This window comes from Lepisosteus oculatus, chromosome 1 (assembly GCF_040954835.1).
Source record: "Lepisosteus oculatus isolate fLepOcu1 chromosome 1, fLepOcu1.hap2, whole genome shotgun sequence".
NCBI classification, from domain to species: domain Eukaryota; kingdom Metazoa; phylum Chordata; class Actinopteri; order Semionotiformes; family Lepisosteidae; genus Lepisosteus; species Lepisosteus oculatus.
The window spans coordinates 76,770,455-76,914,633 of NC_090696.1; the positions used below are offsets into that span (position 1 = coordinate 76,770,455).

Here is a 144,179-nt window from a genome sequence, read left to right on the forward strand (position 1 = left end):
CGCCGTACAATGGCAGACCCTGCGCTCTGACCCCAAGCTTCTCTCCCTGTCTGTGTGTCTGTGTCTCCTTGGAGAAAAAAAAAGCTGGGGTATGCAAAAAGACGAATTCCTAATGCAAGAAATTGTATAGGGCTAATAAAGAAACATTATTATTATTATAACACATGTGCTTTAGACACAAAGCAGCTTATTGAGTCCCTCTCCTGCTCACTGTAGTGTTGAGTGCTGCACTGACACCTGAAGATGTTGGCACAGTAAAGCATACGATGTGCAAGTGTCAATTTCAGATCTCAGTGTGACTTCTCAGTGCTGTCACCAGCTAGCAGTGTGAGCTTTTGGCATGACAGCTCCCCCGTGTTCTTGCTCAGAGGTCTGGTGTTGCAGCTGAAGAGTACTGAGCATGCGTGGAACACAGTCCTTCTTAACCCCACCCCCTCCAAAATTATAACAAGGGAAATAGCATTGTTGCCTTGCGGCGCCGGGGCCCTGGGTTCAATTCTGGATGAAGGAGAGTACAGCGTATGTTAATGTTTCTGCACGTGTTTTCAAGCCATTATCTTTTTAAAGTACAAATAGACCTGTTTTTAAAAATAAAACATGAATGCAGAACTTTATTTCTCAAGGCATACACATCTTACACTGCCTTCACATTTCATTAAAATAAGCATTTTCCATTTCACCAGCAAATCAAATATAAAAATAGGTCATTTAGACATAATGCATCTATTTTATCAGTGCTAGAAGCATACAGAATTAACCATGGGACTTTTTTCTCAAAAGCTATGATGTAGCACACTGCAACTTGAACACAATACCCTCTACCATCACCATTTTTGTATCGTAAAAGGTTATATCCTACCTCACTGACATACAATCTTTTGGGCGGGGAAAAGGTTAAAATCCCACACTCCGCAGTGCAGTTTTATCTCACTTTTTTTAAAGTGCCAAATGTTTCAAGTGTTTTCATTCCCCACCCCCACACTTCTAGCCCCCTGTCTGATGAAGGGTTTCTAACACTCGGCAATGCACGGAGGAGATGAAGAAATTATAATCCAGCAGGTTCACTGTAGGACCATCGGAAAGGTTACAAACAAGTGGGACCTTTCCAGCCCTCCTGCTTGGGTCCTAGCAGCTGGTCTGATCTTATCCAGCTCCCACAGCTGCTCTGTTCTCGATTCTGCCTGCTGCTCCCCTGGCTTGAGCACAGGTCCTGTTTCCCCCCAGCAACACGGCTTGTTCCTGCTGGGTTAGCGAACGCCGTCCAGCAAAATCTGTTGTCCTCCTGTCGGCTGTGGAAGTGAGCTTGTCAAGCGTGGAGTTCAACCTCCTCTGGCTGCTGTGGGAGTGTGTGGCTGGAGGCAGAACTCGGGTGGCCTTTAGAAGAATACCGGTCTTTAGTTTTGATTTGCCAATCTGGGTCTTAACACCCCAGGCGTAAAATAGGGAGCTTGAGGCATTGATTTTGACACTGTGCAGGATCACTAAATGAGCCCTGGTGACACCGGCATGCACACTTCACAGGAGCAGTATACCCTAGGAAAACTAGAAAGAGCAAACAGCCTTCTGGTTTTAACATTTACTGGACAACAGGAGGTGACAGAAGACACTACTGGAGGAAAACAAGACCATCAAGAGAAATACTGTCATTAGACTCCCAGGTGTTATAACACATGGGGAAAACAGACAGACAGGATGTTCAATGAACAAAGAATACTGCTGTGGAGGCACCACAGTGCTCAGCTTATTGGATAAGACCGTTGAGTACAATTAAGGAACAAATACATTAGATTAAATTAAAAAACTGTAGGCACATAATAGAATGTGTAACTCCATTTTGATCATCAGCATGCAAATTCTGGAGTGCAGAGATATTTGCGTCTTTGGCCTGATAGGCTGGATAGGGCAGACACAAGCCGAGATGCCACCAATCTGTCTCTGATGTGGTGTTTTTATGTTCCGCCCACTTCCTGGTGTTTTATTTTAATATTTTGTTTTCAGTTTTGGAGTTCTGTCTTTCAGCAGGATATGCTCACCCCAAACTTCACATCATCGCGGGCCAAAGACACTACCTGGGCTCTTGGCTTTACCTGCGTGACTCAAACTAAGAAGGATGCAAGAGTCTCCTGGGTTTGCCTCCTCAGCCCCTACCATGTCCTCAGCCTGCGAGATCTTTCTAACCCTGCCTAAAAGTTAAGCACAGTCACACAGAAGAGTGCATACTTTCCTCATACACAGCAGTTCATGCGGTTATATTTCTAATATCTTATGTTAATTTGCATATTTAATATATTTTCAATCATACTCAAAAGTGCCATAAAAAGTGCAATAACCATTAGAGTTATTAGTTATCCATGTCCCATACGAAAAATAAATATATTTTCTATGCACTAATTTAGCATGCATTATAGCTCAGTTTATATACGGTTTTGTTTTTTTGTAAGCTGAATTTCCATTGTTACTGCACATACAAGACTAACACTATATAGACAAAACCAGACAGTACAAATAAAAACACTTGAACACTGTACAGTTTACCCTCCAAACATTATGTATTGTTGATACATTGATCATGTAAATTCATGGAAAAAAGCTTTCAGTAAGTGAGCAGACACTCTGACGTGGGATAGGTGTGTCACGTTACGTGGAAACAAAAATGTCATTTCCTTAACACTTCATGTGAACCAGGCTCTCAGAACCAGATAGGGCAATAACTGTTCATAACGTTTTTTTTACTTCCTTCGCACTTTAATTTGATTGTTGTTTCATTGTGTCACATTTAATTGAAGCACATTGTCATATAAAATTGTAAGCTAAAAGGGGAAAATTTAATATGCCTTTTTTCTGTTAAAATTTATGAAAATATATATTCCAACACATATAAAATCTATAAAAATAAGTGGAACATATATTGATTAAAATATATTTTTTTTCCGTATGGGGTCACTCCATGCTGCAGTTCCAGGTTTCAGTATTGAAATCATCTATGAAGAATTCCTTTGGCAAGAAAATATATGTACCATGGAACGTACACAAAGGCTGCGCATGAATGATGGCAATCAGTTACAACAAGCTTCTTACACATCCATTTGCAAAATGCCGACGATGGTTATATGATTATACAATTTACTGTGCTTTTTTCCACAAAGATTTGTTTTTAAATACTGTAAATAACTGGAATGCTACTTTGTTTCCAGACAACCTTAAATTCCATCATTCTGCTGGGCCGAACACAACTGACTCCTTCTTACCTACAAAAGCCCTGACTCCCGCAGGTTTCTCCTCAACCCAATTCCTCCAGAACCACCCACCCCCGCCCCCAGTATGTTCCTGAAAGTACAGTATGAATGTCGTATTGAGCAGTGACACGAAATCAGCCGAATGAATGCCAGATGTCCACACAGTTACACAGGCACAGGAGGGTCAGTGGGCAGGTAAGCACCTCTCCGGGCCAAGTCAGACTTCCAGCACCGTCTTCAATATCGGCCGGACCTGTTCGACATCAACCAGAGGAGACAACCAAACACAGCTTCAGTGATCGACCTCTCGCTGAGGTGTCTTCTGTCCAGAAGAAAAGCCGTCTAAACAATGTTGCTTGGTCTGGCCACATTGAGCAAAGAAAACATTTCGTGTAGTATCGGAATGGTTTAATTTTTTCCTGATTAAAAAAAAAGATTTGCATATCCGTTTTATGTTTTTAAATTAGTTTGCCTCCAGCTTTATTTATTTAATTTCCATCCTTGGATTTTATTCATTACATTTGAATACTAATATAATCAATAAAAAATAAATTGGTCTGTAAAAAGAGGACATTCTGTAATGATTAATTGTGCTACAACAAACTAGATTCTAATCCTAAATACACTTTGTCATATTTACTCATTTAAAACACACAAAGTGAAAACACATTGTATGTCAAGCAACACCTTTCATACAAATCCTGAACACATGAAAGAACGTTTTCTATGTGGTGCCTGTATTATAGTTGTATTTCACATTTGACTACAGGGTGCTCTATCGGGCATATTTAAAATTTAAATTGATATTCCCAACAAGTGAAAGCGAAATGTATCTCTAACCAATGTTAGACTGGTAAAATCATAGACCCTTTTGTAATACAAAAGTGCCATTCTCGTTCTTCTTTGTTTTGCTTTTTAAATAGGATTGGTATAAGATGGGGGTGGAGCGGTGGCTCTGTGGCTCAGGATCTGCGCCTGTGGCTGGAAGGTTGCCGGTTCAAATCCTGCAGCCGGCAGAGGAATCCTACTCCATTGGGCCCCTGAGCAAGGCCCTTCACCCCAACTGCTCCAGGGGCGCTGTACAATGGCTGACCCTGTGCTCTGACCCCGAGCTTCTCTCCCTGTCTCATGGAGAGCAAGCTGGGGTATGCGAAAAGACAAATTCCTAATTCAAGAAATTGTCTGTGGCTATTAAATGATCTTACCTTATCTTAAGAAGAAAATCTTGCTTTGATATACACAGGAATTGTAATTATTTTAAAATGTATTGTTTAAATTTGTAAAAAGATGAATTATTGAACATAAGTACTATAAATAAAATCTAGTTATATTAGCTATGGCAATATGATTCAGCCGGTTTAATGTTACTTTCACCACCTCTAATCTAGAGTCCAGTCCAGAAAAATACATCAATAAATCGGGACAAGATGATTTAATGTTAGAGCACAGCTCACAGTTTGTCAAGTTTCTTCAGATGCTCTCTTCATTTCAATATTGTTTTATTTCCACCACACAGCCTGTCATTAATTTGTCTTAATTAATTAATGTCAACATTACTTAACATGAATTAGTGTCAGCCAGCTCAGTGTGCTGGGAGCACATGCAGTTAGCCCCATCTCATGCAACCTGTCTTTTTACCAAGCCCTTGCTGGGATTCTGTTCCATGAGGATTGTGTTAGAATATCTCCCAGCTAAGCCAACCCTTGAACGTGATGGTGCCGGATTTGTGTATTACACTCTGATGATTCAGTCTCTAATGGGAGGGTGATAGTGACTACATGACTACTCAAGATGAGGTGGACACCAGATTAGCAAAAGCATCTTGGATTATATCACATTTTAAACAAATCGATATAAAACAGGAACAAAGTATGCACCTACAACAAAGAAGCTATTCGAACCAATTAAAAAAAGAACAAAACTGATAAAGGGTCAACGATTTCATAATAAACAGTGATGCTGCTTACCTTCATTTCCATGTAAATGAAAATTCATCCTAGGTTTCATTTTCTATGGTCATCGCTGGGTTGCTCATGCCTGGATAAGACAAAAAGTAAGACATCTACAGTATGAACCCATAATGGTTTTGGGGAGTGAAGAGACAGCATGCATGGATAGACACAGAGAGAATTTGTTCAGTTTCTACAACCTGCCATGCAGAAACGAGCTGATGTACTGTAACAAATATATATATGATTAAATATTGTAAAAACATCAAATGTTTGCTTTAACTTCTCATGATACTTGAAATAAAAAGGGGAATTATTGATTGTTTTCTTACATGTGGAAAAAGGCAGTCTGATGCTTTCAGAAGATTAAAAAGAATAAACACCTAGAATTTTAGTAGACCTCGACTACGTACTCTCTGGCTATTTTTTCTTTTACGTCAATGTTTAAGCTAAAGTTGAATTTCATATTGCTGAAACTAGAACTGTATCTGTCTTAATAATATAATAAATCAAGTGAGATCTTTTGAAGTGAAGCAGTTTACCTAAGGGAGGAATCTATTAGCCTAATCCCAGTTCTGTTGTTTCTGAATTAGATTGTTTAGGTCCACCATTTATAGTTTCTAAGGCTTTACAATATCCAGCATTTTTTTATTTATGCTCTGGTTGTTAACCACAGCAATACTTCCAGCAGCGGAATAATGAAAAACACAAAAGTAGTTACAGATTTCCACATGTATTTCAAGGAGATTTTAGCTAATACAACTGATAAGCTCTGGCAGCGTTCATGACTCAGCACCTCCTGTCCTACATGGCTATGCACGGTCATATCCCGTCTGGAATACAGGAACAGGTGAAATAGAACTAACAGCTGCATGAACCACTGAAAAATGGGCAAATCCATGAATTATAGATCTTCCTAAAGTACTTGTTGTATGTATTCATGAGCATTTTCAGGAATACTTTTTGGAGGGGAGTGTAATTGCTATTTAGCTGCATCTGCAGAATGCCTTGTCAGCTCTTAAGTGGTGTCCTTCATCATTTTCACCTGACTTCTCTCTACGTGTTGTGCTCAGACTCTTCTAAGAGTTCCTATCTTAGCTTTCTGCTGAAATCGTTATGAACTCCTACAAATAATCTTGTGCCTGTAATGTCGTTTAAGTGGTTGAAAGGGTTGAAGCACATTGCTTTATCACGTCGTGTAGTGTTTATGGAGAACTTATGACAGTACTCTGTGTTACCAGATTTTGGGCTGTTCTACAGTAAGTGCCAAATGATGCATTAAGTTGTGGCTGAACCATCTGTTTTCAGAACTTGTTATTATAACTGTTTACAAAAACCAAAGTTCAGCAAGTTTAGCAATGCTCCCTTACACAAGTGAAAATCTCATTTTAATGCCTCTGTTTCTTGTAACTTTAGAGCACTGTCTGAATAGAACGTGTTATAAAACACAGCATTCTAGAGCCCTGCCAGCTGGGAGAGGCTGGTACTGTGGCACAGTGCAACAGCAGGCCGCTGGACACATGCTGAGACAGTGCTAGCAGGTGACACAATGAGGTCATGTTTCCTTGACTTCAGTCTCGCTGCGATTGAATTCAACTCCCACCACAAAGTAAACTCCTCACCTGCAGTTGCACATCTTGTTTGTTTGCCTTCGGTTAGGTCCTTACCGCCCCTTTAAAGCGTAGTCCCACTACTGTGTGTCTCTTACCAAGTTTGTCCTTGTCATCGCCGCCCTCACTCTCGGTCCAGGACTGGCCAGCGTTGAGCAGGCGGCTCTGGGATTCTCTCAAAGTCTTGGCAGGGAACTGGTGAGTTTCCCCGGCACTGCAAACCACACAGCAACATATACTGTACATATACCTTATACAGCATCCAGCTTTTGTTTCTTAAATTGCATAACTTAGGAGGACAAAAAACTCTCTCAGGAGTCTCTCCTGTAAGATTAATTTTACCTTTGAAAAAAGCTTAATGAAATATTGCACCCCTCAAAAGATAGAATTATAACTGCATAAAAGAAATATACAGTAATAAAGTCTTCACTGACAAACCTACACCAATAAATTAACTCTGAATCACCTCCTAATTATTAATCAAAACTTACCATTTGGCAAAAATAACCACTTCCTAACAGAACCTGTTAACAAACCCCTTTCCTAACTACCTTGTGCCATGAATAATTATTGCAATTTAAACAGTAAATCAGTTTTATGTTTCATCCTTATGATAAATGTCAGTTGTTGATGGCAGTTGCTATGATTAACATTGCACCTTGAACCATGAAGCAGTCAGGGCTCGAACACAAAGACTCACTGCAACTCGCACCACGAGTCAGTCAGGGCTCGAACACAAAGATTCACTGCAACTCTAACCACGAATCAGTCAGGGCTCGAACACAAAGATTCACTGCAACTCTAACCACGAATCAGTCAGGGCTCGAACACAAAGATTCAGTGCAACTCGAACCACGAATCAGTCAGGGCTCGAACACAAAGATTCACTGCAACTCTAACCACGAATCAGTCAGGGCTCGAACACAAAGACTCACTGCAACTCGCACCACGAGTCAGTCAGGGCTCGAACACAAAGATTCACTGCAACTCTAACCACGAATCAGTCAGGGCTCGAACACAAAGATTCAGTGCAACTCGAACCACGAATCAGTCAGGGCTCGAACACAAAGATTCACTGCAACTCTAACCACGAATCAGTCAGGGCTCGAACACAAAACCTAACTGCACCTCGAACCACGAATCAGTCAGGGCTCAAACACAAAGAATCAGTGCAGCTCGAACCACGAATCAGTCAGGGCTCAAACACAAAGAATCAGTGCAGCTCGAACCACGGATCAGTCAGGGCTCAAACAACAAAGACTCACTGCAATTCGAACCACAAATCAGTCAGGGCTCGAACACAAAGACTCACTCGCACTTCTTCACTAAAGGATTGTGTCCGGCGGGTGTTGCTGGCTGCTCTGGATCCTGGTTGACAAGGCAGGTCGGGAAGGAGCAACCATCACCCAGGCTGTGTGCGAATTTACAAAGAGGAAAACTAGAGTCATTCATTCATCCCTCCACTGACGGCGGCTTTGAGGAAAATCCAATTTACTCAACGCTGACGTCAGAGAAGTGACAGTGCTCTCTGACTGACCTGCAATTCTGCCCTAATGCAGATACAATCTGAATACATAATAGGTAAATATACATTGTATATTCATGTATACATGTATGTACATACAGTATCAAAGATCATTTATGAGATCTTTTAATTATTAACAACTTTTAATGTTACATTTTGAATCTAATAGCATAGTTGATAATACTAGTATCATTAGGAATTAATATCACGTGCCTGAGTGTTGCAACAGCCTTATAGATGACATCTGAAATATATTAACATTTTATAGTATCATACTTGTTAACAAAGAGGTAGTGTAACCATGGTGATTTTTTGGTTATCGGTTATTTAATCATTTAACGCATTTCTTAATAGCATATTATTACTTCACTTTTAAGTACAAAGTACACTGAACTTTTAAATCAGTGTTTCCACATCTGAATAGGGAAAACTACCTCCATTATACTTTAGCAAGTGGACCTAATTCTTAATTCATTACATTCACAGCGGCGACCACAATAACCGTGTTACATCAATGCCCTTCTGCTACTGCCCTCCTCCCCTAAATGTGAGGTTGACTTTACGAGCTGGCTGGACTGAAGGCTTTAAAACGAATGCATAAGGAATAACAATACCCAATAAGAAAATGTGCCAAAGAGAAGTTCTGGCTTAACCCTCTTGGCGCTCGGCCAGCCCCCCGGCTGGGACCTCGTGCAGAGGGAGGAGTGAGCCAAGAGTTGGCTGCACAGGGGGAGGGGGGCAGGGGGGAGGAGAGGCGCACTACGGTACTCGCAGGTTCTCCGGAAGTGACACGGAAAATTAAGAGACAGAGGAGAAGAAGGTGATGAAGACCTTGGTTGCCTTCATCCCTCCCAAAATTGTATTAAAAAGTCCATTAATGGTCTGGGTCAATCTGAGCATCACCTCTGTGGTGCAGACCTTCAATTAAGCACAGTTTTCATATTAATTAATCAGGTAATGCCAGAAGCATCTGACGTGCTCAGTAGGAGGAGGTCAATGTGATTGCACAGCAAGATCACAGTGTCCAGACTTAACTTTAAAAAGCCCTCCTTCATGTTCATCATATTCAGCTGTTTCCCAGATCGAGGGGGTCTTTATTATCTACTCTGGCTTGACACGATCCGTGCTGCTTGTAGGAAGCTAGACACAGCCTTCAGTGCTTCCTGAATTGCATGAACTGGAACGTGTTACGTCCTCCACCTTCACCTTTGAGTTTTGTTTGTGAAAACCGAGACACGTGAATTGCAAACCTCGAAAAGACGGGCAGGAACCAGTATTGCTTTTCATCCCCAAACACCTGGCGAAAGTTCTTGCTGAGCCCCAGGCTGAATCCATTCTTGTCAGCCCCATGGCGGAAGGCCGGCGCTCTGAACGCTTCTTCACGTCCCAAAAAACACAGAAAGGAAATGGGTCACAAACATCACAACACGAGGAAAACAAAGCTGATGTCATAGACAGCAGCGCTAAGAAAAAGTGAAAAAACCGAAGGGCCTCCTGACATCTAGTTAAATGCCCATCAACACTGTGACGAGCTTGTGAAACAACATCTCTAAAACGGTTGGTATGTTTTCATTTTCACGGACAACTGAAAAAAATGTAATTGTAAATCACAGTTAATGAGAAACAACAAAAATGAGTGGATTGCTGTTTTTATAACATTATTGGCAACGTTAGAGGACAAAGAAATGCAGTAACATGGCACCATACTGTATATGCAAATGAACAACAGGACAGATGATACTTTGAGAAAACCAACTGATGCCCACTGTTAATGCTGTGTACTAAAGTTTCCCACATGAGTGAATTAGGAGCTAATATTTTTGTAGACCTTTGCGTCTATTTTACAAATGCACACCAGCTGTCTTGTTTCTGTCACACAGAGAACAGACAGGTTTCACAATTATCATTTTGAAAAACCATCTGGTGCAAACAGGCGCCAGGCGAATAACAAGCCTGAATGAATGCAGGCACACTCTGACAGCTTCATTGACAAGTCATTCTGAATAAGTAATCCAAGGATTTAAAAAAACTAGGAGAATATATTTATGTCTATATGGGAATATGCTTATTACATTTCACGAAGAGCTTGTTAATAGAAGTTAAAAAGCAGTACATGTCGTAAGGGTTAGATTGTTTTTTATTTTTTCTACAGATTGTGGGAGCGCTAGAAGAAAGCACTCCTGGTTTTAATTCGTAAAACCGTTTCTCCCAGCTACAGGTGTAGCGCTCCAGACAGATCGCTCCCCAGGGCGACTGAGTTAAGTGGACCCCCCTGGTGGTGAACCACGTATGCCTGAAAAGGGGGAGGAGCTGCCGTGAAAATGGAGATGACATCCCTCCCCAGGTCCAGGTGACCCTGTGGATCGTCAGTGGCAGCACAGCCTGAATGTACCGGTCCACAGCCTGTGGTGAGTGCAAGTCCGGGTCAACGGTGAAAGATATCTGCTTCTGCACTTTCTCTTCACTGGGGTTCCCCATGGCTCTCTCCTGGGTCCCTGCACTGTTCTCTCTCTTCACCTTACTCCCTGGGTCCTCTCTTCTCTTCCCGAAGCTTGTTTAAGCCTTGGCGCTGATGCTGCCCGAATCTTCCTCTCCAAACCCCCTCTTTGATGCCCGTATCCCCTGTCTCTACCAGCAACCTCTGGGTGCACTTTCATCATCGCAAACCCGGCCTCTTGAGCTCTGACCTCCTTAGTTTCGCCACCCTGAAGAAGATTGGTAATACGGTAATGGATGATGGTAAGATTTTACCATCTTTCGGTGAGATCCACACCACTCTTCAAAAGTTCTTATCTCAAAGCACTTTGCAATATATGAAAATCACATCAAAGTCCCTACCATCTTTGATGTAAAGTATGTAAAAACTAAACATTTTCCAATGTGAATATGTTTTGATATTTTAGATTGTTGGCAATCCCACACAGAACAGTGGCTATGAAAAATACCCAGACCTAAAACATGATTTTTCTAGCTTGTTGGACAGATGTGATATAACTGAAAAAGTGTTTTAAAGATTGTTGTGGTTTTGTATCCGTGGCCTGTTTACAGAATGAAACAGAGTACACAAAAACAAAAATTTAAACCACATCATTTCCGCAGCAGGGTACAAATATGTTATTTGTTGCTGTTTAAAACAACTAGGAGAATATATTTATGTCTATATGAGAATATGCTTATTACATTTCACGAAGAGCAGGGTACAAATATGTTATTTGTTGCTGTTTAAATTTGCCCTTGTAATGCTTTTCTTGTGAATTTTTAAAAAATCATTGAAATGGAAAAGTCAAAGGACCACTGTGTTCAGCTAATCAGATCTCTCAGTATAATGGGGCTTACAGTTTTACCAACAACATTCTTAACCCCAAATAACTTACAGCAGAACTGAAGAAGTGACATTTCTGATATGTGTTCTCAGCAACTAGTGTTTCTTTAACTCAAGAGCTGCTTTTTCTCCTGCCTCACACTGTGCAGCTAGGAACCTTTTCATTTTTAAAATTAATTTGTGCCTCTCTTCTTTATTTTTAGATCAAGATAAATCTTTATATTCTTTTGAAGTTCTCTTGAAAATGTTGTAAGGATAGACAGTCTGGGACATCAAAAATCTGTATAAAAAAACATTCCTTCAATTCTTCACTTTAAATATCCCAAAGTCTCTGGCTTGTATTTCTTTACTGGTTCTGAAGAAGTCCACTGGGCTGGTCTTGTTAAGCCTTTGAGAATATAAAACAACTGAATCTGGTTGGCTCATAATCTTGTCTGTTCAAGGAAACATGCTGTCACATTGAACAGTATTTGACTCACTCACATCAAGCATGTGAGAGCAAAGTTACCCTCATTAAGTAAATCTGATTAATCTTTAGTAAACTTTAGACCAGGATGTAAATAATATGAAAGAAAAAATTGAGAGAATACAGAAGTCTGCTCAGTTTTAGGATTATTGTGAATTGCAGGCTTAAACTAATTTCTTCTAAAATCAAGATTCTAAAATCTTGAGAGCACTCAGGATTGAGAAAGACAGGGGAAGAAGATACATAAACAACTAGATACACTTTTCTAAAATGTTCTCGGATTTAATCTTCTTTGCTGTTTCCCCATCTGATATGTTGGGTGGCAGGCAGCATTAGGAGAACAATGTGAACTGCTTAGCTACTAAATCCCTTCAAGTGTGAATGCTCTGAATTCAGTGAAATTGATGCTCACGTCTGTGAAGAAAGGTGTGTAATCTTTGTGAAAAGCTTGCACTTGTCTGCAATGCTGTCTTTAACTGTGGCCCCTGCAGGATTCAAAGCTGTACTTAGCATCCATTGTGCCAAATTCTAACAGAAAAAAATATCAATTGCATGAATATTTTTGAACCGTGGCGAGAGCTTGTTATTTGAGTGTAAAATCCAGCTAATTAAAATATGATTGTACACGCAGACAATCCAAGGAGCTGATAATGGCATTTGTTTAATACATACTGTAGTAAACAGGCCGGAAAGATCACTAGCCCATGTGGAGATTATACTGTACATCCTCTGCTGATGTACGGGGCAATGAACGCCTCTCTTCTAAGCTGCAGCATTCAAATACTCATTAACAAGCCATTTTTAAGCCTGTTTATACCGCTGTGCCCCTTGCTTGACATTCTAACACCCCACCTAGATAATCCGCTCCCTGGAAAACAAGCTAAAGCAAAGCCTGCGTCCTGACGAGTAAGCATGCCCCGATCGAGGGTGCACAGCTGCACACAAGGCAGCGTGCTCCCAGCAACGTGTATGGATAACGGCTACTTCCTGTTCCACACACTCCACCCCCCACACAGGCTGTGCTTTCCAGGCCTGTGCTTTATGTGCAGAGACACAACCATGGTTGCTGTGAAGCCGACACACCCAGTTCTGGGAATCAGAGAGTAAAACTTACGTAAATTAAATACGCAATTTTTTAAATGTCACTTTCACTTACTAGCAGAAAAATAAATCCTGCACATGTTATCTTCAGCAGCTCTTATTGGATAAATATGAATATATACAGTATATATATAAAAAATGGTTGTGATAAATTATGAGATTATGACTATTAAATAGCCCTTTTTGTTTCACAATGCTAGAAATCAGATACCATCTATAATTCTAATTTTGTTTCATGCATCTTGAGAAACTTCAGAGTCAAGCAGAGATCAACAGACAACACGGTACTGAAAATGCCTAATATGACAAAGAAGGATTTGGAGAACAGGAAACCTGAAAGGATAATCATTACTCTCTGGTGAAGTGACATTAATGTTATGGTTCCTGACACTAATGAAATAGGTCAGGACAGCAACAGAGACCCTTTCAGCATTTGTCTTTTCTTTTACAGCAATTAAACCAAGTAAAGACCTTTATTTAAAGGCCAAAGGAAAAGTAATAAATGCTTTTTTAATATTCTGAATATGCAATACCGTGCATCTTCTTGAGTACTGAGGAGGAAACAGCGATTTCCACCTGGTTTGGATTGCACAAAGCCGATGTGATAATGGGTCTATAAAAAGAAATCTGAAGAAACCTCAAGTGATAATTAATAAACGTGATTCACCCAAGGTAACTAAATTTCATAGGAGCAATTTAGAAGATTTCACAATGAAGTACATTTTGATCAATTATTATCATCTCAATGTTCTAAGTAATCACAGAGTCAAAATGAACAGGAGGGTCACCAGATGGGAGCCATTGTTTGCCCCTACCTGGGATTGAACCCAGGACCTTCTGTCAGGAGCCAGACGCCCTTGTCGTCTGAGCTACACGGCTCCATGTTTATTATGAGCATTAGAAAGCCTCCACCATTGTTTTCTGCAATTATTATTATTGTGATTAATAATATCACAGATCAGTTTGAGTGAGAAGCCAGGATTGCCATTCAGAAAACTTAACACACTGATCTGAATTTTCAAAACCCTGATGATAACAACTCAGGATAAATGACACATATACATGATAAAATATATATGACTCAAGAAAAACTGAATATGAGCAGCCAGTATGAATTGCTGTGGCAGCTAATCCACCACATTGACTCATCAAATCTAATGACATTTTGTCAGGTGCTCCTTGTCACTAACATTGTAGCCTTCTGTACGAATTCATGAAGCTGATAGGCTACTTTTTGTACATCAAAAAAACAGATCTCCAGCTTTAATGTGGATAAAACTTATGAAGATCACCTTTTACCCGTTTCCTCTAGAAGAAATAAAAACAGAGAGTAAAAAAAGTAAAACATAATATGAGAACATAACAGCAGTGCTTATATGTAAGTGTGTAACACGATCATGCTTTAATTTAATTGTGATTAATGCACGGCCTGATCCCCACACTCATGCCTAAGACTGAGTTGTTTGGGAGCTCATGGATATGGATATATACGTGTGAACTGTGTTTACTCCCCTTTCAGAATTACTAGGACAGTAGAACCCTACCCCTCACCCTTCCAAATCTGCAATTTCAAAACCTCGTACCTTAACCTCTCAATGTTGTATTAATACATATTAATAAAGATACTCCAACCTAAAAGGACAATGCAGGATGACATGTTACTGCAGAAAACGCCTTACCTAGAGTCGATCTGTTCTTACTGACCAGCCAGCAGTGGTACCCGAACAGCGAGGAGAGGCTTACAGAGAACATGGTAGCAGCGAAGAACAGAAACATGATGTGGAATTTGGCCTGGGTGTCAGGAAGACCATTCTGGGAAGACACATGCAAACAACACGCAGATCAGGAACAGACAGAGATTGCAAGAGTCAAGACAGAGGGGTTATTCATTCTGGCATGATCAATGATCGGCAATGATCAGAAGAATGAGGTAAGAACTAATATTGGATCGTTTTTCTGGATGCTTCATGCATGTGCATGGTATGAATGACCAGTACTTTTAAAAACCATGCTGTATTCTAAGACTACTGTGAATAATCACAGTTTGATTATCTGGAATGTAAACACCAATACAAAGCGATTATAGAGCAGTGAAATATTTGTGTCTATGTTCTAGTTTATCTAAATCTATTTTCTACAGACAGATGCCAGGATATTTAGCAAGCCTAGAAAAGGCAGTGCCAATCAGTGTTCATCAAAAACAATGCCACTGATCTGCTAGGATTCCTACCACATATTGAATAAGATGTTTATGTATGTTACCACCAGCCTTCGCATGTTGAAAAATAAGAGATAAAAAATCATGTTTATAAGATCAGAATTTAAAAAGCCATTCATTTCACAACATTTCATGAAATTAACCATTTCTATACTAGAAAGCACTTTTTCTTTTTAATGTACAGACAAATCTGTTTGTAATGAATCCATGCTGCATACTGTATAAGCTTCCAACCCATTTTAAATTAACTGTCTTAATCAGTATTAACAGACATTAAGCTGTTCACATAACTTGAAATGACAAGAAGACTAAGGCAAACTTACAGTCCAGAATTTGATGAAGTACTGCAAGTCTGTAGCAGCAATGAACACGCAGTACAGAAGAGAGTACGCTAAAAAAAGCATGAAAAACTTGTAGTTGGAGAATCCCACACAATTGTTCACCCTGACAAAACACAGAACGGGATTAGACAAAATGCACTGTGCGGTACGTCTCATGTTTGACAAAGACACAATGACATCGAACTCTGTCCCACAACAGAACACACAATCCCTGCAACTGCGGGTGAAGCACACACACTTGTTTCTAATAACACAGGCTCATGGGAAACACTGACGCACAAGAACATGAAGTGTTTCAGGACATTTATTGAGCATGTGGCTAAACTCCCCCTGGCCAGAGGATGAGGGGCCGGGACCCCCTGCAGAGTGAGGAGTGACCAAGATTGACAGATACTTTATTGATCCCATGAGGGAAATTGCCAAGGAGCCGCTGCAGAAGGGGAAGTGTGTGTCCAGTAAGGAAAAACACATTTTCTTATGCTATACAGTATATAGCTTTCGGGAAATGATGGAAAAGACATATTTTAACACAGCTGGGATGAAAGTGACTTGGTTGTCAAACTTGAGTTAAGTTTTCCTTTAAATGGCTGTTGCTAAGTACAATGCATTACAATGCAGTCCAGTTGATGTCTGCTGAATTCACCTTGTTCTTTTGCCTTATCGGTAACAATTCACTTTAAAATAGATATCTGTACAAATTCCCTCCCCTCTTCTACTGAGCCTGGCTGTGCTAGATGAATTGTGAGATAATACACCATGAGCATGGGGAGTTGCCTTTTGCTTTGTCTCAACACTCTCGAGAATATTCAATAAATTGCCCCAGAGGATGAGAAAAACATCTATCTGAAAGACAATCTATAAAGCATTTATACTCAAAGTCATCAGACGACGGTTTTCTTTAAAAAAAAAACAATATTTACTGCAACAGAAACACCAGTTTGCCAATCTTTCTTTCAGCCCTACTGCCATAAAGAAAAAAAAAACTTATTAAGCTGTACCATAAAGAAAAAAACGTATTGAAAAAAAACTGTATTGAGCATCCCTGGTTGTGTATCCAGGGAGAAAGATACACTGAATTTACTTTTAGCAGACAGTCCCTACGGAGGCAATGGACCTCTGTAGCCAGGGTACTACAGGGGTAGAGTATCTCCAGATTCAGCTCCTTGCAGATGTGTGTATTGACAATGGAGGGGGCACAGCAGTCGAATTAAGACATTGAATGATGCTTTTTATAGCAACAGTGACATGTGTCAGGAGATGAGCTGTGTGAATAAATCAGGTGTGACATATTTCTCTAGGCCAAGAACTTTCTCACACACTTGTTTCTGGTTCCAGATCATGACTGTCTTGTAATTTCACATCATTTTACTACATTATTTTACTGTTTCAGTTACCAGTTCATCAATTCATCAGTTGTCATTACCATAAACCACCACTGATTTTAAACAGACATTAAGAAACTAGACAATTACCGGACATAAGCTTTGATATTGTCAGAAAACTGCACCTGTCGAAGGTAGACAAGGCTTTTAAACTACAGTAATCCCTTGTTACATGAGCTTAATTCTCTCCTTGAAAACTGCTCATAAGGTGAAAACTCATGTAACAGAAACTAAATTCCTATTACTTCCAGAGTTTTAATCTCCAGTTGGTTCCACAACTCAAAAGTTCTCACTCAAACACTTAAACTTTACCTTAATACAGCACAGAACAGTAACTAATATTTCTGTTTAATTATTTGAGTGACATTCTTAAAGTCATTAGCTGATGCATAAATAACAGGTAGGAATACATTCACACTCCTGCTCATTTATAGCACAGTACAGTAGTAACATCACTACAGTCATTAGTAAATGCTTAACCGTTAGGTACTGTCCTGAACTATTTGGATTCAAGCATTGACCAGGTCTATTCTCCCAGAAACAAAATATAACGGAAGACTTAATTTCTTTGTAGCATTTACTGTACATGGAGATCAAAATGATAACATAGAACATACCAGGGGCAATGGTGGTCCATTTTGAGTATACATCTGTAAATGCAAAAGAACAAGTCATTGCTGATGTTATGGTAAAAGTGATGAATCACAGACCAATAATTCCACATTAATTAGGTACTAATGTCAGGAAGTTAAATATCAATCATACTTATCACAGACAGAGCAGTGGTGACATCGATCCGGCTTCACCAGCTGACAACGGTCACAGTATCTGATTGCTGAGGAGAGAGCAGCGAGTTAGAGCTCTTCAGAAACTAGATCACCAATAAGTCATGTGTACTTTTATTTATAAGAGGGAAATACCATATTGATCCAAAGCCTTTCCCTGTTGTAAAACGTCCCTTAAATTATTTTCTCTTAAGATTGTGAAATGGGCAGATCTTCTATGCAGCGTTGTAGATTTCTACAGAAGTGTGCCATGTGGTGTCCGACCACCATGAGCGCTCTCCCCTGTGGACCAGGATAAGCTAGGAGACAACCTAGTGGAAGAGTCACCTAACTGTATAGCATGTGAGCACATACTCCTGAAACATAAACTTTTAGTGGAGCGGTTACTGAGAGCACCCATCATCGTGCATCCTGATCCACAATAATCGGTGAATTACCTTATCACCAGACACTTGTAGCAGACAAAATCTCCAGTTGCAGGTACTGTACCTCCAGACATGGTCCTGGTGTAGATGGGTAAATCCTTTGCTATTCTTCTCAGGATCTCCTGTTGTGCTTCTCCTCGATCTTCTCTCTCCAAGAGCTCTCTGTCAGCGTACGACAGATGAAACTGCAAACGATGAAGAAATTAAGCAATAAAGAGCAATATCCTCTTGCCTCTACATGCAGAGACCCCTGGTGCCTTTTGCTGGGATTTCTAAAAAGAATCACTGGGCTCTTTCAATGTTTGGACGTTCTAAGTGGGGAAATCAGATATTTTGATGATGCAAGTATATTGCAGTAGTCTGTCAGTACCTAAAATATTTTCTAAAATTGTTTTTGCTTGGATTGGGTTCTTAGGATCAGGCCGGCATTTAAACAGAATAACTACAACATATTTTCCCTCAAAACAGCAACCCAATACCTTTATCACACGCACCAGATAACGAGCAGCAAGATGTAGGTCTCACATGCTCTTTAATTTTGTGACAGTTAGTTGTTGTACTGGTATGTCACGTACTGTATAGCTGTTCAGTGAAAAACAGCATGTTTCATCTGTGGGATGTAATGTAACAGAATGTGCTTTCCCTTCCACTCAGCTTTCCACTGAAAATCCCATTCAAATTGCAGCATGTTTCAGCAGCATTTTAAAATGATATTCCTGCTTTCATGTTTACGATCATAACTGCTGCACACGCCTGAGCAGAACACACAGGTCAACTAAAACAGTGTCTGTTATATCATAGGCAAAGTGTTCCCATCATGCTCACTGGGAAGAAAACATGTGAATATACAAAATGTCAGTCCTGTCCTCAGCTACTATTAGAATACACTACTGTTTGTGGTCTTACTGGATTGGAATAGTAGCAAGAAAAAAATGCCACATCTGATGCCATACAATGCAGTACAGCTCTTCAGTTTCTGGAGTGTCAGTGTCTGCTGTTTTCCATGCTGGCTATTAATAACACAAAGCAAGACCAGCACTCACCTCCTTGAGGGGATTCAGAGGCTTTGTGAAGATGGTTTTCCAGTAGGCCCAGGAAAACATGAGGAAGAAGAGGTGGTACGCTACGAGGCAGACAACTGTAAAACAAGACAAAGACGGATGTTACTGTAGAGAATTGTTACTGGAGTTCATTCTAATCAGAGCTCTTGAGGGGAGGTAATAGTAATTGCTATATATATGACAAATAATTTTATGGAGTTTACAAAATCATGAAAGCCTCTCAAGCACCAAACTGCTTTCATTTGAGTACAAAAAATATGATATAAAAATATTTTGAATAGAAACATTATATACAGTATATCACCTTTGCGATGGTCAGACTCAGTGTAAAAATGTAATAAGGCCATAGAAAAGTCTAACTGTCAATTCAATCGTAGTGTTCAGATTTAATGTAGTTAAAAGTATTTTTGAATTAAAAATAATCTACCCATTTTCTATCCAGGGTGCAGTGTTAGAGCACAGTGCTTCAGCTCAACAGAATTTAGCAATGCATTTACTTAATTAATTAATACATCCATCAATTTTCTAATGTTATTTCCAGTACGGGGTCATAGGGGGAGCTGGAGTCTAACTCAGCAAGCAAAGGGTTCGAGTCGGGGTACACACAATTACTTACTCTTTTCTCCAGTATTTTCCATGGACTCTGAAAGAAACGAGAGAAATGCAATTACATTTTCTGTTCTCTTTAACGTGCAAACAGAAGAACAATTCTGATTTCAAGATCAAATAAAAAGACTGATTAATGAAATAAATTGGATGATATGCCTTTTGTTGATACTATTAATATTTTATAATTTCCATATCAATAATTATATGCATATAAATAATTTGCTTTCCAAATTGGCACAAGCAGCAACCCTCTAACTTCTGCTCACCTTGTCTCTTTAGTACTTCCACAGTAAAAACACTAAAAATGCCAACTCACAGCCAATCTACCGTCCCTGAATTTCACAGCGCAAGACAGGTGACATGCAGTCTCACAATGAGCCCATTAATTATCCAAGAGGAGATCGTGTGTCTCAGCCTTTGACTTGATCTCCAGGGGAACAGCTGAAGGACATAGGCCAAGATTTCCCTTTGGATCCAAGAACTAATGCTGAGTTCTCATACAATCATGATGCTAAAAAATTAAAAGCACCTTCTTGTAGAGTACACTTCCTGCTTTCATCGCGATCACTAAATAAAAGCGATTGTACAGACCAGCAAGTGAATGACAGATGTTTTATTTAGCGAGTTGGACTTGACACCCAATGCTCATTCACTGCATCTGGGTTTCCAAATTTACACACCAGATTTCTACACAGCACAGCTTTTCATTATTTTGTATTTTTTGGAGTAAAACTTTAATTTTCAATGCACATGACCTACATATGCATATTAACAAGTAATAGGTTTATTCCATGCTGAAAAGAGAAGAAAGAAAACACAACGTTTCGGGCGTGCTGTCACACCTGAAGAAGGCTCCACGGCCGAAACGCTGTGTTTTCATTCTTCTCTTTTCAGCATGGAATAAACCTATTACTGTACTTGTTCCTTTGCAGCCTACGCATGCTGACACAGCTGCCCACCTGAACTATATATGCATATTAATACTACTTCTTGAGATGCATACAGGATAAGTCTGTGCTGATTTCTGTAAGCACTGCACACGTTTTTGAAATGCCCAACAGCCTTGTACCAGAGTTTAAACCAGCACCCCAACAGGAAACACAGAATTTGAATTTAATTGCACTGTGGAGAAAACTCCATAGGTGAAACAGTGAGTTTTGACTGCTTTATACTTTTCAGCATAGAAATAAGCTTCAAAGGAGCAAGTAAAGGTTTATTCCTGCTGAAAGGAGAAGGAAAGAAACACAGGTGTGACACCTGAAGAAGGCTCCATGGCCGAAACGTTGTGTTTCTTGTCTTCCTTTGCAGCCTATGCCTGCTGGTGCAGCTGCCTACTAGAAATAAGCTTTACTTGTTCCTTTACAGAAAATCTTGATGTGTTAGAATAGGCAATATTTTTCAGGATCTTTTAAAGGATAATTCACCTATGTAGCTTCAGTACATTGATAAATGGCACGATACCAAGATAATTGCATATGAATGCAAGGTCAATTATCCTTTTAGTGCAACGACAGAGTTAATCGTATTGTCTGCCTGGATAACTGTGTATCCTGGAGCAATCTCTGCTTGACCTATTTTTCTGTCCGCTGTTGGAGTCACTTGACACCATGTAAAACAGTAAAATGACAAACAGAAAATGTAGAGCAAACAAGTAAAACATGGTTGCTCTACAGGATGTTTATTATAATCCCCATACTTGTAAACAGAAAATATATCACGATAAACGTTTTAGTGTCTTTCCTGGATTAGAGTCACACTGTAGGACCCCACTGTAATACCAGTACTTATGGACACACTCACTCACAAAATAAAGATGCTTTATCTGTTGCAGTTTATTTGATTTTGTGGAATATCAATACACACTTAAGGTGAGTCTAATAAACCTTTTAAAAATTATTTTGTTCCATTACGTTGTGTCACAAACCAAATTAAAAAACGACTAAGTTGTTTGAGAGCAACCCAGCATCTCTATGTATAATGCTCCACAAAGTTATGATGTACTGAACCTTGAACTTCTAAACTCATTTGTGCGTTCTCACTTAGATGTAAGACTGTGTTGTCAGAATTATATTTTCTAAATATCCTAAGACTATGGAAATAAACCTCAATAGTATTTATTCATCACTGTTAGTACAGCAGGAGGGTATGCAAAGAACCCCTAGTGAGGATGTGCTCACATATCCTTTCTGTCTTATAATACCATTAAAAGGAAGAAAATGGCCATAGTTGATTGCAAAGACCCCGTATTTCAAGTTTTTAAAACTAATCTTTGCAATAATTCTAGTTTCTTTTTATCATTTTAAAAGTCAGTGAAAAAGTCACATAACTGTAGCAATTCCCAGACCCAACACAAGACTAATCCTCTGTCTTTCTCATCCTGGATGTTTAAGAGACAGAAGCGGCTGAGGAAATGGTTGTGATAAGTGGAGTGTTTCATCCTTTGTCTTTTTGAAAACGGTTTCCCAGCACACAGAAGGACAGCGGACTTTCCGAGCCAGCCAAAACAAGCCTTATTGAAGAGATCCCTGTGCTTGGAGACAACATTACTTCTGCTTTAGAGATTGTGCTCCATAACTGTGTTACATCACACATTATCATGAAGATATAATGACCCATGTTCATGAAAACCAATTAAAATAAGTTAAATATAACTTAAAACATGGCTGAGCAAATTATCTTCCTATTGTACAGTTTTCATGCTGTGAGAGCAGTGAGAGCAGGGAGCTGAACTGGTCAAAATGCCACAGTGGTCTCCTATCTCCAGTGGAGATCAGTCTTTCCCAGGACATTAAGGGATTCTCTGGACATTTCAGATCTCAAATAATTTATCTGATAGAACAGTTGTTTAAGAAACAGTCAAGTAAAATCATGGTATCTAGATCTCAGATTCTGTTCTTTACTAAGTTAAAGTTGACTAAATAAGTTAGAATATAAGAAATATATCAATTCCAGGTGCAGGGTGTCAGTAGCTGCAATAGATGATTGTTTGGTAATATACTGTATGTAGATCCAAACAATGCCCTGCTCATCATTGAGCAACCTTTTCACAAGAACCCTGAAAACCATTCAGTTCCTAACCATCACCGAAACAAGCTCCTCTTCCCTGTATTAAACCCCTATCAAAATCTTTTTTTATCTTACAGTTCTCTGTTGTGTTCCTGAGAGTCCAGAATAATAGTGGTTAAAATACTACTGTCTTCCCATCTCCAAAACACGTTTGGCATTTTGCTAACTATAAGATTTTACACTGGTGAAAAGATGATAAGATCACTTTATTGGCCATATACAATTTCTTGCATTAGGAATTCGTTTTTCGCAAACCCCAGTTTGCCCTCCACGAAACAGACACACAGACAGGGAGGGAAGCTGGGGGTCAGAGCGCAGGGCCAGCCATTTATACAGCACCCCTGGAGCAGTTGGGGTGAAGGGCTTTGCTCAGGGGCCCAACGGAGTAGGATTCCTCTGCCGGCCGCGGGATTTGAACCGGCAACCTTCCAGCCACAGTGCCACCGTTCCGCCCAGTAAGTTTTAGAAGAGGTAGCAGCTAGCTATCATGGCATTTAGTAAGAAAATGTATACACAAAAAAACAAGAGGAATGCTGTCAGCTTGTGTTGCGACATCCATTCGATTGCACTGCTGTTTGGAATAACACAGCCATATCGGATCACGTCTTGTGCTCTGGAGACGCTGTCCGCAGGCATGTTCCTCCATTATTCGAGGCAAACCTCAGATCACAGTGCAATCTGGAGCTGTGCATGTTCCAATAAATAACCCGCTGTACTAGTTTGAAACTAGGAGAGCTCAAGGAAGACCATTGTCTGTTCTTCCCTCCAGCGAAATAATTTCAGAGGAAGCCCTTCTCCGTAACGAATGGAAAATGTTTCTAAATCAGACGGGAGATGAAGTGAGCCTTAAAAGACAGAAGTTTTATTATTAAACAGAAAAGACTCAGTTGGAAATTCTTTCCAAAGACACCAGCTCAACAATAACAAAACAAAGGAAACAAAACACTGAAGCATATTAAATGGCAACACATCAAAAATATGAAATGACTTATTTCACTAGCACATCTTCCTTGCTTAAGCAGAAGTACTTCAGTATCCTGCATATCATTCTTCTCTTCAGAAACAGCAAGAGCATGAGTAAGGATTCAAACAAAAGGAGGCCATTCTGTTCATAGCCAAGAGCTCCGTTTGCACTGACACATTAATGCTGTAACATCAATCTGAAATCAGCCCTGAACAGCAGTGATAAAATAACATTGTAATGAATTATTACTAGAGACAAGTCATTCCTGTTCTTTACAATCCACTCAGAAAGCACCGGTCAGCATTATTCTGCCACAAAGTGACCACAGGAGGCTGACTATGATATTCCACCTAGAGCCACGCCCTGGCACAATCCCCGTGGGCATTTAAATTGAGCCTTGACCCCTCTGGAAACACCGTGACCACTAGACCGCCTGCAGACATCTAAACAAACTTCAAAACAAGTATTGGGCAGAACACGTACTGCAGTCCCTGCATCTTCGTTCCGCATTTCCGGCGGAGGAACGATGGCTCAGGGGGTGGGAGTCGGGGGGGTATCTGAGCCGTGCACCCGTGACACAGGTGGTGCCCCTCGGGTGTAAGCCCCAGGGTGTACAGGTGACGCTTCTGGCAGTCACTTGTGTGAGACAGTCTGCCACATGACTGCCCTCCCAGGTACCCTGCAAGCACTTTCCACCTCACGTCCTCCGGCTGGCACCACACTATGATGCAATACGGCGCCAATCTCACCCTCGGCGGCCGCCTGTTCCCTCCAGGGCCATCCCTGTGTGCGACGGCGAAGCCCCGCCTGAAATCAGATATCTCCTGCTCCGTGTGAGGGGTGCACACGCCTGTGAATGTGATGTAGTTTTCAAGAGTCCCTGGGGAAGAAGCAGCCTGAAAGACTCCCCTGATTACACAGATTCTGCTGTCTCGTGGAAATAAAACTGCATATCTGCCAATACTCTTGCCAGTCCTAAGAGACGGGGTATTTTTAGTTCACTCTGCTCTCAATAACAAACAGCAAAACGGGCGTGAGGATGTATTTGCCTCTCAGTCTTCGGAAAACAAATTAATTAGAACAGGAAACAGAACAGGACTGAACTGAATGTACAGCAGCAAACATTTCTTGCTGTAGATACCCACTGAATACAGAGCTCCATGTCTACAAACCTGTGGTACCATATAGATTGCAGTTTTATTCGATTTTTTTGCTACTTTATTTATTTTGCATATATAGTTTCTGAAATTTCTCATTAGGAAAAAAATACATTAAAAACACTTTCTGCGATCTTAATGCAAAACAGCGATGCCACCTCTGCTCCTGACAGGGGATTCTGGAAAACCTTTTGTCTTTCACTATACTTTTAACTGAATCTGTGATAACGTCTGGTCACTAGGAACTACTACACCTGCTTTTCTGTCATCACTTTCATCCCTTTCTGAAAATGTCCGATTCGGCACAGGAACATCCAACAATGCCATAAACTACAGCTAGATATCCTGAGGCCTGTCTGAACTACCAGCCTGACTGTCTCCCACCACTCTCCTTCTGCTTGTGCACAGGTACACTCACACTGCACCTATATACAGCACAGCATACTGGTGATAGTATAGAGGATGTCAACACTAATGTCTGCAAAGGCTTGCATGTAACTATCAGAGCTGTAATTCTTGTGCATTAAAAGTCATATCAATTCTTGTTTTTTTTTTGCATTTCGAGATTGGATTGAAGATTTAGAAGGCGAAAAACAAAAATGAAATGCACATTGATCTGCTTGATAACAACCTGCATCCCAACATTTCCATGCTCATTTTCACATTTTGCTGGCCAGTCATATTTTTCCCAGCATTGCTACTGGGAATTTCCTCCTCATCGTCGTCTGACTGTGCAGACGTCAGTTTAATTACGTCAGGGCTAGTACTGCAACCCCACACTCACCTGGTCCATTTTCATCTCCACATTCTGAACAAGAGACGAAACGAGCAGATGAAAGGGCATCAAGCAGCCGCAAGCTGACAAACAGACTGTAAAAACACTCCTTTTCACTTTCTGAACTGGACAGCATGATGGGCAGCCATTTGATTGAGAAGGATAAAGGCAGCAGATTCAGAATCTGGGAACAACGAGCACAGCATGTTCCTTTGTGATCCCACAAGAACTCTCAGTGCATTGCTGGATAAAGTATCACCACCTGCAAGGCCTCCGAGCCTACAGCAACAGACTAAACAATTATTATATGTTGCTTAGAATAAAAAAAAAAAGAGTCTAAATCACTCTGACACTCCCCAGAGACTCCCTGGAGACTCCTTGAATAATGCAAATCTAATATTTTATAAAAAGCACTGAGGAGAATAGGCTATTTACTGTGATTTCTGCAGAAGGCAGGGTTATGCTTGGTCATCTGCTAAAAGAATAGTTCTCTTGTTTCAGGCAGTGCTCAAGGATTTAACTAGATCAGAGCTTTTTACAGCCAAACCGGTCCCTGAGCGCAACCTTGTGTATTCTCATTGTGCAAAGAATATTTAATTTATGTAGGTCAATTTGTGTAATGACTTGAAGATTTGATATTTTAAAAATTAAAGTAGATATGTTGTGTGAAGAGTGGCCTCCATACCACTTTATCCTCTTAAGAAAAGATGTACGTGTAAAAAGCACAGAATGAAGAATTACATTTAACCGTGTAAACTGCAGTGGATCACGTTGTGTTTTTGATTCCGAGATCTCTTAGTCATTAAGCATAACTCCTCCTGCACACAATAGCTTACAGTTCTGTAGCTGAGATGGGAGATAATGGCCACTGGACAACAACAGCCCAGTCACTTAAAGAGTGGAATTGTATGGAACTGACAAAAAAAAACATTCACTTCCCACACAGGGTTTGCAACAAAGCACCTAAATGATACTGCCAACATGTAGGAAAAAGGTTTTTTTCTCAGACAAGGTCAAGTTTGAACATTTTGGCATAAATGCAAAGAGTTACATCTGACACGGACCCATCATAGTGCATCAGGCAGTCACCACCAGCCCTGATGTCAGGTGTGCTGGTGGCAGCGCTGTGATATACGGCTGTTCTGCTCCTCATCAGCAGGGGCAGGGAGGCCTGTCAAGGCTGAGGGGAACATGCTGCAGATAGAACACGGTACTGGGAAATCCTAGAGGAGAACCTGCTTCTGACCTACACCTGGGACACAATTTCACTTTTCATGGGCACAGTGAGCCAAATCAGAGGGCCAGAGCTACACTGCAATGTGCAAATGTCATTGAGTGGGCCAAGTCAAAGTCCTGATTCTATTGAGAATCTGTGGAAAGACCTGAAAACAACTGTCCTTAAGCAGTCCCCAAACACTATGAGAGGGCCTGAGCAAATCTGACAAGAAGAATGGACAAACATTGCATAAAGCAGATGTGCAAAGTTGGTAGAGACTCGAAAAGGCCTGGAGATGAACTTGCAGCCAAACTGAACTCAACTGAAAAATCAGTTCATGGGTCTGAATATCGATGCAATCGGTATACTTAAACTTTATCTTACTTATTTTTTGCTGACTTTTACTGTAACTAATCTAACCCTTTTTTAATATTAAAAAAATAAGAATATTTACTATATAATATTAAAAAGTAGTTTTTAATGATGTATCAAGTTTAACAAATGGTTATACATCATTTTGTAATTCCACATAATGAGACACCATAGGAAGTCGCTGAATAATTTTGTTAGGCAACTACAACTACATCTTCAACTCCAGCTTCTTCAAGTTCAACTCTAATTACAACTACAACTTTTGCTTTTTGTAGAACAAGCAGCACTACATCCCCCAAGCAGCCTTGCATAAACTTGTCTCAATATTTGCTGGTTTATATTCCAACTGGACTAATTGCTTGATTGAAACCTTAATTAAACTAAACATTTGACTAATCAAATATTTTAGTTGTGTGCCTGTGCTGTAATGTTGCAGTATTCACATTGTTTATAAAAATTGCAAAGCACATTTAAAATATTTTACAGTTGCGGTACAGAAAGCTTTTTTAAGTCTCAACACAAAGGATATATGAGAGGATTTGAGAAGCCCTGAAGTAGGTTTCTGTCATTATAAAACATACACTACACACTAAGATGTTAATGAAGTCGATGATAACCATTACCTGTAATAAATGTCAGATTTTGGTCATACTGATGCACTGAATACTCTACATTTCAGGGTGTGCTTGAAAGCAAAAATTCAAAGCTCCTTAGAATTTTTCCAACATTGTGATAATACCACTTTGATCACCTTGAAACATCTAGACAGTCAACTGAAAAATGTGATATTTAAACTGATCCAATTAACATCTAGGAATATATGAAAATTGTGACAGCGTCTACACTATCCCATTGCCGAACTGGCTAAAGGAAAGCTACTGTAGGTGTCTGGAACATTAGTCTTAGTCTTAGAACATTAAAAATGAAGCTATGCTTCTATACATGAATGAGCGATCTGGCAATAATTTCACAATACATACAACAGAGACTGAACTGCACATCACAATCTGCGAAACTTCCTAATTGGATGGGGTTCAGTGATCAATTATTCTTGTATTATGTTCACTAACCTTTTAACTTTGATGAAAAAAAGGAAATGAACCACCTTTTCTCACATCGGTCATCGCAACATTTAAGTCATTTGCCTGTTCCACATAGCAATTATAAAGCTCATTTCAAGACTCAGAAACAGAACTTTATCACAACAGATAAACTCTTCTGAATGGTGACATGACAAACGGAAGTACAAGTCGAAATTAAAATGCATTGCTGTTGAGCACCAAACGTGTTCTGCATACTCTAAATTCAAGCTCGTTACTTTAAATATAATAACACTCAAAACCTGAGTAAACCTGTTTTAGGTAGTAACATCTGTAACGAATAACAAAATATTTTAAAGACAAAGAAAGCTGGCGAAATCAACATTGGCTTCAGCTCATTTATTGACGTACTCGTCCAAAAAACAGCTGTTTTATAACATTTGTAAACCAGAATACAAATGTCGCTAATATGGCGAATAACTTGGACACATTCATTGTCCCCTGTTCGATCGCTTCGATATACAAAACAAACTGGATTTTTCATCGCAGAATACTACAGGCCTGATGTAAAGATAATTACAAGATATAACATCGTTTTGATTCGTCTTGGTCTTTTGCTACATTGGCAGAATTCTCGTTAATTTCATAGCAAAACAAACGAGAACGGCACCTCGAGGAAAATCAATAACAAAGCACTACCCATCAGTGGGGCATTCAGAAACCGACAGGGAGACTTCACCGGCTGCTCCATTACTACTAGTCATCCCCGCCAGCACGTTAATGAAGTCCTTACGAAACTAAATATTGGGTCGTATCCGACTTGGAGCGTTCTCTTATTGCAAACCCCTGCGGCTCCAGTTGTACAATCTGTCTACAGAGTGTAACATTGCTGGGGCTGCGTGTTTCTGTTTTTTTTTGTTAATCCATCCTCGCAACACTTTTTTTCCCCCTTTTCCTCAAGTTTATTCCCTGTTATGCTTCTGTAACTAAAAACAAAAAAAAAGCCATTCAGTCCAACATTACTGCGCACTAAACATTCAATCCACCCCACGGTGTTTTTCGTTAACAGCTATAGCCTCGCACGCTGTTCAGCTGAGTCAATTCCCAAATTCGTCAATGTGTAACATCTGTGTGACACCGTGCGCATCTGACATTGCTAACTGCGCGCATATTCAGGGCTGACAGCGAGACTGAAGCGCACTCGGGCAGCTTCAGGACCTGCGGTCCCACAACGTGACTTGCTTGTCTGAGCCTTACCTATGCAGAGCTGGACAACATAGGCGTAGTAGGACCAAGCCACTATGATGGTGATAAAGAGGACCGGGATCCAATACAAAACTCTCTGACATCTCCGCTTTATACCGCCCGAGCCCGACGGCGCCATCTTCAATTTGGACACCATGAAACTAAGCTAAGTCAACAGCTTCTCCTCACTGCATTGGTGCTGGGAGACAGCGTCCAGCCAGCAGAAAAATGTGGTCGGGTTTTCCCTCCCCCCTTTCCGCTGTTCCAGATCCGGCGCTGCAGCTCGGCGCCCGGCTCCGGTGCTCGCAGTGTTAAGTGGGCAGAACCGCCCCTTCTCGGTTTGTTGCCATGACGTCCCTCGGATGCTGCCCCCCGCATCTGCCGGACAACAGCCACCTCCCTTGCTGCCCGCATCCTCTAGCTGCGACCAAAACTCTTTGCGGGGGGGATAGAGGAATAAAAGAAGGGGGAGTTTTTAAAATAAAAGCGTATGTGAAGATGCCGTGGTTTCTCCGAAATGTCTCAAGGCTGTCGTTTCACTATCAAGGATCCGGGGGAGCGTACAGATAGCAGTACAGTACTAATATTTCTTCACCTCGCCAAGAGTACGTTATTTTTACCGATGATCGCTCCTGTGGGACCAGCTCCGTTGCCTGAAAGTCGTCTGAAATGCACAAAACGGAGTGAGTGGCAGCGTTTCGTGCCCGGAACTGGACGATCAAGACGGCACGTTTTCTGCCTTCTTTTGGCCTGAGCGAAAAATGCACACAAAAAAAAAAATCAAAAGTGCATTTTGATTGACCTTGCTATGTACTCTCATTGCACTCCAAGTACAAAGTTAAAATGCGCTCAAGACTAATCTACAGAATCTGAATGCACATGATGCACTTACACTGTGCCCCAGCCTGAGCCACCATGATTAAACTTTTTCTAAACTATACATGACATGTATATGACATGACATGGGCCCAGGGGCTGGGAATTGTGCTTTGTACGGCAGAGTACCACCTCTGTCTCGGACAGGCCTGATACTCGACAGGGCCAAGCTAGAGACACTCAACTATCAGGGCAGTCACTGTAATACAGCTGTGCCAGAAGTCCTGGGTTGTGAAGGAGCTGTTACAGCTGTGTGAGCTATGGAACAAAACCTGAAAGTAAACATGAATACATGTATGAAATAACAGTTCAGTTCTCTTTGTGGACAAGTGGGCATATGAGTCATGTCCTCATATCCTAATATCCTACCAAACCATTAAAGAACTCCCAGGCAGGCTGTGTTTCAGAGGTGATTACAGAGGTGAGGTGTAACATCAGTCTGATCAGATAGTCCTAGATGACTGTGAAGATATGGGAAGTCTCAGCCCGCAGAATATGGTGTAGCTCTGGTGTGTGATAGTGATTCAGTGACTTTCTGTGGCCAGGCTTGGTTTATCTTTGTCCTCGAACCTCTCCCCGGGAATTCTTCAGGCGGTCCAAACTGGCAGACATTAGCCAGGTCTGCTGTTGCCTTCAGCGGTGTACCGAGAAGCAGGCGCTCCAGGCAATTCCATCTCCTGCGAGGCCCTTCACAACAGCACGCCGAGGGCCTTAAAGTCTTTAAAGCCCCCAGGAATGGAATCTCTTTAGTCTTGAACAGGGCAGACTGCGAGGAGACCTGCTTACAAGGGTTTTAAAATCCTCAAGGGCCCTGATGCTGTCAACCCAGTGGATTTATACAGAACGAACAAGAACCAGGGAAAGCACAACAGGCACTTGTTTACCCAGAGGAGTGTGAAGGTCTGGAGCAATCTGCCCAAGAACGTTGTTGAAGCCGATAACCCAGACTCTTTCAAGACATGGCTGGATGAGATCGAATGACTACTGAGTACCAAATGAGTACAAGGTAGTTTGGGCACACGGCATGCTCTTATGTAAGCTTTCCTAGGTCATATTCCCATAAAACATGGGACGCTCCTTAGACGTGGTAGAAACCTGAAATTAATTAAATTGTTCACTTTCTTCACACTGAGAGAGCACAAACCCTGCCCCTCTGTACTGCTTTAAAACTCAGGACACCCCCCCAGTAAAACATCAGGTCTGGTAGGTAACAGGTAACAGCAGTTATTGCTTATGGGTTGTCCAGCCACTTTGTTGGAGTACCCTTTGACCCCTGTAGGTAGCATATCTGACTCTCTATGTCTCTGTCACAGAGGCGCGATCACAGTTCCGCAGCCTGCAGCTGGCCAGCTCCATGCTTGCGTCCGAGGGACAGTGGGACCCACTGACCAGTTTGTTTATGGTCCAGTACCTGGTTTGGTTCAGCAGATGCTGCTTTAGGAGAGACAGCACATGAGGATGAGCCAGTCAGTCCCCAGCAGAAAGAGTTGTGAGGGTTTTGTAAAAATTGGTCTAGGAAGTGGGGAGCAGACAACAGTGAAGGTGTACGTGTTGTGTGTGAGTTTGAGTCTGGGGAACCCCTGGCCTTCTCGTCATAGTCCTTACAAGACACAGCAGCAATCTGCAGGATGCCGTGACATCCTAACAATAAACTATTACCCCACCACCTGTTTACATCTGGCGTATTGGATGTGTTCCTGAAAAAGAAAACACAGAGCTTTGTATTTCAGTTCATCTTCATCAAAATAACAACACCCAACGTGAACATGAATATCCTGTCCAATACTGCCGGAGATCATCTCCCAACTGTGCTCATGGAAAAGAAAAAACATGGAAATGGAATAAGTGAACCACATGACAGCAGATAAATACAGTTCTGCAGGGCTGTAATTCAGCTTCACTCGAGCAGAAAGACGAACGGGGTCCAATCTTTCCCGCATTCCTCATTCCGAATGTATGAAGACCATAAATCTGAAAATGTGGAAACAAAGTTTTGGGTTTTTTTTTAGTTTTACAGGCCTTGAGCCTTGTTAGACAGAAGTATCCCCTTAATAACAAAGACTCTTTTAACGGACTTTCAAAATAATTTATTCATGCAGAGAGTGCAACACACTTTGGGAGTAACATTCCTTTTTATGTAAAAGTGACAGTTTTATGGTAAAAGAAATGTTTAAAATGTTTAGCTGTCATGTTTTGCAGCATTCAAAGCATACAATTCACACTGCTTTGAAGGTGGCTACATGCGTGAGACACAGACCTCAACAAATATAAATGGTGAATATGAGAAATTAAGAGAGAAAGTATCAATAAACACTAATACTTAAAGAAGCACTTAAATCTATTTATATTTCCCCATTATTTGTCCAATTCTGTGTGTACAACCATGTGTATCCAACCCCAATATAAAATGTAATTTTGTCATGTGTACTTTTACCTGATAAATGTTTGTGCAAGAAAACTTTCTAATAGGTTTTTTAAGGCTGATGTTAAGAAAACATACAGCAGATATATAGCAGAAAAAGTATAGTAGCAGAGCAATATACTTCTGTGCCAATGAGCAAACCTCTGCACTCTTATACAAACTTATAAGCACTGAGGACTCTATTTTAAAACTAGAGGCAGAAACAATGCCTTAAAATATGTAGAACACAAATACTACAGCAGAATTGTAAGAATAAAATAAAAGCACATACAGTATACTAAAGTATAACTGCAACAATGCAAAAACAGTAGACAAATGCTAAAACACACTTTTAGTGTTTAAATGATAAAATCTCTATCAATCTGTAGATATTAGAAAATATGGTTATGTTCTTTAAATTGCATGTGCTCTTATACATGCATGCAAAACAATTTCAACAATATTTTAAGACTTGAGAGGAAATAAATATTGCATTGTAATAAGTGAACGTGCCGAGCCTCTAAAGCTGATCTTTAAGTGGTGATCTTTAAGCTCTCTGTGTGTGAGGAATGTGTGTGTCCTATAGACAGACTATCTGGATTTATGCTGGCTAAGCTTTGTAACTAATGACAACTGCCCTTGTTATATTGCATCAGAGCAGCAACAAGGCACATAGAAAAACTCATTCTTGTGTGGTTGTTTTATGTAAAAAAAAAGACTTAAGAAGTTTAATAAATCACTTAAACTGTAGCATAATTAAAATAAATATAATAACCACCGCGCCGGTGTTCAACATTCAGCACATTCGGGCGGGTCCTGAGCTTAACGTTGCTGCTGTAACTTTCTCTAAACTGACAGGGCTAGCCGGTACACGGAAAAAACAGCAGGCAAAAGGGTGCCCCGTTTCGAGACCCCCCAGCGGATGAGTTCAGGGGGATACCGCAACGAGCACATTTTCAGAAACGCTACAAAATTCATCAGAGGAGCTTCAAGTCCTCAGTTAGCTTTCTGTCTTGCCTGAATTTTAGATGCCAAAAGTGAGAATACGAATTTCGAGCTTGGACGTGTCGATTCTTACCATACCTTCAAATTAAAATCACGCTGCGATAAAGCACTATCTCTAAATGCTCCAAACGGATGTCACAATATTCTGGGCACATTTTCTGCTGGTAGTTCTCTTTACAAACGCCCTCTGCGGAGACCAACCCATCATCATCATTTGCAATCATGTAACTTGAGTAGAAAAGACAACTGCTGAAATCAAGCTTTGTGGGGGGAACGTCAAAATAATGTTCTCGCTTAACCGTAATTTAAGGTGTAGATATTTTTGAAGAAGATAGTTTGTGAACTCCCAGCGTAGCAGAATTGCACAGCTTCGCGCTTGAAGCCCAGGCGAGAGACTGAGTCGCGAAGCCCCGGGGTTTCGGCCGTCAAGCGGCTGCGCCTCCCGGGAGATCACAGTGCAAAGGCAACGCGCCCGTCAGTTCGTCTTGGGAAAAACCCGTCACACTTTCTTCTGAAACCTCCTCCACAGCTCTCCCACCTGTCTCCGGACTTGGACCCGCACACACGCGGCGAAGGCAGACGGTGTGCCCGACGGCTTCGCCTGGCGGAGAGGAATTTCACAGGGGGGGAAAAACATCATTATTACGAACCGAATGGAAGCAGTTTCGTTCCTACTATACCCCGTGACGGTCCCCTTCTGACAATCTGGCAAATTTGAAAATGCACATTTCTGGGGGGAGGGTCCTTTTAAACCCATGCTCTGGGCTCTACCTGCAAAGCGTTCGGCGGCATCAGGACGGGCAGTGGGTTATCTAGGGAGCGCTTGTCCGGACACAGACGAGAAACGCAGTGTCAGCATGACCGTCCCCACTGGTTTCTAAGTGCCCTGTGAGAACAGCACTCGCTGTTTGGGTACTAACGTTCCCGTCTGAAACGCTGGGATCATAAATACCGTTGTGCTGCCCACACGTAGTTGTAAATACTGCCTGGCTACGAGGGTGTAGAGTATATTAAGGCAGTAACCACATGTAATGCTGTAATATGGGAGTCTGTACTATGAGAAATAAGGTAGAGCAACCCGATTCGATTAATATAAGTGGTGAGAGATAGTAAGGTGAAATCTATAGGTAAATCAGAACGTCTTTTGGATTCTTATAAATGAATAAAAGTATGCACAGAGAAATTTGAAAACTATCCCAACGCTCTAAAAATGGAGCACAATTCTGACTTCAACATAAAGAACTTCTGTTTTCTAAACAATCAAACTTGAGGAACCAAACACGACCTGCGACAGAGTTCATGCCTTATTTATACCGGCTCTGGGAGTGATTTATTACTGAGAGCAGGAGGCACCTCTTTACCCAAAGGGTTGTGGGTGGGTGGAACAAGGCTCCTACCCAGCCCAGCTATTGAAACCGATATCCTGGTTTCTTTCATGGGATCAGTAAGCGACTGACTGTGAAACGGGCCAGACGGTTCGAAAAGGCTCCTCTCGTTGGTAACTGGTATGTGATGAAGCAACTAATGCATTTTTTTTTAAAACTTTCTGGTTCCTCCACTGCAGCAGAAGAGCCCTGATGTGCAACAGTGGTCACTGCACCCCCAGAACTGAGCTGACTCGGGCCTGGAGAGGAACACGGCGTTCAGGAACGAACTGAAAGCATGTTAAACAGCGGGAGGCCTCCTGTGATTTAACATGGGTGCAGAGAGCAGAATCGCTCACAAAGAGTACTTACTTATCTGCTGAGCAGCTCCTTTTTCATACAGGATTTGAAGGTAGTGTACCGCTCTACAGTTTTGTACCCCTGCACGGCAGAAGCATGGAAGAGCAGGACAGAGGCCAGTGATGCAGAGTGAAGCCGTGGTGGCACCGGAGACAGGCAGGGAAAGAGGAAAAGACAGGATCTCTTTCATTAACTGTGAAGCTGGCGAAGCACAGTGTTCATGTTCGCATTTCTATTGCATTCAAGGGTTAGATTTGGAGCACTCTCCTGCCATAGCACCGGCGGAGGCCCTTAATTAAGATGATGCAGACACCCAGCAGCACAAACGCAGGGCAGGAAGACCAGAGCGCACAGGAAAAGGTAACTGTCAGTGGGGCTCTTTAAGATTTCAAAGAACAGCTGTTGCCTGCATCCAGGTGTGATTCAAGAGGTGCAAAGACTATGCAGGCTCATTGCTCAAAGAGTCATGTAGCAAACTGCATCTCTCCAGAAATGAAAACCTGTCTGACTTACTATTGTCCTACTTCCCACCTCGCAACCCCTGTTCATCTGGTCTGCTGTCTGTCCCCCAAGGCCTTCTACTCCCTAGGGGTGACAGGGCCTTCTCCTGCTGCACCCCAAAGCTCTGGAGTCCTATCCTCAAGGATATCGGAGAGTCACCTGCCCCGAGCTCGTTCAAATCTAGACTTAAATCTATCTTCTTTAGAAGGGCTTTTATTTAAGTGGCTCTGAGCCTGCCTCTTTGCTTTCTTTCTCTCTTCCAAACTCTCCCTGTAACTCATCAGAATCTCTTTTGGATTCTTATAAATGAATAAAGCATGTATTGTATTCCAGTGTATTCCAAACCCTCACTGTAATTCATTAGAATCTCTTTTGGATTCTTATAAATTAATTTTGGATTCTTCTATATGTAACTGGTTAATTCTGCTACCTCTTCCCATTTTCTTCTGTAAGATGATTTGAGAAGCCACTTTTATAAAGAAAACGTTTATAATAATCATGCATTCCGAATCTGCGGTATTAGAAGCAGCCTTTCACTTGCAATAATTATCCCCACCACTAGATGGGAGCACAGCACCTTAAACAGGAACCGAGTGTGCAACATGCACAACTATTCTTCCTCTCAACAACACAACTTAGTCTTTGAGTGCAGAGATACAATTTTCTTAACTTTGGGAAATGCTTAAACTGGGAAGTGCTTAAAACATGATTTGTGGTTCAGTAAACCAGTATTTTTTCTCAGTTTCCTTTTCTGTAATTTTACAAAATAAATTTGCATTTGTCATTTAAAACAGGTAACACAGGTGAATTAAGTAAAAGTAAGATTAAAGGTGAGGTGCTATATGATGTTAAAAAACTGTGAACTCCAGAGATGACATGGTAAATGTGAAAATTATTATAATTTCCTGATTATTTTTTTGGCTAGGAAAACAAATCAGGTAACCCTGGCTTTGCAATTTAAAAACAAATAGAAATTGTGATCTGAATTACTATAAATTACTGCTGGTTCACTGTGCATTAACACCACGATTGTTTTCACAAGGAAGACCAAAGGAGAGGCTGGAGTAGCCTTGAGAGTTTGAACATCACAGTGTATCGAGGTTTAAGATGAGTGCCGGGTCAGAGAAGTGGCGCTACTGTTCACACCTTGAATGCATTCTGTGGATTATGGTTTTCCCCAAAACCCACTACAGACGTTCTCAAGCTGTTTACAAGATCATTACCCATCTCTCACCCATAACACTGTAAAATCAAGGTAAAACAAATGTACACAACACTGCACCACACATGGTCCATCCCTACCCGAGAACCGCGGTACAGTCTGTCCTTCATGATGCCAATGAACTCCTTGTAGCTCAGCTGGTCGTCACGGTCAACATCGAAGATCTTGAACACTGTGTTCACCAAGTGGTGCGTGAGTTTCAGTCCTGTGGCCACATAAACTGCACGCTTGAACTCATCTGTACAGATCACATTTAGAAAAAATTACGCAGTTTCATTTTGTTTTCCTGGTCCCAGAAGAAATTCAAAAACTGGAAAGCAGACAAACAACAAATTGCATGTTGTCCATCTGAGAAAGTACTCAGGACAGCTGCTTCACCAATTTATAGTAAAAAAGAACACATTACAGATTATGAAACACATAACTGTAAGAGCAACAGATTCGAACAAAAGCAAAATACGTGCAATAGCCATAACAAATCTGACAGTGAAAGACTGAAAGAGAAAATTAAAATCAAACCTTGACCGATTGACCGGTTTGCAAAGTTGTACATTTGCATCGCAATTGCAAAATCTTCCAAGTTGTTCAGGAACTGGAAAAATGATCTGAACTCATCGAATGTGATCCCCTACAAAGAAAAAGAAATGAAAAGGGAAAATACATCTTTAGATTTCTGCGTTCCATCTCTTACCAATTCAAAGGTTTTAAAATATTCATCACATATAAAAAATACTTTTAAAAGCTTCCAGGTTTTTAAGCCAAACACTTGTTTATACAATGGTATGACTAAACCTCCGCAGGTTAATGCAAGATCTATGCACCACTACAACAAAGAGCAAACAGACACACTTCCTGGCTCAAAGGAAAGCCATACGCTGACAGAATAAAAACTGTCTTGAACTAAGGGGAGTCAAGTATTTAAAATCCTCAAAGGTGCTGACAAAGCCAACAATTAACTTTCATCAGAAACAACAGAGAACCACAAACCAGAGGAAGAAGTGGAAACTATGTGGAAGTGCATTTAAAACTGAGACCAGGAGGCTCTTCTTTACACAGAGGGTAGTGGGAATCTGGAAGGAGCTACACAGCCGAAACCCCGGCTTCTTTCAAGACCTCTCTGGATCCTGGGATCGATTAGCTACTTGTAACCGAACAAGCTCGATGGACTGAAGGGGCCTTCTCTCGTTTGTCCCCCTTCCTATGTTCTTATGCACTTACAGCACGTGAAAATCTAAAGGTCAGAAGTCAGAGATGAATTTAAGGATTTTCTCCTTCACATTATCCCACCTCTCTTTTCTAAAACAAAACAAAAGTGGTCCCAGGTACTTTCTGTTAAAGGGAGAGAAGCAACACTTGTCCCCTACATGACAAGATTAGGGTTGGATTATTATACCCTGCAGCTCCCAGCTGGCAGCCCACTGGAGCTCAGCAGGTGTGAGCCTCCTGGGAAAGCTGAGGCTGCTGGAAGAGGTGTTAGTGGGGGCAGCAGGGGGCGCTCATCCTGCAGTCTATGTGGGTCCTAATGCCCCAGTATAGTGATGGGGAGACTACACTGTAAAAAGGCACCGTCCTTCAGAGGAGACTTAAAACTGAGGTCTGACTCTCAGCAGTCATTAAAAATCCCAGGGTGTTTCTCGAAAAGAGTAGGGGTATTATCCCGGAGTCCAAATATCCCCCAGGTCTTTACCCACCATGGCCCCTTAATAATCCCCCTCTCTGAACTGGCTTCATCACTTGGCTCTCCTCCCCACTGAGAGCTGGTGTGTGGGGAGAGGACTGGCGCACATTAGCTGCTATTGCATCATCTAGGTGGGGCTGCACATTGGTGGCGGTGGAGGGGAGTCCCCATTATCTGTAAAGCGCTTTTAGTGTAAGGAGTTAAGAAATCATTATTAACCATAGGGCTCTACTTTTGAAAGAGAGCTTGGCTTGAATTCTGATAGTAAATTAAGCATTTAATAGTTAAAGCTCAGAAACCTTGGCCCCTGCAATGACATACCAAATACTTCTGTTTTTATTTGTACACTTTTCAAGCAAAAACATAGATAATGATTAGCAGTGCAGTTTCATGGTTAAATATCAGATGAATGTAAATGAACTCAAAACCTGTATGAGTCTGAAATCTGAGCATTATATTATCACAGAGTAAGCAGCTGCTGCTGGCTTACAAAATAACCGATTTATGTCTAAATGGCAATAAAGCATAAAAGTAGAACAAGATAAATACAGGTACACATTTAAATCTATTTTGAAGAGCTGGTGTTACAGTATTTTTGTTTAGCCTAAAACACCTCACGCATGTTAGAATACACAAACAAAACCCGATATAAAACAAATGCAAGATTTCAAAAGAAACAACTAATCACCAAATTTTACAATAGACTTAAATTAAGATAAAGTCTTCTAACAAGACCTGTCCTGAAGGTAATGGCTCTTTTGATACATACTATCTGACACTGACCCCTTCAATATAAGCAAAACCATGCTAGGGTTTCATCTGAATGGGATGGTAACGCGTTAAAAGAAAAAAACCTAACAAATGATCTAAGGGTAGAAGATAACGCAGACTAATAGTTAAGGTACACAGAAGCTTTTTTTTTGTTCTCTACAAGCCAATCCGTCAACACTGCCGAATTGTAGCCATTTAAAAGGGTCAAATGGTTTGCAGTCTTTTCTAAGGCAGACTAACCTGATACTTGCATAAACACAAACACAGGGGATCTATCCAAAACAACCCATGCCTGAGAGATTACATGTAACACCAGCCCTATTGTTTGTCACTCATGCGTTTGTCCACCACTAAATTCTTTTATTGCCGAGACACCCTGCCGACAGGAGACATTCACTGTCCTACAAATGAGCTAAAGAGTTACACACAATGTTTTGCTATGTTTGGTGCTGAACTCTTTAAAAATATCTCTTAACCCAACCATAAGACCCACTTAATTATCAGCAGTTATCTACCAACAACCTGCTCTTCCGTTAGCAAAAGCCAGAAACTTCTTTGCATGAGAGTCAGTGGAAGGGGAAGAAAATAAACGGCACTGTTTTCCAATTGCTCATAGGGGCACTGCAGTATCCTGCCCTACAGAACAATGTCTCCTGTGGAAAACAAGACATTTAACGTTTTTCTTGTAAAAAGACATGATGTAACATTGCATCACGAAGCAGACATTAAATAAAAATACTTCAATTCAGCACCACATGTGATCTAATCCTTGTAACTGGTAGCTCTTGATGAAGATCCCAGACAGAATCTGAGAACAAAACTATATAGAGGTATATAATTAAGGGATTTTATCATAAATCAACAATGCCTTCACACAAGGGAAATAAATATCACAGCTGCAGCGATCATACAATTAAAACCTTTAACACCACTATTTTTATACACTTTCTGCAGTCATTAAGACAGCCAATAAAAAAGTCTCAATAGTGCTCTTAAATAGATAAATCAGAACAAACCTTGACAAAAACAGGCTGCTTTCAGGATGCGAATAATCTCTGCACACTACAGCTCCAGGCAAGAAAGGTGTTTGACAGAATAAGGATGCCTCATCAATGTGAAAAAAGGAAACTGTACCTTTTCATCAGGAATTCTTTGGCGCACGTTGTCCAGATAGCTGCTTGTGTTCTCCACATTTGTGTATCTCAACAGAATACGAGCAAAGTCTTCTTCACTAATGGTTGTCATCCCTTTGGAGTATGTGAGGAACTCTATCTCGAGAACCTCTGTCTGCAGATTGTCCATGAATCTGCAACATTGATGAAAACTCACTATGATCCCAAAGCAACAATACAACTATAATTCTTTTTCAGTCGTAGACAGCATCACTGTGTTCATCACCTCCAAACCTGAATTTACTCTGCCGTAGTTACACATTATAAAAGGAAGTTCCTAACTGAGTTTCGGGAGGGCAACGACAGAAAAGGCCAATTTCACACAGCTGTTCTAAATCACAACTATCACTTATTTTTATTAACAATTCTGTTGCATTAATCGCCCCTCCAGCCCATCCCCACCCTTACCGCTGCCTCTAGGGTCACTCGTCTCCCTCAGTGAGGGTCGGGCCTCCTCAGCCTGTGACCAGTAGGCCTCCCTCACTCACGAGGGTTAAGCCAGAACTTAAAATACTCAAGTACTCAAGTAGAGGAGTACACTGGAATGCTTCTTCACACCAATCTCTCAGGACATACACAGTACATCAGACAACACCGCACAATGTCGACAGCACGTGACAAACATCATAAATAACAACTACCCAAACAATAAATCCATAAATATGTTGTGGAGAACAATATGTAGTAGTGAAAAAATCACATGCAAAAAGTGCAGACGTGCAGAGGTGCCCTGAGTCTGAGGTGCTGTTGAGGATGTGCGCTGCAGTGGGATAGAAGCCGTTCCTGAGTCTAGTGGTCCGTGCTTTAACAGTGCGGTACTGCTTGTCAGATCACTGGGGGGGAGAACAGCTCGTGGGATGGTTGGGATCCTGAATGATGGATTGGGCTTCACTGGCACAGCGCACGGTGTGAATCTCACCGACTGATGGGTCAATCAGATGCTATAATTCTTATTAAACATTCACAAACAGCTGGTTCTTGGAAGTGAAGTTTTGTTTATATCTACAACAAAGTTATTTAGTCTTTCTGGTGCTCATATGGATGAGCGTAAAGAACTCTGACAACTTTAAATGGATAACAATGCGGCTTTTCTATAAAGCCTAACACTTAAAATCTAAATCTAAAAAAAAAAAGATTTTATGTTTTTCTGCACTTGCACTATGGGTATAACTGACATTTGAAACACTGCATTAGCTTTATTTCCTGTTTATCTTAAAAAATAAATCCACTTACAAACTCATATCAACTTTGTTTAAGTTCAACAATGTTGAAAATTGTATACCTGTAAAAATCATCAAAGTTCAGCTCAGCCCTCCCTTTCTTTCCAAAGAAATGCACCAACAGTGTCGTATCTATCATCATGTTCTCTTCGGCACGCTGTAGAAAGAAGAAAACATTTGTTTAAACAAACGCAATGACTGCAAAAAGAAAGGATCAACAAGTCATTGGACTTCCGCATTAAAAGAAGAGATACAGTTACGATCACAAAAGTAACATACAAATGCACTGTGTACTTTTGTTGCAAACATACAAGCACAGACAAAAGACAGGCGAAAAAGAGCAATCCATCAATCACAGGCAAATTAACTTATAAGTAGACTTCATGCACATATGCACAAAACATAAAACACACTATGATAAAAGAATTCACCTTTTTCTAGGTGCAAACTAAATGCTGGTTTGAACAAAATTAAGTCATATTTAAAGACTCAGTTCTGATTGTTTTATGTATTGTGTTTAGACTTCAGGATATGGCTGAAGTGCGACTATCCCAGGAAGAATGTGGCTCATGACCAGCTGGGTATAAATAAAATGCTTGTTATATGCTTTCTGTATGTGTTAAAGTCAGGGTTAAAATTCATTCCAGTTCCATATTGTTTTCAGTTCATTTTTACATATGTGGAACTGGAGTTGGATTAAAGAGGAAAGAACAACTGAAAAACTGAAATTGAAACACAGAAAGAGCATACGTGGATTAGGAGGACTGCGTTGTTTATTTACTAATGGCTTGTGATGCCCACACATAACACAGTCTCAAGCCTTTCAGCCTACAGAAGGGGCCCTGAAAGGCGCTCCCCAGTCTTGCAGGTTAATAAGTCGACAGGAGCTTTAGAAAAAGGCGAGTAACGAGCTGAGACCGCGCGGTCGTGTTCTCCATGCTCACAGCTGCAACAGAGCAACTCATGCCACACTTCTCAGTGCCCAATCACTGCTCTCTCCTAAGTGACCATTGCATTCAAGCATGCTCCTTCTATACCTCTAGTCTAAAGTCCTATTGTGGCAGAGTGTTTAAAATAAAGAAGAGAGACATTGTTGCATTGAGTTCTCAAACAAAAGGTTAAAGTAATGATACAACTTCAGAAATGGAGGCAAATGTGTAACATATAACACAAACTTAAAACACACATACTTTCAATGGGAATAAACTGTAGTAGGAAATCAGGCAAGCACGGCACAAGAACAAATGAGAAATGATTTGAATTAGTTTTTGTACAATTCAAAGCAAATCTTTTAAATTTTTAAAATATATCTGAGCCTCTTTTTCCCCAGAATCCCCTAACAGAGTTCAAATTCTGCTGAGCTGTATGCAGTTACAATAGGGACCTAACGCGATTAGAAAAGGGACACCTTGATCATCTGCAGTCAGCTTCCTTTCACTCACCCACTCATCCTGTATCAGTAAGTGACTTATTCCTAGCGAGGACTGCGGCAAACTGGATCCTATCCCTTTAAGCACAAGGTGTAATACAATAACGCACCCTGGACAGGACACCAGTCCGTCACAGGGCACAGGACAGGACCACACCCCGGACAGGACACCAGTCCGTCACAGGGCACAGGACAGGACCACACCCCGGACAGGACACCAGTCTGTCACAGGGCACAGGACAGGACCACACCCCGGACAGGACACCAGTCCGTCACAGGGCACAGGACAGGACCACACCCCGGACAGGACACCAGTCCGTCACAGGGCACAGGACAGGACCACACCCCGGACAGGACACCAGTCCGTCACAGGGCACAGGACAGGACCACACCCCGGACAGGACACCAGTCCGTCACAGGGCACAGGACAGGACCACACCCTGGACAGGACACCAGGCCAGGGGAAGTTTAGCAAGGCCTAGCCAGCATGTCTTGGGAAGGAAACTAGAGCACCGGGACAAAGCCAGTGTGGGTGGGTATAGAGACAACATGCAAAAGCCGCACAGAACACAACTCACAGCCCACAGTCGAACCCTGGACCCAGGAAACATAATGTTTGCAGTGCTAATCTCCCCACCTTGACACCTTAGCTTCATTTAACTGTATCAGAGAAGATCATCTTTGCGTTGAGGACTAAACTGAGATCCTTCCTTACCGCCTAGATTCTGCTCAATTAAAAATTTTAAATAATTTAAATCTTGTAACAAATATGATTTCTGCATCATGTACTCACAAACAAGTATGCTGTCAGACAATTGCACCAAAATGGCAGCCTTTAAAATTTTTAGCAATTTGTAAAATATTCCTAAAACATGAGCGATGCTTTTCCCCGTTCTCCTCATCGGGGCTCAGAGATGGCTCAAAAAGCAGCAATTACAGCTCAAAATAAACACTGAGAACAGGAAGACGTCTAAACTACTGTTTTCAATACTGTTTAAAAAATTCAATAAGACAACAAATAAAACAGGGTGCATTCAAAACCGTATGGGGAATAGGACGACATTGGGATGAACATAAATGAGGGGATTACATGAAGAGGTGAAAGAAAACACTCCTTTACAAGGATCTGATATTTAAACATGACCAGACCTCTGCAAGGTCTGAAAAGAGGACTTGGCTTGTGCTTCGCCTCAGAATGTCCCAGTAGCTCCTAGGGGCACAATCTTGAGCATCTTTTTTAAGAACCTGCAGAGGTTGTGAAAAGCATAGCAATTAGTAAAAAACATTTTACTGATCCTGTTTGAGGATTAAATAACTAAGGAATTCTAAAACAGAAACCAGTTAACCTGAATCTCACAAGAACCATTTAATCTCAATGCTCAGCAGGTAGGGGCCTTCTTCTTTTTAATCTGGAGGAGGAAATTTAGGCAGCAAGGAAGATGTTTTTCAAAAGAAACAGAAGGAACTGCATTGTTGCGCCTGAATTTCATCAGAACAACAAAGCAGAAGAGTGAGAGTGGCACTACTTTCAACTGTGCTAGCGACAATTTGTTATGCAAAATTAGTCCCTAGTTTGTTTTGAGTGAAGAGGTGACTCTAGGGACATAATACAGAAAACCTTCCTTATTTTAACATTTCTCCTAACTTATGTATCTATTGGATTTTTTCATGGCCACCACAGGCTACAATTCACAAATTCAGGAAATTTCCTGAGTGAGCCATCTTTTCCAAACTTTAGTTGGGACATCCCAGTTTTAGGTAGGAAATCGTGCATTAACTGTATCTCTTAACAACTGATCCGAGTCTATATCCAAGGAAAACCACTGCAACAAACTCTTAGCTACCCATGAAACCCAGAGGACGTCAAATTTTAACTGTGATTGTTAAGTATTTCAATTATGGCTCATATGAAACAAGACTCAAGAGTGACAAATACATAAAGTGGTTTTAATTCTATTCTACCCCACCCAGTCTGAATTTCAATAATACCATTTACAAAAGTACACTAGCTAGTACAGCTCATAGACACAGTGGCCTATACAGGCATGTGCTGTTTGTGGGAGGGTATGGCAAAAACCTTTACTGGTTTCTGTTTTCTTATTTGCATGTTTTAAATCCCCATCACTGGTATACTGATGAGATCTGAATAAGGTTTTTTGCTTGGATCTGTAAAATGTCTCTCTCACATTGAATTGCATACTCCTCTTCCTCTGGTTCCAGACAACAAAATAGTGCTATTGAGATCTTACTGTACTACTTGTTCTGAAACCCTGACACCCATCCTAAATGTCAGGAAAGCGCATGTAGGAGACATGTGAGGCTGGAAAATGCAATCTGTAATATCAATTTTCTTGTGACGGCTGAACTTTACATGTAACATAGTGCTGGAAGTTGGGAGGTTTCTGTAATATAGCCATCATTTAGTACGGTGATTTTAGAAGCAGTGCTCTTTCCTTCTTTAAGTGAAGGTAGATTAGAATAAGGGAATCCTTGTGTCATTACAAAACCGAATACTGTGATCTGCATAGTTAAATCCAAACACCTCTGCCATGTTCTGCAGCACCGCTGGATAAAATGGAATCAAAAACACTATTAGTCATGAGGCTCGGGACTGAGTAATCCTGCTTTCTAGATTCGCCATCAATGACTCACTGCATGGCGCAGGGCTCTGTTTCCTCTGAAATCCCCAGCTGTCAGAGAAGGGATCACAGGGCACAATCCCTGGAGCATGGGACAGCCCCTGAAACACTGAACAAATAATAACAGCGAGGGAAGAAACCAAACCAGAAGTGGCCATTCCACTGTGAGTTACTGGTGCTGCCCTGTTTGTGTCGATTCTGCAAAGTGCACGGGTGCTTTCATGTTTAAACAATACACCCCAGAGAGAAAACATCGCTGGCAGCCAAGACGTGAACTGCAGTACAGCAGTCCCCCGTACACATGTTTTTATGTGTGTTCCTTGCTTCGTTTCACAATATTTTTTCTTACTTTTTTATCTTTCATGCCTAAAGGGAAAAATGAAAGCTGACACACCTGATAAAACACTGTTCTTCCTAAGCACTTCATAATTTTCAGAAGAGACAGATTTATGACATGATCCTACAGCTAATTAAGGGAATATCCTTTAATGCGCAGTGATATTCCTATCTAGTATCATAAAAGCTATACATTTCTAATTATAATATATGGGGAAAAGCCCAACCACAATTTTAAAGGGGAACTCTTAACATGTAGGCATGAAAAGATTTTCTTTTTTTCTTCTCTAGTTTTTATGCCTGTTCTCATCTTGGGTTAGTTTCTTTTCTGGGGGGGTAGGGGGTGATAAAAATGAAAACCATTTGAAACAGGGCTTGTGAATCAAAACAGCCTTAGAAAACTCTAAAAGCCCTGACTTCAATATTCCATATCAGTTGTAATAAAGCACGTTCCTAAAGTTTAATGGTATATATGGGTCATGGGTCAAAATATTACAAAAGCCAAAATACCACTCCTGAAGAAAGTGTATAAGTGAAGCATGGGGGCCTGTCCACGTTTCTCTGATTTCACAGAAGAGGGCCTCTCAAGTTTAATTTAGGTAATATGCCTCAACGAACTCCATTTGACAGCAGGCAGGTAACATAAATCAACTGTTTTACAGTGAGAACTGTCCTTTGCAGACAATGCCCTTAAATCTCCAGCTATGTTTGACTGCATCTCCACTGTGTCTGAAGTATTCTTCGTTTTTGGAAATGAAGCGCGCATGAGGGCTTTTGAGTTATTTGAAACCTCGCTTTAACTTAATTTAAACACTGCAGAAGAAGACACGATTACCTCATGTTTGTCAAACAAGCTTCAATGGATGTGTGTTTTATGATTCACCCAAGCCCCGAAACCTCCTCCTTACCAAAGAAAAAAGCAATAATAAGTCCATCTATCTATCCATCTAATGTCCATCCATTATAACTAGGAGTCTATCCTGGAAACACGGGACAAGACAGGACCACACCCTGGACAGGACACCGGTCCATCACAGGACACAGGACAGGACCATACACTGGACAGGACACTGGTCCATCACTGGACACAAGACAGGACACACCCTGGACAGGACACTGGTCCATCACAGGACACAGGACAGGACCACACCCTGGACAGGACACCGGTCCATCACAGGACACAGGACAGGACCACACACTGGACAGGACACCGGTCCATCACTGGACACAAGACAGGACACTCCCTGGACAGGACACTGGTCCATCACAGGACACAGGACAGGACCACACCCTGGACAGGACCACACCCTGGACAGGACACCGGTCCATCACAGGACACAGGACAGGACACACCCTGGACAGGACACCAGTCCATCACAAGGCATAAGACTGGACAGACCCCTAAAAACCAGTCCATCAAGGGACAAATGAAAGGACCGCACCCTGGAGAGGATACCAGTCCATCACAGAGCACAAGGCCCTACACAGGATGCCAGTTCACTTCAGGATCCACATGCACAAAGGCACATCATTTATCAATATAAACCTAACCAGCATGTCCTTCCTTGAGAAGTCTTTGAGAAGTGGAAGGAAACAGAGGCGGCCTGAGAAAACCCACGCAAACAAGGAGAGAAGACAGAAGCTACACAGAAGGCACCCTGGTCTGGACTCAAACTCAGAGCCAAAGAGCTGTGAGGCACCTTGCTGTCTTTGTGCATAAAATGTTTAAAAAATAAGGGTAGAAAAACAATTTATTCTTCAGCTTCCTAGTTAACTATTGCTTTACGTTCTTGGCTTTTAATTAGTTTAATGGAATGTTATCAAGTGGATTTGGATTTCTATCCAGCTGTGGCCTGTGCTACTCAGGTAAGCTGTGAGGCGTGACTACAAATAAATACTTAAGACTTCCACTACTACCTTGTCAAACTCGTTGGGCAATAGCAGATTAAGAAGTTTTGGTTAAATAAGGACTTGGAAGATCTTCTACATTTATAATCCATACAAAATCCAGTTTTGCTCAGGAGAGTCAGCTTTCCAATGGGACTACCTTTCTTAGGGGACCACATCTTACTTCTTCCAGCTGTATACATAAGTACAATATATACACATCTTAAAAGTGCAACAAAACGTTGAACAGAGTAAAAACCATACTCCACAAGCTGTCAGGCATGACACTTTCACTGTATTTTTAAAAAGTATGATAAATTTAAACAGACACGTTGGCCGCACATGGGATAAAGATTTTGCTGGGTTTCATTCATTTTCAATACACAAGGGCGCATTTTTTTCTGCTATGGTTCGAGGCCACCAGTATTTCAGCAATTAAAAATCTGCCTCAACAACCTGATGGAGCACCTTGAGATTAAGTGCTAATTGTGACCATAATAAAAAAACAACAGATAAATAATAAAAAAATAATAAATAAAAACAGATAATAATAAAAATCAGATATACATAGCAGAGCTGTCAAAATTAAAAAATCAACTGTATTCCATTCAAGTTGTGTAACTTCTTTCAAGGGAAACATTTTAAAAGCTTTAATAAGCCTGACAAGTTTCAATTTGTGTCATTCTGGCCCACAAGCTGACATCTAAAAACAAAATCGATAAATCTGGAACTGGGGAGAAAACACCCAAACCCACAAGGTGATTCAAAAGGCACTGGAACAAGTAAGGAGCCGCGAGTAGCAGGGAACCAGAAAAGGCAGGGAAGGGTTTCTCAATACCTTGGGGAAGAGAGCCATCGCAGCAGTGACTGCAGAGCGGCTGCAGCCAGGCCAGAACAGCACCCACTAGTCACAAAGTGGCAGCCAAACCAGAGTCTCCTCAGCTCGCCTGGAGAAGATGCTGGCTTCATTTTCAAAGAGCAGCTTCACTGTCTTTGATGCGCCCTCAGCGACCCTCAACCCTCAGGTGAAGTCACAGTGAGTTTTGAATCACCCTACACATTGCTCGGAAAGAGTCACTTCAACTTTCATGCGAGTTTTGCTTGATACCCCCCGCCCCTCAATTACAGTACAAACAAATTACAGTCCTTCTAAAAATCTGCATTTTAAGAAACAATTGCACTCAGTAATGGAGAAATACCATGCTGGTGGGATACATACGCTGCTGACAGGAGCATACTGATATCCATAAAGTTGCAAATTCTTACACACAGAAAAAGGAGGATGCAGAGTCAGATTTCAGAGAGCAGCATGCGATAAAAGGAAGAAGAACAACAGAACATGTTAGGACACGCAAGGCAGTCGTTAAACAGGCACAGTATTAACACACACTCTTTGCCTTAAGCCTTAAATGCAAACATATTCATTCTCATCATGTTTGAGTTGCTGCAATTTATCAAAGATTCTGATGCGAAAGTTAGCAATTGAGGTGCAGTAAAATAACTGTATCCAAATAAAAAGAGGTCACAATTTCCCTTTGCGAAGTACAGATTGGGGGCTTCTGTCAGTTCATTATCTCTTTCTGGTCTGCTTAGCTGTCTTTGCTTTTATAGTTTTACTCCAGTTCCTGCGTCTTTTCCATCTATAAAAATATGTTTTTAGGAATGTCACTTCCACGGAAACGTGGTGCATTTTAAGCTCATCTGAATCAATCTTAATCATTAATAATAAGTAAACACGGAATACTTCAGTAAGTCATTTGAAAATGATTTATGTTGGGGAAATAAATCCCATACCATCAGTTAAAAAGCAGATGCAGTAATCATTACTGGACTGTGTGAGAGTAAAACAGAAGCTACTCATAACCATAGTTAACCTTGTCATAATCAAGGTCATCTCACTGGAGAAAGATTCGTTTTCAGTGACTTTATATCAATCAGAAAATAAGGAACTGAATACTTTGTTTGAGACTCCAAATAAGTAGCATTCAATACGCTGCATATAACACAGACACAATCCTCTTCACAAGGGAAAGGCAGATCTCCTTTTAACACAGACAAAAGGAAAACATGAACGTTAAGTGCTGTCAGAATTGTAATTGTTTTATTTGTCTTAATGTTGTCTTATAAGTTGAAGACTTGAATTTTATAATATAAAAAAACTTAAGATTAGATTTGGGATATTTAAATATCAAATTTATACTAAATATAAGGTTTTGTTCTCTGTCCACAGCAAAGACACGTTTTCCAGTAGAAAGTGCTGAGATTCACTGGACTCTGAACTCCAAGTTTGGTCACAGGCATGTCTCTACTCAGCAGCTGGTGTTTACACGCACATGGATGTGTATAAACATTTTTTGCTAGTTAAGTACGCAAACCTTACATTTTGGCTTAAGTTGTAGCAGATAAATGCTCCACGAATGTATATATTACACCCATCACAACCCCTGACCTCATAAACATGGAATTTTGTAAGATCTGAGACAGAAATCTTCAGCAACTTCAAATTAAGTCAAATATCCAACTCTATAATATAATTTCCTATGTACTTAATGTCATGAAAAATTAATCATAGCCTGTAATGTGCATTTCTTGATAAATACTTACTTTATTATAACTTTACATTAATTATTCCTTAATATCAGCATATAATTTGTTTGGACTTACCATTGATAAAAAAGTACAAAGAATCACCTATTTGTTACAAGTCAGTGTTTATAAATGTTTGTAAATAGCATATGCTGCTTGAGGTGTGCAGATGCACACACAAATGTTTTTTTTTTATAAATTAAAGTAGACCAGGCTCCTATCATTTTAACATTAAGAACAATATCTAACTTTGTTTCCTAAGTGAAATCCTTCCTTCAATTGAAATAGAATTGATATTTAATCTCAGTTGTGACAAGAATATACTCTGAAATGTTTGGAATGCCAAAGATATATACTGAGGTTGTTTTTCTTTTAAATCTACTGTGACGAATTTCTCCTTCTGAAACTGAAGTCAGGGCGGAGTGGTGGCTCTGTGGCTCAGGATCTGTGTCTGTGGCTGGAAGGTTGCCAGTTCAAATCCTGTGGCCCCCAAAGGAATCCTACTCCAATGGGCCCCTGAGCAAGGCCCTTAACCCCAACTGCTCCAGGGGTACTGTACAATGGGTTTTTTGTCGATTTTCCTCCTGCACTAGACACACTCGCTAGGAGGTGACTGTGAGCGTCCTTACCAGCAGGGCAGATTTCTCAGCATCACCTCTGCGCTCCTTCTTCTCATTTTTCTTGCGAAATATTTCCTGTAGCTGCGTGAGACAGAAGTCGCTCATGAATCACCATTCACGCAAAGTGCTGTAGAACACATCTAAAATCTACCTCAAGATCAAACCCTGCCTGGCGTGCTCTTTCCCGCTTGAACTACAAAGAATTATCCCGAGAGAGCTGTGATGAGGAAAAGGGCTCATCACAAACACAGAGAGAAACAATGAGTCCTGTTGGAGAAATGAGGAACATCAGCACGTTCAAGGCCCCCGAAGTTAGTGATCCTCTGAAACACAGGCTGATGCGCCAGGGAATGTCAAGAGCGATTCCTCTTTCTTGATACGGATATCGACAATTATAAAAGCCAAACTATACAGAAAAAAGTTTTCTGTTCCTGGGTTAATGTACCATCACCAAAAGAAACTTAGAAACACCCATTGAAAATTAATGACAAGCACATTTCTACAAATGAAACTGCACTAGGTGCAATGCTTCCATCAAAATAATTAGTAGAGAACCTAAAGGTTCATTTTTCACTTTACCAATCACTGAATATGATTTTTGTTTTTGATAAAGTAAATATTTGCCCCCTGGTATGTAAAATGTATGTATGGCTGTTTATCGTCCATCTAAAAAACTAAAAGCAATAATGTGAACTTAGCAATCCTGCAGTGACAGCACAATAGTTAACACGTTCATAGCAAGCAGATTCAGGAACAAGAATTAAAAAATTAAAGAAAAAGGGTTTGAGACGTTCTGAGATCTTAGGCTAACACCGAAAGAATGATCTTTCAGCAAATAGGAATGCGAGTGGCGGATGTCAGGGAACAACACAGAGCTGTTCCAAGATGCAGAGTCTCTCTGCTGCCCAGGCACATGGTACGATCAGAACATTAAAACATCAGAAAATAAAAGCCGACCTTTTAAAAAGGTAAAACTGTGTTACTAAACAAAAAAGCCATCTTCCAAGCCTGAAATGGCTGACATATCCAATCAGAAAGGATTTACAATTAAATGTACAATTAAATGAAAGTCAAGGATATCTGAAAGTGTTACACGTTTTTTCACTGGAAAGCTATTGACAATTTTAGATTTCAGTTATCCTTACTAAGATAAGATTGGTGAGAAGCAATTGCAAAGTGCTATACTGACTCACTTACATCTATTTAATCAAAGGTTTGCATAAATTAAGTTTTAAAACGCAATGTTTTTTATGTCAAAACATAAAAAAACAGGTAACACAACAAAGAAAAACGCTGAAACTAGCAAAGTACTTAAAAGACACTTAATTCTTTTCAACAAATGCAAAAAAGAATGAACACATAGTGTGAAAACATCTGTCCATGTCAAATTCACAGAACTGACCTTTATTCAGATGAATATAATTTGTTCCATATACTGACTTATTTTCTTCCTTGACATTCAATCTGAATGAGATAATTTGCCCCAAAATACAAATTCTTATTAGATCCAAACAGTTAACAAGTTTTAGTCCATTTCTAGAATATATTGCATGGCTGGAAGACAATTTTAATCATTTTAATTTGGTTTGCCAGTTATGATTTGGACAAATACTGGTAAGATGTCGGCATTGTTCAAGGACCCCAAACCACATTAATGCAATGGGAAATTCTCAGGTTTATCACACTGTATCATCTCCCATTAGATGAAAGAGGACTAGTTAAAAACAAGTTATCACCAAGTATTACCCTGTATGAATTAAAATTAAAATAGCATACATACCACTAAAAACTCCTTTTTATCCACCATCTGATTCCCATCGGCATCAAACATATTGAAAGCTATTTTAAAACCCGCGTGAGGCTCTAAAAGAGTAAAAAAATGCAAATGAGCAGAATAAATCTGGGCAGAACAGGAGCAAGTTCAGCCAACTGACCTAATAGAATAATCTAGGATTGTATTTTTCCAGGAGCAGGAGAGCAGGCAAATCATCAAATGGTACTTAAAAATATTTTAACTTTAGTTTCACAGCCAGTCTCTTGCACACTTTGACTTTTTACTTTGTACTTTTTAATTTGAGTATTAAAATAATATATTTACATAAATATTTCAGATAAACATTAACACAAGAATCATAGGATCATGGTTTAAACATTTATGAATACAAATAGTTTCTGGTCTTTGAAATAATAGGACTACAGAAGATGAAAAAATATCATCACAATTTCAACAGTTGTTTTTGGAAAAAAAAAGAGAAATAATATAATTGAAATTCTGATCCTGGGACTGTTTTATTAAACTGATTTTCAAACTTAAGACTACAAAGCTGTCAGCATGTTATACATGAAACTTCACAACATTACAAAGCTTTGCAGGTTATATATATGAAACATGAAAATTTGTATAGAAGATTTTACAGATACTCACTTGTCAAGATGCAAAGAAGAAACAGATATTCAGTGTAAGCAATGATACCTAAAACAACAATCAAATGGTTTTCCAATCAGTGCATATTTCTCCATAATATATTTCTCTTTTATTTTACAACAATATGCACACAAAAAAATATAGTGGTGTTTAGATTTAGACTTAAAAGGGAGACACTGAAATGCTTTTATCCAGCAATACTCTGATGCAATGCTTAAAATACTTTTCAAAGCTTTTGATTGACTACTTTCTTCAGATAGATAAAATCCTCTTAATGGTGGTTAGGTGTTCTCTTCACACAAATGGAGGCTTAACATAAGTGACCGTACGCAGACACAAACCCAAACAAAACTGAGCAGCCCTGTGGGTCCTGTGGTACCCCCCCTGTTCCGATAATGAGGTGTAAGACATTCTTTAGCCATCTGTCACCGATTTGGAGTTCATTATTTAGGACCTGGTTTTTCTTTGTTTGATACAACTCCCTTTGTTGCGGGACAAAAGAAAAGGAAGAGCAACTGTCAGAGAACATCCCTGTAGACCCAGGAGATGCTGTACGAGGCAGACCCTCAAAGCATTCTGTCCTCTTGTTTGCAGTGGAAGACAGTGGCCGGGGCAGAGATAGTTCTGGGTGGCTGCTCTGAGTGTTATGGGAGAAAGGTTCTGGAATGGCTATGGCTCCGTAATGAAACAAACAGGAATTGACTGTTCAGTCTCTCCTGGCCACACCAACAGCCAACAGATTGTATTTTTCATCTGTTGTGAGATAACTGGGAACTGTCACTTATTTCTCACTCTTTCCCTGCTGTACGCAAGTATTACCAAACATTACTGTTATTTTATCCCCACATTCCTTTTGATTCAATAATATTGATCCATATCAATATGGTGTTCAGAAGATTTGTCTGAAGAATGGCATACTAGATAGATTCTACCTATCACGGTTGTTTTTTCTTCCATTAGTAAAGAAATTCTCTATGAATCACCTATCTAAAGACGGAAAGCCACTCTCAGTATAACTAAAATTTATTTTTAAGCTTCCATAAAGCCGAATTTATGCTTCCGGACAGCCAAATGTAAAAAATAACGGTTCACGTTTTGTCTGTTGCAAGTTTGTTTTTACCGAGATAAAAAATCTCAACAACAAGGAAAATGTTTCTTTTAGAATTATTTTAGACACGAAAAGGGGGAGTAGAAGAACTCAAAAGGACTTGAAAGATTCCAAGTATTCTTCATAAAAGTCACAAAACTTCATCGTTAAAAGGAAAAAAATAATTTCTGAGCAAAGTCCCCTATAATACCTAAGACTGATACAAACAAGAAATTCCACGGAACGCCTTCTCATAATGTGCCTATGAGTGAAATGTAATTCGAGGCCACTCTTAGGATTCGCACTGACCGCAGTGATCACACATGGGCACAGAAACATGTCCCAACGCTCCAGAGTTCAAACACTCCCCTTCGGTTTCCAAACAGCGGCTTTGTTCACAGATCAATCCCATGCTTTCTGAGGAGCTTCGCTGCTCAGCGCTAGGATTATCAATCCTAATCCCAGGATTGGCACTTAGTTTGAGTCACAGAAAACAAAGGGAAACAGAACCAACCCAAACCCTTGAAGTGTTTAACTTCGGGAATTAACTCCTCACACAGCCAGAGACTTCAGGGTGTTTGAACCTGCACTCGGTAAAGGTACTCCTGTATCAATAAACACTATTTTTAAATCCCAGTGTGTAACACTGCATTAAGATCAATGCTATTCTCATTTACCCGTATAGTGAATATTGGTCTTTTCTATAGGTCTGTGCGCGCATAATGTGGTTTTCTTAAAAACTGCATGTCTGTCCGAATATCACCGGGGGAGCCATGATATAATTTCCAGTGACAAAACATTCTCTGAAAAACAGTACTTAATTAAGTCACCAAATAATTAAAAACAGAATACTTCTGTGCAGAAAAGAAAACTCAAAACAAGTTAAAGGGATGAAGAAGTGAAATAGCACAATGGACAAAGAAAGTTCACATTGCGTCTTCTTTTTGCTTTTTATTTAGGTGTGGATTTCCAAAAATACATGTATTAAAATACTCATTGGTGGGGGAAATGTCCCTATCCCCTAATTGCAGGGTTGTCATCAGGGTTTACTTTAATGTCACCCGTTGTGTGGTATGTGTGTGACAAGCTGCCAGAAATACACAAAACAACAGAACAAGGCACTAGGAAGTGGAACTCGTAGAACTCTGTTTTTAGATTACTCTGGCATTGAGTTCCTGAAAAAGCTGCAGTTACAGTATCACCCCCTAAACCAAGGACTCATCCCCTTGCTGCCCTACTGCCACCCAGCCACACACACGTGACCGAAGCCATGCTTACATACTGTCTACTCTACTGGTAATATTCCAGAGTGAACTTCCTGAAATCAAATTAAGTGGAAAAAACACAGTGCACAGCAAAATAATTATTAACTTCTGTTCTGTGTCTACAATGCGCATGTTAGGTACTTCATTGCTTATCTTAGAAACAAAGTTGCTACTGTACATTTCCGAAAAAGGAAGAGCCGAGATTTTTCTTTGATTTTCCCAGTGACTTCCTGGTAAATCACTGGCGCATTAAATGTGAGGATTTGACATTCCCGACATGCCGTTTTATAAGATGAAGTGAAGGATGAGTACAGGATGAGAGATCCCGATATTGTCAACCTCTCAGGATAAATCCGTCTTACCCTGATCATGCAAGTTCCGGAAAAGTTTTGACGTTCCTTTCCACACAGGAGGAGTTTCCGAGAGGATCTTCTCCAGTTCCTTTGAAAGATAAAGAGACAGAACAGTGCAGACCAGCTGAGGGTGTAAAACATTTTGAATGAGTCAGGTGTTAAAATGGATTCAGTCACACATTGCTGTGCAGTATCTTCATGAAAACAATAACACAAGTTGTCGATTGGATAAAAACTAATCTCAAGATAATAAAAAACAAACCTAAAGTGACAAAAATAACATGAAACAGATTGTTATTAACTGTAATTAAAACCATTTTGCCAAAGAAGTTCAACACTGTGTATTTTTAACAGATTTAAATTTCATAAAGGCCCACAAATCAGTCACAGCTTGACCAGTTACTGTGGTGTAGTAATGCGCCTTTTACTTACCTGTTTAGAGAGTGATTTCCAGTGCCTCTTGCCTACAAAAAGACACACGTTTTAATGCAAAGTAAAGTGATTTTAGCAGTAAAAAATAGCAGCAATTTTGGGCATTTAAATACCATCTTTCACTATATAGCAAACCAATACAATAAATTTGAGAACTGACCCTCTCAGGCATAAGTGGTTACTAAAAACGAGCGGGGGAACATCAGAACCACTGACTTAACTAATGATTCCATCCACACAAAAAGTGCTGAAAAGATTCCAAATCTCTAAAACGAACAGAAGTGTGTTTTCTGCAAAGAATGTGTCAATTTGTAGCAGCAACGTTTTGAACCATTTAATCTAATTTAATTATTAATATGTATTCCAATTAATTGCAAGTCAAACCCATTTTTTATGAAACCATGTGATTGTATTTGCAAAACACTGAATGACATGGAAAACATCACAGCACAGTGCTCAAAGGAGCAAAACGCATTCAAGTGTTACTGGATTTGGATGAAATCCAAACTCGTCTTCCTAGCCAAGCTCGGTCTAAAGCCATCTTCAAACCATATTTAGAAAGGGAGATAACAAAGCTGGAATTATTGTGTGACTGGTGCTCAGTGCATGTTAAAAAAGCATGCCTTAGGATGCTTATTATGGCAGATTGTGCTCTCAGAGAAAAAATGGCAGTAACTAGGAGACAAAGTAGTAACATCTCGTCATGATTTAATCTACCTACTATATTAGGACAGCAGAGAGATAACCAGAGGACTCAAACTAAACCAAAAAAGTGACTGCATCTGTAACATAAACGTGTGCCAATGGCTATAGAAATACTGTATCTAGAAAGATACATGGTACACATATCATTTAGATACATAGTGGATTCAAGCAATCAAGGCCAATCAAGGGAAACTGAAAAAATGCCAAGTCTGGTAAACTGGAGTTTTGTAAGATTCAAGGAAATGGAAACTTCTGCAAGACCAAATAATCACAGAAACCTGAAAGAACTATGGAATTTCTTTGCAAATAAAGTCCTTTCTCTTTATAATGTCATGCGAGACCTTCATACATTCCCCCTCACAAGCACAGGAGGATTCGAAATCAGACAAAACTGAAATGAAAAAGTGAAAATGTCCGACTGAAAACACTTAGATCTTCATTGAAACCAAATGCCACAATGAAATACACCCATCTAATCTCCTGTTGAGCATTCCAATATTCAATAAAAACCTTACCTCAAGAGATAAGATACAGCAATCATAAAACACGCTCAAGTGCTTGTTGGTTAATTAAACTCTTTGGCCTATCGCAACTGTCTGAAGATAACAGTGACAATGACCCTACTCTTGACACACTAGGAAGGCAGTTGTGGATTATCTCACTGATGGTGTATTACACTGCAACGTGCCTTGTCTGAGTTTATGCGGGTTTATGTGGTTGTTTTTTCAATCAGTGAAGTCAAAAGTCCTGAAACATATAACTTCTAAAGCCATTAAACACAATGCCTGACAGAATTTGTGTAACAAAAGTAAGCACCACGTAGACAATGACCAAAAAATATGTCATGGCTTGCCAAAACTTAACTTTCAAGTTTATATTACATTATTAATTACTTTTTAAAATCTAATATTTTGATAAAAATGTTTATTTTCTTGATGATAATCCCTTGATTTGTACCATCAATACCATTTATACCATTGAAGTACCAGCAGCCCCACCTGGGAGACGCACAGCGGCCATTCTGCACCAGTAACCCCACCTGGAAGACAGCAGTGTTTGAGCCATCTGGCTTACAGCACTGGGAGGTCTCTGGTGGCAAAAAGTGGAACCGAACCGGCACTCTCTAGCTTTTACAGTTCACTTACAACTCAAGATCCAGCTCTGTATGTTTTAATATTAAAACACTATTTTTTTAAAAGAAAAGGTTTCACAGGACAACCGTCATTTAACATCCCTCCAGATCCCCAAAATTAGATGCCCCAAAACCAAGCATTTCAAGTAGAAAAATTGTTCTTATCTAAATAAAAGGCATTCATTTGTGTAGTACTTTGAAAAGGGATGGTTTCAAGGTTTGAAGTCAGAACACATTTACCAATTTAAGCTTTTTTCTAAAGAAAGAAATGTTTACAAAGGTCTTCAACATTCCTTACTAAAAACTTTACTAAGCAACACTAAGAAAGCCCCTGACATCACAAGTTTGTAATGGACTCCAGGAGAAAAAGCAGGATATATTTAATCCTTGACAGGAAAACTGATACATTTCCAAGCAATGAACTAAAAAACATTACTTTTCTAGGTCATTTATCTATCTTAAACAATGGTCTAGAAGTGTTCTGGTGACTTTCCCAAAGAGGAGAACCATTTACTCGCAGTCCCAAACATCTTAAGATTATTCCTTATTTACTGTGGCTGCTCTACAGAGAGACTTTAAAAAGAAGACAGTTTACACTGGCAAAGTTTAAAACCTACACCATCTGAAGCAAACAGACAAGTCCTGCACAATCCCTCCAGGATGCACTTTTCATCATAGCAACCAGCTTGAAGGAACGTCAGAAACACCAACTTCAAATAGTCAGCAAGCATTTGAGACTAAAACTGCCTGCACAAATGACAGTGAACTTCAAATCTCGAAATGATCTCGATGTAACGTGACTTGAAAATGTTCAGTCAGTGTGATTAGGATGAGATCTGCATAGATGTTTTAGTACTAGAGAGGATAGCACTACATCAGAATGGCTATTCAGCCACAGTAGGTAGAGATTCCTATTACAAAGAATGGTATTTAAAATTTCACAGTGATTTATGATGTTGGTATGAAAAGCAATAAATAAAAATGCATAAAAAGTTATTTCTTCCACTGTTGCTCTTAAACAGTATGTACAGTCACATTGCACGTGCTCTTTTTAATTCTTTCATTTACTTGAAAAAACCATGGCTGCATCATCAAAGACCATTTCCCATTTAGAAATGCAATTTCCTCTACCCATTATAAAAGTTATTGTTATATGAGAAGCACTTCCTAATACATTTAGCAGGAGATCCAGCACAGTTCCTCTAACTTTTAACACCGATGGCACTGTGCTTCTACTCTTCATATATTAAAAAAAATTACATGAAGACCTGTTCTGGTGAACTTAATGTTTTGTGCACATGATGGTTTAAATTAGTTGGGTCTTTTTACTGCATTCACCCAACAGGTTGGTGCTTTCCTATTAGTTATCTTCGATGGTGTATTTTACTGGCATGGTGCTGTTCCACAAAGACCTGACAAAAATCATAGTAAACGTTACAATTAAGTAAAAAATAAACACTGGTGCACAATAAAACTTAGGCAATGAAGTTTCTAAGTGCTCTGGAAAAGGTACATTACCAAATATGAAAGGCCTATAAGCTTCTTGTTTCAGGTCAGCACATAAGATCCACCCCCACATTTAGAAAAGGTGTAAAAGATGCAGTAAATCCTCGATATATGGCACATATACCAAGCACATTCGTACAGAATTGCTAAATATTGACTTTGAGAAGAAAGGAAATAAAAATACCCTTTGATAAAATATTTTACTTGACACGTCCTTCGAGTTATTTACTGAAGAAAAAGGCCCAAAATATGAAGACTTAAGAAATAAGGATACTTTCAGCCTTAAAGAAATGCATATTCTACACCAATGTTTTATAAGTTTACCAAGGTATAAAACTGGATTTGCAAGAGGATTTATGTTAATACTTTAACCAAATTATTGGTTTTTATCTGTTTAGATCATAAAGCTTCACCATGTGTCCTTTGAAAATAAAGGTCTTGTAGAGACTGCTTGTAACTACCTCTCTGAGCACACACAGTTCAAGCTTTACAGCCACAATATAAAACCATAAACTTCATTAAGACATTTCGCCACACATACTTGCCAAAAAAAACCTTTAAGTGAATGCTCACTGCACAAAGGATACTCCTGGATTTAGTGAAGACTGAGCATTTGTTTTAACTCCAGAGAAAATAATGTTAAAGTCACCAACCCAAATAATTAAAATATAGCATCAACCTGTAGCCAGTCAGTACTCCTTTGCAATCCTTCAGTGATGTAAAATCCCCGATTTCTGTCAGTAATAAATTGTGAATTTAGGGATCCAGGTGAATCTTAAATGATATGTTTCTTAGATCCAATCATTTGATCTCCAAATGTATGGCTGCCTTTTCTCAATCGTTTCAATTCTGATTTGTTAGTCAAAATCACTTCAGCCCTGATTCCACCTTGGGAACAACACCTCTAAGCAGCAGTATTCTACTAAAAGCACAGGAACTGGAATTCTGGTAGCTTTGCAATTTAATCAAAGCAGTGTGGCAGGGTAGGATTTATCTGACCATGGCATTGTTCCAGTATGTACTGACTTACATTTACATCAGCTCCACAATCAATCTATGGAAAATGTATAACTTTGCTGGAAAATACTTTCAAGTGTTAAAATGAAAACTTAAAAACTTGAATTCTGATTTCCGACAAGGCAAAAAATGTGTTGCACTAGTCCATAAAAAAGGCACAGTAAAAACTGTGCTGGACAAACAAAAAAACAGAAATAGAATGAAGTCTCTTTGATCCCAAGTGCACAACGAGAAAGTCTTTGTAACTATTTCAGAAACAAGTGGTAAATGTGACACTGGACGAGATTGTATCTCAATGCAGGTGTTATGTCTGGGTTAGCTTTTTTCAGTCAAGCCTATTTTGCAACTACTCACACAGTTCACCACATGTAAGATTTTAAAAAATGTTTTCATGCTACAATAAAAGCATCCACAAGCAGCTATGAATGTACCAGGGCACACTCAGAAAGGACTTGATAGCTTGTCTGTACCACCAGGATTAACGAGATTTCCTCTGTAAGGGGTATGAAAGCTGTCTGACTCAACAATAACTACAGACACTAAAATCAATGCAGGCATAAAATTGCAAATGAACGTATTTAATCGGGAGAAAGTTGGTCAATGAATATATCAACACGCATACATCTCTTACAACAAACACCTCCATGCTTATTGCGTTTTTGTGAGCATGTAATTGCAATGAAATACGGGGAATTGATAATAAGATATATAGATGAGACTTTATTGACCCCGAAGGGAAATTGATGGGTAATTAATAATTACGCTCCTACAGGTTTTCAATGCTGAGAGGAGTGGAACCACCAAGGAGACTTACTGACCAGACAGTACAGCCACCATTCCCTTAAAAAGGTAGACTTCGCGTTAATGGGTGAAAGCAACGCAGGTACTCACTCTTGGGCTCGCTCATCGTGACCGACTCGATGAAATTCTGCGGAGTCATGTACAGCTGGCCTTCGTACTCCACAGAGCAAAACGTGCGGAACCTGAACTCGTGAGAGGACATGTGCACGTCTCCGTCCTCAAAGTCGAAAGCAACGGGCTAAAACGAAAGACAGCAGGCAGAGAATTCAGTCTGAGTTCCACCTGGTAACCACACGCTCGCTTTAACAGGCCCAGTTGAGTCATTTGTTCTGTAGGATTCAGTTCATTCCTTCAGGTGTTAAAGACAGACCGTCCTGCAGTGTCATCCACAGTGTCCAGGCACATATCCTGTTGAACAGAATGGAGATTTCATGGTGCGCAACGATCGTGCGCATATGGTTAAAATCATTATTTTATTAAAAAAATCATCTTTGACTCTGGAGGCACTACTTCTCCCAATCTTAGGATCTAGGTAAGACTCAATTACTGCTAATTAGTAGAAATAAAGGGAAAAGGGAATAAAGTCTAAAGGGATATAAAACACAAAAAAGGGAAAACGAAGTGTAAAGGGAAGCAGGGGAAGTGATAGTTCAACACCAAAAAAGGAGATCACACAGCCGGACTGTCCATGTCTCCAATCGGGTCTGTGAAACTTCACCTCTTAATATGGACGAAAGTAATTAAACACCTTAGGTTGGTGTCGAAGATAATTCTGTTATAAGCAGTTTAATAGTAAATCATAATTTTTTTTTTCCCATTTAGACCATCACATTGGCAGACAAAAATAATCTGATTTGAAATCATATAAACCCCACAGTCCAATGACAATTAGAGATCATTCTTCAACAAGAAAACCACAAGACACCACAAAGTCTCGCGATTTCTCTGTACGGGCAGCACGTTATTACAAAATCACACTTGAAGCTTGTTGATACCCCTACAAATATTTGCTCATGTGATACCTCCTCCTGCTTTTGTGAAGCTTTCATCGGAAATTTCAGACTGTCACGGAGACTCTTCGGCTGCAGAAAACACATGACGAGATGTATTAACGCTCATTTTTTTTCCCAGCTTTTGATGCTTTTAGGTGCAAAAGCGACTTAACGATTCATCAACCCCAAACGCTCCTCGAACACAACCAGTCGGCTGAACTCGCTCTTCTGGCCGACCCCTGTGCACAGCTCTGTTCTGGAGAAGCCAGGCACGAGCCGAGCCAGGAGACACCGGCTTCACAAGCCGGAGCTGACGGGCCGAGGTGTATCGTGTCAGCCACAGCGCTCTCGCAAGACAGGAGCGCGGGCCTTTCTACAGCTGGCAGCGGGAGATCAGGACCGTCTGCAAGAAGGCATTTATTTTTACAAAGACAGGGGGTTTGCAGAAACAGGACGCAGGAACGTAGAAAATGATGTCTAACAATTTTATCTGCGTCACAATTCACGGTGACAAAGCTATTTTATTTAGAAACCTGAAGATCACAGCGTATTGGACCAGAATAATAGCTAGATTCAATTTCCTACAGAGGACATCCTGAAGTGGCCCGCTGATCTGTATCACCCATGCACCACTGGCATTAAAAACTAAACAGGACAACATTACAAGTTAAATTTCGCTAGCTCTATAAGAAGAGATTCAGTATTTTCCCTTTTCCCATTTTTTTTTAGTTTGTCTTTTGAATTTGGGCCCAAGGAAGAATCGCAACAGTGATTAGAATGTGACTTCAGTTTTATGACTGTGTAAGAAGTCACAGGCACTTGCTGTCCGTTGGTGCTAATGGGTATTGCTGTCAAACAGTATTTTTGAAGTGCAAGAATGAGACCACGAAACAAAGTAAATACCAGTGTGCCACAATCAAAGCCTTTGTTGTTCACTTTTAGAAAAAAAAACTATTGCAAAAACAGAAGGGAAACTGAAAATTATGGCAGCTTAGCTTTTGATCTGATATTTCTCATGGATGTCCATATCAGCCAGATTAGGACATCCTCAAATGCTTCACATGGCTTCAAGTGCTACAAAAATGGTAAAATGCAAAGTGATTACCAGGACAACTTTATTAATGCCTAGAATAATACCTTTCACAAATTAAACGGGGATTTTAGGAATTATGTTTATTTGAAACATCGCATTAGGGCAGGTTGTGGTGCGGAGGACCTATGCATATGAACATGCTGTGACACGCTCTCTGCACTCCCTGCACTCTGTCTGCACTCTGTCTCTCTCGGAACTGTTCTTGTCTTTTATTACCTTGAGTCTCATCGAGCACATTTAGAAAAACCATGAAATTAAGCTGTATGGCTGAATCGCCAATTAACACGGATGAGCGTTAGCCTGGGTATCTGTGTAGGAATGCAAGTGACTGCTTGATATCTGCTGCACTCCGCACAGGCCACACTGTGGCATCTTTTCATACTCATTGCGCCTTGAGGGCTCATTGGCAACCAGCACTGAGTGGAGACAGAAAGCAGGGCCCTCTACGTCTCCGACAACACCATCTCACCCTCTGCCCGTCTGCAGGCCCGGCAAGGTCTCGGCTCAGCTGGGTTCGGGCCGGGTCAGCCCAGCGTGAAGTGAGGCCCGTGAGGGACTACGCAGAGGCAGCACAGATTGTGTCCGTCTCCTTGTCACCCAGCTCGAATGAGCCACCCACTGCCAGCGCGGCATCTTGAGTTTCGTCAGCTCAGTTTCAAGCCACCAGTCGAGGTCAGGTTACCCAAAGAGACCAGACAGACTGACCGGCGCAGCATCGCCACTCTTAAAATGGTCTGAATAACTGCAAGAAGATTTAAGGTTGGCATTGTTTTTAAACAAATCTGAAATCGCCAGTTAATTTGGCTTTTTAGACTCTCCCAGCGGGATCAGCAGCTCTTCCTTCCCTGGGAGCAGGGACAGGAATCACCATCCGCTGGCCAGGACACGGCACAGAACCCAGTGGGAAAGTTACAAGAACAACCAGCGAGTTCAAAATGTCTTCATAAGAGCAGAAAGAGAAAACAAAAGGACTGAAAAAACAGGAGACAGGCCCCGTTTCAGACGGGCCAGCACAACGCACAGCCCAGTTTCTCTTTCAGCCCATTTCCAAACATCACCTCCTGCCAGGAGTCACAGAGCTGAAAGTCAAACTGAACAGAATACGTTCTGAATAAAATATTGAACTTTCGTATGAAACTGGAACTTCTTAAATGGAAAAGAAAAAAACTTTCTTCTTTGATTTTTATGACTTCTCAGTGAATGGATGGAAATAAATACTGCTCTATCCTTAGTTTCACCCTTCTAAGTAATATTTTAGCTGCTAGTCTATTTTTATCTCTCTAAAAATAGCTTTACCCAGGAATCATATGTCACGTAGACAGCTCACTAATAAGAAAGAAGCAACCACAGAGCTGCACACACTTCCCTGTAGGCTAAGGACATAATTAATAAGATCATTAATCACTGATACTTCAGCAAACTGTTACTCCCCAATGTGAAAGATGTTGCTAGAACACAAGTGAGCCAAATGAAGAGATCCAACAAATGCCCACTTTCCTTACCCACTAAGGTTTTCAGCTAAGGATAAGAGCTGGCGTCCCGTCTGACACTTTCCGTGAAAAGATTAGCAAACCGACGCCAGACTATATTTCTATGCACAGAAAGTACTCGCAGTGCATAATGTCGGAGAACACAAAGTCGGACGCTGGCAAGAATATGTTCAAAGAACAGGTTTCTCCCAGTATCGGCACCTCCCTGCTCTGCCGCCAGAGCATCGTGGATCTTGACGCTATATCGCTGCTGACCCCCACTGAACAGTGCCCCCTGACTCCGCTGACACCTGCGGCCTGCGTGCCCTCTGCTCCTGCGATCGGTGCTGGTTCCCTGCGCTACGTTTCTGCAGGAGGCCGGAGAAGTCGAGGGGCATGCACACAACCGCACACTTCAAATCAATCAGTACAAAAAAGAAATCAGCCCTGATCCTAAAATCATTCGAAAGAATTCTGCCCCCTGAAAGGCTCATGGCTCATGAACCTCCCTCTTTCAAGTGCACCAGTAAGGAAACTCTCACTGTAGCACGGGTTCAAGAAAGAGGCCTTCAAATCAAGCGCTCGAGGAAGATAAGGTAGGAAGCAGCACTCCACTCAATTACTGGGTTTCATGGGCAAAAATGGTTAATTAACATTTATAAATATGGTGCACTTCTCACCGCTGGTTAAATAATATCTAAACTATTAATCAGTTCACAATATGGAAATTCTCAGGAACGTTTATATTTATTTGTGACTAAAACACTGCTTAAACAGAACTGTTTAAGCACTTCTAAGAAAAGTCCATAGAAGCTAAATTGGCTTCTAACAGAAAAAAAATGTCAACTCACACATACCAGAGAAAACTGAATTCTAAGGCTCAAACACCACTTTTTTTCTTTTAGGTTTTTCCTGACATTTAACTTTCTTTCACCAACAAAGATGTTCAGATTGAGCACTCAAGCTCTGATCAAAAGACCTTCAGATTGTAAAAAAACAAATGTGCATACATAATGTGTGAGTTGAGTTGGGTCAATGAAATGGGAGCATGATCACAAAAGGGGTGAATACTCAATCAAGACACAATACACAAGCCCTTGATCACTCGTGAGATGGGAGTGCTCAGTGTGAGCCCAGCCAATTCGCCACAGTTTAACACAACAATGTGCGGGCTGTGTAAACCAAGGAATGTATGAGGTTGTGAATTAGGGACAACACAACTCATCATGGCTCCGTCGTGTCAGCACAACAGGTGACTCCGATGTGCGCGCAGGGCAATGCGACGACTGACGTGTAACACGACTGAAAAGCCAGCCTTGAGAATGAAAGGCAAAAACAAACCGTAAAAGTACATTTCCACGCAGGGCACATTTTTTTTTATTAAAAGACTATAAACGGCAAATCAGTTCAACTAAAACCGCCCTGGCTCACAGTTTCAACCTGCTATTTTTTCCCGAGCGCGAAGTGAGCTTTTCTTTCAGCACCGCCCCGCCGCGGATAGCGCTCTCCCGGGTGAGAGAGGGTGGCGGCTGGCTGGAAAATACATTCAGGAAGGGAAAACAACACAGCGAGGTCTCTATTTCTCCTCGGCGTTTCACATCTTCAGCTGCCCCCATACGGCAGGGAAAAACAAGCGTGCATTCCCCTTTCTTAGCGCCCGCTAAAATGAAATATTCTTCCCACTCCCCAGCGGGTCAAAATCCCAACCAGCCCGGCGCTCGCCGAGCACCAGAGACCCGAGAGCGGAGGCGCTGGACACCGGGTCCTGGACACCTGGGAAAGGTGGTAAATCCCATTCGCATCGGGACAGGGCCGGCGAGCAGACTGGGCAGCCAGCCCGGGGTGATGCGCCCGGTTCGGAAACGTGCCGCGGGGAGCTATGGCGAGAAAAGCGAGCTCGGCCCCGTGTCTCCAAAAAAATAACACTCGGAGGAGGGCAAAAACGTATTTCTGAATTTCTGACAGTGACGGTCCTTCTCGGTGCCCCTCCACAATTCCTCATACCCCCCCCCCCCTCCCTCGCTGTCAGCTGAGACGACGATGAGAGGCGCAGTGCTTTGCCTCTCCAGTCCAGCCCCAGACCGTACCTTCTCTTTCGCAGCGACGGCGGGCAGCGAGGGGCGCAGCTGCCGGCTCCCGAGGTGGCGCCGCCGCCCTCCCGTCCCCCGCCTGCCGTTTCCCTCGCCGTCGTCGTGCACCGCACGGTAACACAGATAAGCGGCCCCCGCGGCCACGCACACCCCGGCGGCGAGGGGCTTCAGCGGCCCCGCCTGCTTCCCCCGGGCCGCCGCCGGCGAGCGGTGCTGCAGGGACCGGCCGGCCAGCAGCTGCAGCAGCAGCCTGCGTGTAGCGGCCATCGCTGCGTCACTGCGGGGGCTGCCCGGGCTCGGAGAGGCGACGCGCGGCGGAGTCTCATTCCTCGCGAGACGCGGAAGGGGGAGACTCCAACCAGCCCTGCACCCGAAACTCGTCCCTGCAAAAAAAAAACAAAAACAAAACACCCTTCCCCGCCGGCAGCAGCCGAGTCCGCATGAAACGTCAGATCGAGGGTCGCGAAATTATATTCAGCTTTCTCTATCGCCTCCCCCAATACTCCGCCAACTTGATTTGTGCTGGGAAGAAAAATGAAAAAAAAAACCTGCTGTGTTCCGCGAATTGAGCATGCATACCGCTTCTCGTCGCACTTAGCATAAAGTTCATTATGATCACAACCTTACCGCCGTGTGAACAATGCCTGCCAGTTAGCAGACTTTCAGGGGGCCCGCGGGCTTTGCTGTAGATCTCAATAAAGACATATTTTAGGTGATTAGCTTTTCACCAGTCCCTATTGTACCTGGCTAGATTTGCATTTCTATTTAGTACCATGATCATTAGAAACAGAGGAACACATTTTTTTATTGTGGAGCTGAAAGGCCGGAGAATTGACCAGTTATTGCACTTGACTGTGCTTTTGTCTGTGAATGAGCTGAGGCATGTAAGACATCCAATGAGGATGCGCATCCAAAGCCGTTAAGCAGTGAAGTGGCACGACCGTTCACTCTGTCTGCCAGCTTGTGAGGGGTCCTGGAGGTCCAATCCACATCTGCACTTCTCACCTGGGCCAGATCCATTTCTTTCATCCTGCAGCATTGAGAGTTTCATCGCTTCTAGCTTCAGTTGTCTGTTGGGATCTGGGTTTGAAGAGCGCTCGTGTGAACAATATCATTAATGCAGGCCGCGGCTTTAATAAGTTTCCTGCGCGAGACTTCAGTCTAACATGGCTGCTAGCACAGTGCTGGGCTGGGCCACAGAGCCACCTAGGAGCTGGCTCGGAGAGAACTACAGCTCTCTGGAGCTGAGGACGAGGTCTTGAGCACACACTCATGACATTGACTGAGGTCCAAAGGGGACATTAAACATTCTACTGAATCGCTAAATATGGATTTTATTACATGCAACCAAGCTGCTTTCTGGACATTAACGAGCCAGTACAAAAGCAAACCATTTCACTCCTTGTCACAAGTAAAGGTTTATTCCACGTTGAAAAGAGAAGAAAAGAAACACAACGTTTCAGCCTTTTCTTTTTTTTCTATTCGTGTTTCCTTTCTTCTCTTTTCGGCGGGAATAAACCTTTACCTGTTCCTCTGCAGCCTTCGCCTGCTGACGCAGCTGCCTGCCTGAACCATCTCACTCCTTGGTTCCTGTGCATGTGACTTTGCCATGAACAGCATTGCTTTCTTGGAACAGTTGCAGATAAGGTCGAGGTAACTCTTCTGCATTCATCGAGACATCCTAAACACCAAAGAGCAACAGTACCTCAAGCAAACTGGAGGTTTGAATTTCTGGTCTTGTCCAGACGGCTCACAGCACTGCACCCTCGTCTGCTCCCTAGAGCACTCTTACTCCTGGGAAGACAGGGTCTAGATTCCCCTGCAGCTTGTCTAGGAGCCCCAGGGTGAAACTGTGCATGCTACTTTGGGGCATCTCACTGATGTGTATTTTTGTTAAAGATTTTTTTACCCCACTTCTTTGCCTTTTCTAAAATAATGTTCTTTTCCATGAATCACAGACAAAAAGTTTTCTTGTGAAGAATTTGACACCTCATGCAGTCTTCATTAGTGTCACTCAGCATCATAGGGTTTGACTGATTTTGCCATAGAATTAGATTGTAAAGAAAATGAGTAGGAAGCATAGCTTTTTCTAAAACGTCGTAATAATGCGATCTTACCATAGAAGATGCTTTCTTGCATCTTCTTGCATGTTACAGCTCCCCTCTAAATTACAGCAATCAATATAGTTCCTTGTGTCAAGCTTTGCACACTGTATCAAACCCAGAGATTTACTGTCCTTCACAGGAGCATGCGTTTTCCGTTTTCACTTGCGTTGCAATAATTTTTAAAAAATCAAAGTAGTTCACAATTTATTAACAAGCTTTTTAACCAATACCCCGCGCTGCACTCAAATCCTCTTCAAATCAAATTTTGCTCCTCGAATAATCCCCTTTAAGTACTTTTATGTTAATACATTCGCAGGGCTTCAAGAAAGAATTTCTCTGTCTTTTCAAATTTAAACATGTATTTAATACTGGTATTTGCAAATATCGATTTACATTTAAATTGATCTTTTTCTTCAGCGATAAAATTGATTTGGGTTGGTGAGGTCTTATTTATCACTCATGAATACTAACGAGCTTGGGGAATGACGGACAGATCTGTAGAGATTTCTTTCTGATGAATCACCTTTTTGCCGGGATGAGCAGGCGATTCCCAAACAGCCCTTCGGTGCTTCTGCCGTCCCCGTCTGTGTTGTATAGTCTATCACATTCAGAAGAAAAATAAACCGAACTTTGTTTTTGTCCTGACAAAAAAACCCTCTTTCTGAGCAATAAAAATATAGCTGATTAAGGAAAAGATTAGTCCTGTGTTTGTAAATATCACGTTTTTGTTTTGATTTCCCGGGCGCTGTGGTAGTTCGAGTGAAGAAGAAGAAACACTTGATACGGGTTTCAAACACGTTTAATGCCTTTGTGTAGAAAGCTCTGTGAAGCTAATCGAGCAATGCGAGTCCCGGCCGAGTTTCTCAACTTTGATCGCTCGTTCTTTGATTTTCTTTTTACACCACAATTAAGAAGATTTTGTTCAAAGAAGAGACAGATCGGTTGATGTGTGACACCGAAGTGATAGCATTTACACAGATGTGTTTTGAAATCCTTATTATGGTTGCCCATGAGCTCACCACAAAACAGCTCTTCGACATCCAAAGGTAAAATAAAGTAACATCTGCCTGTGAAGCAAAGGTGAAACAGAGAACAGCAGGCCGGTTCCTCAGTGAATCACCCGCAGTTCGAGAGAACCCTCTCCACAATCCATCATTTCTTTTAAGATTATCAAAGTCTATTTGTTTTCGGTTAAACTTTATGGCAATATTTAGATTCTTTGCCATTGCACCAGTGACAGTAGAAAGAGCTAATATACAGCTTAAGGTCCAGTCTTTGGTAAAATAAAGTGAACGCTATACCCTTGTGTCATGGGAAAACGTTACCAAGCTATGAATAACATTGGCAGAAAATATGGGGGGAACAAACATCGGTTACATCGAATAATAGACGTGTCCTTTACATGGAGGATTTTAGCACATAAGGTTAATCAATTGGTAAACCACTAAGTTTCATTCCTTTCACACTTTCGATGGTAAAACATAACTTCCCTAAATGTATTCTTGGAACTCACAGATATTCCACAGACATTCCAGACAGACAAAATAATTCTAAGCCCAACAGTTCTAATAAAAAATGTACAGGAGATTACAAAAAAGCTACGAAAGATCCATGGGTAACTCGCACCCTGAGCCTGTAACACCATGGAGAACAGTGAAACTCATATATTGAGAACAATGGACTAGATAGATAGATAATACTTTATTAATCCCGTAGGGAAATTGATGACTAATGTAGATTGTTGTCTTGTACGGTGCACACGCAAGCCATACAGTAAATCTAGCATATATGTCAACTATTTTATACACCGGCTCAAATTTGGGGTGCGCCCAAGGTTCAGTCTTCTTCAGGCGTGAGTGTAGAATTAACCTTTGTTTGTTCCTATTTTATATTTGCAGAGCAGAATGAATTCCCAGAAGCTGCGATATATCAGGAGTACCTGAATATAGGAATCGTGATAAAAATTATTCAGTAGCAAAACCGCACATCGCGTTGTGAAATTGGAGGACCCGACCCTTAGATACTGTAAACGCTGTTATAATATTGTAATATTGCAAATACATAGTATATTACAAAGCTGTGACAGGAACTTGCGAAGTCTAAACAAACAAAAAAAAAACAGTACACCATGTTTGAGAAGTTTATGTGACGTTTTCCGAATCTGATAATTTATTTTAAGCAGTCACAGACTTTTTTATATTAGAAAGGCTATGTTTAAAAGACATTTCACGTAATCTTGAAAAGCGGAGGCTTGTTTAACTTCAGCCTAGGCAAAGGATGAAAAGTACTCTTTAAAGATCACCCAGGCACCGCCCCCTAATTCACTGCCACTTTGCACCTGCCGGCTGCGATTCTCCCATCACTCTGAGATAAGCCGTCTCCTGGCGAATCTGCAAAGAACCATCGCATACCTGAGGGGATTATCAATGCGTCTTGTATATTTTATGTATGTGCCGTTTACATGATCTGCTTTTTAACTGTTGCAAATGTCTTTGCTGTAGCGCAGCTTTGAACGACTTTGAGCAAACAGGTTGGTTTTTACACCTGAAGTGCGGACAATAAGGAGTAATATTTCACAAAACGTTGCCTTCAGAGCGTCATTAGCATGTCAGGGAGCATTTACATACGGTAGGCATTTAAATAGGAGCCTGATCTGATCCAACACAGTAGCACGAACCAGAGCCTTTCAGAAGTGCAGGAGAAGAGCAGTAGAGGAAACTTCCAGCCAAACTTAACCCGAGGGAAGAAGTCTTCAAGTCTGAAGGATCAAGTCTGCTTTGGCCGTTTGTGCCGAATAGCGGGCTCGGATGTAAACGTGTTGCAAACGGCGATCTGTTGTGTTTGCAAAGGTGCTTTTTCTTTTCCACGCTTCCCGGCTCCTCGGAACTGCGAAGCAAGCGGCTGTCTGATGGCTCCTGTAGGCGAAGTGGGGACCCTTTTCCAAGGGTTGGATAGTTTCGGGCACGTCGGATCTCATTTTCTCCTGCCTCCTGCGGTGGAGAGCCCAGGGCCACTGGCTGATCACCTGGTTCAGGCTGAGCGACTCTCCCGGAGCACCTCCGCGGACCTGACGCACTTACAGGGCATTCTTCGGAGGCGACAGCTTTACTGTAGGACTGGCTTTCACCTAGAAATACACCCGGATGGCACAGTGCAAGGCACCAGAAAAGACCACAGTCGATTCGGTAAGACCTCGCTTATTAATGTTGCTATTATTTACATCGGTAGTCACAGTTACTGTAGTAGTGCTGTCTCAGATGACACGATTAACTTTGAAAGATATCAAAATGCCAAATGACGACCCATCTACTTCGACGTTTACTCAACGATTCAGTTATTTCTCTAGATTTTGAAAACGGACCACGCTGTTAAAACTTTAAGTATCAGATGACTGGAGAGGCGTTTGCTTTAACCCTTTTCTATTTCACTCTGCCTCTACCCTGCTTGTGGTGGGCGCTGAATCACCTCTGTGTGCAAGCACAGACTACATCTTAGCATCATTGGTATCAGTTTGGGGTCGCTAAAGACCCAACATTTCGTACATGTTCCCCCAATCTTAATTGAAAGGTAACGATAGGATGCGATACACGAGACGAAAAGACGAAACACTTTCCATTTATTGAAGGATTTCACGGTTGTCGATAGTAAACGTTTTATTATTCCCTCGTAAAAAGGCTTTACGGATAAGCGTTGACACGGCACGATTCTGTTTCAGGTATTTTGGAGTTCATCAGCGTTGCAGTTGGACTGGTGAGCATCCGAGGAGTAGACAGCGGACTATACCTGGCCATGAACGAAAAGGGGGGACTGTATGGCTCTGTAAGTATTCACCTACTTGCAAACCCCTTAACCGATCAGATTCACTTGGCAGGGTCCAGTGTTTCACGTTCTTCAAATTCCCGTCCCTGTACAGCCCTGGATTTCGAGAGAACTGGGTTTTTTTTTTGCATTGAATGCAAGCCCCAGCAGGCGGCGCAAGCGGCGTGATTCCCCATCGTGGGTCATTCAGAAAAAAAGTTTTGCCTGGAACGTGTTTCAAATGGGAATACATTCAGGCAACCCAACAGCGATCTTCTGAATGTATGACATTTGAACGCCCAGGAATGGATGAGGGTATAACATATGAAATCATAACATCATGACAAACATTTACACGAGAAATATACCCACAATTGCCCAGTCATAATATAAGATATACACTGTTTTTTGTTCTATATTCGTGCCATACATATTCTACAGATTCCCGAGATTTCCCATTAACACTCTTTTTAAATTATTTGTGCAGTAAAATATACTTTAAGGGTCAAATAATACACCTGAACATTTCTCTCCTAAATCGTCAACGTGAAATGTTAACCCTTTGTGCAGCTCGCAGTCGTGACCCCGTGTGACGAGCCTCCTTTCTTTCCCTCAGGAGAAACTCACAGCAGACTGCGTCTTCAGGGAGCAGTTTGAGGAGAACTGGTACAACACTTACTCCTCCAACCTGTACAAGGGGGGGCGCTACTTCGTGGCCCTAAACAAGGACGGGACCGCGAGAGACGGGACACGGTCCAGGAGGCACCAGAAGTTCACCCATTTCCTGCCGCGGCCGGTCGACCCGGAGAAAGTGCCGGAGCTGTACCGAGATGTGATGGGATACAGCTGAGGCGCAGCGACGCCTGCTTTCAGGGAGGATACGTCCTTGGCGCCAGGTTACCATGGGAACGAGGATGCGGGCCTGTCGGCCTGGCGGTGCAGCAAGGGCACCCGAAGACTAGCAGGGGTGACCCGCATCACATGTGCAGGAGCGTAGGGTCCGGGATCCAGCCGGACAGTTTGGTGACACTGACGGGAACAGGCTTGAAACCTGGTGGTCCTGCACCGAGCTGTCGGATGAGCGGCGTGACGTGGGCACGCTGAGGGCTGTGGAATAGCACTTTGCCGAAAGCCCCCGCTGGCCCTCCATGGGATTGTACCGCTTCCGAGACGGGATGGGAGAGAATCTGTGGGATTTACCCCGGGCTACCGCGGTGATTTGTCTCTGTTCAAGAGGAACTGTGAAGGATTTACACTGCTGGGACTTCAAAACCAGTGACAGCATTAGAAAGGGAAAAAAAAAGACTCACACATGTATTGTTTCGAATGGTGTTATTTATGCAATTCCCGGATATATATTTATTTTATATATTTATTTATTGGAGAGTTTATTTTTTACTGAAAACCGGAATTTACATGAATTCATAAGAAATATAGCATGGCGTCAATATTTTCATTGATGCTCTATCAAGACAAAGGCAGCAGTATTTAATTTTTAATCCATTTGAAAATATTTTCCTACTTTCTAGCCGAATACTAATTTAGAATATACTTACTGTAGTTATCAGAAGGTTTCTGCTAAGGCCTATCAGTGATAATAGTCTTCCCTCTTTCTTCTTCAAGAAAGCCTTCGACATGCTGTTCTCTCTGCAGTACAAACTCACTTGGGAATTAAATGTTTGAAATTCAGTTTGGTGTGTTTTCTTTGTTCACTTACAACTTACAACTGTTATAAATATAGTGTGTAATGTAGTTTTTTAATATCAGCTTTCTTCCTTATGATGTAGCCCGAAACAGTAAATGCACTCTTTTGTATATATTGCACGCTAGCTGCTTACTTAAGGAAAAGAAATCTTCTTTAGGAATCCTCAGGAGACTTGAATCATTCTGGCACAGCAAAACTGTCATCACAGAAGCTCATTGGCAGAAATGTTCTCAAATGTTTCTAGTTGAGATTATGAGTTTCCAAATACGTCCAAAACATTCAGTGAACTCAGAGATATCAGTCCGGGTTAAAAATAATAGAGTTCGTGTGCTAAGACATTTTGCAACATTTACAGTGGATATAAAAAGTCTACACACCCGTATTGAAATTGCAATTTTTGTGATGTAAAGCCAGAAATCAAGATAAATCATGTCAGACATTTTTCCCATCTTTAATGTGACCTTGCAACCAACAAAATTCAAGAGAAAAATAGATAAGTATTAGGAAAAATAATTGAAATGAAAAAACCTACAACACCCTGGTTGCATAACATCCTGGTTGCAAAATGTAGACATTTTATCCACTGTAGTGTGTGAAATTATCCTCCCTTTTGGATTTTTAAATACATAAATGGGATGCTATGGCCCTTTGAGGAAATTTTATCTGTGTTACCGCTGTGATAAAAACAGCATAGTGTTAATAGCAACAAAATAACCAATGAACAGCTCCAAAGTCACTCCAGGAAATCTGTTCATGTACTGTCTTTCAATTGACAAGATCCCAAGTGAAGTAAAATGACCTTTAGTTTAGGAGTACTGGATAGCCTAGTAAAAAGTGAGGTCAAAGCGATAAGGATTAAGTAATCTCTGTTGACAGTTTCAGACTCGTGTCTTGATAAATAATACCTTTAAACACAGACCAGCACCAAATGGCCAGTGCTCTTTTATTGGCAACAAACTTTACGACCCATCCTTTTATGACACTTCAGGAGCCCTGTCTGTAGTTTGTACATTACATCCCACTTTAAGGGAAATATACAATGTTGATACATTTAAGCTGTCAAGAAGATCATTTGACATTAACCAGGCATTACTGAAATATAACATACCGGGGCCTGATTTGGAAGAATGCGATGTGGTTTCAGAACTCCTGTATAGGAAAGAAAAAATATGGATTCAAGTTACAATGACAATAACCGATAGAATTGTGTAGAGCAACCATAATAATGACTAGTCATTTACAGTAGAAATATCCCTGAAAACAAAGGAGTACAATGACAAAATTAGCATTTTTTGATCTCTACTCATGTTGTTATGAAGGGCTTTCAAAATGCTTGGAAGGATCTGTGTGTCAAAGCATGAAAGCTATGCTCTGTGATCTCCGCGCCTCTGTGATTTGAAGCCAAGGTACTGTCTTGACAGAGCCAGTTCCAAACTAAGTCCATAGTATTTATGACAGCAGTGGGGCTTTCCCATCATCGAAACATACACCATCAAAACGTACTGCAGGTAGAAAGAAAAGGTAAGAGCTTACAGGAATATGAAAGGATTCGTCACAGTCGTGCTCACAACATAGCTAAACTATACTTTCTCCAAACATTTAATTACACATAAGTCATAGAGTGAAATAGTTGGTATAGAAAAAAGCTGGGAATGTCTGAGATGTTACCTACTGGATTTTAACTTGTGTGTACAGATTGTACATTGGTTTTCCATAACACCTCTCTGGGAAATTATTAATAGTTTCCTTAATAATAGGCATGTGATGTAAGAGAAAGGGACTTAAATGGCAATAAGAAGCAGGTATAGGAATAGTGAACCAAACAGGGAACCGAAAGAAGAAAACTGAATAAACACAAATTGAAGTAGTGAAAATCATTCACATGTTTTGACAATTTACACCTTTAAAGTGTGATAAAGTAGATTTCAGAGCTCATCGTACTTTCTTCTATGGGTTTTCTAATTCTCTCACTTCACAATAGCTATACTGTATATGTTTTCTCAATCTTTACCGCCTCTTGGGGAGAAATCTTCCTTTAGCACTCCCATGGGGTCTCTGAATAGTTTTACAATCAGATAGCTCTGCAAATACGAAGATGTCAGCCTGTTCCAGTAAACCCACGATGGCTCCAATCATCCTGGTTTTCATCTGATGTTATTTGAAGGAGTCCTGTAATCAGTCCTGACATAAAAATATCAAAATGTCCAAAATGTTTGTTTTTCAGTTCCCACAAAACAGTAACATGTGTTTTTCCCCCACACATTTAACGGTTAACTGTCTTCAGAATACCATTAGATTCACAGAATGTCATACATAAATACACACAAAGATAAAATAAAATTCTCAACTAAAATAAAAGAAACTGACTGCAGAAAGTCTTTTTTCACCCTCAGCTAAACTGTGCCCAGTGTTTAAGTGTCTTTTAAACCATTTTTTAAAATCTTCCTTCAATGTGGCTCCTGGAGTTTGCTCTGGTCTCCCAGCTTCTTTGGTTTTTCGCCCTGAAAGCAGTCTGGGGCAAAGTGAGCACTTCACACTGGTGACCGTGCCCTGTGTTCTGCATGAGAAAGCTGAATACACCGACTGCATCACACTTGAAATGGAGCTTTTAGCTCCAGTCTTTTTTAGTTGCTATAAGTGCCTCCTTGACATTTTGGAGGTCACGTTTACAACATGCTGGAAAATCAGCATCTAAGCACGGCTGTGTTACCTGATGCCCAACCCCTCTTCTGGCAGTGGCTGAGCTGCTGTTTGGCAGCCTTCTTTACGTCTTGCCTAGCCCGAAACAGATGCCTTTGCCCCTCCCACTAGCAGGTGGTCTGTGGCGCTTTACAGTAAACACTTAAATCCTTCATCCGTGCCCCAAAGTGTGTGCCGTTCCTCGCACTTAATGGATGCACCCTTATTTTCATCACCTCCGCAGAAGCAGCCTTAAATGGCTCTCACAGAAACCCAAGCAGATGAAGGTGTGTGAGGGAGTCCACTGGGAGACAGGTGTGGATGTCACTGATCTGCCTGGGCTCTCTTTGTGGTCCACTCAGGCAGTACAGGTGTTCCAGGTTCCTCTTGTCAGCATTTCCTTGCTCTCTGATCTTCAGGGCTTTTGTGTTTGTCAGCCGGGGAAGAGGAGGGGGGGGAGCTTGTGATGAATCTCAGAAGGAAATATACTGACGGAGCTTTGTTGTTGGCCTCAATTATCGTAAAGCATAATTTATATCTTACTCACGAGTCGCAACACTGCTGAGGGAAGCGGTAAAGACTCACCTGTTGTTTAAAGTTAAGACCGCTTCTAAGAGCAGGTTCCTGTTTGCTCAGAGATCGTGCTTTGTAATACAATCAGCAACTATTTATTTAAAACTCTTTGTTATTCTTTAATTTCAAAATAAATTACAATGCTCACCAATAGGTAATGTCAGATAATAGTTCTGCATGGCTGTTTATATGGATTAATTCTTGGGATGGCACTGGTCTTGAAAAACTAATTACAGTAGCAGCGTTACAATTAGAATTGAATTTAATGGATCTCATCCTGTGCTCAAACCGTGTTACTGTACTGTACTGCCAAGACAAGAGACGGCAGGGTTAGCCGAGAGTATCTGCTGTGTTATTTTAACGCTACCAGGTATTAATGATTACCTTTTGTTAGGCTTTAACAACAGCTGCTAAAAAGGACTTCCTTTCAGACACCAGCTGTTTACTGATTACATAATTAGAAGTCTTATTTTTAGGTTAATGGTAGGTCCCAAGCAATAAGAATTATAAGTTACCACCTAACTGTCTAGGACCGAAAACCGAAATGAATTAAACACTCACTTTATGTATGACATACATGACATGCTTTATGCAGTACTTTTCTTGGCTCCGTCAATCTTTCTTAATTATAAACATGCATTTCTGACACTTTTTGAATTTATCGGAGAACGTATGTGTCTTCTGTACAAATACACACACAAAAAGCTGGAGGTGTTTTTTCCCTTTGTTTTCCATAATACTGTGACACTCACGATTTCCAGTCTCCCCTCTTTTGATATTTAGGGTTCCAGCGCAAATAGTAACAGTTACTGATCTTAAGAGCCTGTTAGAATAAAACTTTGTACAGATGGAAGTGCAGCAAAGTATAAAATAACAAACATAAACCAATTCAATTCAATGTAAAATAAACCAATTCAAATGTGACTCTGTCATCTGGCACCACCAACTGGAGAAAGTGGGTAGCAAGAAATATGCACTAAATCACAAACGGATTTTTCTTAGTTCTGGGTTTAAAAAATGAAACAGTGTTCAGCCCTACATGCGTAATTCCAGAATCTGCTTATGAATAACAGAGATGCTCTTTTGGCAAAATAGCAGGTGTGTTGAGACGGTGGTGTCCACTCTTGGAGGCTGGTGTGCCTGTAGGATTTCAATTGATCTTGGGCTCCTACATCTAAATTCCAATTAGTGTGTTAATGGGTCAGGTTTCACACCTTCTTCCAGTTGAGGTGTTGGCGATACAGAGAGACCAACAAAACCCACTGGACAATAGCTCCTTGGGACTAGAAATGGACACCTGTGGATTAAGCTAACCTTTCTGTGGAGCTAAGGTGTGGCATGCTCTATAATTGGAATCTCCAGCTCTGCGTCTTTTGTTTCCTTTGACGTTTTAACAGCTGGAGACGTGAGAAAAGATTCTTGAGTCTCTAACATTCATGCTTGATATACTTTGCAGAGAATTAAAGGTCATTTACTGTGTTCACAGGACGATTAGTTAGACACATCATGACCAGCTCCAGATCTCAAGGTTTATTTCATCAATTGACTTTAAAAGTAGATGAGGAAACACACAGGTCTACTCAGATAATGCTGGTTTTCATGCACAAAATAATATGGACTTGTGCACTGTTGTTTTATTTTAATGTCATAATCCTGTCTCAAGACAGCAGAGGAGATTTAAAATGTAAATGCAGCACAAAACTCATTGAAATTTAAATAGATACACTTTGACCAGTTTTACCAATGTTTTTATCTCATGTGCTTACTGTAAACCCACAATTGTAATGCTATTTGAAACACACTGTGGTCTAAAGCTGGACTTTTTTCACATCTGCTAACCAAACTTGGCTGTGTTTCCCTAAGGAAACCACAAGTGGCCTCTTCTCAGGCCCATGTGTCCACATTACAAAACCACAAATTAGGTCTTGACATTTTGGTGCGATAATTGCCCCTGAAAAGCATGAGGCATCAATTACCCTCTCACCAATATGACAGCTTATCCCTACAGGACATTGTAGCGCCACTTGAGTCATATTTTTTAGTCCAATTCAAGCTGGAACTGCATACTAATAATGTTTCTTTTTACTCAAGAAGTATTACTTACGTGCACATCCAAAGGGTGATTTAAAAAGTTAAACGGGTGATTGTGTTTTTATTCCGGAGCGTGGACAACAAGAATGTATTTTTGGACCTATCGTTTTTGTTGTTTGCAAAAGTAAAATGAAATCAGAGATCCTGCCAAAACAAATCATTTTCACTGAATTAAACCAGGCGAACCCTGTCATCTTACTGTACCAAGTATATCTAAGATTCTCATCAGTTTCTGTACACAGCTTATTATACAAAACACACCTCGTCCTCGTTTAAAGTTTATTAAATATGTTCACAATCAGATTTGAATGATTCGGTTTTTAAACAGCTCGTATTTGTTAAGGATAGGTAAATGGAAGCCGTAAAAGGGGCAATGCGAAATGTAATCATTTATCACCAGTTTGAATATTCAATTCCTTTTTGCTGATACAATTGCTTTTGTGATGTTGTTAAAATAATTTGGAACATTACCGGAAATTAAGCCTGATCATAAAACCTTGTTTGAGTACCTTAATACCAAACTCGGCAAGAAAAAAAGGTGGAAATCGCACTTCTTTTTATTCCAGATTTCGGATTATACAAGATAATCAAAATATAATACTACAGTGACTAATATGTATTCTAGAAACATTTGGTAAAATATGAGTATGAGATTCATAAAAAAGTCTTTTTTTCAATGGTGGGATTATCTATGGTTCTTGGTAAACCTCGCAGGATGCCCATGCTTGGGTGGAAATGATCCAATAGATCTCCCATTGACTGCAGGTCATGAGGAGGTCCTGACAGCTGATTTTCCCAGTAGGCCTGTCTATCCTTGGGGCAAGAAAGGAGAAGGTCAATTGGTTAATTTTCTCAGTATCCACCTTAAACATTCTTCAGGCACTTGGGAGTGATTTAATCAGTAGTGAAAACATTGACTTACTGCCCCGAATTAGAGAATTCAGAGTTGTGTTCGGAGCACCAGGCGCTAGAGTCTCACGCAGTGGGCAGGACAGGGGACCACAGGACGGGTCACTCGCCGCCTGCACTGAGGCAAGAGCCAGCTATTTTAAATATCGCCCACGCTGTGGGCCGGACAGTCCGCGACTCCTATTTGGACTGAGCGGCTATTTAACACGGACGGGATGGATTGTTTTTATCTTCACTTAGCCCAGATATAAATACTAAAACAAAACAAACCCCCCCCAAAAAAAAGATAAGGAATGTAACCTGGTATGTCTGAAAACGTCAAATTGTGACAGGTGTGTAAAACAAAAACGCTGCTAGTATTTAAAAAATCCTTAACAACCACTCGTGTGTTCTTTGTTTTGTTTTGTGTTTTTTTAAATAAATGTGCGTCAGTAAAATACCGGCACCAATACGAAGGAACTCTGTGTAACCTTATCTTTCGCCTTAAAGCCACACTTTTTCAGTGCCCTTGGACGGACTACTCTAAAGCTAAGAAAAATATTTGCAATCTGCTTTTAAGTATACTAAAACAACGAAATGATGTTTGTTGTTAGAACTGATTTCGGTTCTTTACATAAATTACATTTTTAGCTGTTGTGCAAACGATTTCCACCCCTCTCTTATAAGGCGATGTCTTAGGGCAAAACAGGCAAAAAAAAAGTTTAAAAAACAAAGATGGGCTTGCTCAGGATCCACTCACTCTGATGACACTGCTACACGCTTCATGCTGTGCCAGAGTCTGACCCAGCAGTCAATGAGCATAAAGCAGGATACACCCTGGACAGGATGCTTGTGCAACACAGGGCACACACCCACATGGGGAACATCTGAGAAGTAAATTAACCTAGACAGCATGGTCTTGGCCTGGGAAGACATCAGAACACCTGGAGAGGAGACACAAGGCCAACGACAAAGACATGTAAACTCCACACAGAAGGATCATCTGACCAGAATTGAACCCAGGACCCAAGAGGCAGAAGGCAGCTATCTGCCATGACGTACCTCCCTGCATACCAGGAGTGGTTTGAGTTTGCGAAATTGATTCCTTATCTCCCATCATGCTTTCCTGACCATCTGTAGCCTCGATGGATAACATTTTCTGTGAATGCAAAGGAACAAGTAATAGGTGTATTCCATGCTGAAAAAAAGAAGAAAGAAAACACAAAGTTTCGGGCGTGGAGCCTTCTTCAGGTGTTCACACCTGAAGAAGTGTGAATTTCTGAAGAAGGTCACCTGAAGAAGGCTCCACGGCCGAAACGTGTTTTCTTTCTTCTTTTTTTCAGCAGGAATACACCTATTACTTGTTCCTTTGCAGCCTACGCATGCTGACGCAGCTACCCACCATTTTCTGTAAATGCCTGTTTGAAATTTTATTTTGCTCATATTATTATTCCTCAATGAGTTGTTTATGTTTTGCAGTGCTTCACTGGGAATACAAGTGTCTAGTACAGAAATAAAAAAATAACACCTAAACAAAATAAGAAGGTGTGTTGCAAAACATGAAAGAGTGGTTACCAATGAATTCTTTTACCAATTAGCTCTTTAATTATACGCACAACCTGTGGTTGCATACTTAGTTCAAAGACAGTGTAAAAGAAAATTGAGCAGATATGATTCAACACAATAAATGACAGTGCATATTTTATCTGGGAAGGGTAGTCATATTTTGTGATATATGGGACCTACATATAACCTAGGAAACATTTAAATATATATTCTGCTGACATAAAAAAGTACTTTATCCTGAACTGGGTGCTGCTTCATAGTTTGTAGACAGAATGTGATGTCAAGTTCAGTGGAATAAGGAGACGGCTATTTCCTGTAAGTGAAAGTGGAGGGGTACTGTGTTGCTTCACAAGTGAGGCAGAAAATTGCTACCCTGTTTGTCATTGTATACCAGGACAGGGCGAGCGATCACAGAATTCCTTAATGACATGCTTGTCGAATTGCATGTTTTTCCAACGCCTCACCCTTTACACCTGGGCTGTCAAGGAAAAAAAAGGTAAAATAGACAGAGAAAGAGAAAGAGACTTTGCGTGTGAGAAGAATTTGCTGTGAAAACAAGGAAATCGTTCCAAAACGAAAGCCTTTTGATTGAAATTAATTTACATTTTACACACAGTGATGGATAACATTGTTCCTGGCTCTCTTCCAAGCCTATAGAACTTTGTATAATAAGCGCTTGTCAGTAAAACTACAACATGTTCATGTATGCTTCCAGGAGGACTTTGTGTGTGTTATGTTCTTGAAAATAGCAATTATTTTTTTTCTTTCGAAGTAAAAATGTAGATATTTCACACCCAAACAACAAATTTGGTTCTTAAAATATCTTTCGTGTGTCTAAGTGCTAGGATTATCCAGTTTAGGGAGTTAGGGGGGAACTGACTCGTTATTTCCTTGGGGAAGGTTTTTCGATTCATGACTAATTTACAGGGCTTGCTCTGTACAGGGCAAGTCAAAAGTTTAGACTCAGCTCAGTAATTGCTTCTACATTGTTAACAGGAAGAAAGGTTCGCCTTAGACATTTGTCAAGGTAAGAAAAAACAAATAGCTGTACCTACTGACCGACAATTGTCGCAAATTCTGTGGGAGAAACACTTCTCACTGATTAGTGGCAAAGTAAACCAATCAGCAGTGTGCTGTGAGAAATGTGAACAGAAATTAGCACATGCATTAAAATCAAATCCAGATGCAAGCATTGAAAATATGTTCAGTGAAGAAGCTATAAAAATAAGACATACCTAGAGCAGTGACGAATAAGGAAAAGAAGACGAATCATGTGTCATAATACCGTAACTGCAAGGTTATGAGCAAAGTAGTAACTACACAAAATGAATTTAAATGGAAGCGCATTGAATAGTTGTCTGACACCTCATTTCTGTAAATTGATTATTTGTACTCTCATATTGACAAACGTGAAGAATTCCCTTTTGTGAAAATCTGTGTGATTAAAAAGGAAACAGTGAGGGTACTAGGTATTCCTGCTGCAATAAGTCGAAGACTCAAGACCCATTGCTCATTCTAATAATGCAAATCCTTGCAGCTCAGTGGGAGAACGACTGGCCCAGAAACAATCCATCTTTGTAGCTGGGTAGGGTTGGAGAAGGCACATGGAAGCTTTTCAATGCCTTTACATGCTTATCCAGGCTATCTAACTCAAAATAAAGGCTGGAGATTAGAACCTAGGTAAACTGCCACCGTACAGAATTTAATTAAGCTAAATTATGGAGATACCCCTGTGTATTTGCAGAATCAATGTAGAGATTTCCTCAGTGCTCGGAAAGGCGTTCATGAATTTGGCCAAAGGCTCGATATCCATCTCTTGAACTGATATCCACTGCCTCACTACTGTGCGAGACTTGGTTGCTTGTGCATTATGCTTGTGCAGGTACCAGTGGGGGAAAGAGGCATGAGGCCAGCTTGGATCCTCAGGTACTGTAGGTGCAGTCGATGCACATCGTCAATGGCAAGGGCTGCTCTGGGAGGCACTTGGGGCCACTGGGGTGCGCTGGGTTGCGCTGGGCTGCACTGAGCTGAGCTGGGGGGCACTGGGCTGCACTGGGGGACAAAGCTGTCTTGGGGTGCACTGGGCTGTGCTGGGGGGCATGGCTGCTCTGGGGGACACTGGGCTGTGCTGGGGGGCATGGCTGTGCTGGGGGACACTGGGCTGCTCTGGGGGACACTGGGCTGTGCTGAGGGGCACTGTGGCATTGTACTGGATGACTGGGAAGCAGTGCCTTAAGCGGGCCCGCAGAGTGAATTCCCAGCCCTGGCTCACAGGTAGGAGGGAATAAAGACGATCAGCTAGTTGTGCTCGGGAGCAGTACTGGGAAGGCTGGTGGAGGACAAGCTTCGTGCTAGATCAGCACGCCACGAGAGCGGCCCGAGATTTTGTGTGTGGCTTAATCTCGTGTGCATCTCAGTCTAGAACGTAGCCCAGTCCTGCATTTTCATTGCAAGGATTTATATCATCCCATGTGCTGTGGCATTAACCCTCCTCCTTGAGAGCATGGGTTTCTAATCAGGCTGGAGCAGCTGATCAACGCGCGTTGCTCAGGACTGTCTCAGTGTCTTCTCCTCTGGGCTATGGTGGTGTTGATATGAGGTTTTATAAATGATACCATTCTGCCATAGGACTGATCAAGGGCACCCCTGTCACACCATTGCTTTAGTTTCTTTTCCCTCAGAACACCCCACAGTGTGTGTTTACCCCACAGTGAACCAAACGGTCCAGACCTGAATCCGAAATAAAATGAGCTATGCTGCAAACACAGGTTTCTGAGTTAAACCCTCAGTTGAGCATGATGAGATCTTAGTCCAGCCTTCATTTTTCGTCCATGAAAAGTCCCTGTGCACACACAGGATGCTCCAGTTAATGTCAGAAAACAATTCAGACTAACTTTGCAACACAAACGTGTGCTATCTTTGTATTGTCAGTAATGTCATAATGCAAGTTTAAAAATAAATTGATACAGTCCTTACCTGAACAGATTTTATTTGCACAGTGACGATAAGCACTCGCATACCACAGTATCCAGGCCTGCACACACTTGTGTAATAAATGTGCTCCGTCTGTGTCCGCTCTGTCCAAAATTCCTGTGGGGATGAGCAGGAATGACTGGGCAGCCTGTCACCAGATCTGTCTGCTGTGGAGTGTAGGCCAGACTAACACAGTAGTGCAAGAGATTACACACCATATCTCTTTTTAAGATTCTTGTAAGGGTCGCTCTTCGATTATCTTCATATGTTGATGTATTTCACAGACCGTAGCAGATATTCAAGGCGGAAACAAATGACTGATAGATATTTAAAAAAGAAACAATGCTGTGTATCACTGATAGTTAAAGAAAGGTGAAAAAAAATCCTTCGGTTTTTTTAAATGAAAGCTCTTATTTCATTAACAAAATGTCTGACACATTTGTTTGGCGTATTAGATTCATCAGTGTGACATTCATTATGAGTTTTGCAGTTAAAGACTCTGAAGAGTAAGAGTTCCTGGTAAGAGTGAAGGACTGATAGATGGACAGACTTGGGGATCTGCTCCCAGACTTTTTGAGGGGGCTCATAGAGTCTCCGATTGTTTGACTCACAGGCGTGATGCAGTAAGTGACACTGCTGACTCTAGCCAAATTGGTAGAAAATATTGATATAAAACAAAGGGGAAATAACAGCATGTGGGACAATATTTTACTCAACCTTGTTTACATGTACATTAAATTAACCTACGTTGCTGTGCAGCAGAAATGATGTGAAACACGGCATTGCTTTGCAACATCTATGGCTCCAAAGGGATCCGTAATCCAAGCTCTTTCTTCTATGATGTAAAACCCCTAATGCTGTACACCTATCACTTTCTAACAGCCTGCAGTAATCTTCTTTATAAGATCACAGCACAGATATCAAACAGAAGGTCAAAGAGTAAATCAGCAATTAAGACTCTCACATCAAGATGTCACATAAAAAACAAAGTAAAATGAAACAAGTTACAGCAAGTCAAAAGAGGGAGCGAAGTGTACAGAAGCAGAGTATAAATCTGTGAACTCTTTGAGTAATGTAGGCAGCAGCAGGAGAGCTGATAATGGCATCTGGAAACTAAAATAGTGATTTGACAATACACATGAAGAGTGTGGACTCATGTCACTCTGGTAAAACAGTGCTGGCATTTTGTTTTGTTTTCGACTCGTAGATTTGTAATGGTGAGCATTCTGTTACAACACTGTCACGTGTCCCCACTATAAAATTATGAAAAGATTTTAAAAAACAACAGAGTAATGCAATCAGTTATGAAAGTGCTGAATGACATATCAAAAAAATACACTGGTATGTATGCAGGGTGACAAGATACTTTGGGAGGCTCATGTGTATAATTGTGTGTCCAGTCTGTACTTTACTTAGAACACTATTATACAAAAGCAGCCTTTTCTTAGTTGAATTCACTTTTTACGTCCAACTGCGTTGCCGAATTTTAAACAGTTTTTAAAATATTTTATATTCTGTTTTACTGTGCTATTTTGTACTATTTGGTAGATAGCATATGAACCTTTCCTTTTAAATTTTAACTGATTATAGTGTCCGAAGGACTTTGAAGAGATCCAGCATGAAAGATGCTATATAGAAATAAAGACTGGGGGCAGTAATCATAGTAGTAGCACCTGTAGTAGTAGCAGCAGTTGTATCGCCAGTAGCAGAATAAGAGTGTTAGAAGTGACAGACATCCTAGCAGTACAGTAGTTGTAGCAGTAGGAGTGCTATATTAAGACAATAACCCAGGGTATCTGGATTTATCTGGGATGAAGCATGCCATTTCTCACTCCTTGATGTTCCCTGTGGTTTGTACCTGAGCTCTTAGATACCCTCATGCTTTATGTGAATGAGCACCTTATTAGTGTTGAAACTGTTACTCTTCTTAAAGCCCTTTATTAGCCAGGTGTTCAAAAAGGTATGAAAATCTTTAACACTGCACAGCTGAGGGAATTTTCCCTGCAGAAGTAATGCATGACAGATGCCCTGATAGGTTTACAGGTGAGTGGGAACGGTGGAGAGCAACTTAAAAACACAATCACCTAGACTCACCTAGAGATTTATTGCTAAACAATTACTCACAGACTTACCGAATGAGAAACAGGAGCATAGAGGACATATAGCACATTCAATGTTCTTTTTACACTCACAAAAGATCATTAAGCTGGTAATTATGTTGTTTCGGCATTGAAAACTCTTAACTCTTAACACAACACACAAAATAAAAAATGTATGTTAAATGAACTGTCAAAAATTAGTACAATTAACTAATTGTATAATGGTAATCTGCCTGCACTAACATGACATGGTCAAAACCTCACTATACTGTATTTCATCATGAGTACACTCACAACCTCACTCTCACCTGTGCTGTCCCAAGGGTGGAGTCTCTTTCTGGCAGGTTAGTGAACTCATGCAGTAAAGGAACATATCCAATGATGGATCAATTAACAACGAAGGAAAACTAGAATGATCAGATTAAAGACCTGAATGGCCACTTCAGCAAAAACAAAATGTTTTTTTTTAAAAAGGGACATTATTTGGTTGGGAAAATATAGCTATGTATATATTTATTTTAAAGACAATGCAAAGTGATTCAGACCATTGCATTCCAGGAAATCTATAGCCAGAAGGACACTCTTGTCATGCAATGTCTTGCTAAAGAAGCGTTATATATTCAACAAAAAATCAGCTAAAACACAAATCATTTTGCACATGAAGACGTGGTATCCAAAAAGGTGTCACATCAAGGAAGCGGGTACTTTAAGATAAAACAAGATGTGGAGATTACAGATGACAAGAAGAAAAAAAAAATAGCAATGACATAACCTGGATATAAATCTGAACCGTGAACTCCACCTCACATATTTTTTTAAAGAGCTAACCATAACAACAGGAGAAGTGCGGCACGGAATTACCTAATTACTGTATCTTTAGGAGCGGACAAAAGACTTAACTTTAAACCCGTTAAATGCAGTCAATTACGGTGAAATTCGCCTGGAGTTTTAAAAAATAGAGAGCCGTGCTAATCACGGCACAATCAGGAAAGGAAGGAAAGTGGCCTTTTCTTATTGTAACAACTGAGATGTTGCCGTAAATCAGCTCTGCGGAAGAAATCTTTCAAAAGTTTGCTTTGCGAGACATTGGCCAGTGCGCGCTGGTTACTGCTGCCGTGACCTGCAGGAGTGTAAGCGATATCTTATGTACTCGGGAACTTCAAACACTCACGGTAACACCGCAGAACATTAACATCACAGTGACTTGAAGTGTTGTTAAAAAATTGGAAATCCCCTGGCTGCAAACACCGGGATCAGTGAAGTCTCGATCGGTTAAAAACATCCAGCCACTCGCTGAACCAACGCCTGTTTTATTTCGACGTTTTGGTGAATCGCATTCGCTAGCTTGCGCTCCCCCCCATCCACGTCGCAGTTTACGTGCTAGACGTCCTGCAAAACAAGGGGAAACTGAAGGAGTTTATTAAAGCTGCAGATGACCAATGTGATACAGCAGCTAACTTATCAAAAAAGAAAGCAGGCCATGTCACCACGAGCCCTTCTGCGCTACAACTAGAAAGTGGATCGATGGGTTCAGAAAAGCGTGGAGCCACACGCTCCCATTTCATAAAAAAAGCTGCAACCCTTTATAACAGAAAGCACATCATTTGGATTTTTTTCTTCTTCCTCAAATTGGCCCCGTGGCTCTTTCCTGAAGAGTCCGGCTTTGGGAACAGGGAAGGTTTCTTGGCAGAAATAGATGCTGTCAGGTTAGTAAGACGAGTTTTCACGAGGGAGCAAAATGCATTATCTAATAGTCATGACATGAGAACATTTGTGTCTTGCAGTTGAAATGACAAAAGGAGATTTGCTAGATAACTAGAAGGCACACATATAGTGAGATTTACATTATTTGTGTTGACAGGCACAAGTCCCTTTAAACAAACATAACAAGATCAAAGTCTGTCCCAGGTAAGAGAAAAATAGTACAAAATATGTTTTGTTTATTGCCTAACAAATCAAATCCAAAGCTAAGAACATCGCCTCAAGCGTTTCTGTGTCTTTGAAACTCCTATGCTGTCATGCGAAAATGGCAAGAGATCAAATGCAGACCAGGAGCTTATCAAAGATGAGTTCTCTTTTCATACTGAGAAGATGTATCGGCATTACTTCCTTGTTTTGTTTTTGAAGAAACGACCTCCTGAAGAATCTTGCTCTTCCATCTTCCGAAGTGCATTTTGTTATGACAAGAAAGCTTCGGCCTTAGCAGATAGTAGTTTTATATTCAAATGACATGGCAAAACCCTCCCATCCATTATCAGAAAGTCACTTCTCCGGGTGCTTATCCCTGAAGGACAGAGTGCAAGGACGGGGAGAAAGCACACAGATGCTACATGCTGAAATTTTGAAATGTATTTGCTGTTTGTTCTCAGTAGTGTCTGAGGGTTTATCAGCATCCTTTCTCCACTGTCCCTTAGGAGTCGGGCCCAGGGAGAAAGCAAATGAGTAAAACATTTGGAATTCCAGACAGGTTTCTGTCGTTCATTCCTCTGTGTGTCCGCAGCACTGAGCTGGAGCTGGGAAGAATTACTCCAATGTTTAGATGTTTAGAAAACAGGTAAATAGCGTGATAAAGCAAGCAGTACAGTAAGTGTGGACAAGACTCCTTGAGGAGAGCTTGTAAGAGCTCTGAAGAGCGCTTCACCTTATGGAACGAGCACAGGTATGGAAACTAATCCGGGGAACACAAAGGCACCTTTATTTTGTGGAAGCCTCCATGGTCTCCGATATCAAAGGCTGCAGGAGTTTCCACAACAAGACGCTACAGAAGGTGATAAGATACACGCCAGCTGACAGCAGAAATAATTTGTTGGGGAAAAAAAATGAAATTGAATTAATTTTTAGCTATGTAGGACTTCAATGTATTGATCATATCAAAGCACACTGACTATCCTCCTTCCTTATTTTAGCTCCATGCATCACAAAGGTATTCATTATGCAAAATTCCAGTTCCTGACTTTGGAATTCTAATCCCGAACGGTTCCAGGAAGCCTGTTTGAGTGATAGGAGAGCTACTTTCACAAGGGAACATGAATGGATATCTCTCCTGTAAACTCATTAGAGAAAGTGTCAATATTGAAACCATTCTTTAGTAACAAACCATTGCCTCTGAAACCACCATACTTATCCTGTCTAACTCTAAACTGAGGCCCCGTAGACATCCTTATGAAATGACAAAGAGATCAACAAGTAAACATGAGCTTTGTCTTTTCTGCATTCACATCCTGTGTGCTAGCTTTAACTCTTCAGTGTCATTGTATAACTGCTGCTCTGTATAAATTGCACTGGCACACTAAAATGAAATTTAGACTGGAATAGAAGGTTCCTGCTTATGGTACTGAATGGCTTCGCCTCAGGCTATCGTAAAGGTGCATTGCGTGATTGCAGCCCAGCTCTGCGGACACAGACGGGGCCCCACACAGCAAACGAAAGAGCCCCATGTGTGCAGCACCACACGTGTGGCACTCAGATCCACAAGAGGCTCTGCCAACATGGATATCTTTAAAATTCACTTTAAGACCCGTCCTTTCACTAAACATTTTTAATATTGAATTTAGATTTCAGTTTTTTTACATGTACTATATATTTCTTTTTGTACAGCTCTCTTAGCTTCTTGAAACTGAAATTCATGGGCAGTTACAGTATGTCCATCCATCTCCTAACTGCTTTATGCATCACAGTGATACAATTATATTATTAATGTTTGTCATTTCATGGTACTTTTGGTTCTTCTTCTCAATGGGGGCTTATAGTACTGTATGAAACTAGAGCAAGCTCAGGCAGCAGTGCAGGCTACCTGATGGCCCTGCTCCACACAGTATGTCCACAGTGGACAACAGGCAAAGCACACTGCCAGCTTGGGAGTCAAGGACACCCTGAAGACTGCAGCTGAGAGACCACAGGCGAGTCTTGCGCAGGTGCTGAAAGGTGGTCCCCGCCTGAGCAGATCTGATTCCTGTACGTGGTGCGTCCCACCGCCGAGCTGTGAGGGTCGAAAGCAAATGAGCAGATGACAAACGCGTCTGTCTCGGCTGCTTTACTGCTGAGGTGCACCACAGCTCTACCTGGGTAGGCTGGAGTGGGGTGTCAGTTTCAGAGTGTCAGTTTCCAGGGGTCAAGTAGAGGTTAATTGTGTACTGAAAAGCAGAAGGAAAGAAGACAGAAAGCAACACTTAGGCTGTGGAGCCTCCTTTAGGTGTGTATGAGAATGAGTGGAGGTGTGAGGCCGAAGGACCTGTTTATCATACATTGCTGTAGCCTCAAGCCAACTTCACACTTCTGCACAACCTTCTCTTCCAGAGAATCCCGTACTGACTGCCAACAGGAAATCATGGCGGACACCTTCCTTCTCATCAGCAATGAAGAATCGCCTCCTACGGCTCACGCTCCTATTATTGGACTGCCACAGACACCTCAATTCTGTGTGCTTCCCAGGATCCACAGAGCTAACACTTCAGGACCCACTTGTGCTGGTTTGCAAATACCCAGCTAGTCTCACCTCAGCTTTGCTCCTTCCCCTCCTGCGCCAGCCCAGTCCTTGGATTCTACCAGCACTGCTTTAAAAACCGAGCTGATGCCTCCGTCTTCTCTAGCAATCAACTACCGACGTTTCCACATTTCGGCAATCAAATCCGACTTTGCCAACTTCCACCCATCTGTCTGATTCACTCTTCATGTTCCCCCCACCCCTCTTCCTTTTCCGTTTGTAAGTTACCCTGTTAACTTCCCGAGTCTCAAAGCTTTCTATTAAAATACTGCTGATTTGCAAACAAGAGGCTCCAGGTCCAGAACGTTGTTTTCTCATTTTTGTCTGCTTCTCACTGTGGAATGAATCTCTGATTTTCCAGTTGTTTGTTACAGAGTCTGATCTCGACTGCTAATTCACAGGTAGTTTATATTTTTGATAGAAAAGCCCTTTCTTTTCCTTAAAACAAGACAGTAATTCATGAAGAACTGTAGTGTAGATGTTCAATCTAATTAATACATTTATATATTTTTTGCATCGTATGTTTAACATGGAAATGTCTTTACTGAATGCAGTACTTGCTGAGACAATATGTGTTCCAAAGGTGACCATACTGTAAGTACTTTAATGTTGCTAGTATACAGAATAAAAAAATAAAAATAAAATATAACTATTGAGCATGAGACCAGTTGCAAAAAGCAGATATTTTACACTGATAAAACACACTTACATTTGAAAAACATGTCCTATATTTTTACAGTCTTAGAACCTACTCTACATGCAGTAGGTGTTGGACCAGAAGGGTCTGTCCCTCAGGGCAAAAAGCTTCCAGTCTCTGATGTTTCTTAATTTCTGGGAATGACCTGCTAGATGCAGAAACATTTCAGGTGATTCGTGTTTGTTAAAAATAGCTCCTTTTCTCCAGGTGCTCCAGTTTCCTCCCGTAGTCCAAAGGTATTCTGGTAGGTAAATTGGCTTCTGGGAAAATAGGAAAATAGGTGTGAGTGTGTGTATCTGTGTATGCCCTGCGATGGACTGATGTCCCATCTAAGGGTGTTCCCTGCCTTGCGCCTGTTACTTGCAGAGATGGGCTCTGGGTCCCCAAAACTGTGAACTGGACAAAGAGCTCAGAAAATGGCACCACGGGAAAAAAAACTGCTTCGAAAACTGGGAACGGTCAGCTAGCCTTTTCTTTTTAGTTCTTTTTAGTTTCACTGTTTAAGATGAGCTGTATTGAACGATCACCTTTCCTCATTCTGTGAGTATTGTCTGACACAGATAGAGTATTTTGCAGTTTTATTTGAAGAAAGGCTAAAGCTGGATGACACAGAGAAGAACAAGCATGCAGCGGTACAGAGAAATAAAGGAAGAAAGTCGGCAGAGCTTGTGAGGGAAATTCCACCGGCCCCGGAGCTTTTCAATAAAAAGCACGAAAATTCAGCAAGCTGTAAATTAACATACCTCGGAGGCAATTTGGTAAGCTTATTGTGCAAAGTCCAGAAATGAAACTGTATTAAACTGAAACAACTAGAGCCTTCATGGTCATGATACTTTTCTAAGGCTTTTTCAAGAGAAAATTGCAAGAATGTTTTGCATACACACAAACCCACACAAACAGCTTCACAGAAAATATTTCCTTTCTTATCATTTTTTTATTTTCTTGTTTTTTTTTTTTCAATCCAAGCCCAAAACAGAACTATAATATTTCCTCTAAGGGGGGGATCTGTCTATACAGACTTATGATCACACCTAAATAATCAGCCACAGAGAGCGGCCATGCTCACGAGAGATCATCAGTATGGCATAGCTCGTCTCTAACCAGTGAAGTGGATGTCTACAGTACATATATTTTACAAGGAACAACTTTTGGGTTTTTAAGTGTGTTATAAGAACATGGAGCTGCTATGAATTATGGGAATGAATTAATTTATTCCCATAATTCCTATGTGCACATCTTCCTATATACATATGTGAGCATGTAAAATTCAATAAACATATGTAAAGAATTTAAGCAATATACTCAGTTAAATATTTAGAAATCCTGTGCTACAGAGTCTTTTAAACACTCTAGAATTGTAATCTGATTCACCTGATAAAGAATATCACATTATATTTTTCTGAAGCCTTATTTGCTTTTGAATAGCTCCTTCGGGATCCAGAGAAGGACCCAGTGTTATTGCAGGTAATTATTCCCTGCTGATAGGAGAAAAATGTGCTTCCCACAGACATCCTGCCTGGGAATCAGAAGTAATAGATGACCATTGTAACAAAGGACTTTGTATTTCATTTTCTGAACAGAGAGATCACACTTCAAAGGTCATTATGTCTAAGATGCAGTTAATCTTTTAATACACTTCCCGCATAGATTCATCAGAGTTCAAGCGATTGATCAAAGGGAAGGCGAAAGTGAAATATGCACTTACCATCATCCAGCATTTCTTCCTGGATGACAATGCTCAAACTGAGCAGCGCAGGATGGATATGCATGTCAGCCGCCTGGCTGCGAACGTTTCCAGAGGCCTCGTGTGTAACTCCGCTCAGTTAATGAGGAGAGCCTTTCGAACAACTTCTTGGCCTTTTCAGAGCGCAGGATTTCTCAGAGATGCTGTCACAACACCGAAAGCCCTTAAAACGATAAAATGAGGTTACTTGGAACCCATTCTCTCCCTTTCTGCTCCTCTCTCTTTCTTTTATATAGAATGGATGCTGCACATTGGTGGTGGTGGAGGGGAGTCCCCATTACCTGTAAAGCGCTTTGAGTGGAGTGTCCAGAAAAGCGCTATATAAGTGTAAGCAATTATTAATTATTATTATTATATAAAAATAGAGAACAGAAAACATAACCCCCAGCACATTGCCGTTCCACCAGGGGGCACTATTGCACCCACTGGCCTGGATTTAGTATAGTAGTCTTCTTCTTCTTCTTCGCATTTTCCCACTTATGGTGGGTCTGCTTGTTTGCACCGATTTTTCCACGTTGTACGGTGGTGCGATGTCACACATTGGCTTGGTACTGGACCGCTGGACTGGGTTCAGTGTTCTTGCAGGAAACTGGTGTCGCACCATGCGTGTGACATGTCCTGTGCCCACTCTGTGGGGCTGGGGCCTTGTTCGGGGACTGTCCCTGTGAGGTTTGGTGTTACCCAGAGGGGACGACCCCCTGTCGCGCTGCAGTGCCAGCTCTCTGTTGCTGCTGGAGGCTGCCTACTAAGGGGAGAAGCTCATTGCACTGGATGCTGTTCTGAATCCTCAGGGGGTCCGCCTGCCACACCTATAACGCAGTGTAAGAACATTTAAAATGTGACAAGCGAGAGGAGGCCTTGTGGGAGTGATTGCTAATCGCTGACAGTTGGGGAGGATTGAGCGTGGTTGTTGTCATCCCTCCCGAACTTTAGTTAAATAAACTCCATTAATAATGTGAACAATTATGGGGAAAAGCATACAATAGAGAAAATACTGATCCCAATGAGTGACATTTGAGCGAATGCAGAATATTCAGATTCCAGAAAATGATGGGGTGCTGCACTGCAAGTCCTTTCTGAAAAGGTCCCCCTTACTGTTGAGATCAGAGAGAATCTCAGCATCCGTTTGGAAAGCACACAAGCTTATCTCAAGGTCTCTAGGAACTGTGGTGATGCTTAGCTACAAATTCCCCTGTCAGAGTGAGACAAAGGCATAGTTCTGAAGGACGCTTGTCCTGTGGGATAAAAAGACAATCCTGTGCCTACAGCCACACAGTTTACTTAAACTTGACTCAAACTTGTAATTAGGTTCTGATATAAACTTACTCCAGTCAACAATAAGTATGATGCGCACAATTATGTACATTTTTGTGAAAAGTCAAATTGGTTTCTTTTAATAATTTTAATCAAATTATTAGAATATAACCGTTGACTTCTATTTTAAACTTAATTTGTCAATTGTATTGTTAATGTTTATTCTGCTGTACTGCTCTCTACACATCGACAGATTAGGGTGGGGAACTGGTTCGGTGTGTGAGCAGAGAATGAAATAAATGAGGAGACTACACAGCTAAAACGTGTTATTTCTAGGTTGTGTTAGGTCTAATTTGAGGTGAATATGAAAGCTGCATAAGAAGCTATATCACCTTCTGCACAGGGTGGCATGATGGTGAAACTGCTCTGCAGGTTATTATCAACAAGTTAGTTAATGAAGAAACGATTTTATGGCGATCTTCTGGATTGGATAAAACAGTTAGGAAATGCAACAAGAACAGCAATATAAATCAAGACACATGGCCGTCATGTCTGGCGAAGTGAGATCTCATTATTGTTTTATTCTGTATCATTTCTACTAGCAGCTGAGAGTTAATAAAGAGTTAAGAAGAGATACGGATCCCCGCTTTTCTGCTTTTGTCATTCAGGTCTGAAAAGAACGGCTGCCGGTGCAACTGACAATTTCAGGTTGCCAAAGGAATTTCACTGATGAAGCCTTCTCATCTCAAGCCATGCCTAAAACGAGAAAACTGCTCAAAGAGTTGTCAAACCTCAGTCTTCTGTCACAGCAGGATTACATCCAATAATACCGTTGCCTTTGTCCTGTTGACTTCACTTCAACAGGAATGTAGAGTTCCAGATGTACTCTGCATGCTTGGTGGGCCTTTGTCATCCTGACACAAGTGCCTGCTTGCACTGAAGTTTGAACTGTTTTTATGTAACGTGCACAATTATATTGTCTTAGAGGTCGCCAATCATTTAGTTCAGTACAGAAATGCAAGCTTTCTCCTTAATACCGTTCATATCAGTTACTATCAAGTGACATAATCTGTTTTGCAGTATGCGGTGCACAATGAAAGATATTCGACTAAACAAAGTTCTCAAAGGTTTTGCCGAATGTGGGGTAAACAAACTTTTTTATTTTTCTTTAAAAATACAGAATAATTTGTTGTGATATCTTCTGCTTGTTCTCTTGTTATTGTTCTGTCTTGTTATTGATTGGTTTTATTCTGACCTTGATGACAGACAGACTTCCAAATCGTGGCACAAGGATCTTATTAGATAGGACCACTACAGTGTACAAACTATGACTTCTGGAGCAGACACAATCAGAAGTTAATAGGCTGTATTTGACGAGCATGGTCAATTTACTCAAAGCCTCTAGTTGTGTCTTGTACTGTTGTCCCCTTCAAGGACCACAGTTGACCACTCCTGACTTAATTGGACCAATTAATGCTCTACAGGGATCAAACTCACATGTGTTCCAAGTCTTTACAAACTGGTGCTTTCAGGAGGACCTGGAAGAGCTGCTGGATGTTGGCTCTCCAGGGCCAGTGTTAGCCACCATTGGAATAAAACAAAATCGCTACAATTTCAGCCATAAATCACCATTAAGAAAAGAAAGTGTTTCTTCAAAAAGAAGCAGAAAAAAGGGAACAGAGCACTGCAAACTGCCCAGGATTTGTGCGTAGCACTGTGTATGATTCTTTGCAAAAACAACAGTGGTTTAAGCCGGTCAATGCCATGACTGATGAATTGGCTATTCTACAGTAATACGCTGTCCAGAAAGAAAATATGGATCTCAGGTAACTTTAGAAGCAAACGTGAGAACCATCAGAGACAGAAAAGGTTTCAAACATTTAGAAGCTGGTCCCACCCCCAGCATAAACACATAGCACATAGAACAGGGATGTCAAGGACCAGTTCTGCCTTAAGCATGTGTTTCTTTGCCACTGCTCAAGAAATCCTTGTCTTCTGGACTGAATCGAATGGCTTTTCTTCCTTCTTCTATTGGAAACACAATTACTAAGCACAGTGCATATACTGTACGTAACTATGGAAATGTTGTAACACCCCATCATAGCCATACAGTCATTGATACAGTGCTTTTAGGGAAAGCCTGGTTTCTAACAGATATTCTCGAAATTCTCATTAAACATTACATTTCAGCCAGGGGACAAATTAGAATTGCTTTTACACAGTTTTCACCTGATGTCTTAGAAAAGCAAACAGCAGTGTTAAGAAACTGAACAATGTCTTTCTTTGATTCTTGTTGGGTTCTGCTTAGCACATTAATAGTTGCTTTTCAAGGAAAATATGCGCTCGGGGATTTTGAAGTTGAGCGAGGAACAGTTTCAATGAATGAGAAAACTTGTATCTAGCTTCTAGGAAAGCAAGTTGTCTTGTGCTGAAGAGAAGCATATTGTGTTGCATTACGCATCATGTACTGGGCACCAGAGAAAGGAACAATGTCTTGCTTATCAGTGGAACAAAAGATTCGTTCTTTGGCTGGCTGCTGGGAAAGATGACAGCTGTGGGATTGGGCTTCACAAACAGACAGGTCACATGCTAGACTGCTAACAGGAAATAACCTTTTCAGCCCGACTTTAATGTCTGCTGCTATTTAGTCTAGATAAAGTGAGATTAGCCTACCTATAAAAGGTAACTTTAGAAGGCATTAATACTAAAGTCCCTAGTTCAGACCGAACAGGAGATAAATCGAACAGCATGTGTCGGCGTATAGTTGCCTGCTGGCTTTCTTTTTCTCTTTTTTTATTTTCTAATTTTGTTGTAATTTTGTCATTAAATTACAGGTCACCTTTGATTCAGTCTTTTTCGCTATCTCTGTGTCTATCACGGTGTCTGTGGTTCAGGTGCATTCAACCCTCCAGTCTCGCCAAGAGAAAGTACTTTTCTCCATTTCTGAGAGCTAAAGGAAGCATCACTGGGGTCTAAAATATACCTTCCAACTACATTCTTTTATATTTCCATACTATAATATTATCTATTGCATTCTGCTATTCTCAGTAAATAATTCTGAAGATGCTATTTTAACTATATGACTACAGTCTTTTGCTGAATTTTTCACTGACATCTGTTCTCCTGCTGGTGGTTAAGGAGTTTATTCTGCTGCTTCCCTTTGGTCTCCCACTTTATGTATGTGGTCCAGTTACATTTACACTCCACTGCAAAACCCTCAGGCAATTTTAATCTCTTTTCACCCAGTTTGTTCTTCTTTACCATAAACACAGTTCTGTGGTGATCTACTGAACTTTTAGACATTTTGGGCTGAGGTAGCAATTAATCCTGATACACATGCATTTCATAATACAAAAGTAGCCTTTTAACTTCACATTATGCAGTAGCTTTATTGTAGCTACAACACTGCACTTTGGCTGTTCCTGTATAGTTTATGTTGAGTTGCTGTGATCCAGTTTTTGAATATTTTAAATTAAATATGCTTTGGAAACAAATGTACAAAGCCATGAAATCTCATAAGACCCTCTTTTGGAAACAAAAACAGAAGCAGAGAACTTTCTGCTTTGCGCTGGGAGAGGATATAGCTAAACAGGAATCACAGCACCAAGCTATTTTATAGTGCTTTCAGAAAAACAGCAGCAACCAAGGTTTAAAAAGTGTCTTGGTTTTGTTTTGGGGAATAGGAGAAGTATTTTCAGAGTTGTGTTATCCACTCCAGTAGAATGCAGGCATGCGCTTATCAATCACAGGTTAAACTGTACCCACTCAGAACAATACAAAAATGTTTTTTTTGTGCTTTTGGTGGCAGATTGTGAAATATTTCACAGCCTTTTACTTTACATCTGTCTTCTTGTCTTACTTGCTGTTTTGTGAACTGAGCAAGTCATGCCAGGTGGCACCAGTGGTGTTGACATTTTCCCAAAACAGTGCCAGATTTTTTTATACTGCAGTCACTCTTTTTTCTCCCTAAATTGCTTTGATGTTCTTTACATAACTCTTACATCCCATCTCCAAAGATGTATACGGCTGTGAATCTGTTCATAGTGGTTTACTACTCAAATATATCTATCTATATATTCTATCTAAATATATTAGAGTCCCATGCAACAGAAACTGAGGTCTAACTAGAGAAAATACAAAAACAAAGCCAACGACAAGGATCTCTCATGACACTTATCATCACGTATTATCAAGCAAATCTGTACTACCTGGATAACGCACCACCAGGGCCCCATCTCACAAAGGCTTCATGTATTCCAGCCAGAGACGTTGTACCCGCATCACTGTGTTTTTATTCTCCGCCTGGTGGTCTTGTCAAGGCTGAAATGAAATGAGAGAAGATGAGAAAGAGTGACGGCTCTTGCTTTTATGGAAATGCTCGTGTTATACTTTCTGACTCCTGGCAAAACCGCGTTGTGTAGAAAGCTGTTTGGTCATCCCGTCTCGGGTCGATAGGTCATACGGCAGATTCACATTGCGCAAAACACAAAGTTGTATTTTTATTTTTAAAGAAGCAGTAAACATAGGCTGCTGTGAAAAAGGGTTCGACATTGTGCATTGTTCCGCTCTTTTCTCTCAATGTTTTTCTTGCTGAGCTGGTCCGGTGATTAATTGTCATCAAGTTAATTAATGAAGAAAACGTCTGTGGTGATCTTCTTTTGAAATATTAGTCATTTTGTTGTAATTAATTCCTGTTAGATCTTTATTTTGCATTACAGGACATGGGGTGCTCTCTGCATGGAGTTTGCGTGTGCTCCCTGTGATCAGCTGGGCTTCATCAATGTGCCCCAGTTTCCTCCCACAGTTCAAAGACATACTGTTAGGTTACATGGGTTATGGGAAGAACGATTTATCATAAAATGATTTACTTTCCATATGGGATTATAAAACGCCTGAGACTTGTGCTGGGCAGGGTTTAACAGAGCGACATGGTTTTTCAAATGCCAAGTAAAATGCAGGACGCAACTCTTTTCCATGAGGTAACTCAAAGTTCTTCATAGCTGTGCACTGCTTCACACTGTGATCAAGTTTGTTCAAGAGAAAAAAAAAATCAGTTTGTTACTCCTGGACTGAAGATTACAAGATTTAAATGATGAACCAGCATAGACGCTGATGTCTGGTAGATTCTCATCTTCCCATTTTGCCCACACCATAGTTTTAGCTGCTTGCAGGTGATAATCTGTACTTCCGTTCATGAAATATTGTCTGCCAGGTGTTGAGTTTTATTCAGTCTTGACTTTGGTCTAGGTGTTTTTTCATTTCCTATCCTTTGCATTTCCTTTCCTATCAAAGTTTGCTAATCCTTCTATTTTGGCAACATCTGTGAGCCTGACTGGTTTACTAACGACACCAGAATCTTGATCCTTGATTACTGGTAGAAATTCTGAAGAGCACCGGTCATAATATAGATCCCAGTGGGACCCCACTTATGACCTCAGCTGGAGCACTCAGCCCAGTTCTTCCGAGCACCAGATGCCTTGTGAATGTTAACAGAGTATTTACAGTAAGTATATTGAGTTTTGGTTTCTTTTCTGTGCTTGGTTTAGGGTGGCCTCTTGGCCACAGGGTGAGGAGGGTAAACCTCCTTCCAGGGAGAGGAGTGAACCAAGGCACAGCTGCAAAGGTGGAGATGGGGTGGAGGAGAGATGCTTGCAACAAAATGCGAGAAGAGGTGTTTAACAGAGATATATAATGACAGTCGATAATAATTGGAGTTTAAAACAGTTGGGTGGGACTGGCTTTGTCTGTCGCTGTCCAGTCCCGAACTGCTGTCACGAACTTTAAATAGAGAAAATCATTCAGATTTTGCATATCATGCAAGCGTTTGCCTGTTTTGTGTGCAGCCCCTTTAGGTTCAGTCTCTTTTCCGGCTTACAAAGGGGAGGTATGGTGCTGCTATTAGCAGTGTCCTTTCACAAGGAGCTCAGTAAGGAATGCCTCATTCCTAAGTAAACAATGCGAAGAGATAAAAGATGACAAACTGGATACATTCATTTCCTCCATAGTTTGCAGCGGAATCAAATCTCTTCCCATTACAAAATAAGAGGGGTTAATTTTTAAATAGACCTATAATACCTGTGAGAGAGCATTATGTTCTTTGTATATGCACTTCAGAGAACAAGAGAGCATTGTAATAACATGTTTTTTAAAGGAAGATCTGGTTTTCAAAGTTATATTGTTCTTGCTTTAAATTAGTTAATAAAACCAATAGGATTACTCAAGCCATGCATCATGGGAAATGATCAGAAATTTGTATTGCAGAAAATGTTTCAATGCAGCATAAAACAGGGTTTGTTCAGTGTGTGAAATCCTTTCAAATGGGTGAACTGGGAGAACGTGGGTTGTTGTTGAAGAAAAGTGATAATAATTTATAATTGTTTGCCTGCTGCAGTACAAAATTTAATTTTTTCGCTGCCATTTAATTCACTCGTACGGAACTGTATCGATACAAACCCGTTTTGACAAAATGGGATTGTAGAAATGGAGTATCGTTTATTTTAGGGTGTTACGTGAGACTGGACAAAAATATTCTTTTATTCACATAACAGTTAAATAGGGAACCAAATTTAGTTGGCCGGCTGGAGAGGCTGAGACCATCTTTTTCTGAGTATTATGCGATTCGTTATTATTAAATGCCCCGCACCGTACTAAATACAGAGAGCCCCTCCAGAGGGTCTCGGCATGAAGACGGACTGAAAATGTTGTGTTGCCTTCTTAAACACATGCACTTCAGCACCTGCCTTTAACACATTGGGGAGGAGGAGATATGAGTCCAGAAATTAAGAAAGATAGATAGATACTTTATTGATCCCGTGAGGGAAATTGCAGTGCAACAGCAGCTTAACACACACAACACAGCCACAGTGTAACGAATTATATACTAATAGTACAATACATACAATACAATACAAGAGTTACTCACAGTCCGGACACACAAGAGGAAACTAGAACAGAACAGTACACAGAAAATCGTATCACACGTATGAATATAAATATAGATGTAACCATAGATATAAATATAAATATAAATGTATTGCACAGGTCCCTGGCATATATTGCACAAAAGTGGTCGTCAACGGGAAAAAGAAAAAGAAAGAGAACAGATGTAGCAGTAGATGTGTATATGCGTTTAGTCCAGAAACAGGTCACTGTCGCTGTTGCCTCTGCCAAGACGCAAGGTGGATGCGTTGTACAGTCTTATGGCAGACGGCAAGAATGACCTCCTGTAGCGCTCCCTGTCGCACCGTGGATGAATCAGTCTATTGCTGAACGTGCTCTTCATTCCTGCAAGCCTGTCATAGAGGGGATGGGAGAAGTTGTCCATGATGGCCTCTAGTTTGGACATCATTCTCCTCTCAGCCACTACCTCCAAGGGGTCCAGGTCAGACCCAATGACAGAGCTCGCTCTCCTGATGAGCTTGTTCAGCCTTTTGGAATCTACTGCTCTAATCCCAGAGCCCAAGCACACCACTGCGTAGAAAATGGCACTCGCTACCACCGACTGATAAAACATGTGCAGCATCTTACTACACACATTGAAGGACCTGAGCCTCCTCAAGAAGTTAAGTCGGCTCGGTCCGTTCTTATAGATGGCCTCGATGTTCTTAGACCATTCCAGTCTATCGTCGATAAAAGATGAAAGCTTTATTAAACGTACGCACCCCGCCCTTCGGCTTTAACAACAAAACTACCACAAAACAGACAAACGCAGATTTTTCAAAGATAGCAATTTTGAGCTGATACTCCGGGACTGTCCCATAGCGAGGAGCATCCTGCGCGCCCGTTTCACAGGTCAACCCGGCGGGTAGGTATCTGTAGGTATCTGTCTGTATCTTCTACAGTCGACAGAGCTGAAGAATCGAACTGAAACCGGCCAGCAGAAACTGTGCAATTATTTCGAAGACCCCCTGGCTCTGAGGCTGGTGAGGAAAAAAAAAAAGAAACAAAACAAAATATTATTTGTCGTTCCAAGCTATTTTCTCTAAATGCAAAGAGCTTCAAATTAAAAGTACAGAGGAGTCGAGCTGTCTTTGTTTGCCTAACCAAGAGTAAAACAAATGATTGAATTGCTGCGTGGAAACCCACATTAAAAACAACAGTGGCAGAAACTGATATGCTTAGTGTGCAGATGTGTGCCAAAAGTTAAAAAGTCACTTCAGCCGCAGTCTCTACTTGTGAACATTTCCTGAATCTAAATCATCAGGTCTCTTTGCAGGTCGTTTGCAATTTGTTCCGTACACGAGGTTGACACGTGAAGTGTTTAGAAGGGTGAAGTGCCTCGGTGGTTTTAATGACCATTCATATTGTGATTCTTTTTGTAGTATATTTAAAACGCTATTTTGGTCCCATGGGGTTCCCGTAGTCAGTGGACGATTGTCCCTGAAAATACGGTGTGTATGCAACCTTAATCTAAACTGTTTAAACTGTAAACCCATCTCTGTTTGTATCAGTATCTAATACTTTTTTTAAAGTAATTTTCAGTAACCCATAAAGGGCTAGTGTGTTGTTTTTTGTGATTTCTTTTGTAAATAGAAGTATTTTTCATGAAGTAACTGGGCCTGCAGTGCCTTTTAGACCCACATTAGCTAAGTTCTTTCACAGAAATATCTATAGAGAAATCCAGAACTACAGAGGAACTGTAGATCAATACACGTGATAAACGTTGAATGGAGAAGGCCTAGAGCATGCTGAGCTTTATCTTTCTATTGTATCGTGAATAATGGGAAGATTAAAGTCTTACCGAGTTTTTTCAGATGCTATATCCATTGTTGCCTACATCATAATAAAAACATAGATTGAAAATGTCAAAACAACGATTATTTCTTTGACAAATGCCCAGAAACTTCTGTGAAAGTTTTTTTTTTTTCTGGAAACTCAACGCAACATCATGACATCAAAGACAGACGCCACATAAACAGCTGGCTTGCATGATTTCAAAGGAGGCTCTTGACTTGGAGTTCACACCCAGCTGGCTGGAACGCGACTGCACCGGACGCAGCTTCTGACACAGAGATGCCCCCTTAGTTATCGACACAAAATGTTTCTCCAGGTGAGTTTTCCGAACGACGTCCCGTGCAGAGGCGCCATTAGCATTGATAACAGTGCTGTTAGACGTCAGTAGAGTATACATTTGCTTTAAGGCTGAACTGAAAGGCTACACAGTCTTATGTAAGTGAAAGAAAAATGTTTTTTGATATATATTACCTTAATGAGGTAAATCTTCACTTACCAAGTCACAGAATATCATATCTGGAATGCAAATGATATTCCTGTATGTCTGACCCCTTAAACGTGCCTTTATTTTCAAATAAAATGTCCTTTGCAATAATGCGCTATTTGTTGTTGATGTCAGTCTGTCTTTCTTCGTAGAGCCAGTCAGAACTGAGAGTGTCAGTATTCCTATCGAGTCAGAAACACTGCACCTTCCAGGACCTTGAGTCACAAGCTGATAACTGAACCACATGAGAGCAAATTTCTTTAAATGTTGACCACACATGGGAGCAAGAGGAGCTTATATTTTTTCAAAAAAAGAACCTATATCAACAAATGGGACAAATGTTTTGTCAGAGTATGCTGACTTCCTGACATCGGTATTTACAGTATCTGTGAGACCAGTGCGTCTGCCATTTTTAAAATCACTGTTGACCATCTTTGGTCCACCAAATTATGCCAATAAAACCCAGTAGGCCTCTTAAATTGGAATGGTAATCTCTGATTAAAACAGATGATGGAAGTCGTAGGAGCCTGGCTCTCTGCCAGGCAGCAATTTCCTCTTTTACACTTCGACACCAATCAGGTAATTATCTCTCCTTCTTCTGGCTCATTAGGGACTGCGGGTTTGGAGCCGGAGAAAACTTTTTTTTTCACAGAAACACAGTTATCATTACAAGTCATTACAGAGGCACAATTTATTCTGCTTTAAAAAACGAAAATAAGTAACTTTGTATAAGAGACTATCATGAAAAACACACCCTCCATCTTGTGTGAATGCAGTGAGCACACGAGAAGATTAAAGCAAAGAGATGAAAATCTGCAGCTCTTGTCTTGGAAGGTATATGACTAAGTTGACTAATGTCCTGGTGTTGTGAAACATACTGTATACGATATGAACAATTCACCTCAGTTCCCTCACAGTAAGAAGCTCAAATCAATACTCACAGACATGAAATTATTTGATCAAAGAGTTCAGCTCAAAATAAAAAAAATCTATCAGTTCAATTCCTTACTTGTGACTACACTAGGCAATATTCTTTGGATATTTTTTCCATATTTTTACCATAGAGTTCCTCAGGCAAGTCACACTTTAAAGACTGCAGCTACTGATCTGTAGAAAGTAAGTCAGGGGTCTCCAGTCCTCGTCCTGCTGCCATGGGGTGTTCGGTGAGCTAATTCAAACGCCCATGTGTAATCCAGAGCAGTACCTTGTCATGTGGTCCATTCAACCCGCCTGAAAATCAGCAGAAAACAAGGCCTGGAACACAGAGCGAAAGGAGAGGAGGAATGGAAAAATGTGGATGCTAGTATCATTAAATCTATAGGCTGCATCCTGATGAGTATGGTTTAGTACTGTTTACCTGAAAATTGTTTAATAGTATCGCTTTCTATAAATACAACGCCTTATAAAGCTGACAGTTTCTTTAACCTTTCTTGCAAGGGGTTGCATGTACATTTTTGTGGGTATTAACAAGATGTGTCTTGAACGCGTGTCATTCGTTTAAGGTTTTCCAAAATGGGCCTGCAAAAGTCCTGATGCCCTTTCATCCTTCGACCCGATCAGTTCTCCCTGATTCAGAAGGACTAGAGCACGACTGCTTCAAGTGTGCTAAAGCACATGCCTGGGATTGCAGCAATTCCAGCAATTCCAGCACTTGAACCGTGGCTTGCAGGCTCTTCAGGTTACTGCGGCCAAGGGCCACACACCATGTGAGGTGTGTCACCATGACAGCAGGGATGTTGGACTGGGCACCACGCGGGGGTCAGCCTCTGACAGGGACTAATGAGCGGGACCAGTGGCCAGAAACGGGGGGTTAACTCTCAGGCACACTCAGCAAGGGGTAAGGGAGAAAAATATTAAGAAGTCAGAAGGAATACAAGTAAACACGTAAATGCAGATTTTGCAGAAGAGGAAAAAAGGTAAAATTAAAGTTCCTTCCGTTACGAAAAGTCACGAATGAATAGTTCAGGCAGGGGGCTCATTCTGGCCCATTGAATATTAATAAAAATTTTAAAATTTCAATGATGGGGTGTATGACCCTGGTACTGCAGAGTCCTGATCCAGCAGGTAATGTGTTAATTAATTGCTTACACATGTTCCTTATCCTTGAAATAGGTAGTTTAGGTTGACGTATACTGTAGGCCTCAATCGACCGGGCCTTTCACTGTCTAATCCATATGAGGCACACTAGCACAGCTTGCTACAGAGACTGCAGTGCCAGTAGCCCAAACATCGATCATTTTAACATCATCCAATGAACAGAAGGAGAGCAAATGTTTAAATTCTCACAAACCATCATGTTTCCACCTGCTGTACTGCTGAGGATTAGCTGTGGAAGGACTTGGGAAGATGCGCAAGTCAAGGTCTATAAGCCGGTTGGCAGAGAAAACTAAGAGAGCTGTAAGTTGTTTGCACCCTTGCATGAGCAAAGAGTGGACTTGCTGTGTGTTAATCACATCTGTGGGGTTACCTCAGCTGTGCCGTGGCCCTGCCCTCTGAGACCCCTGAACTTTCCTGTCACGTCACAAACTTGTTGGTAAATTCTGAAATTATCTAAAAGACCAATCTTGTCCACTAAACCTATTTTAACTCTGCAGTCTCTACGATTGTTAATTATTCATACTGTATAGTAGAGTGTACACTAATGCACTTCCGAAGTGCTTTAGTGTACACTCTACTATACAGGATGAATAATTAACAATATTCACAATACAACTTTGATACCACCGACTTTGTGTAGCAAATGTAATTTGGAATAAAAAGGACAGGATTGACATTTTTTTTACTTATAGCGAATACAAATCAAGATATTCCCAGACTGACTGTCCATTAGAAATCTCCAGGAAACTAAGAAAACTCAGGTCGAATCAGCAATTGAAATAAGTACTTAAAATGAAAGATGCATTCATGTTATTCTACTTCCTCTGTTGCAGTCAGATCCTTTTGCAATAATTTGAATAGCAATAAAACAACACTGACGATGACTCTTCCAGAGATAAATCTACTACACAAGCTCACTGTTTTCTTAATATATATATATATTACAATATTAAACTGTTCTGTGACCTGCATTGCCTGAAACAATAATGTACAGCACTAACTACATGCTGATGCTAGTATTGCATTAATTGAATATGGGCTCGAAGAGACCCGAAACAATCTTGTGAGTTATCGCTGATCGACGCTGCAGATCATGCTGGGAGGAGGGGTTAACTCCAAGTCTAATAGGGGAAGCAGCTATGAGCTGCTTTATGATCTTTCTAAAGTGTGCAATTGTTCAATTTGTTCTCTTCACTGCAAAGCACCCAGGGAAAGGAGCATGTCTGTGTCGTGGTGCTCTAGGAAGGCCTAGTTAAGCAGAGCGCTGACATCTAGTGAGGCGCTGTCCTCCTCTTTTTCCACATATCTGTTTTTACCTGAAGACTAAAAGTGTCAAGTCTGATGTTGTAAGAGTACAGCTGCAGCTGTTCCACTCCTGCCTCTGAGATGTTGCCGTGACGATGGACTGTCACGGAGGTCCGAGCCAGGCTGTGATCCTCCGAATGTCTGATTCCTGGATGATGTGTTATTTTCCTTTCATACATACTGGTACATTTACCAGTCGTGAAAGCAGGGTGATGGCACGACGGAAATACACTCGCTAAGTGGTCACTTTGATTTGGTGTATCGTTACCTGCGCTGTGTATTTTGGATAACGTACAGAAAACACTATGCACCTGGTTGACATTAAATTCGCAACAAGCCTTTTCAAAGCATTTTGCAACATCAAACAGTTACGTGTTATGCCTTTGGATAATGAGAAAGATGTGGGAAAGGATGTTAAAATGCTTATCTCTTCTGTGCCCCCCTTTCTTAAGCCAAATTGCTGTAAGGTGTACTGTTTAAAATATGTTAAGCAGTTTTTACACTGCCCTTTATTTTTTAAAGTATTTTATATGAATAGAGTTATTTTTTACCAATAAAAATATCGGGAAGTTCGAAAATTTTGACATTCTGCATTATAAAAGGTGTTTTCGATAAAGGTATTTTGGTATTTTTAACCAATTTACATAACTGTCAAACAAGTACTAGTTTTAGGCAATTGTGTTTGTAATATGTCTTGTGTGAATGCTATTTTGATGGTTATGTACTGGTAAAATTAACAACTGGGCCAAAAAGAAGCTTACTGTAATTGTTGTTGGATATCAGGGGATACATTACCAGCACACAACAAAACACATACAGTACTTATAACCACATCACTTTTTTCTCATTCTCTGTTAAGGTTGTGAGAGGATGGTAAGTTCAGACAAGATGGTGGGTCCTGTGAGATCTATATTTCCCTGAAAGCAGTGCAGAATAACCCTCACCTGTAGGGTCACCTGACTTATTGTAGGAAGATGATTGGTCAAGTGATGATTCGAGATTTTTGGTGAATAATTTAACAGTTTATCATAATCTATGTTGGAGTTAACTGTAAGCAGGACAATGCAGAATCAGTGTCACGTTCCTGTAACAATGCAACTTGTGTCCTGCCATCAAGAAAGTTTGATTTTTTTCTTAATAAATTACGTTTCTTCAATTGTGGAAGTCCACTCACTGTTGAAACTAATTTAAATGAACTGTACTGGACATGTTATGATTAAATGATTAGTTAATGATTCGTAAAAGCTCTATGAGATGGCGACAACTCCAGCTAAACCATTTTATGATGCACTAAAAGAAAAACACCTTCACATTAAACAACACAGCTCCTTTACTTGCAGCTTAATGCAATTCTGCTGCTGTGTGCTCAGGTGCAATCCTTCTTCAAGGGTTAGTAGTAGAGAAAGCAAGTGTTTTCCGAGGTGTAGTGCTGCAGGATGGCGGTTGCAACAGGGGAACACGAATTTTAAAGATACACCTCAGTGTCATTGGAAAACTATTTAAAATAGTAAAAACAAAAAGTTCAACTATATTGCGAAGACCTACCTACGAGTCAATCGAATCAAGTCCGAAAGCATATTTTTGTCCGTTTCCTTTTTTATGCATGTCGTGACTGGGATTTCTCTGGCTGTTCGCGTCATCTGCCGGGGCCCCGGGGCATGAATCCCCCGGGAGGGGAGACCGGCCGGGGCAGCTCCGTCCAGCTGCCCCTCACTCTGTCATCGCGGCAGATTAAACAAACCCGGGGAAGCCGCGAGGAGCAAGGGCTTGCTCTGCGCCCAGGACTTATGTCAAAAATGCTTCAGTCTTCAGGTAATTTGCTACATTCGGGGTCCTTTCGTTCTTCACTTCAAAGCCCTAGGCCGGGCGGGAGAGGGGGGGAACGGTATTTAGGTTTAGGCAGAGCCTGACAGATCTGCATTCTTGTGAACTGATGTGTCCCTGCTGATGGGTGTCTTCCCCTCTCTGCCAGGAACGTTTCATCTTCACAGTCTATCTTAAGAAGATCTGTCCGGTCAATTGGCCAGACACAAGGCTTAATCAAATAAAGTATCGTTCCTGCTCCTCCAAGCGTTAGCCCCAGCAATGTGCTGTTAAAACAGGTCTTATTTTACTCCATGTGTAAGATCGGGAACATTCCACCTCAAATAATTTCATTGCAGTTATAAAGAACTCCAGTTACAAACAAACCCTTTAAGTAGATTTATAGAAGTTAGTATATTAAGCACATGTGAGTTAAAATACTTTTGCCAGAAATGGCACAGAGAGGGGACTGATGTTACAGATACCAGTGGTAAACCATTTGCTCAGAATACTTCATGTGCGGAACAAGTAATAGGTTTATTCCATGCTGAAAAAAAGAAGAAAAAGAACACAACGTTTCGGCCGTGGAGCCTTCTTCAGGTGTGACACCAGTAATAGTATGGAATAAACCTATTACTTGTTCCTTTGCAGCCTACGCATGCTGACGCAGCTGCCCACCTATACTTCTTGTGTGATCAACAGGGTTGACAGTATTGGCAGTTATGATTCAGTTTGCAAATTCTAACCTTGGTTATTACAAAAGCTACAATTATGAAATATTCATGACACAGTTCATTTCAATTTGAAAACCTCATTCATAAAACCAGGAAATTTTTTAAGTGTCTCCGTTTCATTCAGAATTTGTATTTCTGGGGTCGGGTGATCAGTTAAAGTCATCAGTTCAATAAAACATCAACTTAATGACCTCAATACCGAACAGGAATAAAAAACGAGAAACCTATGGTTAATTTCTAATCATGTTTTTATTCTGGGCACACATGTAATAAAGTAAATTATTTTCTACAGCTTGAATTTGACCAACTTTATTATTTCTCTGTGGCCCATAAAGAGAAATTACTTTTTACTCACTGGTGTAGTCATTTCATTTTTTTTGTGGTATTTCAGAATAGTTTACCTTATAGATGTGTTCTTCTAACAAGCTTAAAATCCCATTCTGCAGTTATTGTGGCATAATAACTATCAATTTAATATTAAATCTCCCTGTTGGCTATCAAAAATAACAGAAAAATAATATATGCCTATTAAGCTTTATTTTATTATTTGTTAAGGTGCTTTAAAAACATTATGTTTTTATAACTTATATTTTCCCCCTCGAGGGTTGAGGGCAAGAAAAGTGCACGTTCATCTGTGAAGGCCATGCCGTCAGAACCAAAGAAATAATTTAATTCCGTTCTTTATCCTTTGCATTTGAAAGGAGAGTAGTTTTACAAGATGTGTGCGTGGCTCTCTGAGTGTGTGTGTGTGTGAAGCATTTGAAACCGGTTGAACAATTTGCTGCAAAAATGAGCCAAAAGAGATGTATTTACTCCGGCACTCAACAAACCGTGACAAAACACTGTAGTCTCGTATTGGATTCAGGGGAATGTTTTCTTTGGTTTCTCTTTGTTGGACGAATTAGGAATGTAGCTGGCTATTCAATGGTAACAAAACAATGATTATAGTGGGTAACAGGATCAGCGCATTAGCCTGTGTGCTTGAAGAAAATACTCTGGTCTTTAACCACTGTCAGGCGTTTTTTTTCCAGTGACGTGAATTTGCAGCATTCCTCTTCTAGCGCTGAACGTCCTCTTGAAAAACTTTCTCTTTTCTTTGAGATGGTCCTTTACAGTGATCAAAACCTGTGGAAAGACACTGTGGAAATTTGAACTCGTAATGATGTGCCTTTTTATTTTTGTACAATGAACAATGGCCGCCTCATAAGTAATGGCATTAGTACAGAGAAAGCCTCTTCAATTCAAAGAGGAGGCGGGGGTGGTGGGGGATAACCATTATCCAAAGACATGCTCTGTCATGTCAGAAATTCTGTTTTCTCAAGCCAAATCCTGTGCAAGCGCTGTACTGAAAATATTCAAACCTTGCTCTACCGAGATATGGAGAGAAGATAAAGGGATAGATGGGCAGTTGTCTGGGGCTGAGAAAAGACAATGCTGAGGGTTTAAAGGCAAGTCATGCTGTCAAGCTACGAATGAAAAAGATGGAATTGTTCTCCACACCTTCTCTCTGATGGCAGTAAAATGAGCACGTTACCCACGAAATATATGCGTTTCCCTATGCGAACGTTGCCCCCTGCTGGCGACCATCTGCCACAGCTAGCATGCATTTGTACTGGGAGGTTTGTGACACAGAGACATTGAACCTTTCACTCCAGCTAGCAGCTCAGCCCGCAGTTTGAAGTAAATATAAATACAGAAGCAAGTGACCACTTTGAGAATGACACCAAACCCGTTAACCCATATCTGTTATACTCTGATGTTTTGAGTCTGCCCTCGAATACTTCTTATTCACACTCTCCAGGGTAAAAAAAATGAAGTAAAAAATGAAAAAGAAATAGATGTACTGATACAAAGCCATATCTGTTATACTCTGATGTTTTGAGTCTGCCCTCGAATACTTCTTATTCACACTCTCCAGGGTAAAAAAAATGAAGTAAAAAATGAAAAAGAAATAGATGTACTGATACAAAGTATCAAGAACTTTGATATGACACTACATCAGCCAATTGCACTACCGCCATCAGTGATGCTGAACCATCTCAGCAGCAGGTAGCAAGCAAGGTATGGTGTGAATAGAGAATGCAATCACAAAATATTGAGGGTTATGTTATTAAGGCCTGGGTAAGACCTTTTCAGCTTTGATAAGAGAGAATCCAAAAAGTTAAGGCTGGAGGTACTTCATGAACCTTGGCAGGTAATGTCAGACAAGAAAGGAAAGCTCCAGAAAGCTGGAAGCAAACCTATAGCGATTGCAGCCGAGGCGGAAGTGCAGGGACAGATCTTAGTGGGAGAATTCGGGAGAACACTAGCTGATGAAAATGTGTGGAATTGCAAAGTCCTGGCTGTGCTTCAGAACCTGTTCCATAACACCAGGACAATGGTCACTGCATTGCCCAAAACATCATTTTTGCTTTACATCTTTTTTACCCAAATACGAATGTACAAGACACTAGATGTTGGGCTATTTTGGGACTTATTTTGGAGTTGTTATTTTTTTCCAACTGATGTAGTTCATTTTATTTCTTTGCTATTACCTTATCAGTTTCTGCCCTTTTCCTGCTTGCTCCGACATAGGTCTGCTGTCCAAAACCTAATGACAAAGTAATTCTTAAGAGATTGGTTCTTTTGTTGAAGGATGTCCTAGTTCCAGTGCTCATATAAAAATTAAAAGGAATCATAAAAAATGTAATTGCAATTAATAGACTGAGGCTGTTGAAGCTCAGCTCTCCTCCAGACAGACACATCATTTTGAAATCAAGCACTTCAAAGGCTCAGCAGACACAGAAAATCTGGTGGTTTAAAGAAGACTGTGCAGAAGCTTTACTGCAGCAAAACCCACAAGACTTTGAAATCTAGAATACAATAATCGAATCTACGGCAGACACAGTCATGTACTAATGAACATGATCTGTTTTGTGTCATTTCAGTTTCTATTTTTGAATGAGATGTTGAAGATACTAATGTGCTCATCCAGGCTTGTGATTCGATATCTAAACCACCTGTGTATCAGACATACTACAGCACACCTCTATGCAGGAGAACTCTCCCTGTTAGCAGATCGTTCCACACAGAGGTTTTACTGGGTTTCTGGCCAGCAGGAGTCTCATTATAATCACACCCATGCAGAGAGAGCTCAGGCCCACTCTGTGCAGCTCAGCATGCTGGACTGCCCATCATAAGGAGAAGCCACTGTGTGGTGGAATCATGCAGTGGCTTATCGCAAAAAGTAATCATTTTCATCATGGTTTATCTTTATCATTCTCTTGATCTTCACTTAAGTGCTGGAAGAAGTCCTCCCACCTGTTCTTCTGTGAAATTTCTGATGTTCTAATCCACCACCACCATTTTGTTTTGGCAGTGTTTGTTTTGCTGTGTGTTTGGTCCTTGCCTGGTTTTGCTCGTGCAAATGTGATTTGCTCTTTGGGTGTGTGAGTGTGGGGGGAATGTCACATTCCTTCCTGTTTCTTTTTGTTTTTTCTGATGCTTTCCAGATTTGTTTGTGCTGTCTGCAGGTTTTGCATCAATGTGTTAACACAAGCAGCACACACTGGTTGAAAACTATTCCAACAGAACATCTCCTTTACTTGTTTCATGCACAAATGATTTGTCCTTTCTTAAAAAAATTTCTGTTTCTAAAAATGTTTTCTTTGTAGTCTGTTTATGAATACTTTGACAAAGAGTCAGAAAGCTTGCCTCTACTTCACAGTTCATGTCCAGAAGCTGTTTTCTTTTGCCTTATTTATTAGTGAGCGCTCGTGCCAGTTTGTACCCATCTCTTTACCCCTTCCTCTCATTCTTTCCCTGCACTGGTGTGTGCAGTTCGAATGCCAAGAGTTTTGCAAGCGTACGCCCACCAGAGAGCTCGAATTTCATCACATCTCCGGCTCAGGTCACACGACCGGTCCTGTCTGGCACTGACAGGCACTGGCATCTCAGGTAATCCGACGCTGAGAAATAATCATGTCTTTTAAAACTGCCTTACAGACCCTTGTTAGTAATTAAAAATGTCTTCATCGGGGAAAGTCTTTAATTTATTCTTGGAGCTGTGCTCCTGGGAGTAGCTTGAGGTATAGGTAATGCAATATTATAAAAAAAAGTTAAACATTAAAAAGCAGCACGGGGACCGCTTTCAATAAGAAGCTTAATTTATGACCAAATAGGCATGAGATCACCTTTTCATGTGGTCTGAATAACAAGCACACACGTAAGGGCACTGTCGACCTGAGCCCACGGGCGTTCTGGCGTTAGAGAAGATGCCTCCCCACGTCAGGACACTCCCATCAGCCACAGCTCTCGCTGTCTCAGCGTGAGGTCTCCACATGACCCCTGTTGGCTCGCTTTTGAGGACGGACGTCTCCTCTGGGATCCGTCTCTCGCAGACGGGGCCACCTGCGGTCATGCTGGTAGCAGCCAGGGGAGTGGCCTTTAGCTTTCAATGTTTTCCAGTCCAGCAGGAGTCAAATGGTTTCCAAATGTTTTAAGCCACAATCTACAGTAGAACTTCCAAGAGTGCTCGGAAGCTCGGATAATGGCAGGTGCCCTGCACACATTCATTTCCTTAATGAAGACTGACTGTAGTATACAAGCCAACAAGGAAAACCAGTACTGCCCATAAGTTAGTTTTGGGTTCTGAAAGACCTGAAATTGACCTGATGTGAAAATATGCCTTCAAGAAGCTGCTGAGAAAGCTGTCTCCTGATGCATCGTCCTTATGTGCGCTTTCATTTAGCTGAAGTCTGCTTCCCAGTGCTGCCCGTCAGCCCGCAACTGGACAGCCTCACCCTTATTACTGTACTGCAGTTACAGGTTCTCTTCTCTCAGCTGTCAAAACACTGCAGTGAGATAAACTCCAGCTGTCGTGACAACATCACCGTGTATAATATCCAGTGTGTCTCTCCCGGCCTGTGGCTGTTGTCACCACAATTGCAGACAAGTCCTTATCCCTAGACCAGTGACAACTTCCTGTCACAGTCTTATTGCCATGTCCAGAGAGGTTCGACAGCTGACGGGGTGTGAGGAACGAGTCATTTTAGCTTTTGTGACATCCCATTACACACTTCTGTCAGGAGATTTTCTGGCAGTGTGCTTATCTGGCACAGTAAAATATTCTTACGTCCCAATTTGACAGCTGGAAAGTCATCCTTGGCTCAGTTTCTTGTTTTACCACAGAGTGGTGGTCATTCCATTAGCTTTTAGATAATAAAACGTTGCATGGATAAAGATGGATGCAACACCTGTTCAAATGTTTTTTTTTTTATTTGGTTAATGATTTGAGATTATAATAAAGTTACAATTAGAGCTGCATTCTCATCTTGGTGCTGCTGTTTAATGTAGTTTGACAACTTAATAGCTTGGCTCAGCTGACAAACTGGACATAGCAACAATTTTTACCTTATACCTTCAGCTTAGAGTTTGCAGGTTTTACTTCAAAAGAAGAGATTGAACGTCCTAGCAATGATCAGCTTTAAATAATTCTTCCTAAGCACATCTTTCTTGTCCTCAGAAGCTATTAAGGACAGATTAAAGCAGAATCTTAGCAGTAACCACACACTTCAGAGTAGAATTAGGGATATTTTAATTAAGAAAGATATTATTTCAGAAAGAGCAGAGAAGACATTTGCACATTTATTGAAATGGTAGAAATCTCCAAAAAAGAACCTTGTGACCATTAAAAACATGTAAAGTAATGAGGCCAACATTTGCAGTGTACATCAAACTATTAAATACAAGAATGTTCTCATTTTTAATGCATTACATCTAGTAGATTAAGAATGAGTCTTACTGCAGAGACTACATGTGTGTGGTATGACAGTAGGCTACTTAAATTCTGCTTTGTACTTGCATAGTCTTTCATCACGCTTCGATTTTAAAATATGTTACAAGCTCTTATTTTCGTCAGATGCGTCTGTACATACACGTACACACGTATTTCTACAGCTGAGCCTTTTACCCCGTTAAAGTAAAGCAGAACACACGTTAATATTAAAAACATTCTGTATGACATCTGAACATCGTCCCAGTGAGAGCCGCTGTGCCCGTGCTGTTCAAGTGTGGTTATCCTAGTAGCCTGACACCGTGAACGCTGGCTTTCAAATGCGTCTGAAGGCTAAATGAGTGCGAAAGGTAGAGGGAAGTCTATAAGTGCACATTTCCAGGCACTTCCCTGGCGATTGGCCGTCGGACGTCCTTTCCGAGGGTATTACTGCTGCTTCGCTCCTCTGGTTGCCCCAGGCCCGACGCCGCTCAGCTCCATCTGCCCCTCTGCCTGCCCGCCACCTCCAAGGACGCGAGAAAGACGATGGGAAGGGAGAGCCAGGCTCCTTCAGGGGGTCCGCACCTCTCGGCGCGATGTGAGCTCTACCACGTCACACGCCTTACAGAGGTTTAGGTCCTCCTTGAGACGGGCTCTTCGATACCAGATCTGTCTGACACAGGTGGAGCGAGCAGTCACATCAGAGCAGCATATTGCCCAGCATTGCCTGGAAACAGTATGACACCCGAGACGGGATGAAGGACCAATGTCTCACTAAGAAATGAGCTTATTACATTTTAAAGGGCACGCTCAAGATGGGTAATAAAAACAGTCTACAGTTCTAGTTTAGACTGTTACTTCATAAAAGTGTCTCGCCTACGTGCTGCTGAATTCTTACGTCTGACTGCAATCAAAATCAAGCACCAACACAATCACAACCTCTGTTGAATAAAACCGAATGCTGAATGAGACACAGTCACCCAAAAACAGGTGTGGGTGAAGAGAAACAGTCTTAATTGTCACTGACTACGGTGACAATAAATTCCAGGTGGAGCTGCATTTAAACTCACATGAGTCCTGGTAGAGCAATGAGCTCCTTTGTTGTCCAAATAACAACTTTCACTAAACATCAGCCTCTTCAGTATCTCTGTCCAGTACTTCCCATATACAGTACATGCATTAGACTGACGTTTCTACCTTCCCATCTTGCTTGGGAAGAATGAAAAAAGATGCAGGCGCCCCAGCCGATCATTCCCAGTCATTTAAAGAAGGAGGAACCTACTAAAGAAATCAATGAAATATGACTCAGATTAGTCAATCCATGTATCTTAAACCATTTAAACAAAGTGACAAAAAACGTGAATTCATAGGATAGCGGTCTCCTCTCCTCACTCCTTTGATCAATCAATCAAATTGATCTTTTTCCTATGCAACACCAGCACTAGTGCCTTTCAATACAGAGCATTCCCAAGACAAAGATTTACAGAGTCAGAGAAAGAACGATTAGAAATACGTAGGTGATGGACTGGCATCTCATCCAGGGTGAGTCCCATGTTGTGCCAGTTTAGGTTGGGTCCCCACTCTGTGAGCCTATATTGGATGAAGTGTTTAGATAATGCATGGATGGGTTATATTAGGTATTGAAGGCCATCGAGAACATATGTCCTGAGGCGAGAGCATCAGCAGGGGGTGCATTCCCAAGACACGGGCTACCTCTGAAAAGGCGTGTTCCCCCCAGAGTGTGAATGTGCTCCTTAAGGATCACGGGGCACCTCCTCTCCTTACTTCCATTCTCCTTGAGCTGTCCCTGAAGCTTCGTCTGTCCTTCTGGGCTTTCTGCTACCTTCATGCTGGAGAGACTGGCTCCTTCTCTCCTTGTCCTCCTTCGCTTACATTCTCAGCCTCTAAAAAGGTGATGGGATTTTCTTCCTGCACCAAATCGGATCTCCTCTCATTTCAAGAAGCTTCCTCCCATGTCATCTGATGTCCAGTGTCTTTCTGTTTCCATTTCTCTTAACCCAGTCACTTTTTTTTGTTTTTTCATTAAGACAGGGTCTCAGGTGTCCCCTTTCCTGCTGCCTCTTCTTTGTTCCACATCTCTTCCTCTCAACTCACTGTCTTTTTCTACAGTATCTGCCCTTATTTCCACTCTTTTCTTCTTCAGTTTCTGGCCCTGGAAAAACAAAAAAATATAAATTCTATAAATTGAAATAAGAAATCAAAGCTCTTTCCTGTCTAAATTACATCCTGGGCTTGACATAACAAGTATCTATTGTTCACACGCTCCTTTTTCACTTAGAGAAAAAGGACTGAGCACCAGAATAATGGTCATCAGGAAAGAAAACAATGAGCTGAATCAGTCTACTGTATATTGCTATGATTTGTTTTTATCATCACAGAGGAGCAGGAATTCATACGACTAAATTCCAGAAATTCCTCTTTAATCTGTGCATGGTAGACCAGCCCAGCTATGGATGAGAAACAAAGGATTCCAATGAGCAGCTATTTCAAAAGCACACTATTCTAACCAAATTGGTAACGAGCTGAGTGATCTCTAATTCAAATTAATTCACCAGCACAACATGACATGGAAACAGAATGGTTGTTCCACCTTTGGGAATCTGTTCTTTCTTAGGAAGATTGAAATATGAGTTTTTTTATCCTACCTCTACTCCACAGGTATTGATTATTTTATATTAAAGAGGTTTCAACCAAAATATCTGGAGGATTTATTTCATTTCTCATTTCCAATCCAAATGCACAAAAGCAGGTTTTAAGCACAAGAGAGCAGTTGCTGCCAGAAAGCCTTTGTCTCCATCACAAGAATCACATTGATCCTAAAACCTCATCAAACCATCTCTTAAAATGTCCTGCTGTATCTGTCTTGACAGAGGGTGTTGGTAATTTGTTCCACACAAGCATGGATGAGGAAAACCTTTCATCCTGGAACTGTTTACAGCTAAAGAGAAGATTAACGACTCCCTTTACCTCATAAAAATCATTGCTTTAAAAAAATAGGGAGTATACATAAGCTTTAATGCTTAAATATTTCTCCACAATAATTTTCTTACAGTCTGCAAAATCTGTTCCCACTTCTGAATCTTCCTTTGATGTCACCAGGCAATGAAGACACACCGAAATGTACTTTTCAGACAAGTGGAGATTCAAAGAAAAAGGTGTCCACGTGCAAAAGGCCTGTCTTTGTATAGATCCTAAAACCTGATAAAGCTCACCATTGCACCAGTGTTTCAGCTAACCTGCTTTAATGGTTTTTAAATCAGTTGTTTATTTTACCTTACAATGCATCTTAAGCATGTACTGTACTAGATGAAAATAATTTCTGGAACATTTTTAAATAAAATTGGACTTCAGTCTTAATGATTGCATAGTAAATGTGTTTGAATTTAGGTAAACAGAGAAAAAGTTTCCAATAGCAGAGCTTTGCTAAAATTCTAGGCTAAAATTCTTAACCTTGACTTAATTTTTTGGTTTTACCTCAGGGGCTTGTAGAAATTTGCAGATAATTTTGAGCTTTAACCTTCACAACAATCATTGAAATTCAGAAGCCATTTTTAAAACATCTAGTAGAATTCTCAATTGAAAAAAAATATGGTTGAACCTGTCCTTAAACAGAATACATTCTTAGTCATGGCACAATAACAATGCTGTCTGCAATTTATTAATTTTTCCCTTCAGTTAATCTAATCTTTGATGTGCAAAGAAAATACAAATATTTTGTTGTATAAAAATACTGAACTGTATACACTTCATTTCATTTCACTTTGGGTGTGGATTTGCTTTTTGTTTTGTACAGTAGGTGCAGTCTCTTTGACTATCTCCCCCCTCTGTACATTTCCTACAAAGAGCCCTTAGATCATGTTTCTGAAACTGTGATCACAGATGTAGACTTTTCAGGACATATAGCAGTGTAAGAATAAACAACAACAGAAAATTATAAGTCAGAACCTGTTCAAAACAAGAAACAACTGAAATCATAGTGAAGCTGCTGTAAGATGTTATGCAAAGCTCAAATTTAAATTCTGAATAAGTTAAGAGAACGGAAATCTTGTATGTAGTGCCCAATGTAAAAATAAGGCATAGCATCTTCAAGTACCTTGGCTTTTATGATCCTTAAATCATATCAAATATTTAAAGAGACATTGAAAAATGCATTCCAGGTAAGACAAGTGCAAAGAGACGAAGAGGTGCTGTACTTTTTTGCAGAATAACTCAGCCAACATAATTACAACTAATTAATATCTATGGTCTTCCTGAATTTAGTGTGCAGTGCGAAACTCCCATAACATGAGCTCAGATGATGCGAGTTGTAAAAATACACCTTTTAAGCACACACTGAAAGTTTGGAGCTACAGAAGTATTGATGCTGATAATAAATCACGGGTTTCAGGGACACCTACAGCACCATGGGGAAAAGTTTTGTGCAGCGCGTTTGTGGCCTGCCCTGCAAGGCGAGCTTTAACCTTCAATCGGTGATGGCGAAAGCTTGAAGACAACTTGCGCGCGGGAAGCAGTGGTGCAGAAACTGCAGGCAGTGGCGAGACACAGATGCTGGGGTAAAAGGGAGCCCTCCAGAAAGGCAGCTGCAGCCTTTAGCTCAGTTGACTAATTATTATTACACACCACACCTGCTCCTTGCCTATCCCAGCATGAGCATCAATCTTCTGGGCCACCACAGAGAAAACCCCTCATTCCCTCTTGAGCTGGAATTCCTTATTTAAAAGCCATCTCCCTGCCACTCCAGTATCACTTCACAAGGTGGTGGGATAGTTCAACTCCGAATGAAGGAAAAAAACCTCGCTCATATCCCAGGATGTACTAGTCTGAGCAAAGTCAATTAATTTTTACGGACTGAGCAAATATTTGGATTTATGAAAGGGGAACCCAATGGGAGCTGTCGATCACAGAGGCTGCTGCCCTGCAAACTGCTTCTGCCCCAGAGAAACACACGCAGCTCATGAAAACATGAAAACACTTCTGTGCAGTGTCAGATAATTTTGATTTGTTTTTAAACAGCTTTTTGGACACAGGCACCATAAATTAGAGCGCTGTATGTTGAGCAGTTATCATAATTTTTTTCAATTTGAATTTCTAACTTGTACAAAAATCTCAAAGTTTCTGATTGACATTACTGGATATTTTAAAATATATTATCAACACATTTTAATACTGACAGGGTAAATTTAACAATGGGTTAAAGTGCATACTGTATATGTACCATTTTAAAAGCTGAACAAATAAACATCAGTATAAAAATATTATTTTTATATATTTTCCACACCTGAAGAAGGCTCCACGGCCGAAACGTTGTGTTCTCTTTCTTCTTTTTTTTCAGCATGGAATAAACCTATTACTTGTTCCTAAAAATATTATTTTCTACATGAGTTAAACAATTTTGAAACATAAATTAAGCTCCTGAACAAATAAAAAATGTACAGAATGCATTTGAATTTGGATGCATTTCCCATGCAAAACTGGAGAGCAGATCATGTTTTGTACCAGTCAGTCCACAAGATGGCTTAAACTGTTTACTCTTCAGACTTCCTCCATCATCAAAATATACGAAATGTGTCCACATTTATTACAATTGCTCAATTAAGTATAATAGGCACCAGTAATGACAAAAAAGTTCTTTCTGGACATGTGGACAAGTTTAAGAGAGAGTTAGAGATTAGAAGCACTGTAATCCATCAAGAAATTAAACTATAGGGACTCACAGACCTCCAACCCCACCTATTACAATCTTTGCAAGTGTAATGGTCTTATCTCATGGAATCTGGTGCCCAGCATGGGCACAGGAAATGGAGCAGCAGCAGGGTGGCAGTCCAGTGCCTGTAGCTCATGAAGGCTACAGCATGAGAAGAAAGCCCACATGGCCCTACTCTCCAATCTCCACACGCTCAGCTCAGCCTGGAATCAGCCCCATTATTCTGCCACACCACCTGCAAAGCCTGAATGTGTGTTTAAATAAATAAAATACATACAAACACATGCGCTGAAAGCTGTTTTCTGGGATGTTATACAAAGTTTAATAATCTGTCAAGTTGACAAAGAGGATAATAATTTCTGTCAAGTTTTTATGTGAGGTTGCACAGTTTACGAAGTATTATGTTTCTGCCCTTGTTTTACAGTTTATTTTGTTTTAGGCTGAGATAACAAAGCACATTTTATCAGCTACTTAAAATAGCAGAAAGAAGAAAGAAACCTTTAAGCTAAACAATCCTGGGGTGTAAATTGCATCTTATATAAATTCGAGATGTGCAATATCTATTACTACCCCCCGAGCAAACCACTAGCACCTGAACTAGTTGAAAAATAAAAGAAGAAATCAACTAAGCTTCAAAGATATACGAAATAATTTTGGCACAAGTGTTATAAAAATGCCACTAGATGGCAGCAACGAGCAATACAACTTTTTCGACGGCTTTCAAGTAGAATAGAATAGACTGCTTCTTTCAAATGCAGTATGGTATGCAAAATGTAGTGCACTCTAGGGATACTGTAAAATAACACTGAAGGAGTCCAAAGGCCAGCTTTCCGTGGAATACATCTACAGCATCCTCTGCCACAGATAACTTGCTAAAACTGCAGCGCCATGAATTATACGTGTACTGTATAAGGTTCAACACTGTTCCATTCTTCAATAGTGTGAAATATTCTCAGGAAGATTATTTGGAAAGGTTGTTTTTCACCTGTCAGCAGTGGCCAAGAAAACACAGCTAGCCTAACCTTGAAGGTTTTGCCTCCCAAATGTCAACTGGTAACGTACATTTCAATGGACAGTGAATGGCGATTTATGATCCTCTCATAAAACGCTGTTCTGCTGGAATTCTGGCGTTTGAGCTCACAGGAAGGGCAGGCAGAGAGGTCCCGGGACTTGATTAATGTAGCGCCGTGCAGTCAGACGGCCATCAATCACTACAGGCAGCGCTCTGAGGGAGCTAGGCGCTCCTGCGCTGACCAGCACAACTGGAACCCCATCTATCGTGTCAACACGTCGTAACACCTAGTCTCCCAGATTGCATCCTAGCACTGACAGACTGTGCTTGGCTGTAACGTCTTTCCAGGTCAGAAATGGAAATTGCCGTCTGTGAAAATACCAGACAGGGAGCACCAGTAAGCTGACTTAGTCTGGCCTCAAACACGCTAATGGAACAAAGGAGCTGTTCTCTTGATAACAGGGGCATGTTGATTCCTTCCCTTTGTTCTTCTGCCTGGATTCTCACCAGGCTTGGTATTTAACAAGTGAAATCACCTCAGCACCTGCACCTAAGCAGTGCTCCTCACTAATGAGCTGATAGAGGGGTTATGCAAAAGCCGAAGTCCAGGGTATCAAGGTCAGTCACGAATAATTAATCAAAACGATGCAGGAATCGTGTAATCAATATCCAAAATCCATCTACCTTATTTTTCTAAAAGCATGAATACATAAACAGAGTGCTAACTTTCTTCTGATGTTCAAAACGCACACAGACAACATAGAATAGAAAAAAAAATCTTCTTGAGTCAGCTCAACAGACTCCACTCCAAGCTAGTTGAATAATTGAGCCTCCTCGAAGGGTAAACTTCAGGGTGAATCATTTGATCGCGTTTGTCCTCTATTGCTGCAGTCCCAAAGGTAGCCGAAGACAGAGAAATGGGTATTCCAGAGACGCTGGGGTCTGCACAATGAGATACTAAGGTTAAGGACAATTGCGAGGTTCAAGCTAAGGGTTAGCAAAGTCCATGTGACAGAAGGGAGATCAGGGAGCCAACACAGAGTTGTGTGCAGGAGAAGTCAGAGAACAGACCAGTGACAGAACTGCTGAGGTGGTCCACATCTCTATCCCTGTCAGGTTTCATTACCTGATGCCTTTCCTGTGGGTATGAGGTCTTTTTAAAAAAAAACAAAAGAATAAGAATAACCATTTTTAGAAAAGGGTGGGGAATACTGCCCAGCAGCACGTTTATCTTACCAGCCAATGTGCAGTTGGATCCTTCTTGAAAAAGAGAGAGAGACAGCAGGATGGTGTCTATAGCGAATGTGCTGGTGTGTCTCCCACTGGGAGCACATTCTGGTCACCCAGCTAAATTCTGGTATGCCACTCTAAAGCTTGCTGAAAGAGATCCATTAAGGAAAAAACGTCAGGGGATTTCTACTCCTTTCCTTATCATTATTTTCTGAAAGAAATTGCACTAGCGGAAGGGGGTGGCCAAGCTCAAAGAAATGTGCTCCCAAGCGTACGGAGATTTCACTGTTGAAAAAAACATAGTATTTGGAGGGAGTAAACAGAAGGATGGGTGTATGTTCATTGTATGGCTATTAAGACAATACTCCGTACCTTACGAGAAGCATACTTCCAAAACTGTCCCGATCGTAATCTCTCCTCTTAAGGGCGCTCCGGCTCTTTCTTATTTTGCTGATTATGTGCACCTGCCTCCTATCCTGCCCCTCCTTATTTTAGCCAAACGCTATTCTGGGCTCAGCACTGGGAGATGGACGCCCGGAAGCCCGCCTACCAGCGGGTCCAGGAGAGACACGACGGCATCGGCTTCACAACAGCATCCTGACCTGCTGAGTCCGGGGCCCGGAGCACCTGGCCTCGCGATCCTGTTTTTATTCCCCGTCCCTGTACCGGATCCCGCTCCGGTTTTTAACCTTGTCTTGTTTTAGTCTCGGATGAATCAACCGGTTCTGGACCTTGGACTTCGATTTTCCCCCCCTTAACCCCTTGGAGTTGTCTGCCTTGGCCACGCCCCCCGAGAACCAGTTCACTCTCATCACGCCCCCCTCCTTGTCAACCTGCCCTGATCCTCGTCGTCTCCTTCCCGTTCTCCTTTTCCACTTACTTCCGGATTATACCGTCTGCATAGGGTCCTGAACTACGCTTCACGGGAAGTTACAAAAACTATGTGGTGGCAGGAGGAGTCAGAGACAGATGCACAGAGAGACGTTCAGAAGGCTAGATATATAGTATACAGTATACACAGTGTGTAGGAGATCAGAAGTGCGAGACATTAAGATCTGACCTTCCTGCAGCATTTCTATTAAAAAATCCATTCCTTGCATGTGACATTTTGTGTTAAACTATGTCATGATTAATCTACACCTTTATCTGTTTTTTTCCTCAGACTGCTCATACATCAGGTAATGAAAAAGCCCAGTTTGGAAACCCGATCAAAGTCACCTCTCTGTGCCCTTTCTGTTTATCTGCCCTGCCATTCATCTGCTTCTAAAGGTGATGACAGTCTACAACAAGGAGCACTTAACTCTTTCTTTCATTGCACATGTGGAAAACTGCAAATCCTAATTGAATTTCCCGATGTAACATTGGTTCTGCATGAATAAACATCTTTCTACCCTTAATTAATAAATTTAAACAACTGGGACTTCAGTCCAGAAAATGTCTTCCAAGCAGCTTTTACTGCCAGCTCAGGTGTCGATCAGGTCACTACCTGGTCCTCCTGGGCTGTAAAGCCACCACAACCAGCCCTGCGAGGATCGGATTTAGAAGCTCTCTGCTGTGCTCTAAAAAAGGAGCAGGATAACAACAAACAGATGTAAGCTGTGTGTTTGGCCCACAACATTCTCCTTGTTAGATTTTTGAAGCTCTGAGGGGTGCTGGTGGTTAAATTATAGTATTACTCCTACTTTGCACATTTTCCCCTGAAGAACAGCACTGGTTGTGCTTCTTTCCTGGCATCATAACAACAAGGGCTCACAGCTGCTGCAATTGTCTCATCAAGGCCAGTTAACCAGCTCATACATAACTAAACGGTCAAGGGGCACTGTTTGTTTATTCCAATTGATGGGAGAGCTGTGATACATGAGATCACCTGTGCAGAATGATAGACTGGTGAGAGCAGTCTCTTGTTCTCGGCTGTTTCAGGGGGATAATCTGCATGCAGATTGAAGTCTTCCACTACACTGTGTCTGTTGGTAATAGGTGAGCTCTTGGTTTCTGAGCAGAAACTGGAAGATCAATTGAACAACAGTAATAAAAAAATCTCTGATTGAACAAAAGGACTCCTAATGCTTTATTTTTTTTTTTTTACAGATTTGGCAATGGCTATTGCTGTTTTTTCATGAGAATGAAGAACATAAACTACTTTACTCCTAAAAATAACTGTGATCACAAGCACATGCAGTCTGTCTGCCTGCCACTCACGACTGAGGAACATCTGCAGTGAGCCTTTGAAACTGCTGCTTAGTAAACAAAGACTTATGCTGCAAGACTGAATAATTCTGGTTGCTAATACAGGTAGTGGTGACACGTTTAATATCACAGTTATTAGTGCTAGCATTGTTAGTGTTGGTGTTATTTGTATAGTATTGCTAGCAATACAAAACAATGTTTAGGACAAAACATTTTGATCATGTTAGCTTTTTGTGTTTAATTTTATAACATCCCATAATTAAAAGTCCAGTTCTCCCTTCCAGCTGTGTTTTTGTGAGCACATCCTGATGTTCTATGATTGAACCGTTTGCCAACAGCTGGATCCGAGAGTTGAGAGTCTGCATTAACAGAGATGCATGCTCAGACACCTGTCAAACTGATGCACACTGATTTTAAAAACATGCTAAAACTGAACGATTGTCCCTTTGACTTTGTCAATCACTATTGGACTATTTAGAGCTGGCAAAAAAGTCCAGATTTTTAACAACAAAGTTTTAGAAACAGACTTTTACAGAATATAGACACCCTTTTGTATTAAGCATAAAAAGTTAATTGTATCATAATAGGAAATATTGCTCTAATCAATAACCTCATATGAGCATGGGCTTGAAGAAAATTAGGTCCTTTTTTAAAATGCCATTAGCGCCAATTATGTAGACAGGGACTCATTGCACACCATTTCTTCAGTGGTAATGATTTTCTTCTGCACCAGTCTCTGTCAGCAGTAATGCTAGTTGCCCACTGTTGTAAGTTGTAGAGAAGTTCAAATTTTCCCCACAGCTTACAGCAGCTGGGTCAGTTTGAATAATGATGAGGAAAGCCTTCCAGGGATACCTCTTTACATTGTGTTTGGGTGCAGTTTCTAAATCTGAAATGCTATTTTAATTAATATCTGTAAATTGCCATTCATGAAGGACACCTTCCTAGGGGAACCCTGTGCATAATTTTAGTCAACACATAAAAGTAAGGCCAGAGAATCGTGACTGGATACATCCCTGGGCTTTAAGAAATATCTTACACTGACAGGCCAAAAACTCAACTGCTTTAGGTTTGATTAGAAATGACCAGAATGAATGGACCTGATTCAAGTATTCAATATCCTCAGCAGCCCTGACTAACTCAACCCAATTGACTCTGAATCAGACGTGAGGCTCCCAGAAGTGGATACAAGTGGGAGCTAAGAGAAAGCACATTTTGAACTGAGAACAGGAGGCCCTTCTTTACTCAAAGGGTGGTGAGTGTCTGGAACAAGTAAACTAGCCACGTGATTGAAGGTGATACCTTCGTTTTTCAAGGAAACTTCTTAGGCACTGTTTGGAGAACGACTCCACAAATATATCCACAAAATGTTGAGAAAAAATATTTAGGCTTTGGTTCAAATGTTTGAAAAGCTGCCCAGCATCATCATTAAGTTATTTGTTTTGAAGACTACGTAATACTGCCACACCACCTCAATTAATCTCATACTGCTGCGTGTTAGATTTATATTGCGATAATATCTGAATATCTCAAGGTGCTCAATAAAATCGGAATAGTGTCACAGCCGAGACTAAATGGAGAAAGAAAATTTGCCAGCAGCCTGCGTTAATATATAAAGCATTTACTTTAATATATTAGCTGCCAGAGACTTCACTGTTGCAAGTGTTCGGAAAAGTGAATTGTAGTCAAGTATTTTTGCTGTTGCTGTGCTCAAAACCAGGCTTTAACAGATGAAGCCTCTATTGTGCATTAAACGTCTGTCCTTTAAAATGATATATAAAAGTCCTAGAAGAGTTCTAGTCCACCAACATTCTTCTTTTTCGCCATAAGTATCCCTTTAGTGCTTTTAAGCTAGATGTTTAGGGGAGGTCTTCCTAATCTCTGCTTTCAATTGCTCGAATGCCAAGACCTTCAAGCTCCCAGGGGTCCTCTTTGATCGAGTCAACCTAATAAACCGTTCACTCAGGTCACCTTCCATCGTCAAGACCTGGGCACAGGCTGAGACGCACCTGTACAGCAATCAGCAGTTTCACTAACACAGTAAAAGCCTTTTCTTCAGCGGTTTAATATTGATCTGAAACTGTCTCACTTTTACCACTGTTTTTAATGGTCATGTTTTTTTTTCAATTAACCTAACAACATATTTCTTTATACTAAATTACAATCTGTATTTGACCACGTTAAGTTAATTGCAAACAAATTCTCAAATTTAGGATGACCTGGTCAAAATCCACTTTGTTATTTTTAATTATAAAAATGAACAGTCCACATACCGGAAAAAATATTTTTATTTTTAATAAACATTGCAGGTACAATATGAAATGCTAAATGACAGATCTAAAGTTTAAATTGTTGAACACGTCAGGTAAAGACATTTTTAATCATGGAAAACAATTTTTAAAACGTAGGAAAGCATTTAAAAGCATTTTAGCATTTAAAATAAAGAAAAAACAGGTCTCATGTTGCATTTAAGCCTAAATTAAGGTGCAGTATACACAAAGAAAGCATTGATTACTAATTTATTTTACAACTTGATTCAATTTTATTCAGCACATGCTTTATTAGTAATAATTTTGAATTTACAAACTTGACTTTTTGAGGGTTTATCTGTTAATTCATTTGAATGTAACTTAATTAGCAAGTAAGCACTGGGTACACAAATCCTGGGATTAAGTTATATTCTTGGCCAATCCAAGTTATTTGAAGACTTTCTACATTCCTCTGATGCGCTAAGATCTGGCTTATCAATGTAGAGTTCGCACCAGAACTCCAAAATACAACACCTGCACAGGTCGCCAGCTGGGAGCTGCAGGGGGATAGAGCAGCAGCATCTTAAGGGCTGGGAGAAGCTGCTAAACAGATCCAGTTAGGCTAATAACCAGCTGGTTCATATAATCAAGAGCTGAACTGGAACAAAACCCTGCAGCCTGGCCATCCCTCCAGGACCAGGACTGGACACCCCTGGGCTGTGGTCATTCTGTAGAAATTCACTTATGGAGAGCAGTAAGCAAATTTAAAGAAAAGTGGGAGACAAGTCTGGCAAATAACCTGCTTTTCCATCCGCGAGAGTGTTACAGATGAGGCTGTCAGGGCAGGGCATCATTTATCTGGATCTCTCAGAGAGCCTTCAAGTTCTGCATGAGAGGGTCCTACTTAAGCCAAAAACAGCTTGTCATGAGGGGAAAACATTAACATGGATAAAAATCCACTGTTGTTCTTAATCTAATGGCCTGGAAGATGTCCTAGAATCTAGTCTAATGGTCCGGAAGGAGATGAGGAATTTAATCTAATGACCTATAAGCAGCGACAATCTGCACGTTTATTAAGCTTAATCACTACTGGGGGCAGAGGGTTCGTGGGGCGCAGTGGGCACGGTACCAGTCTGGGGCAGAAGTCTGGATCTGCGGTGCGAACGCCCTGATATTCCTCTGCCATGTGCTGTGAAGGATACTATTACACAAGAGGGAAGGAACAAGCACAGGTTTGGAGTGCTAAAAAAGAGAACACAAGCTACTGCTTTCAGAGCTTTACCTGGACTAGGGGCTCCCTGTGGTGTCCTGCTCTGTTTTGCCCCCCTAAGTAACCCTTAATTGACCCCAATAGTACGATGAATTGATTTTCTTTCGCATTCTGAGGATCGCTGGTGTAAGGAGATCAGCTTCACGTCATCGGGACTTGCTCCGCCCTCAGGCCTCCGCCTCACCTCGCAGGGGAAGACTTAATTAGTCTCTAATCAGACACCCAATCCGATTCCCTTCTCCTTTACATGCCTCCCTTCTCAGGGCTACCTATTCCTGCCCCACGCAGCACTCCTCGCTCAGTATTGGGATTTACCCCGGTCAGCTCAACTACCACCTGCATTCTTTAAGTGTTTTCCTGGTGTTTTGACTCTAGCTCTGACTTCCTGACTTGGCTTTCTGGACTATGCCTCCTGGCTCGTAACTGCGGCTCTGGGTAATATACACTGGCTTTGGCTTCCTGGTTAACGGCTTTTGGATACCCCATTCTGGTTTTGTTTGCAAATCTTCATTACCTCCTTAAAGTCCCCACAGGGTCCATTAAGCTAAGAAATCCCAATGAATACGCACCAGCCTAACAGCTTGTTCATGGAGCAGAGCTGAGACACGTGCACATACAGGGGTGCTCATCTCTCTCTGTGTGCATTTAAAGATCATCCCAGGAGTGAGTAAACACTCGAGACCTTCCTCGGGTACATGGGGTGTGCCTGCCCTCTCACCAGTCCACAGTGCCTTGAAATAACTTGTTAGGCTTTACAATATACTGTAGTACTTTGTTAATACAAAAAAACATATTAGCTATAGTATTTCAAACACAAATGCGTGTGTACTTTTCTTAGAAAAGTACTTTGCAGAACGTCAGCTGAAAAAAAATTATTGACAATTATAGTTGGATATGTATGCTCTTTACTGACATATATATCGATTTTACATTTTTCTCTTCATACTTTGGGACATTTCTTACAACAGCTAGTACTGGCAGTTCAATTAAAAAAGCAGCGTTCTTTTGAAATTGCCGTGAGGAATTTAACTTATTAAAAATCTGTATCTATTTTCTGGATAGCAAAGCAGTTAATAATAGAGAGAGTTTGTAAAGTGAGAGCTATAAGTTAAAAGAATGATACAGAGAGAGGCATGACAAATTCACCTAGTCCAGAGGAATGGACCCAAACACTCACAAGAAAAGTGAAGTTTTACTTGATTTTCACTGGTACACAGAAGGAAGCTGTGGCTCAGAGCTTCTGTATTTCAGAAGATGCTCTTGTAGCAGTAAGGTTTAGGTTCAGCAAGCATTCAGGCATTTGCAATACTTGGATTCAGAGGTAAATGAGTGGTATTTGGGAAGATAACCCCATTAATGTTGTCCATTTTATATTAGAAAAATGAACTGTATGTGTATGTCTTGTATTTAAACGTAGCAAAGTACTTGGAGAACTACTGTCACACTATAAAAATGTCTGACCCCATGTTAGAAGGTAGTGCTACATTTATGCTGAACACCTCCGATCAGTGTAGTCAGACCTTATAAAATGCTTCGAGTGAGTCTGGGTGGCTTGGCCCCTTGTAGGGCGTAGCTGTCAGTCATGCTACACGAGCAGCAGGAGCGCGTGTGCTGTCCTGCTGGAATGTGGTCTTGTCGGGAGGAGACCCCAGGTGGTCCCAGGACTGGGTCGGTGGGGGGCTGCACAGTTCATGTACCATTAGCCACTACTGGACAGAGTCTCCAGCACCGAGGCACTCCCCATCGATGGCACCTCTAGACGGGGTCTTGCCATTGACAGAGTTTGCATGGCTGTGACATCTTGGCAAAGGTTGGACGTTGCTAGCTGTGAGCACCCAGCCAGAGAACAACTGCACCTTGATCCCAGCTTCCCGATGGCGAGAGAATGTGATGCTCACTTGAGAGGTGGGGCATATAGGTTTCATTCTCTGCTTCTGGATTCTCACCAGGCCTGACATTCAGCAGCTTAAATCACCTCATCACCTGTGCCCAATCAAGTCTCTCACTAATAAGGCGATTTAGTGCTCCTGCAACAGCCAGTTATCAAGGTATATTAAGCTGATTCATGAATGATTCAGTATAATTGAATAAGCATGTTTCATAATTGTTATTAAATAAAGATAACATTTTTATTTTCCTAAAAACATGCATACAGTACATAAATGTAGTGAGGTTTATTCCTATGCCTGGTAAATATCAATCCTTCTTTTAATAGGACAGTTTGCAGCAGTTAAAAACATTGGGTGAAAATACTAATTTGTGCTCAACTAATGAAAAGCAGAAAAAAATCTTTAGATGTTAGGAAAATCATGGATTTGGTTGATGTATAACATTTTTTAAAAGAAATATGTTAAAACATTTATGGACCATGGGCTGCCTGCAAAATTGTTTCCTTTAGGACAATATTTACATTTAAAAACACACAAATATGTGCTATTCTGTTATATCTACTGGGCACAATGGGCTGAATGACTTCCTCTCATTTGTATCCATTCTTACATTCTTATTTTGAATCCAAATCATATATTTTTAGAGCACACATGCTCATATCATTGAATGATTTGCTCATTCCTTCATGAAAAAAAACATTACAATTATCTCAAATTCCATGGCAAAAGCCTTTACTCTGAAGCACGACAGATTAAATAAAACCTAGAAAAAAAGATACAATGCATGATTCCCTAAGGTTCACCGTTACAAAGTGAAGAATCAGAATAAATGTAGGCCTTTGTGACCACCTATGTTCTTTACGTAGACAAGGATTTAGAAAATACACGTATATTGTTTAATTTGCATGCTCTCAAAATCAAAGCAGAATAATTTATGACACTGAAAAAAATGCTATGCAGTTACAGCCAAGACATTCCTCTTAATCTTAGAATACCATTGACATCTGATTACCATATTTTATGCATTCCTGCTACATAATATTGGTCCACTAGACACCACTGCTACTCATTATCACAAAACTGAAAGCACAAATAGTGACATGCATTTAATTTTCCACCATCTGTTTTAAACCAGATCCTGTGTGAGAAATGTACTTGTTTTAATCAAAAAGAGACCTTTCAAATGTGTTGAATATCTTTGCAATAATTCCTGTGTTCAAATAGTCATTCATTCACAGCCAATTTGAATAGATCTTTGGTTTGATAAATACACATGGCCTAATGTACCATTGCAAAGGTATTTGAAGATTATGTTTGTAATTTAATAAGTATGTTCCATAAATGTTACTAAATATTCATCTGCAATTACTTAAACACAGTGCATTATGGTACCAGTGAAAAATATGGTGATTCAAAGTCATTGTGCCATTTCATTAGCAGGTCAAAAAAAATAATGTGACATTCTTTGCATTTCAGGGGTTCCCCACCTCTGCAGATTGGTTTTAATGGATCCAGATCACATTTGAACTGTATTGCGAGCTAATCTGAATCGTCTAACTGTACTTAATTGGAGTAGATGTGTTTTTTTCAGAACACCACATCTGGAACGTCTCAGAACTCTGTTATGTTCTTCATTCTTTTCTTTGAGGAGGCATAACTTTGGAAATATGTGCCTGTCTCCCAAGATTCTTCACTCTGAATAATCTTCAAAATTTCTAAAGCTGACGAGATCCATTTTTGTCAGGGATTAAGGGATGTTAGTGCAGTGCTTCCCAACAAATGGTTTTGGATGGTGAAATAATGAAAGGTCTTTCTCTCGACCAGTACTTCTGTCAGGCTGGAATAAAACAGAATAAATATGTACAGTGTGGTGGAACTGAAAGTTCGTTCAAGAGTGCACCTGCCTGTTGAAACGATGTTTTGCTTTTTCAAGCTCCACCTTTAAAGTGAAAAACCTCTCTTTGCATTTCCACTTTAGAGCATGTACAGTATATCAAACAACCTTTTTGAAAATTAAAGAGACCTAACTTCAGAAATGTCTTTAACTATGTTCCATGTCTCAGTGAATTCTGGTTAGACTAACTATCCTCTAACTACTACTCTTCTGCTTTATGTTCTACTTATATTCAGGTTAATTGCTTTACATTTCCTATGCCAGGCATGTTTTGATTTTTTTTTAAATTTGCTTTCAGCGCTTAAGGTGAAAGGGAATTTGTAATTGGCATCAGCCCTGTGGGTTTCAGAGTGACCCTCATTCACGCATTCCCCGAAGTGCACCTCTGTGGAAGGAAGAACACGACGGACGTGGCGAGCGTGTTAACACACGGAATATCAAAGCAAGTTGGGGGGAGCCCTGTAAGGGCCAATATACTGTGCCTGACGCAAAACAACAGTCACCGTTCAATAGCACCAAGGGGTTTACATGGTACAAACAGAAAACGTCAGGTCTCAACAAAGAGAAACAGACTGGGTTTTGCTGTATCCTTTCCTGCATTGAGATACAGCATCAATTGAAACCAGCTGTGCCTTATACCCCAGGTTACAGCATGTTACCTACTGTAGCCTTCTTCCAGGTGCCTCATGGGAAATGTGGTCTCTTCTGGTCTTTGTTGAAAGAAGAAGAGAGTGGACAGGGGACTAGTGACTAAGTCATGCTCTTCGTTTACGTAAACGAGAGGACACAGAAGCACACCAACTCCCCATCTGCTCTTAATATTCTTTCATGACACTCATGGTGATCACATGGCTACAATGCTGAGACCTGTAATACAAGGTTTCAGAGGGCAGAGGCGTTATTGGCCCATAACGCATTCCCACCACTAATGTGCCCCATATTCCTAATACATATAACTTTCCGTCCATCCATGATCTAATAATCCAATTCAGGGTCGGGAGGGCAGGACCCTACACCCTGGATGGGATACCAGTCCGTCGCAGGACTCATACGGACAGATAACACACTCGCAACAGGTTCAATTTTCCCAGGAGTTGCAAGGCTAACTCTATCTATCCTTCAGGTCATCCACCAAATAATACTACCAAAGTGCATACCATGTAGTTGCTATACTGTATATATAACCCCGAACTCTGACACTTTGCAAGAAATTAATCACATTTCCTTATTTTACTGTGGTTTCTATTTTCAGGTACTCCCATTTTTTAAAACCGCTAATTAGCCACAGATTTATTTTAATTATTTCCCCCAGGCCCAGTGCTGACCTTTAAGCACTTGCCTGGAAAATCCCAACAGGTGGATGATTTACAATCAATTTTGTTTTGTGGGTTTAGCTTTATTTTTCACCGCGGGCTCTGGGTTTTCATCTTCTCAAGTTCCACAGTAAGGAAATAAAGTTTAATGTCGGTTGCAAAGCAGGCAATGCCAAACTGGTATTAATTAAATTAAATTACAGGTATTAACAGCTAAAAATAAAAATATTGACTTTCCACTATAAACTTTGAAAGATAAGGAGTAGAGAAAATGTGCAAATATTCTGTGTACTTCTAGTTAAAAATCTGAAGAATAAATCATACAAAACCCAGCTGCTTAAATCTTACTACACTCTGATTGCCAGACATTGACAATTTGTCGATAAATTCATCCACTGACAGGAGAGCAATAACCATACTGGACAATACGTTTCCCGAAAAGCAAATTAATAACAAATCAACAGCAGAGATGGTGAAGATTCCAGACAAGCCATATTCCTCTTGAACCTGAGTGGTCAGTAAAAGGTCAGTGGGGAAACTGAAGATTGGAATTTACTAACTATAAAAATTCAGGTTATATTTAGATGTATTCAAAGCCCTCAAAGGCACAGACAGGGTCAATCCAGTGGCTTTCTTCTGAACGAGCAGTGAGACAAGAACCAGAGTGCACAAGTGGATACTTGTGGAAGTGCATTTATAACAGGTCGTGGGGGTCTGGAACAAGCTATCCAGCCACAGCGGTGAAGCCGATACCCTGGAATCTCTCAAGAAACGGCTGGATAAGATCCTTGTATCGGAAACCGCTGAACTCCGAACAGGCTGGATGGGCCTCTGTGGTCTCCTTTTGTTTGGTAACGGTTCTTATGTTTTAATTTTCTCGAGGTGAAATGCTTTCAAAATGATGATTCGGATGAGCGAGACACCTGGCTGTGTGATTTAAACTCCGCCGATCAGGTGCCGTCAGGCCTCCTCCCTGCAGTCGCTGTGTTTTCAGGCCCGAGCTGCCCGGCGCGTGCACTGCTGCTGGATCTTTGGGGAAGCAGCGGAAGTCCAGGCGCTCCGGTCCGCCTGCGCAGAAAAACAGGAGCCAGGCTCTGCCTGTGCAGGATTAGGTTCCCATTCTGCAGCAGCCTTGAGCCTCTCAGTTTAACATTCAGCCGGGCTCAGGAAGGACTTAACCCAAATCCAGGAGGTCCTGTGCTTCTGCGTCTTACTGCTGAATTCTCCAAGGATGTGTAAATATGCAAACACAACAAGTATTTCTTGTTAATCAGCTGCTAATCTTTGCCCTCTGTTAACACTGACTTAGTTTACGGTCACCGAAACTGAACTTCGAAGAGAAGCATCCGCCATTAATCTGCTAGGGGCATCTTAATTAACCTCAAGGGTCTTTCCTCCCATCACCCTGAAATCCTAGCAATCATGATTATAATTCGAAATGATCTACGTGTGGCGTCCTGCCAGGCAACGCATTGGGATCCACTTTATTTACGGTACTTGAGCTCATTTAATTTTCCTGGATGCTACTTGTCTGCTTCTTCAACTTTATGCAGACATCAGGAGCGACACTCTCATCATGCTGATGAGTTACATTAATTTTAAGTTTATTTTACTTGTTTGAGACTCTCACGGTTTTGCTGGCATGCAGCATAATTTCTGTTTTTTGTGGTGGCATCAATCTCTTGGAAAAACTGCTGCGGTGGCAGAACTGGTTTCATACAGTTTCAACATGACTGTGTTTAAAGCAGATCTCTCCCAGATGCTCGTTTTTATCACTTCTATTTCAATATTGAACGATTCTCCCTTTGTGGTCTCGAAGAGGAATTCTCTTGGGCAGCCTCATCGCGTCATGGGGCAAGTATGTAAGGTGATGTTGAAACATCAATTTAATAATCACAAATTATTGAAAGCAGCTTAGTGAAATGCACCAGGACAACATGGCAGAGAGTACATTCCACAGGCTGTAGGACTCCATAGGAAAGAAAATTAAATTTGCAGGGAAGCTTGTCTGCTTTTCCATACTGGTGCACCTGAAATAACAATAGTATTGGTTCCGTGTTGTTATTGTAAGGATTGTTGCAAGTGGAATGTGATGAACTGTGTATGGTGCCCTTTTAAAAGTGAGTAGAAATTCATGGTTTTTCAAATGGTAGTGCTCTCCAGACAGACGTCCCCACACACACCTGAAGAAGGCTCCACGGCCGAAACGTTGTGTTTTCTTTCTTCTCTTTACAGCATGGAATAAACTTATTACTTGTTCCTTTGTAGCCTACGCATGCTGATGCAGTTATCCACCTGAACTACGTTTCTTAAATTTCCCCACTTCATCGAAATGGTGAAGAGGTTTCTCACTCCTCCAGCTGATCTGTGTTGTAGTGGGGTTAATGGTGCTGAAGAAAATCCTTTGGGACAAAAATCCTTTTATATGTTCAAGGAAATGATATTATTATTTAGTCTTGGTGCAAAGCACAGTAGATTTGCTTACAAAGCATTACTTGAAATTCAATAGCATATGCACCAATATGCAAAGCCAGGTATCCAGTGTTAAAGATGAGACAAGTTCAAATATCTCCTAGTACAGAATGTACATTATAAAAAACATAAAAACAGAATCCGTTAATCCGAAACACACAGGAGTCTACCATTTATTTATTTTTTCATTAACCTCCTAGGGACCAAATCTGTTCTAGAGGGATACTCCATAGGGACCACGGTTATCACTGAAGATTAATTAACACATAAAAAGAAGCTCGATTTTAATGGCATTAACCCAGTTAGGGAACAGAAAAAAACTCTTCATTACATCTGTGTGTAACAAATGAAATTATTTAAATGTGGTTTAGAAATCCTTCAACGGCTCAGAACTGAAATCCACACCAAAAAAAAAAAAAGACGATGAAGAAGAAGTACAGTAAGTACTTGGTGAAAATGAAAATGGTGATAGCCGTTCAGTACCAGCAGTCCTACTGCACAGGAGGTCAGGTGGAGAAGTGAGAAACTGCTGGTTACACTTTAGGAAGGGCAGACCATGAACGTCAAGAGCAGAACTTAGCCAGGACATTGGGGTTAGTACCCCTACTCTTTGGAGCAGATCTTTAACGACCAAGTAAACCTTGGTTTAACATCTCCACTAAAGAACGGCACCTTCTGTAGCAGAATGTTACAATTGTTAGAAATTCTGGTCCAGCACCACCTATTGGTGCACCAGCAGCACAGCAGCAACCTGGTTTTCCTTAGAGGTCTCCATCCCGGTATTGAACGGGCCTGTACAAGAATACAGGTTTGTGTTCAGGTTTTGTGTCACACCGTACAGAATAAGTGCTGCAGTTCAGTCTTCTCAGGCAGGAACATTTTCAATTTATGAAATGTGATGTGAATCCATCTTTTTTATTCAGATTGGCAATTTTACACCTAATATAGAGGGAATCTCAGTACAGAGAGAGCAGCATTATGTGGAATGATTTCAGGAAGGCAACTGAATTCCATTGCCTGGTTTATAACCATTTATACATGTCTTATGCTGAGTTTAAAATGATTAATCGTTAGAAATATTTTAAATATAAAACCTGAAACAGAAAACCACCCACAGTAAGTACTTTCGGTAATTTGAGGATAATAAATGAACAGAAGCTTAGGATTACTTCATTGATAAATTCAGCAATTAGCTACTGTTTCTAGCTAGCAACTAGTGTTTTAGTTTGCGTCAATTGACTTATCGATCTCTAAACTACTAATGGAATTAATGTAGCCTTGTCAACTGAGGGAATATAGTCTTTTTATTGTATGTTGATGTTCCCCACAATTATTTTCTTGACAACTGCTGGTGTATATGTGTTTAATTGTGTAAAATGAAAGCATTTCTAAAAGGATAATTGACTAAAACTAGACAAATATTGATCTTTACTGGTCATGGATTACTTTACATCATAGTATTAACTTCTTGGACAAAAGGAATATTAATTATACTACAAAGCATAAGGTATTATTTTGTCATGACACCCAGTGAATGACTTATTAAATTCAAAAGCATTCATTCACAGCGGTTCAGCACAGAATTCAGTGACAGCTCTTTTAATTGAATAATATGCTGTTTTCAACACATTTCTGTAAAGAACATCATGGACTCGTGCCATAGAGAAGAAAATGAAATATTGCCACACAGTCACGGCTTCTTGGGTTATTTACATCCCACTGTCCATCTCTAAATAGTACTCAGGACCCATTTTTTATTTTTTTCCATTTGAATCTTTTACTTTTTTTTAAGTGAACAGGAGGCTGAGAAAACAACAAAACATTTACAGTGGGTATAATCGAGCGTTAGAAGCTCCATAGTAAGTCACGTTTGTAAACTAGAGAATATGAAACAACGCTCCTTATAAATCACCACATTCATGAATTATTTATTCAGAGTAACTTGCCTAGTGGCGTTAAAAAGTTAATGGCTGAGATGGCGCAAAAGCTTTGAAAGTAAGAAGGTGCAAAGTTAAGCCCTTCTAGTATATTTCTGTCTCCTGTTCCCTCTCATAAAGACCTCAGTCCTCGGTAAATCTGTCTCCAGGGCTCCATTACAGAGTAATTACCAGAAAGAAGGGGGAGCCCTGGAGGGTCTTCTGAGTGTTACCGTATTAATGTCCTTCACAGTAAACAAATCTATAATATCGATTACTTCAGAACCAATTTCTTTGCTAAACATATTTTACAAAGACTAACAGTTGTAAAGCACAGAACCTTATATATAGTTCCTGATACATAAATATAACATAGACCCTTTTTTTAAGTCTTGACCTCAAAAGTCTTGCTGACTTTTAATAGGTTTCCAAATTTCACTGGCTGTCATTCAAGGTTAACTAATTCTAGACCTTACAGGGCTTTAAAAAAAACAGAAAAACAAACAACCAAACAAAGGTACAAGCATTCCGATTTCCTCTTATATTAAATAAGCTTTTCCCGGTTAAAAATACATCTGTTTTTTTTCTAATCCATGTTTCATTTTGGTTTCTGAAGAACTTCATTGGGTTGACTCTGCCAGTGCCTTTGCAGATTCTGAACTACACTCAGTTCAGTAGGTCTCCTTGGAGTCTTCTCCGTTCAAGATTAAAACGGTTCAGTTCCTCTCCTCTGGGCTGTTTTCAGAGCAGCAATATTATTTTCTTTATGTGTTGACCAAAATTGGGCAAATTATTATAAGTTCTACTACTGAATTGCACAATATTGTTATTACATCACTTGACTAGAATTCTACACATTATACATACAGTAGACTCACATTTTCTTTGTCTTTTTAATCGCTTCTTCACGGTTTCTTGAAGATGAAAAACTGTTTTATTTGTAGCTTTGTTCAGCTCAGTGTTTGCTATGTTTATATCTTGGGTTTTTGCCACCTGCATGCAACACCTTGCACTTGTCTACAACAAATGTCATCTGCCAGATGCTTTAGTGTTATTTGGGAACACGTCTAGTTGACTAATTTACTAACTATACTGGAATCCCAATCATAGATACAAATTGGCAGGAGAAGGGGTTCTAATACAGATCCCTGTGGTTCTCCACTAATTACATCTCCCATATTTGAGCGTGTACCCCTTACTAACTCTTTCTGTTTTAACCCATTAACCAGTTCTCAATTAAATGATACTACAGTACCTTCCCTGAATGTCTACTGCCTGCAATCTAAGAATTAATATTTAATGTGGAATTTTATCAAAAGCCATCTGAAAATGTAAATGTACTATATCGTGTGCTCTGTGTGTATTCTTTACTTCTATTGTTTATTCAAAGAACTACTGGATAAGAAGTTAGTTAACCAAGACCTATGTTTTCTAAATCCACATTAGCCATCTCCTAGAATCCTGCTGTCATACTGATGACCCCCTAGTTTAATTCTGTATTACTGCACGTCTATCCCTTTTCAGATCACTTCCTCCAATACAGTGGAGCAGGAGACTGCTTACAAAGCAGGTGTCATGGATGTCGGAAAGGGCGAACCGTAGAATGGCAGGAGAGCGAAAAGACCCTCTGTGTAGCGGTGAGACGGGGGTTAGCCTTGGCTCATCTGTTCAGGGAATGCCGTATAGAAACCTATGCCCTCAGGTAGCGGACGTGGGGCGACCTGGTGCTAGGCGGGTCTCAGGACATCCGAACATCAATGCTGAGCGAAGGCAGAATGAAAGACCTAGAAATATATAGCCCCAGAGGGAGAGAAACACCGGAAGGACAGCAAAGAACCGGAAATGATAGAGAGGACAGAGAAGGAGCGCCCTCTGGCTTCAGAGGGCGTGACACCTGGCAAGCAACGGGCCCAAGTCCATCACAGGGCAGATAGAGTCACAGACACACACTCACACCAGGACCAGTTTTCCCTGAAACCAATTAACATCCTGGCAGCGTGTCTTCGGACTGTGGAAGGAAACCAGGGCACACCCTGAGGAGATATATGCGAATATGGAGAGAACACACGAACTCCAGCACCAGGGTCCCAGAGCTGCGTTGTTAAGCAATGCTAGCCACTGTGCTGTTCTAATTTTACATAACCTGTCATGCCATAGACGTGAGACTTATTTGTACTTTATATGACATTAAGCGATGGGCGTGTCCAGCGTGGGGGCGGAGCCCTGGAGGAAGGGCGACGCCCCGCCTTTGTAGTCCCAGCTGTCCCGGCTGCTAGAGGATGAGCCCCAGCTGGGCGGGTCCTAGAAAGACACGCTGGACGCCCCCCGAAGGGGGAGTTTTACACCGGCAGTCCCGGAAGGGGTTGCACCCGCGTAAGGCGTTTCTGTTTTCTTTTTCTTTTTGTCTGTCCCATCACGTATCTTCACCGGGGCGGGCACACCTTTTACACACACTGAATTCTGTTTTGTTTTTAGCCTACACACCCTGCTCTACCAGGCTGGACCCCGTTAAACAGGGCAAGCCCAGCCTGGTGGTCGCTGTGCACGGCGGTACACTTTTCTTTTTGCCTTTTTGTTTCATTTTCCCCACGCCTTTTTGTGTTATTTTCAGTGCCTGCTGACCTCACACCGGTGCTTTGTCTCTCAGTTAGGGGCGTTGGCTTTTTGCCAGTGCAATGCACTACCAGCCCCACACTCTTACATGTCTAATCATTGATTTGGTTTTGTAGTATTTGCAGACTATTTCGAAATGCAAAAATATGAAAGCGGTGCGGACATTATTTTTATTTAATTTGTTTAATCTTTTTTCATAACTTGAATTTTATGTAGTAGTATGTACCTCTGATGATATTTTTGTTTTGAATTGTTATATGTACTCTTGTTTGTATTGTTGTTCTTTTGTTAAGCATAAATAAATAAAAAAAAGGAAAAAAAAAGAAAAAAATTGATTTTGTAATCCTTTATTGTGGACGGACGTGTGGTTTTGTCAATTTCCCACTTCATTGTGACCTGTCTTCAAGGGGCATATACAGTACAGTACCACGTTATTGTCAGTGAACACTTCCAACGAGTGTTCATTAGTGGAAACAACATTATCAGGCCCCCAAAATTAAATGTTTAGATTGCTTGCGACACTTCTACCTCTTCTGTGCTAATAGTT

The 144,179-nt window shown here is 40.9% G+C and overlaps 3 protein-coding genes across 8 annotated transcripts; 1 reads left to right on the forward strand and 2 right to left on the reverse strand.

Annotated features, from left to right (window-relative positions):
* Positions 1-581: 581 nt before the first annotated feature.
* zdhhc2 (zinc finger DHHC-type palmitoyltransferase 2) lies at positions 582-30,319 on the reverse strand. 2 transcript variants are annotated; one of them, XM_015345724.2, is made up of 14 exons: positions 29,878-30,319; positions 20,038-20,064; positions 19,404-19,498; positions 18,425-18,545; positions 17,916-17,985; positions 17,768-17,800; positions 15,751-15,871; positions 15,440-15,478; positions 14,889-15,021; positions 9,571-9,697; positions 8,108-8,206; positions 6,894-7,009; positions 5,204-5,273; positions 582-3,489 (listed from the first exon to the last, which is right to left on the reverse strand). In XM_015345724.2, the coding sequence occupies exons 1-13, from the start codon at positions 30,020-30,022 to the stop codon at positions 5,233-5,235; spliced, it is 1,167 nt and encodes a 388-aa protein (XP_015201210.1). In that variant the 5' UTR covers positions 30,023-30,319; the 3' UTR covers positions 582-3,489; positions 5,204-5,232. The 2 variants fall into 2 exon arrangements, with proteins under 2 accessions (XP_015201210.1, XP_015201211.1); XM_015345725.2 differs by lacking the exon at positions 15,440-15,478 and having other exon boundaries at positions 29,878-30,309.
* A 2,494-nt stretch (positions 30,320-32,813) lies between these two features.
* On the reverse strand, positions 32,814-68,879 carry LOC102694997 (calcium uptake protein 3, mitochondrial). 5 transcript variants are annotated; one of them, XM_015345722.2, is made up of 16 exons: positions 68,297-68,879; positions 62,746-62,893; positions 57,495-57,526; positions 57,072-57,150; positions 54,358-54,405; positions 53,713-53,795; positions 51,942-52,013; positions 49,946-49,987; positions 45,014-45,109; positions 43,473-43,487; positions 42,498-42,592; positions 41,178-41,349; positions 38,114-38,222; positions 37,675-37,832; positions 35,884-35,952; positions 32,814-34,748 (listed from the first exon to the last, which is right to left on the reverse strand). In XM_015345722.2, the coding sequence occupies exons 1-15, from the start codon at positions 68,564-68,566 to the stop codon at positions 35,884-35,886; spliced, it is 1,488 nt and encodes a 495-aa protein (XP_015201208.2). In that variant the 5' UTR covers positions 68,567-68,879; the 3' UTR covers positions 32,814-34,748. The 5 variants fall into 5 exon arrangements, with proteins under 5 accessions (XP_015201208.2, XP_069049526.1, XP_006630179.2 ...); XM_069193425.1 differs by lacking the exon at positions 49,946-49,987; XM_006630116.3 differs by lacking the exon at positions 43,473-43,487 and having other exon boundaries at positions 68,297-68,874.
* Positions 68,880-72,710: 3,831 nt separating this feature from the next.
* On the forward strand, positions 72,711-75,891 carry LOC102684714 (fibroblast growth factor 20). The gene is made up of 3 exons (XM_006629982.3): positions 72,711-73,589; positions 74,120-74,223; positions 74,819-75,891. The coding sequence occupies exons 1-3, from the start codon at positions 73,313-73,315 to the stop codon at positions 75,050-75,052; spliced, it is 615 nt and encodes a 204-aa protein (XP_006630045.1). The 5' UTR covers positions 72,711-73,312; the 3' UTR covers positions 75,053-75,891.
* The last annotated feature ends 68,288 nt before the right edge of the window (positions 75,892-144,179 follow it).

Coding starts and splice junctions, on each gene's coding strand:
- zdhhc2 (XM_015345724.2), bottom strand. CDS start 30,022: ATGGTGTCCAAATTGAAGATGGCGCCGTCGGGCTCGGGCGGTATAAAG. Junction 20,065..29,877: donor TGTTGTCCAGCTCTGCATAG/GTAAGGCTCAGA, acceptor CGTTTCTTTCAG/AGTCCATGGAAAATACTGGA. Junction 18,546..19,403: donor CTCTGAATCCCCTCAAGGAG/GTGAGTGCTGGT, acceptor CATCGTTTGCAG/TTTCATCTGTCGTACGCTGA.
- LOC102694997 (XM_015345722.2), bottom strand. CDS start 68,566: ATGGCCGCTACACGCAGGCTGCTGCTGCAGCTGCTGGCCGGCCGGTCC. Junction 45,110..49,945: donor AGTATGCTCCTGTCAGCAGC/GTATGTATCCCA, acceptor CAACCTCTGCAG/GTTCTTAAAAAAGATGCTCA. Junction 41,350..42,497: donor AACTTTGATGATTTTTACAG/GTATACAATTTT, acceptor TCAATGTTGCAG/ATTCATGGACAATCTGCAGA.
- LOC102684714 (XM_006629982.3), top strand. CDS start 73,313: ATGGCTCCTGTAGGCGAAGTGGGGACCCTTTTCCAAGGGTTGGATAGT. Junction 73,590..74,119: donor AAAAGACCACAGTCGATTCG/GTAAGACCTCGC, acceptor ATTCTGTTTCAG/GTATTTTGGAGTTCATCAGC. Junction 74,224..74,818: donor AGGGGGGACTGTATGGCTCT/GTAAGTATTCAC, acceptor TCTTTCCCTCAG/GAGAAACTCACAGCAGACTG.